Source organism: Schistocerca piceifrons, chromosome 6 (genome assembly GCF_021461385.2).
Source record: "Schistocerca piceifrons isolate TAMUIC-IGC-003096 chromosome 6, iqSchPice1.1, whole genome shotgun sequence".
NCBI classification, from domain to species: Eukaryota; Metazoa; Arthropoda; class Insecta; order Orthoptera; family Acrididae; genus Schistocerca; species Schistocerca piceifrons.
This window is the reverse complement of record NC_060143.1, coordinates 70,298,502-70,442,680: the sequence shown is the minus strand read 5'-3', so window position 1 is coordinate 70,442,680 and position 144,179 is coordinate 70,298,502. Positions and strand designations below refer to the sequence as shown.

The following is a 144,179-nucleotide window of genomic DNA, read 5'->3' as shown; positions in this document are numbered from 1 at the left end:
CCATTTCCTTTACGGAGAACACTGCGACTGGTTTTGTGTATTTGGATATGCTGCAGCAATGGCTTATGTCACAATTACAGCACAATTGCAACAAGACAGTGCTCCACTGCTCTTCCTTTCAGATGTTAGTGATTACCTCAATGCCAAACTGCCTCAATCTTGTGTTGTACATGCTTCCCATCATCACTCTCATCTTCTTCAGTGGTCTCCATGATAACCTAATTCCATGTGATTTCTTCTTATGGGGTTATGTCAAAGATTGTGTGTTCCTACTTCCACTATCATTTCATTTGGAACAGTTGTAAGGAAGGTTGATTAATACATCCGCCGTTGTCGACCATTACGTGTTGGAACTTGTATGGCAAGAGTTGTCTGTCATATTGCCACAAATGGTGCCGATTTTGAGGATCTCTCATGTGAGACAAAAACCTGGAGAGGTGCTCAGTTCACAATGCAATGCTGGACCAAAACATTATGATCACTGTCCACAGAGAGGCTGCATTGCGTCCTGGTGGTGTTGCGGGCGCGTGAAGCAATACGGAACAAACTGAAACAAAAGAGGGACTAATGGTCAGTAATTATAGCGAAGATACGGGCTACAAATGTAGACATCCACTGATAAAAGCGACTTTGATAAAGGTCACATAGTTGTGGTGCGGTGGCTGAAAACGAGAATCTCTGAAATGGCGAAGCTGGTCGCCTGTTGGCGTACTACTGTCGTGAACACCTATGGAAAGTGGTTGAAGGATGGTGAAACAACGAGTTGACCGTATGATACTGGAGGACGAAGTGTCATCACAAAACGTAGAGGTTGGAGGACCCCCACTGTGTAATCCAGGATAGGCAGCGAGCAGAGTACAATGCTGGTGCAGGCACAAGAGTTTCGGAGCACACCGTTCAAAGGCCATTGTTGTACATGGAGCTCTACATCACACAACCCCAATGTGTTCTCGTGTTGACCCTACGACATCGTCGGTTATGACTGCAGTGGGCACGATATCGCTGAGGTTTCACCGTAGATCAGTAGAAGCGCGTCGCCTGTCGGATAAATCGCACTTCTTGTGACACGCTGGGTCCTTACACGCCGTTATCGAGGCGAATGGCTGCACGAAACATGCAATGCGCAACAGATACAGGTCGGTGAGGACTGAATTATGCTATGGAGTTCAAATGGTTCAAATGGCTCTGACAAGGGAACCTCCCCATCGCACCCCCCTCAGATTTAATTATAAGTTGGCACAGTGGATAGCCCTTGAAATCTGGACACAGATCAATCGAGAAAACAGGAAGAAGTTGTGTGGAAGTGTGAAAAAATAAGCAAAATATACAAACTGAGTAGTCCATGTGCAACATATATAGCATCAAGGAGGAGCTCCGCTCAGGGGAGCCGTGGTTCCGTGGTTTGCGTGAGCAGATGCGAAACGAGAGGTCATTGGTTCAAGTCTTCCCTCGGTTGAAAATTTTAATTTTTTATTTACAGTTTATGTCACAAACTCTTATGTTTTCATCACTTTTTTTGGGGGGTGATTATCACATCCACAAGAAAACCTAAATCGGGCAAGGTAGAAGAATCTTATAACCCATTGGCCAAGTGTACAAGTTAGGTGGGTCGACAACATATTCCTGTCATGTGACGCATATGCCGTCACCTGTGTCGTATAGAATATATTTGACGTGTTTTCCTGTGGAGGAATCGGTTGACCTATGACCTTGCGATCAAATGTTTTCGGTTCCCATTGAAGAGGCACGTCCTTTCGTCTACTAATCGCACGGTTTTGCGGTGCGGTCGCAAAACACAGACACTAAACTTATTACAGTGAACAGAGACGTCAATGAACGAACGGACAGATCATAACTTTGCGAAAATAAATAAAGTAAACTTTTCACTCCACAGAAGACTTGAACCAAGGACCTCTCGTTCCACAGCTGCTCACGCTAACCACGGGAACACGGCGCTCTTGAGCTCTCAGTATCCTGGATGTTGCTTATCTTGCGCATGGACTACTCAGTTTGTATATTTTGCTTATTTCTTCGTAGTTCCACACAACTTCTTCCTGTTTTCTCGATTCATCTGTGTTCAGTTTTTCAAGGCCTATCCACTGTGCCAACTTATAACTAAATCTGAGGGGGAAGCCATGGGGAGGTTCCCTTGTGAGCACTATGGGACTTAACATCTATGGTCATCAGTCCCCTAGAACTTAGAACTACTTAAACCTAACTAACCTAAGGACACCACACAACACCCAGCCATCACGAGGCAGAGAAAATCCCCGACCCCGCCGGGAATCGAACCCGGGAACCCGGGCGAGGGAAGCGAGAACGCTACCGCACGACCACGAGATGCGGGCTGCTATGGAGTACACTGAGCTGGGTTCCGTGGTGGTAATCAAAAACAGCATGACAGCAGTGAACTACACTCATGCTCATAAATTAAGGATAATGGTGATACATGTTGAAACAACGCTCTGGTGGGCGGTTTGAGGGTTTGAAACACCTCGGGATATGACCACGCGGTGCATTTGACCTGCGGTCGTCGCACGGTGGCGCTGGCAACAGTCCACATACGCAGAAGTGTGTTGGTGCATGTCGGAGTACAGTGCAACGAGTAAGTGTGCAGACATTTTCAGACGTGCTAATTGTGACTTTGTGTTGAAAATGACTCAAAGAACACATATTGATGACGTTATGAGGGGTAGAATATTAGGGCGACTGGAGGCTAGTCAAACACAGCAGGTCGTAGCACAGGCCCTGCCTGTACCACAAAGTGTGATCTCATGATTATGGCAACGATTCCAGCAGACAGGAAACGTGTCCAGGCGCTACAGTACCGGACGTCCACAGTGTACAACACCACAAGAAGACCGATATCTGACCATCAGTGCCCGCAGACGACCATGGAGTACTGCAGGTAGCCTTGCTCAGGACCTTACTGCAGCCACTGGAACAGTTGTCTCCAGACACACAGTCTACACACGACTGAACAGAGATGGTTTATTCGCCTGGAGACCTGCAAGGTGCATTCCACTGACCCCTGGTCACAGGGGAGCCTGTAAAGCCTGGTGCCAAGAACACAGTACATGGTCATTGGAACAGTGGTCCCAGGTTATGTTCACAGACGAGTCTAGGTATAGTCTGAACAGTGATTCTCACCGGGTTTTCATCTGGCGTGAATCAAGATCCACATACCAACCCCTTAGTGTCCTTGAAAGGGACCTGTATGGAGGTCGTGGTTTTATGGTGTGGGGTGGGATCATGATTGTGGTGCACGTACACCCCTGCTTGTCTCTGACAGAGGAACTGTAACAGGTCAGGTGTAACGGGACATGATTTTGCACTAGTATGTCCGCCTTTTCAGAGGTGCAGTGGGTCCCACCTTCCTCCTGGTGGATGATAACGCACGGCCCCACCGAGCTGCCATCGTGTAGGAGAACCTTGAGACACAGAAGGTATCAGGCGAATGGAGAGACCTGCCTGTTCTCCAGACCTAAGCCCCATCGAGCATGTCTGAGACGCTATCGGTCGACGTATTGCTGCAAGTCTTCAAAGAAACCCTAGGACACTTCAGGAGCTCCGACAGACACTGGTGCAAGAATGGGAGGCTGGCTATACGCCAGCAGCTGCTCGACCATTTGATCCAGAGTATGCCAACCGGTTGTGCGGTCTGTGTACGTGTGCATGGTTATCATATCCCATATTGATGTCGGGGTACATGCGCAGGAAACAGTGGCGTTTTGTAGCACATGTGGTTCGGGACGGTTTTCTCAACTTATCACCAATTCCATGGGCTTAAAGATCTGTGTCGTGTGTGTTCCCTATGTGCTTATGCCATTAGCACCAGTTTTGTGTAGTGCCACGTTGTGTGGCACCACATTCTGCAATTATCCTTCATTTATGAGCATGGTGTACATGAACATTGTTGCAAACCACCTCCATCATTTCGTGTTTGAAGTCTCCCCCTGCTGATGACATCTTGTAGCAGGATATTTGTCAGTGTTGCAAAGTCATAATCGTGCTAATGTGGTTTGATGGGCATTATAGTGAACTCACGTTGTTGTCTTGGCCAGCAAATGTGCCTGGTCTTTACCCATTGGAACACATATCAGGGCAGCAGATTCGTGCCCGTAAGCCGCCATCCCATAATTTGCGGGAATTGCTTGACCTGTGCATAGGCATTTGATGCCACAGACTCCTGGAATCCTGTCAAGGATTTGTAGAATCCATGCGCAGCAGAATCTCTGATGTGTTGTGTGTGAAAAGTGGAACAACACGCTATTAAATATATGGTCATAATGTTTTGGCTCATCAGTGAATCTTGCTATTATCTGTATGTGTTCTAGTTCTCATATAGTCACCTTCTAAAGTCGCAGAGGTGCAAGGGAACTTCAAAAAGTAAATTTCACATGTCGTCCCACACTAAAGGGTTAGGTTAGGTTGTTTGAGGAAGGAGACCAGACAGTGAGGTCATCGGTCTCATCGGATTAGGGAAGGACGTGGAAGGAAGTCGGCCCTGCCGTTTCAAAAGAACCATCCCAGCATTTGTCTGGAACGATGTAAGGCAATCACGGAAAACCTAAATGAGGATGGCCTGGCGCATGATTGAACCGTCGTCCTCCCAAATGCGAATCCATTGTGCTAGCCACTGCGCCACCTCGCTCGGTTTCCACACTAACACCATTGCGCAACAAGAGTGGCACGTTGTCAGGAAACAGTACATGTTCTGTGCTTCGTAGAAAAGTTCTGCTGTGGTACGAATAACAGGTGCATCACAGTGTCAGAGTGAAATGGTGCAGCAATTGGAAATGTTCTGCAAAGTTGAAGTACGCAGGGCATTTCGCTTCTTGTGGGCTAAACGTCTAAACTGCGCACAAATTCACCGTGAAATTTCGGCTGCATATGGACCAAATGTAGTGTCACGTCTAGCCGTAGTGAAATGGTGTCAATGTTTTGATCATTGGCTGTTGCTGATCGGGAAGGTCGGCCATCGATATCAACTACATAAAAAGTTCTCGGTTTACTTGCCGCGTCAAATTTGGATAAAATCCCAAGCTTTCGATGACTACCTCCGTCATCTTCGTCACGGGTAAAACTGACTGTCGTGGACCGGTGAGGCTTCCGCTTTTATAAGCAGTGGACGGCTTCTCATTTCAGAACCATAATGTACAGCACACTCTACAATACACTCTGACAGCATTTCCCTCAAATCTTTGTCCATATTTTGACAGAAAAACTCTCCTCTCCTTTTTGAGTGCCTCTTTCTACGCTGCTATACTTTATTGCAGCCCATTTCTGTTTAAAACTCACTGTACACGTATTTCAAAAATAAATGGATATGGTCATTTTGAGTTAGTCGATTTTGGAAATCAGTGTGGTTGGACACGTGTCCCCCTGAAACTTATTAGATCTAGGTTTCCATTAGAATCTAGAGCTTTTAAAGTTAAATTTATGTTTGTAGAAGGTCTTTGTCAGAACGTTAAATATGGAAAAAGTATAACAGATTTGCAATACAAATTACGCAAATTTCACCGTATACACACACGTCACTTTTTCATTGTTTTTGCAATTACTGTTTTTCCCAGTAACTAAAGTGAGAGAGAAAGTTTGGAGTATGAGAATTCCACATATGTACGTGTCGAAACAGTAAACCGTAGAGGCTGACATTGGCGTATTATGTATTTTGCATGATCCTGAACAATTATCGGCTTTATCGTGATATGAGCTCCCAATATAGCGACAGTGTCGCTGTTCTGATTTTTACCCGCACAGATAACGCGTCAGCGATAATATATTAATGAGAGTCGCTCATGTTGTCCTAGCAACACGACGAGGAAGGTCACGCGCCAAAACGACGCTAGTTGCAGGGATCAGCTACAGGTGGCGCGCGTGTCGCCCCATGACCTAGCTAACCAACCCGGCATTGCGTGCTGACCCTCTGTTTACACACGGCCAGTCACATCTGTCGCCTTCTCGTGCTGTTAGCTGTCAGACTGCTACCTTTCAACGCTCCACTCTTCATCCAAGAGGTCAAGCTTGGCCTGGAGCAGAGATTACAGCTACAGGCAAGTTACATACAGACGGATTACTCTAAAGTGACGTCAAAATTACGTGTTCAGAACCCCAAGCGTGCAGCCGACTTGGAAGACGCTATATTTAACTGGTCGTATTTTCTTATTTTTGTAGTATAACTTGCACATTATGGCAGTATGCCATTTCAGAACAGTGGTACATTGAAGATTTATTGTCATAAACACATTATGACTGCTTGTAACATAATGTTACTTAATGATGCATCAGCAGTGAAAGCCTACAGGAGATTCCAAGATAAGTGATAAAAACATTGAGGGCTGCATATGTTGATCATGGTCTTGTTGTTAGGAATGCCAAGTTGTAGGTACACATCCTCCTGCATGCTTCTATTTTTTCTTTTTTTTATCTTCGTATTTGTAAGACAGTCTGGGAGCAGAAATAACAGTTGTATTCCTTGTTGTCACAAGTATATGGTCTTTTTCCGCGGTTTTTTAATGAGTTCTGAGGATGCGCTAAGGCAGGATCCTAAGAGAACAACTTAAATTGCTGCCGAGCGGTTCTAGGCGCTTCAGTCTGGAACAGCGCGACCGCTACGGTCGCAGGTTCGAATCCTGCCTCGGGCATGGATGTGTGTGATGTCGTTAGGTTGGTTAGGTTTAGGTAGTTCTAAGTTCTAGGGGACTGATGACCTCAGATGTTAAGTCCCATAGTGCTCTGAGCCTTTTTTTTTTTTTTGTTTCAGTGATTTCCGAGGGTCCACTGACACAATGGACAAGCTGGTGTTAGTGACATGCTCAGCTTATTCAAAATGTGTGGAATCCATTTGTAACTGATTTGGCTTAATGGGCTGCATGCACAGCTTGCTCATACACAGCATCTTGACCTCACCTCCAACTGAGCTGTGAGTGTATGTAAGGCGTCTCTCACAGCTGCATCCTACCCTTCGTTAAAGCATAGTTTCCACCTCTGAATTACACTGGCGCCAACTTATCACCACCACCTTACATTTACATCTACAATTACCACAGACTGCGGTCGAAATTCCAGTCATGGAATTTCAATGTTGCATGAAATGAAACTCTTTTTCCGACATCCTGATAGTTTTCTTATTGGGTTTGTATCCAGGAGAATGATGAGGCAAACTGTTTTTGTTTTATATTGGGCTCCGTGGTCTCATTGTGAATAAACATCAAATTAGACGTCAGTGAAACAGGATGAAACACTTGGTGATGTCACTGCCAAATATTGTTGTGTTCACAGTAATGGAAGGTCACTTTACTTAGCCCAGTACTGACAACAGAAAGTGAGGTTATGAGACACAATCTACAATGAAAAAACTCGGAATGTAGTATCCGAATTAACGAACAATTTAGTTCATTAATGACCAAAGCAAAATTCGTAATGTATGTTCTTGGAAAAGTTTCTATGATAAACTGCCATTCTCTTAATGGAAGATGGGCACTGGGGGTCAGCTTTTTTACATAATGTAAGTGATACTTCTGTTGTTTAGCCTGAAAGAATAGAGAATTTAAACAGTATTTTACAATTTTTGACTACAGTCCATCAAAATATTCATTTCGCTGTGGAGGTGTGTGTATGTCACGAGGAAGATTGATGTATGTTGGGATATACTGTTTACAGGAAGCCAACCTACACTTTTTGTATATTAAGGCAGATATTTGTCACTATCTCGCTCAGCGAAAATGGGTGCCCTGTACCTTGGTTTATAGGACCCAGATCATCTCAAATCCTGACAGTTTGTTAAGTGAGCAGATCCACCTTAGAGTGACTTTCGTCTAGTGTCGTAGTGAAAGACAGATCAGACACACGTTGTGTAATCAACCAAACACGAATAGAGTGGAGAACGAAAATATCAAGGTGACACACATGTTTGGCCTTTTTGCCGTACTAGGTAGTGTCTCCAACAGGACAGGTCGCATTCTGTGGTAGCACGGTGTGAAGTGTGTCTTCCACCCGCCACATAAGATTAAACCCGTTTTGTAGTTTGTAATCGATGATCTTGTTTTGCTTTAGGGAGGTGACTACTGTATCCCTTTTGGTTGTGACATTTCGAACATTGGTCATGCCATCAGGACTGTGGAGGACCGTCGCACAGAGGATAAGCGCCACACACGCTTACAGCAGCTAAAGGAATCTGCTATCGCAGAATCTTCCCTCGGCACCAGTCATCCAATGGAATACAACAATACGGAGATTCTGGCGAGCGCTTACAGCTGTTGGAATGGTTTTGATGTTAAGAAGAATACCGCTGACAGCTGTAAAATTATTGTTTTATTGATACACACCTGGTGTTTCGGGCTAAAGCCGTATCATCACATGCAACGTACATGGTAAAGAATAATATACTGTGTCTCAACTTTGTGGATTATTAAAGTTAATAAAGGTAATATCTAAAATATAATGAAAGTGTTCAATCCTCAAAGATGTATCCATCCATTGCTCTTAGTCAACGCCAGCCGCTGTGGCCGAGTGGTTCTAGGCGCTTCAGTCCAGGTACCACGCGTCTGCTACCGTCGCAGGTTCGAATCCTGCCTCGGGCATGGATGTGTGTGATGTCCTTAGATCAGTTAGCTTTAAGTAGTTCTAAGTCTAGGGGACTGATGACCTCAGATGTTAAGTCCCATAGTGCTCAGAGCCACTTGAACCATCTTGGTCAACATATACACTCCTGGAAATTGAAATAAGAACACCGTGAATTCATTGTCCCAGGAAGGGGAAACTTTATTGACACATTCCTGGGGTCAGATACATCACATGATCACACTGACAGAACCACAGGCACATAGACACAGGCAACAGAGCATGCACAATGTCGGCACTAGTACAGTGTATATCCACCTTTCGCAGCAATGCAGGCTGCTATTCTCCCATGGAGACGATCGTAGAGATGCTGGATGTAGTCCTGTGGAATGGCTTGCCATGCCATTTCCACCTGGCGCCTCAGTTGGACCAGCGTTCGTGCTGGACGTGCAGACCGCGTGAGACGACGCTTCATCCAGTCCCAAACATGCTCAATGGGGGACAGATCCGGAGATCTTGCTGGCCAGGGTAGTTGACTTACACCTTCTAGAGCACGTTGGGTGGCACGGGATACATGCGGACGTGCATTGTCCTGTTGGAACAGCAAGTTCCCTTGCCGGTCTAGGAATGGTAGAACGATGGGTTCGATGACGGTTTAGATGTACCGTGCACTATTCAGTGTCCCCTCGACGATCACCAGTGGTGTACGGCCAGTGTAGGAGATCACTCCCCACACCATGATGCCGGGTGTTGGCCCTGTGTGCCTCGGTCGTATGCAGTCCTGATTGTGGCGCTCACCTGCACGGCGCCAAACACGCATACGACCATCATTGGCACCAAGGCAGAAGCGACTCTCATCGCTGAAGACGACACGTCTCCATTCGTCCCTCCATTCACGCCTGTCGCGACACCAGTGGAGGCGGGTTGCACGATGTTGGGGCGTGAGCGGAAGACGGCCTAACGGTGTGCGGGACCGTAGCCCAGCTTCATGGAGACGGTTGCGAATGGTCCTCGCCGATACCCCAGGAGCAACAGTGTCCCTAATTTGCTGGGAAGTGGCGGTGCGGTCCCCTACGGCACTGCGTAGGATCCTACGGTCTTGGCGTGCATCCGTGCGTCGCTGCGGTCCGGTTCCAGGTCGACGGGCACGTGCACCTTCCGCCGACCACTGGCGACAACATCGATGTACTGTGGAGACCTCACGCCCCACGTGTTGAGCAATTCGGCGGTACGTCCACCCGGCCTCCCGCATGCCCACTATACGCCCTCGCTCAAAGTCCGTCAACTGCACATACGGTTCACGTCCACGCTGTCGCGGCATGCTACCAGTGTTAAAAACTGCGATGGAGCTCCGTATGCCACGGCAAACTGGCTGACACTGACGGCGGCGGTGCACAAATGCTGCGCAGCTAGCGCCATTCGACGGCCAACACCGCGGTTCCTGGTGTGTCCGCTGTGCCGTGCGTGTGATCATTGCTTGTACAGCCCTCTCGCAGTGTCCGGAGCAAGTATGGTGGGTCTGACACACCGGTGTCAATGTGTTCTTTTTTCCATTTCCAGGAGTGTATTATTCGGCGAATATTATCTAGATTATGCTGGTGAACAAAGGGTGACAAAGGCATGATCCACTAGTTTTGTTAAAGCTGCTGGTGGGTGGTTCATGTAGTTATAGACTCTTGTTTAAGGATTTGCCTGCATCTAAAAGAAGAAAAAATATTTAATACTGATATTATTCCAAAGAAATCTTTTTAGGAAGAAAATGCTAAGTTCACATTGAACAACCAATTACAATTAAAGCACCATTCTAGCTAATTTTGATTGTTTGTATGAGTATATAGTAAAATTCAATATTAAACTGGCTTGTATGGTGATGGCATTCTAGCTAATTTTGATTGTTTATACAATTAAGTATGTCTCGCATTCGGGAGGACGACGGTTCAATCCCGCGTCCGGCCATCCTGATTTAGGTTTTCCGTGATTTCCCTAAATCACTCAAGGCAAATGCCGGGATGGTTCCTCTGAAAGGGCACAGCCGATTTCCTTCCCCATCCTTCCCTAATCCGATGAGACCGATGACCTCGCTGTCTGGTCTCCTTCCCGAAACAACCCAACCCAACCCTACAATTAACTATCAGTACATAATAAAATTCAGTATTAATCTGGCGACCCTGCACTCCTAGTCTTGAGTGCATGTCACCACACCGTCCTCAAGCGAGGCCCATGAGAAAGAGAGGCTGTGGTGCATACGTCACAGCACTTGACATTACAGGTGTTACCGAGAGCCAGCGGGGAGCGAGTAACTATTTCAGGTGTGGTTATTAATTCTTAACTGCTAGACCAAATACATGCAAGCACTCGATAGCACACGACAAAGTCAAGGCTTCTAGGGAGTACCTACACCTACACCTGCATGGTTACTCTTCAATTCACACTTAACTGCCTGGCAGAGGGATCATCGAACCATTTTCATACTACAGCTCTACCATTCCATTCTTGAATGGCGCGTGGGAAAAAGGACCACCTAAATCTTTCTGTTCGAGCTCTGATTTCTCTTATTTTGTTATGATGATCATTGCTCCCTACGTAGGTGGGTGTCAACAAAGTATTTTTGCACTCGAAAGAGAAAGTTGGTGATTGAAATTTTGTAAATAGATCTCGCCGCAAAGAAAACCGCCTTTGTTTCAGCGACTGCCACCCCAGTTCGCGTATCATATCAGTGACACTCTCACGCCTTTTGCGCGTTAACACGAAACGAGCTGCCCTTCTTTGCACTTTTTCGATGTCCTCCGTCAATCCTACTTGGTAAGGATCCCACACCGAGCAGCAATATTCCAGCAGAGGACAAATAAGTGTAATGTAGGGTGTATCTTTTGTGGGTTTGTCGTATCTTCTAAGTGTTCTGCCAACAAAGAGTAGTCTTTGTTTCGCCTTCCTCACAATATTATCTATGTGGTCTTTCCAATTTAAGTTGCTCGTAATTGTAATTCCTAGGTATTTAGTCAAATTGACAGCCCTCCGATTTATGCTATTTATCGTATAGCCAAAATTTATCGGATTTCTTTTAGTACCCATGTGGATGACCTCGCACTTTTCTTTGTTTACTGCCAGTTGCCACTTTTCTCACCATACAGAAATTTCTCTCTACGTCATTTTGTAATTGGAATTGATCATCTGATGATTTTACTAGACTGTAAATTACAGCGTCATCTGAAAATGATGTAAGGCGGCTATGTAAATCAGGAACAGCAGAGGGCCTATGACACTACCTTGCAGAACGCCAGATATCACTTCTGTTCTACTCGATGATTTACCGTCTATCACTACGAACTGTGACCTCTCTGATAGGAAATCACGAATTCAATCACACAACTGAGACGATACTCCATATGCGTGCAATTTGGTTAATAGTCGCTTTTGAGGAAGGCTATCAAAAGCCTTCGGGAAATCTAGGAATGTGGAATTGATCTGAGATCCCTTGTCGACAGCACTCATTACTTCATGGGAATAAAGAGCTAGCTGTGTTGCACAGAACGATATTTTCTGAATCTGTGTTGGTTATGTATCAATAAGTCATTTTCTTCAAGGTCATTCATAACGTTCGAGTACAGTATATGCTCCAAAATCCTACTGCAAATTGAGGTCAGTGATATGGGTCTGTAATTCAATGGGTTACTCCTATTTCCTTTCTTGAATATTGGTGTGATTTGTACTACTTTCCAGTCTTTAGGAACAGACCTTTCGTCAAGTGAGCGGTTGTATATGATTGCTAAGAAAGGCGCTATTGTGTCTGCATAATCTGAAAGGAACCTGATTGGTATACCATCTGGACCGGAAGACTTGCCTTTCTAAAGTGATTTGAGTTGTTTCGCAACACCTAAGATATCTACTTTTATGTCACTCATGCTAACAGCTGTTCTGGTTTCAAATCCTGGAATATTTACTTCGTCTTCTTTCGTGAAAAAATTGCGGAAAACTGTATTTAGTAACTCCGCTTTAGTGGCACATCATCGGTAACATTTCCATCGCTATCGCGCAGTGACGGTATTAACTGTTTTTTTGCCACTGGTGTACTTTACATACGACCAGAATCTCTTTGGGTTTTCTACCATATTTCGAGACAGTGTTTCATTGTGGAAACTGTTAAAAGCATCTCGCATTGACGTCCGCACAAAATTTTGAGCTTCCGTGAAACTTAGTCAGTCTTGGCGATTTTGCGTTCTTCTGAATCTGGCATGCTTTTTTCGTTGCTTCTGCAACAGTGTTCTGACGTGTTTTGTGTACGATGGTGGATCAGTCCCGCTGATTTCATATGGGCCCTGCATGAAACACAGCGTTCGCGAAGTTTGGCGGGCTAACCGACTAGTGTGATGTCACAAGTTAGTTGCGAGGACCTTATTTCTCGTGGACTCCGATCCACAAGATAGTCCCCGATCCGCCATCCTGTTAGTCCGTCTTAGTCACTTGTACAGGGCTCTTCTGCTCTTTCCAACATAGAATTGCCCTGCCGTCACACATGTAAGAAAGTGCCACCTTGTACCTTCCCACACAGTAATTTGCTTTGTGCCGCTACTAATCACGTTACTGGTGACTATTTTACAGCCAAATCGGTTTAAAAAAATTGTTTGGTATCCTCTCAATATAAAATATTTTTTCTTCCTTTAGATGGAGGCAAATCTTAAAAACAAGGGTCTGTAATTACATGATGCATTCACCAGTAATTTTAGCGAAATTCACCCGTCGTTCGCCATTGTAATGTAGATAATCTTCACTGAATAATATGTCTTGACTAGGAGCGACTGGTCCACCTACGACGTTTCCACACTGTGAGTATATTTTATATATTGTCTTTATTAATTTTACTTTGCATTGGATAGCTTTATTAAGGAAGCAGCATAGATTAAATTGCAAGTGTACTTATAAACAGAGACGAAGGTCTTTCCTCAAATTCTACTTCGAATCCTGCCCCCTTCATGATCAAACAACAGAGGGACAGAGTTAATGCTATTTGCTCACCTGTTGTTGATAATATTATCACTATCAATAACTGCTTATGTTTGTCATCTTTGGTTGCAAGATGGCTCTTTAAATTTCCTTGCACATCTCATTTGTGCCTTGAAAAAGACTGGTTGTTCACCCGTCAAAATAGCGACGGTTGTCAAAGACGTCAAACGGCTGCATTCTCATAAGTTGCTTGGACGTGGTCGTGTTCCGACCAAGCATGAGAACAAAATTATGACCGATTAGTTGTTTGAAATTAACCAACAGATTAGGACAATTATATCACAAAAGACACTCCCACAACGATTGATTAAAATTAGAGTCAAAATGGAAAATTTATGTTGCTGTCCCGTTAGAGGTTCTGTTGAAGCTATAAGTATTTGCCGTTGGTTCACTCCCATTTGCAATCATGTGTCAGATGTGGTTTCCGACATGTGAATGATAATAATAAGTGCCTGTACACTATACTGTTGTGGTTTTTTTTATGGATGCACATGGTATGAAAATAGGGGAGAGGGCGAAATCCATTCATTGCCTGTACATAAATTACTCCCCTTGGTACATAAACTACTTCCCTTGCATAGAACCAAAGGAGTCTCCAAGTTTAATGTACTATACTAATGGTCAGATCACCATCAACGGCCTGACATGCCCTCATTCCACAAGACATCTTACTCTCATCTGTTCCAGGAATGCCCCGGATTCTTAAACGTCCCTTCAGGTAATGATCTCTAATCTGTCTCTCATCAAGTTTGGGGCTATCCGCTGACCGTGGCCCCCATGTAAAACTAAGGAGGTAAGCCTGTCACTTCAGGGAAAAGAAAATGCCCTGACTACGTAAAATATACCATGACAACTGTCCGCCTGCTTATTTGAGTGGTAACATCCTTGCCTACCATGCAGCGGGACCGGATTCGATTCCTGGTCGGGTCGGAGATTTTCTTCGCTCGTGGACTGGGTATTGTGTTGGCCTCATAATCATTTCATCTTCATCACCGGCACGCAAATCGCCCAATGTGGCGTCCACTGAAATAAGATTTGCTCTCGGCGGCCGAACTTCCCTGGATGAGGCCTCTCTGCCAACAATGCCACGCGCTCATTTCATTTCATTTACCGTGACAACTTCCCAAATACAACTGATGTCGATGTCAACGAAAAGTCACGACCACCGATTTTAAATCAATATTTACATGACGATACAGTAGGAGCAGATAAATAAGGAAATTATTTATATTTTGGAAGGGGCTGTTAATACTGGAATAAATTTCTGTTAGAAAAAAAATAATATTGTGTAACTAGAAATGTGTTATAGACCACATGAGGTCGAATATAAGATATGTTATACTTGTCAGGTATAATTAGGTAATGTCTCATATTTGCAACGACAGGCATTTGAGAAACTGAACAGTTACAACACTTCATTTAGTAAAGGATTTTTAGTTCACATTTTGACTATACATTGATAGGATTTAGATGACGAAAACTGAAAAATAAGTGGCGGCATACAGTTTAAATAATTATGTATATTACAATACAGCATCAACCGTGAAATGCTCGGAAACAGTTAATTCTCTTGTTTAGACGCAGAGGAACGTTACACTTACCACACATGAATACTGTCTGTCTTCTATAATCTGATGTTTTATATCATTGCCTTGTATCTGTAACATCAGGCCAGAAAGCTACTGCATCAGCTCGAGTAGATTTATCTGGAACCGATTTTGCTCGATCCTGATGCTTCTAGCATAGTAGTTCTGCATCTACACTGGCTAAAGGCCTACCTCGCTTTTTATTTTTCAAGACTTTTCCTTGCTTACAGAGTACCTCTGCTATTATGGATCTGATTTCTATCAGATGATTTTGTTTATTCCGGGTAATTCCGAAACTGTCAGAGACCACGTCCACAGATGCTACAGGAGCTTTCAGGAAGCATAAAACCTTGGCGATCTGTTGCTAATAAAGTAGAAGCTTCGAAATATTAACAGTTCATTAGAATTTCCACATCGCAATGAAAGTGAAATGTAATCAGTCAAAACACTGGTCGGATGTTCAAATGAACTAATAGAAACTTGTAGTAAATTAAAGTATATTTACGTAAATAATGAGCAGAGTTAGTCACCGAAGTATTTGGGCGCTACACATCAACGGAAATATTTGCTTCCACTTCACTTGATTTCATCTTTTGCATGCAGACACAAAGGTACACAAACGCATAATTATAGGAATTTTACACAAACGGTATTTTCGAATTCAGTTGCACGTGCAACTAGTTTGTTATATCTCAATGAAGTTTACGCCATGCCGCAGATACTACACTACTGGCCATTAAAATTGCTACATCAAGAAGAAATGGAGATGATAAACGGGTATTCATTGGACAAATACATTATACTAGAACTGACATGTGATTACATTTTCACGCAATTTGGGTGCATAGATCCTGAGAAATCAGAACCCAGAACAACCACCTCTGGCCGTAATAACGGCCTTGATACGCTTGGGCATTGAGTCAAACAGAGCTTGGATGGCGTGTACAGGTACAGCTGCCCATGCAGCTTCAACACGATACCACAGTTCATCGAGAGTAGTGGCTGGCGTATTGTGAAGAGCCAGTTGCTCGGCCACCATTGACCAGACGTTTTCAACTGGTCAGAGATCTGGAGAATGTGCTGGCCAGGGCAGCAGTCGAACATTTTCTGTATCCAGAAAGGCCCGTACAGGACCTGCAACATGCGGTCGTGCATTATCCTCCTGAAATGTAGAGTTTCGCAGGGATCGAATGAAGGGTAGAGCCACGGGTCGTAACACATCTGAAATGTAACGTCCACTGTTCAAAGTGCCGTCAATGCGAACAAGAGGTGACCGAGACGTGTAACCAATGGCACCCCATACCATCACGCCGGGTGATACGCCAGTATGGCGATAACGAATGGACGCTTCCATTGTGCGTTCACCGCGATGTCGCCAAACACGGATGCGAACATCATGATGCTGTAAACAGAACCAGGATTCATCCGAAGAAACGACGTTTTGCCATTCGTGCACCAGGTTCGTCGTTGAGTACACCATCGCAGGCGTTCCTGTCTGTGATGCAGGAAAGGGTAACCGCAGCCATGCTCTCCGAGCTGATAGTCCATGCTGCTGCAAAGGTTGCCGAACTGTTCGTGCAGATGGTTGTTGTCTTGCAAACGTCCCCATCTGTTGACTCAGGGATCGAGACGTGGCTGCACGATCCGTTACATCCATGCGGATAAGATGCCTGTCATCTCGACTGCTAGTGATACGAGGCCGTTGGGATCCAGCACGGCGTTCCTAGCAATGTCGCGATACGATAAATCGCAGTCGCGATAGGCTACAATCCGACCTTTATCAAAGTCGGAAAAGTGATGGTACGCGTTTCTCCTCCTTACACGAAGCATCACAACAACGTTTCACCAGGCAATGCCGGTCAACTGCTGTTTGTGTATGAGAAATCGGTTGGAAACTTTCCTCATGTCAGCACGTTGTAGGTGTCGCCACCGTCGCCAACCTTGTGTGAATGCTCTGGAAAGCTAATCATTTGCATATCACAGCATCTTCTTCCTGTCGGTTAAATTTCGCGTCTGTAGCACGTCATCTTCGTGGTGTAGCAATTTTAATGGCCAGTAGTGTATATAACAAGCAAATAATTTTCAGTGTTGTACTTAACTCTTGTTTCTAGCTTCTCTTGTGTGTGTGTGTGTGTGTGTGTGTGTGTGTGTGTGTGTGTGTAGTTAAGAAAGGCCCGAAACGTAAATCGGCCTAGAAGTATCCTAAACACGCAGTACACGAAAGCGTATGTAAGAGGCATTTGTAGCTTCATGTAGAATCAGGACCTGTGGTCACTGGTGCTCAGAAACAGTTCACTACCGTCGCTTTGGTATGATGTATTCAGGGGTTATGAGCTATCGGTGTCTGAGAAAATGTACACACTTGTTGACGCAATGAAAGAAGTGACAAGGATAAACTAAATGATAAAACGGTCTGCCGTATGTGCGTGCCAGAGACCTAATCGCTAGGAAGCGGGAAGTGGCAGAACTGGTTCAGACAGACGCGTGAACATCTCGGGAAGGGGAAATGATAAACAGCGCTAATGTGATACGCTTCTAGATTAAACGATTCATTGCTTCTACAAGCGAGTCGCAACTGCGGATGTAACTCGAGAGTCTTTTTCAAACACGGTGGACACAGCGAATATACAGGGTGATTCAAAAAGAATACCACAACTTTAGGAATTTAAAACTCTGCAACGACAAAAGGCAGAGCTAAGCACTATCTGTCGGTGAATTAAGGGAGCTATAAAGTTTCATTTAGTTGTACATTTGTTCGCTTGAGGCGCTGTTGACCAGGCGTGAGCGTCAGTTGATGCTAAGATGGCGACCACTCAACAGAAAGCTTTTTGTGTTATTGAGCACGGCAGAAGTGAATCGACGACAGTTGTTCAGCGTGCATTTCGAACGAAGTATGGTGTTAAACCTCCTGATAGGTGGTGTATTAAACGTTGGTATAAACAGTTTACAGAGAATGGGTGTTTCTGCAAAGGGAAAAGTTCTGGACGCCCAAGAACGAGTGATGAAAATGTAGTACGCGTTAGCAAGCATTTGTTCGCAGCCCAGGAAAATCGACTCGCAGAGCTAGCAGAGAGCTGCAAATTCCACAATCAACTGTATGGAGAGTCCTACGAAAAAGGTTAGTTATGAAACCTGAACGTCAACTACCCGAGGCGATGGATCGGTCGCCAGGCAGCCCGTGACAGAGCACTTCATCACTGGCCTCCAAGAAGCCCTGATCTTACCCCCTGCGATTTTTTCTTATGGGGGTATGTTAAGGATATGGTGTTTCGGCCACCTCTCCCAGCCACCATTGATGATTTGAAACGAGAAATAACAGCAGCTATCCAAACTGTTACGCCTGATATGCTACAGAGAGTGTGGAATGAGTTGGAGTATCGGGTTGATATTGCTCGAGTGTCTGGAGGAGGCCATATTGAACGTCTCTAAACTTGTTTTTGAGGGAAAAAAAACCTTTTTAAATACTCTTTGTAATGATGTATAACAGAAGGTTATATTATGTTTCTTTCATTAAATACACATTTTTAAAGTTGTGGTATTCTTTTTGAATCAGCCTGTATTGTGGGAATACACTTACGTCATCTACATCTTCACAGGTACTCTGCAAACCACCACGAAGAGTGTGGTAGAGTGTAATTAGCATGGTACCAAATGTCAGAGTTACTTCCCATTCCAATCGCGTATGGAGCAGAAAAGGAATGATTGCATAAACGCCTCTATGCACGCTGAAATTAGTCTAATTTTGTCTTCACGGTCCATACGGGAGAGGTATGTATGAGGTGGAATCCAAAATTTTCGGGAATGGTGCTGCCATCTGGAAAATAGGAGTAGTAGATCTTTGCACCGCTAGGTGGTGAGAGCTGCATATCTGATGAGTCAGTGTGCGGAGTGGCATTCAGCTGGGAAGACGTGTTACGTGTCCACAGTGATTTCTGTAATACTCTGTGTTAGGTGTGTGGCGATTTTACGATGGATCCGCGAACAGAACAGCGCGTGTGTATCAAATTCTGTGCGAATCTCGGGAAAAGTGCTACGGAGACCCTTGTAATGATTCAACAAGTGTTTGGGGGACAGAGCGTGAGCCGTACGCGTGTGTTTGAGTGGAAGAGACCGGGTTCTTCAAGACGCAAAGAAGCGAGACAGGTGAAGCGCAAAGTGAAGAGCGTGATCATCGTTTTCTTTGATACCAAGGGAATTGTGCACAAAGAATTCGTCCCACCCAACCAAACAGTGAATTCCGCGTACTACTGTGGTGTTTTGCGACGGCTCCGAGAAAACGTGTGGCGACGACGGCCCGAACTCTGTCGTCAAGGGAACTGGCTGCTGCACCACGACAACGCGCCCAGTCACACGTCCTTGCCCACCAAGACCTTTTTGTTAAAAAACAATATGGCGGTTGTACTCCACCCACCGTACTCGCCACATCTGGAACCTTGAGACTTCGCGCTATTCCCAAAATGAAACTCAAGTTGAAAGGCCGTCGGTTCGACACTCTAGAGAGGATTCAAGAATTATCGCTGGCGGTGATAAACACCCTCAACAGGACTTCCAGAAAACGTTTGACCAGTGGCAGAAGCGCTGGGACCGGTGTGTACATGCAGATGGCAACTATTTCGAGGGTGATGGTGACCATCAGTCCAAAGGTCAGGTTTTCAACAGATGGCAGCACCAATCCCAAAAATTTTGGATACCACCTCGTAGGAACTGAGGACTCTCTCTAGATTCTCCACATAATACTCGTTCTTGGAATTTTGTAAACAGGCTTTTGGAGGGTAATTTGCTTCCATTTTCAAGAGTCTGTCAATTCAGATTTTTCAACATTTCAGTGACGCTCTCTCGCGAGTCAAACAAAATCTGCTCTTCTCTGTACGTTCAGTGTCACCTGTCAGTCCTATCTGGTTTAGGTCCCACACACTTGAGCAGTATTCTAACATGGAACGCACTAGTTATTTGTAGACTGACTGCATTTTCCCAGTATACTACCAGTGAAACGAAGTCTGCCACCTACCTTATGTAGGACTGAGCCTGTGTGATCATTCCAGGTCACATCTCTACAGATTGTTACACACAGCTATTTGTATGAGTTGCCTGTTCTAAATGTGGATAACAACAGGTATTGGCGTCGTAAGATATTACGTTTTCTTCATTTTGTAAAATATGATATACACTTTTACATTTCTGTACATATAATGAAAGTTTCCAGGTTTTACATCATTTTGAAATCTTATCAAGATCTGATTAAACATTTTTACAACTTTTTTTAGACAGCCCTTCATTACAAATAAATGCGTCATCTGCAAAAAGTTTGAGATTGCTATTACATGGTCCAGTTACATTAACGTGGCCACCTGTGTTTGATGTCAACGTGCAATAATCACTCACAGATGACAGGGGACAGGACTAGCACGGAATATAAAGCGTGTCAGGGGGACGCAGAAAGCACCCTCATCATCATAGTTACTTTCATGTATTAATAACATCACATAATGGCATCTCTCACATTTGTCATTGACAATATACAGAATGCGTTCCATAAGTAATGCGACCAATTTTTTTCTGACGCAACGGTACACCACAGCGTGTTGTAACCAGCTGGGCTAAGCGGAGGGGAGTGTTAGCTTCAAAACGCTCTTTTTCTCATTCAGCTGCGAGCTGCCGGAGAGTCAGAACGTGCGTTTCCACCAACCCCGTTTTGAGTTTATGTAACACGGCACAGCGGATCATTCTGTAGAGCAATGGTACGCTATCAAATTTTGCGTTAAACATGGGAAGTCCGCCATCGGAATGTTTCCATTACTTCAGCATGCCTTTGGGACTGATTGCTTGTCCAAATCACAAGTTTTCCGATGGCAGAAGTTGTTCACGGAGGGCCGAGAGGAGATCACCGACGAACCTGGCAGTAGACGGCCATCAACCGCACGAGTCGACGAAAATGTGACGCGCGTGCGCGATTCTTTGAACTCTGACAGACGGCTGAGCCTTCAATTGATAGCACAAACTCTAAACATGTCAAAAACAACCGTTTTCCGCATTGTGATCGAAGATTTGAACACGAGAAAGGTGTGTGCCAAACTCGTCCCAAAAGTGTTGAACGACGAACACAAGCACATCCGAGTGCTTCGGTGCCGAGAAATGTTGGAAATGTGTGAAAATGATCATCATTTTTTAAACTCAGTTATCACTGGTGATGAGTCGTCGATTTTTGAGTACGACCCTGAGACAAAAAGGCAGAGTTCAGAGTGGCACACCCCATCGTCGCCCTGCCCCAAGAAGGCACGCATGAGCAAGTCCAGGATCAAAACCGTGCTCATTGTCTTCCTTGACGTCAGAGGCATTGTCCATCATGAATTCGTACCTACCAGGACTACAGTGAACTCAGGTTTCTCCTTGGAATTGCTCAAAAGACTGAGAAGGAGGGTTTGCACTACCGAAGCGACATGAAGGACATGTGGAAAGTTCACCACGACAACGCGCCGAGTCACAGCGCCTTCATTGTCAACAACTTCGTGGCCAGGAACAAGACTCCATTGGTTCCCCAGCCTCCCTACAGTCCTGACCTGGTTCCTGCTGACTTTTTTTTGTTTCCTCAGGTAAAAGGAGTCATGAAAAGAAAACATTGGGACACGATTGCCTTCCAGGCATGGAAACACCGCCTCCAAAAGTGTATAGATGCGTATATCCCAGAACCTCTCTGTGACACTTTCCCACAGATTAAACAAACCTATGACCATTCGTGCTGCTCTTCCCTGTTCAATATCCCCTGATAGTCCTATTTGATACGGGTCCCACACACTTGAGCTATATTCTAGGAGTGGTCGAATGACTGATTTGTAAGCAATCTCTTTTGTAGACTGATTGGACTTCCCCAGTATCCTAACAATAAACTGAAGTCTACCACCTGCTCTGCCCACGACTGGACCTATGTGACCATTCCATTTCATATCCCTACAAAGTGTTGCACCCAGGTATTTGTATAAATTGGCTGATTCCAACAGTGACTCATTGATGTTATAGTCATAGGATACGACGTTTTTTCGTTTTGTGAAGTGCACGATTTTACATATCTGAACATTTAGAGCAAGTTGTCAATCTCTGCACCATGTTGAAATCTTATCAAAATTTGACTGAATATTTATATAGCTTCTCTCAAATAGTATTTCATTGTAGATAACTGCATCATTTGCAGAAGTCTTATTTTATTATTAATATTGTCTACAAAGTCATTAATACACAACATGAACAGCAAAGGTACCAACACACTTCCCTAGGGTACACCAAAAGTTACTTCTACATCTGACCAAGATTCTCCATCCCAGATACAATGCTGTGTCCTCCCTGCAAAAAGGTCCTCAATCCAGTCACAAATTTCACTTGATATGCCATATAATTGTACTTTTGACGATAAGCGTAGGTGCGGTACTGAGCCAAATGCTTTTCGGAAATCAAGAAATACTGCATCTACCTGACTGCCTTGATCCAAAGATTCCATATGCCATGTGAGAAAAGTGCCAACAGCTACGACAACACAAATTTCAGTTGGAAGTAACACGGAATCGGTACATATTTGTAGCTAGTTATATGAAACTAAATTAAGGCTTTTGTAATACAAAGCAACGAGTAGAATAACAAAAGCATTCAAAACATTCGGTAAATATTTGTGATTGTGTTACATGTCGATAGAGCATTTAAATATAGGCACAATAACTGTTATTAATCAATTAATCATCTGTTAATACAACACAGCAACACTCCATTAGGCAATTGCAGTGTCACAGTTTTGGGACCCTGAAGGTGGGAGCAATCTGAAGCAGAGAAAAGTCGACACAGACTCTTCTGAATGGTACCGACTTTTAACAATCAGGACTTGGGAGGTCGGTAGCCTACTTATCGCGCCATTACTGTAGCTAGTCTATTGGGAGCTCTCAACGTATTAATTTATGTAAGTCACCAATCAATTAGCAATAAGATCGGCACTTACGCAGCCCGATATGTCACCCCAGAATGTCAGTTTTGGCTCTTGAACGAAAAGGTATGACAACCACTGCAATAGAGATAACGTCAACTACAGGTTACTTTGTCTTCGCAGATCCAATGAAAATATGACAGCCACGGTGTGTGGAATGCTGCAACAGTAGCTTCATTCACCACTGGTATTTCCACTGATTGTGGCAAAAAATTGAAAATGCATTATTAAGCAGTGGGCAATTATAATTTTACTTTAATGAAAAAACTGAGCTACTACAGAGGCACTTCTTAAAGTATAGTTAGTAACACAAGGCAGAACCTAGAGGAACTCGTTACTGACAGATGAATTTTTGGAGGTTAATTCCTAGCGAATCATTCCGCTCTGTCATAAAGCTAACGATCTTCGCCTTAATCATAGACTTTTGGGATGTGGGAAGCTGGTTAACATCTCCACCTGATTCTCACTTGAACGCTAGATTGAGCTGGTCGTTCAGGTCTCATCTCCCTGTGCTGATGGTCTGCGTCTCTCTCACAAGTGTCAGTGAAATCTACACCTGTTAATCAATTGGTGATTCACAAACTAGTAGTAGATCCTCTACTTTCGTCAGTCATTGTGAGTAGTGGCGTTCGCTCACTTCACCGCACTAATTCGCAGTTACTGCAACAGCATTCCCAGACAAAGTCGTCGACTTTGTGTGACCATCTGTCTCAACTGTTCGGTGTTGACTACAATGTGAAGCCAAATTCCACCGACCACATTTTTGAACTTATATAGGGATGTTTTCTGAGTATCGTGGTATAAGGGACCTTTGGACTGCGAAGGCAATTGCCGTTCGTTATATTTCTTGCTCTTCGTTTACCTCTGTATGGGTAGTGCAATGAAAATATTCTCACAATAAGAACAGAAAGGATCGAATCGCGGTCGGAGCAGTGCTATTCTCAGTGCGCCTTTAACGTCGGCTGCACCTGTCAACGATGTGAAGATTCGCCAGGAAGGATATGTGGTTCGGATTCCACGTTAAGCTGTAAGTCCCGTTTCCTAGGTAGAATTACTGGGGTAGGTTAGGGACACGCAAATCGTCGATATGGTCTCCAGTTGAAAGGCTTTCACCAGGATATTGAGCGATACGAAATTACACTCTAAGACAAAACAATGTACAGACAAGCAGATGACTACAATTTAAGAAAAACTGGATGATCTATTCTAGACAAAGAGCTTCAAACATTGGGCGTTGGTCCATTTCTGACTCTTAAGCAACCAGTTATTCGGCTTGACATTCATTTACAGAGCTTTTGGATGCCCTCCTGAGGGATATCGAGTCAAGTTCGTCCAATTGTCTCGTTAGATCGTCAAAATCCCGAGGTAGTTGGAGGGCGGTGCCCATAATGCTTCAGGCGTTCTCGATTGGGTAGAGGTATGGTGACCCTGCTGGCCAAGGTAAGGTTTGAAAAACACAAAAAGAAGCAGTAGGAACTCTCGCCCTATGCTGGCGGTCATTAGCTTGCTGAAATGTAAACCCAGGATGGCTTGCCATGAAAGGCAACAAAATGGGGCGTAGAAAATCGTCGGCGTACCTCTGTACTGTAAGAGTGCCACGAATGATAACCGAAGTGGTCCTCCTATGAAAAGAAATGGTACGCCAGACCATCACTCTAGGTTTTCGGCCCGTATGGCGGGGGACCATCTGGTTGGTACACTACTGCTGTCCAGGGCGTCTCCAGACACGTCTTCAGCATAGACTCTCATTCACTGGAATAGAGCAGTCTTCAGTGATGAGTACCACTTCGAACTGAGCCCCGATGGCCAGTGAAGATGTGTCCGGGGACGCCCCAGACGGTGGTGGGTTACCAACCAGACTGCCACCCAGCATACAGCCCAAAAAGAAGGAGTGATGGTATGGCGTGTCATTTCTTTCCATAGCAGGACCTATTAGGTTGTCATCCACGATACCTGAACAGCACAGCGGTACCTCGAAGTTATTCTACGCCCCGTTTGTTACCCTCCATGGCGAGCCATCTTGGGATTACATTTGAGCAAGATAATGACCGCCCGCACACGGCGAGAGATTCTACCGCTTGTGTTCGTGTTTGGCAAACCTTACCTTGGGCAGCAAGGTCGCCGGATCTCTCCCCAGTGTAGAAGTTTGGAGGATTATAGGCTGCCCTTCCAACCAGCTCGGGATTTGGACGATCTAACGCGTCAAATGGACGGAATTTGACACGATTTCCCTTAGGAGGACATCCAACTACTCTACCAATCAATTCGAAGCTGAATAACTTCTTTCATAAAGACCAGAAGTGGCCCACAGGTTACATACTTGCTCAATGCGTGAAGCTCTTTCTGTTGAATAAATCGTCCAATTTCTCTGAAATTTTAGTCATTTCTTTGTCTGTTCATGTACAGTCGTGCTCAAAAGTATCCGAACGACCTGAATTGCATTTCGCCTAATTCGAATGCAACCCACATAGCGCAGCTGTCTAGCAGGTCCTCTAATCGCCCCTCGGTACAGTCGCTTGACTATTGAAAATGGTTCCAACAAGTCACCACTAGAAAACACTGATCTGTATCGCAGTAACTCAAGATGTAAAGTAATACCAAGGTACTACAAATATCAGAGAACATCTTATCACAGATAGGACGGTTCTTAAGGCTTGTAAGCTCACATTTATTACAAAAAAAGACATACATGAAATGTTACCACTCTCATTATTACGTCAGATGAGTAATTCACGTAGTAAGTTCGTCGTATTCATGATTTCCTCTTCAAAATAACATACCGTACTTATTATTAAACACAAAATGACATTAAAAATTTAAGTTACTCACGAGCAGATAGTTGAGAATATGTATGAACTTCAAATGACACGACGAACCATCTCCTTCTGCATATGAATTCAAACCCAGGTCATGCAGACTAAGCAAAGACTTCGTGACTGACGGAAACTAACAGTCATTCCTGACTAGGCATACAGAGAGTGATATACCTCGATTTTAGGCAGTATCAGTTATCAAATATCAACTTTAAATTACATAACGTAAACATTTTTAACGGACGCGAATTTCTACCCAGCATCTATTGTCCTTGTTAACGAACTACGAGAGATGTTAAATATTGCTTCTTCACAAGCAATTTACTTGAAATGCCCTGAGGTAAAGCTTTGTGTTGGACAGGGATTCGAACCCAGAACCTAGCTGGATTGTCATCGAAGGACAATCAACTGTGACATGTCGGATTTTCTCGGCAGTAGTTAGATGTTTTAATTGAAATGACGAGACGAAACATTAATTTTTGCTTTCCCAGGACTCCAACCTGGCACCTATCGTTGTTATATTCTAGGGAAAAGGAACGTCAAAAATGGGTTTGTTACACCAGCAGCGACACGTGAGCATGTTTGAACTAGTAATAATATGACGAAGATTTCAGAGCTGAATGGGAATCGAACCCCACACATATCGTTGTTGACTGCACACAAAGAGACGTCAGCTACCGGAATAACATCCTTTAATTTACAATGATTTCGCAAACAGTTCTGTGTCTCACTGGGACTCAAAAACGTAAGACGTCGTTAGTGTTGACAACGAATGAAAACACATTAAAAATCAAAATTAGTATCCACCAGCAGATAGGTGTTCTCATGCTAGAGCTTGATAATACATAATGAAAGCTTTAGTGTCGGGCCAGGATTTGAACCCTTTCATGCGCAGTATGTGGAGATGTTGAGGAGTCTGCAGTTTTGAACAAACAACAAATTGCAGTCGAACTGTATTGTCACGAAGGAATCAAATTCCGCGTTAAGGGCGGTCTGAGTTGCATTCCCAGTTCAGAACCAATTTTAGCGACGTACAGAAGCTCAAATAAAAGATGGAATAAGTGTCCTGTGACCCTACATAGCGTTTGTTTCGTCACTAGAAATAAATAACTAGTATAAGAAAGGTTACTGTTGATGAGTTTCTACGTGTCACGACTCCTGATTTATTGTGGTTCAACCTAACATCTACTTTGTAGAGAAGGAATATCATGTTTAACATGAATGTCCGACCACAATGCCATTATACCTTCTTCACTTGGCGTAGCGAGAAGAGAACAGAATCTGTCTCTCCTTATCAAAAATCATCAGCAGAAGTTGGAATCGAACCCAGACCGTAAGTATATGAACCTAGCATCAATCCAAGAGACCACCAAATTCTCTATCACTCATTTTTCTATCATAACAATGTTGCGCCACACTGGATGAGAATTCTGACGCAGAGGCTCCCTGTAGTGGTTTGCAGCATGTTCAGTACATTCATTTACTTGGTTGACCGAATCGCCGTGGACTATCTGCCTCGGCTACCCAGTGCATACATTCGACTCTATTTTGTAATCACCGAAATAAAATCATGTAACTGACACCTAGACAGAACTGCCAACAGTGCAGGATGCAGAAATTTAAATAGGAAGTGTTTCTTTCGACTTGAGCTACTCTATTGCGCTATCTCTTTGGTAAAAACGTCGTGCAGTGCAAAAGAAAAGCTGTAACTGTCTGTCTCTCAGAAGTCTAGATACGGCCATATGCATTATCTCATATTACTGTGCAATGCGGAAGTTCTGGAGGAATTGTTACTGAGTTCTGGAGGTGTTGTAGCTATGTGTCAGCTACTAGCGTAACGGTAAGTGTCACGCACTGTTGATAAAACGTTGCGAGTTTGGGTACATTCACTGCTACATTTTTTAAAACGCCATACTGCTGTCTGCTGAAGTTATCGATCTAATGGATCTTTGAACATAATTCCCTTCACTTCTCAACCCAAAATAGTCGCATGTTGAAAAAGGGCTAACTTCTGCGACATTGTGTTCTTTTCATGTTTAATAGATGGCCAGGCTGCAGATGCATCTCGAAACTTTTGTATTATGTACGGGGAGAGCGCATCGTGCCAAAATACGTCAGAAAAGTATTTTCTACATTAGCTGTCGTGTGGCAGTGGCATTTTATTCTTCATCAAATCTTGTTTGACAGCTTTAACTCAGAACAAGTTTTCTACATGCATGTAATCAATAAACTGCATGTGCATTGTCAGACTGTTATAGATAACATCAGAGAATTCGCATATATCGTTGATGATTAATTTCTCTCTCATGTTAACTAATGTTTTAACAACACTAAAAGAAACCGTACGAAAATTGTGCACTGTATTATAAGAAATGAAATAAAACTACCCACGATAACCTTACGACGAAAGTCTGTTTCAATAAAACTGAGTATCTGTACACAAGCGTGCCTCTATCGGTACGAATTAGTAAAATACTAATGACTTAGATTTCGATTGGGTCTGTGTTTGATTCGTATGCTGTGTCATACTCAAGTGGCATGCAAGTGTGGCATTTCATAAATTAACTTATGTATTCCTAGAAACCCAAAATTTGATTGTCAGCAGTGGAAAGAGGCGTTACCTGTTGTGCAGCATTGTAAGTTTTTCACCATTGCACTATGAGCCGAAAACATTTTCTTGGGATTTCCTTATTGATGTGTGATCTGACTGCTTGTAGCTCTTTCACACAAGAGCTGTTTCTAAAATTTTATGTGCATTTCTCCAGGAGGGGATCTGCGTGGGGTCACGTATGGACAGTAGCATAGAAGGAGAATAGTTGAATTCGATTGATTGGGAGACTTTTGAGTAAGTGTGTTTCATCTGCAAAGGTAACTGCTTATAGGACACTAGTGAGACCCATTTTTGAGTACTGCTCGAGTATTTGGGATTCCCACCAGGTCGTATTAAAGGTAGACATCGAAGCAGTTCAGAGGCGGTTGCTTGGTTTGTTACTGGTAGTTTCGATCAATATGCGAATATTACGGAGATGCTACGAGAACTCAAACGGGAATTACTGGAGGAAGGACGACGTTCTTTTCGTGGAACACTTTTCAGAAAATTTAGAGAACTGAAGCTGACTGCAGAACGATTTTACTGCCGCCGACGTACATTTCGTATAACAATCACGAAGACAAGATAAAACAAATTATGGCTCATACGGACGAAAGCCGTTTTTTCTTCTCTCTGTGTGCGTCTAGCAATGGTACAGGGTACCCTCCGCCACGCACCACACGGAGTATGTATGTAGATGTAGATAAGCACAGGTCCATATCAGATGCCACTGATTATAGACTGTATACCCTTATACCGATCTGGCATTTATTTTTAAATGCATCTCCTGCTGTAAAGCGAGATCTCTTGTGAGGCGTACGGCGTTTTCTTCAAGCGGCTACCAGTTAAGATTTTTCGGTATTTCTGTTAGCCTATCTCTTCACTCAAACAAAGCGCCGTCCACGCACATCACTGTGCCTAGAATAAGCACACTGTTTCTCCCTGCTGGGTCGTACTAGCGCCATCCAGACGGACACTTCTGAGCCACTGACTACGAAAACAGTTGTCTGCTGACGCAATGGCTTGGGCTGACCCGGTTTGAATGAGCCTACTTTTCCAAGCTATTAGCAAACTTCATGATACAGGAACACAGAGAGGGAAGCTCGTGAATGTATATCACCTGGTTCTTGGATCACAGATTTATTTCAAATGCCGTACACCTTTAATAGGCCAATAAAACAACAGAATGTACAATTAACTAGGTGCACTACTCTGGCAATTCCGAGAAAATCGCAAGAGAAGTTGTACGTATCTTCACGTAACTGATGCATCTGTGTGAAGGAATATACCGTTAGAAACGGTTGTGGTCAAGCGGTGAGCGTTGGCGCTTTGCAGGAAGTTCGTGGACGGGGCGACCGTGCAATTCCGTTTATACTTGTTGTTTTATCTCTATTTATTTCATCACTGGTCACATTATTTACTTTATATGACATTTGAAAGGTGATATACCGAAAAAAGCAATGTGTATTTGAATGAAGTATTTGCATGAAGTTTCAATTTATGTTTTCCATGTCTGTATGACAAATACCATTCTGCAACGTGTGATGTCGAGAGCACATCTGACGAGTAAATTGTACATTACTCTTGTGGTCTGGCACATTGTTACTTACTGATTGTGAATAACGTCATTCCAATCACTATTGAGGTTTGGCTTGGAGTTTTCAATCCGGTCCCTCGTCCAGTAAGTAGTCAAATAACGTACGAAATTCGCTACAATTTCGTGAAAATGCACGTGGTTTTTTCATTATATTATCTCTCAAATGTCATGTAAATTACATAATGTGACCAGTGATAAAAAAATATAGATTAAAACATTAAGTGTCAGAGGGACCCGAACCGTCGCCCCGTCCACGATTTTCTTGCAACGCACGAACGCTAACCGTTTGATCACAAAAACTTCATCCAGCTGGCCCCTTCGAGACGCGTAAAACTTCTCTTGCGATGCTCTTGGAAGTGCCAGAGTGGTGCGCCTTACCGCTTGCACATTCTGTTGTTTTAATGGCCTACTAAAGCTGTACAAAGTTTGAAGTAAATCCTTGTCTCAGCGTCATGGCCTCCCCTTGTTACCGAGCATAGACATTACAGTATGAAGAATAGCTCACTAAATTTGTAGGTGATTTGGCGGTATACAGGTTGCGAGATAAGTAGACAGAGATGCCACGTCTGGCAGCATCAGTTGGAGATGGGGATTCGAGAGGAGAGAGTGGGGGGGAGGGGGGGGGGGGGAGGGGAATCGAGTATGACTGAGCTTGGATTAGAGATACGGAAACGAAATTCTGTACTTCTGCAGCTCTACACCAGAGTTGATCGGTCCTAGTGGCTGGACAGGGCGTGGCGTGGCAGTCTATCGCCAGTGAGAGTCATAGATGTGCTGATCAGACTGACAACCTCTGTATCAAGGTGACTCAGGACAGCATAGGCTAAATGTGGTCCTGCACTATCTTGTTGGAAGATAAGTTACAGAGGCATGGAAGATAGGCGACAGTCTCATTGTATTAACACCTCAAGACTGTACCGGTTATGCGAATCAAGGGTGACTGTGTTGTGTTCCCAGTGGCACTTCATCCATCAAGCAAGATGCTGCTCCCTTATAACGATGCCAAATGTAATGTGGCAAGGTTTGTTCCTCTCAGCACTTCTTCGCACAGATATTCCCACTGTGACGCTTTACTCAGAACCGAGACTCAAGACGACGTGGTGTTAATTCTGTGTACAGTGTTGTTGTCGTTCTTGTTGTTCCTGTTGGGTGTGCTAGTGCTTGACCACTCAACTCTGCTGCCACTTCAAGGGAAGTCACAACCGTGGTAGCCATGTTGAGAGTCAGTGGTACTCCAGGCGTTATCATGTTGTCTGTCTCATGACTGACTGCTTGCTCCAATCGTAGGGTATCATTCTAGTCTATGGGCTCACAGATTGGCTCACGTGAGCCCTACTAGGGTAGTGAGGAGGGTACAACGTAACATCCTAATAAGAAGTATTGGTGCTTTTGGAACATCATCCACTGATGCTCTCTTGGTAACCATGGGACTTTGTCCTCAAGATTTAATAATCCGACAAAATGAGCTCTATACTTTCACAAATAAACAAGAAGTAAGTAAAGCCGAAGAGATCTGCAGTTTACCTCCTGCAACAGTTAAACAAACAAGAGATTGGGTAACAGATATGTGGCGAGATGAATGGTATGGGTCTGAAACATGGAGGAGTGTACATGCCCTTCTCCCAAATATACTAGCAATTAAATTCTTTATTCCATCACAAGGCATGACTCTCTTCCTCACATGACATGGGTCTTATCCAGTTCTCCTCCACCAGACAGTAAAAGATACGAAGGAATTACAGACATTGACTACGAGTGGGCATTTATTTATATCAATGGGGAAAGTTGAAAATTTGTGCCAGAGTGAAATTCGAACCCGAGTCTTCTGCTTACTAGGCAGATGCACTGACTACAACCTGGAGAGAGTGGTCATCACAACTGCATGGACTACCCTGGCACGCCTCTTGTCAGACCTAAATTCTCAACTTATCCACACACTACTAACATAGTGCCCCCTGACCATTGTCCTCATTACTCGTAACATTTCAAGTATTCCCATAAGAGTTCGAGCGTGGGATGCATCGGCACTGAAGAGATCATTGCCCATCCTTACCTGAATTATATATATGTGGTGTCTGTTCTATCAGACATGTGCCCAGTTGGCGCAGAGGTCAGCGTCTCTGCTTAGTAAACAGAAGACCAGGCTCGAAACATGATCTGGCACTAATTTTCAACTTTCACCAGTGGTTTAAATCGATACCCACTCGAAACCAATGTCTGTAATTCCTTTGTGTCTTAATTCATAGCGACTGCTGGATCAAAAACGTCTCTTCTTTCGGATATGTCCAAAAGAACAGTCACCACATATATAAGATAGGTGAAAGGCCATCGGGAAAATGTGGCTGTGATTAGACACACAAACATGTCATGTCTGAATTCCCAACATTTGCACGCATTATATCTGGTGAGAGACAAGCATTAGCGACAAATCATAACAGACAGATACTGAAAACGAGCAACAGTTTCAAATATTTTTCAAGATAGTCAGTAAAGCATTGAAGCACGCTCAGCTGGATTACCTCCAGCTGATGCAACCCAGGCAGAACACAGGACATTAATAAGGGGCCATCGACTCAGAACCTGAACCAGCATCGGGCGAGCTGAGTAACAGTTACAGACTGTGGTGGGAGGTGAGTCCATCTCCACGGCTTGAGAGACTTATGGTCTGGTCTGCTGTGGGGAACTGGTTGCCTCCGTTTCAGAACAGTGAATGAGGCATGAAGAAGACCTGGGCTGCCTCCCCTGTCTAGATTAGCTAAGGGGAAGTCAGGTTCCATAGCCACTGATGTTTACCTCCCACCCTTCCACCCACCGGCTTATGACAAAAGTAAACACTAACACAGTAGCACTATTTAAAAACACTAATGTGGTAAATAACCCAATTCAGACAAACACTGTATGGGGTGGTGGGAGTTAGAAGTAGCTGGCAACGGTAACTGGTAGTAGCGATCCCCTTCCTCTTGACAGGGGCAATCAGCTCTCTGGGATTAGCCCTGAGAGGCTAAGTGGAAAAACAGGAACCAACAATTGTATCTTAATTAACTTTGTAATAATATGTACACCAGTTGTGTAGAGGTGGATGTAGAAAAGTAGTATTGTCTAGTCAGTATAGAGCTCACTCGTAATAGTCAGGCAGTGAGCTATCATTGATACACGAAAAAGGTCCCATGTAGATACTTGTCTTACTGTAAACAACCCATTTCCAGACTAGAGGTATGTGATGAGTAAGTATGATCCTGCAAGGCCAAGCAAACAACAAGCGTGTCCCTCAGGGGCTAGTTATGTGGGGCCGCTGGAATCCTGCGTGGTGTTGGATACTGGCTTCCTAAACTCTTCAGCTCCACGGTCACGTGACAGTTGCGGAATCCCGACCAGTACAAGCAGCAGTTATCATGGAATGACAAATCACAGTCTCAATACGCCTTGATTCTGCCATTGTCCAAGTCTGACATTCGGTGGTAGATGTATCTCTTTCCTATCCGAGGTGTAGCCATATCTCGTCAGAAACAAACAATATTCAAATGCAATTTCTAAATGAGAAACACGCTGTGTAATCTTCCCTTATACACAAATATGTAGGCACTATTGCTCCTACCTGCTTTTATATTTCGTGCCAATTTGACATTTTTATTGCATCCCGTTTCAAAAATGGTTCAAATGGCTCTGAGTACTATGGGAGTTAACATCTGAGGTCATCAGTCCCCTAGAACTTAGAACTACTTAAACCTAACTAACCTAAGGATATCACACACATCCATGCCCGAGGCAGGATTCGAACCTGCGACCTTAGCGGTCAAGCGGTTCCAGATTGTAGCGCCTAGAACCGCTCGGCCACCTCGGCCGGCCATCCCGTTTCCACGATTATGCAGTTTTAATGGCGAGCAGTGTATTTCGCCGAATTTTGTTACACCGTACACCTTCAACAGAAGCCTGAAAGGAATTATATGACCCCCAATATCACAAGCACAGTGAAAAACAAACAAAACAAAAAGAATACCGGCCGGCCGGAGTGGCCGAGCGGTTCTAGGCGCTACAGTTTGGAACCGCGATCGCTACGGTCGCAGGTTCGAATCCTGCCTCGGGCATGGGTGTGTGCGATGTCCTTGGGTTAGTTAGGTTTAAGTAGTTCTAGGTTCTAGGGGACTGATGACATCAGAAGTTAAGTCCCATAGTGCTCAGAGCCATTTGAACCAACCAAAAAGAATACCGCTGCAAGGAAAATCGTTTATACGCTGATATCTTCAGCAGCTGACTGCCTGCGTTGTACTCCTTATCCATAATGGAGCATACTAAACCCGGCCGTCTTCAGAATTTTTTCCAGTGGGGGGCAAGATTCGAGACTTACCAGATTATGTATAACGAAGTTCACAAAATATATTCTTTATCAACAGTCTGAACATTATCTACCGAATATTTTTAAAGTACATTACTTTCCTACCTACGTATTTCAATAGTACATGCAGAATCCATCTTTTTGTCGTTGGTAGGTCCTATGAATATGGACTCTACCTGTTCTGTTCAACGCTCTGAAATTACAGCCTCATATGATCATATCCAGAATTTCAAACCTAGAGAATACTCAGAAAATAACTTTTTCATACTCCCATAATGTTAGGTTGAAAATTAAAAAACTGAACAAGGAATAAAATGACAATGATTGAGAAAATCGTGCTCGATATCAACAAAAATGTTACTTAATACTCCTCGACGTGGAGAAAACAGGAAAAACTATAAAAAAAGGCTTATTCAACTCTGACACTATCTACAACATACAACACTTCACCTCTGTTCATGGAAAAGGATTTTTCGCATTAGTTTCATGATTTTTATTTTTGGTATCGACAGAAAAATGGCTCTGAGCACTATGGGAGTTAACATCTGAGGTCATCAGTCCCCTAGAACTTAGAACTACTTAAACCTGACTAACCTAAGGACGTCACACACCTCCATGCCCGAAGCAGGATTCGAATCTGCGACCGTAGCGGTCGCGCGGTTCCAGACTGAAGCGCCTAGAACCACTCGGCCACACTGGCCGGCAGGTATCGACAGAGGCAACTAAAGTTGAACAAAAGTGTTTTGAAAGCTCTCTTTTTTTAGGTTGGTTGGGTAAAATGAAGCCCAATGCCAGTATATAACTAAATGAACGTGGAAAATCTTCCAAAGCATTCTCAAATTGGCTCCTAGAATCAACTTTAGCAACCTAGGAATTCACCAAGGCAAACCTCGCTACTCCACTTTGCCACATTATTGTTAAGCACGCCAACTGGAATGCGGAATTCGTAGCTTTGTGAATGTATCTGGTGCTGTGTTGCATCCGCAGACTTTGAAAAGGTCCCAATACTGAAGGGCTCATTTTTACGCGCTCTAAATTCAACAGTTTTCTCTCTCTTCTAGCGCAGAAAATAGTATTTTGTTTTTTCGATTGATGTGTTTTGTGTTAATTATAGATCTACACACCCACTATACAGTATGTTTGTGTTCTTCCGAGTGTACTACAACAGCTCTGTCCTGTACAGCTGAATGCAGAATTAGTGACCCAATATGGATTTTCTTTTTCCACGGATATACAGTAAATTATTGTTGTGATTCTGTTGTGCACCAAGGGGAAGGGGATCCCTTAAGGGGGGGTAGGGCGTCAAAAGGGCCGACTTGGAGCAGGAGAGGCATCACAGGACATTTTAATTTACACTGTCTGTACTTTTACAAATAAATTCATAAAACTCTGTCAGCATCACCAGGAAGGGTTCAGGATTCACACTCATTGCAGTGGAAGTTCGAAAACATAACAAAATAATTTTTTTACGTGTGAAATTTCATCTTTTTTTCACTTACTAATGGCTGCATTTGTTGCTATAGGTACACTTTTCTTCATAAGTTACAGAGATTCTTTGATGAATTTTGCAAAGTATACATACCATACTTACAGGTGTATGAAACTGTAGAATTTATTTAATTTATGAAAAAACGAATGATCTGTTGTATTTTAAACTTCATGTTTAGAAAAAACACAAATTTTGTAGTTAATTACCTCAATTTTTACCACAGTTTTTAATAGATTTGGAAAATTCTAGAGTTTTATACACCTTTAAGTATGGTTTGTATGCTGTGCAAAATTCATCGAACCATCTCTCTTACTTATGAAGAAATGCTGCCATCAGTAAGTGAAAAAAATGATGAAATTTTACATGTAAAAAAAATTACTTCTCTTTGTTTTCGAACTTCCACTGCTATGAGTGTGAATTCTGAATCCTTCCTGGTCATGCTGACAAAGTTTTATGAATTTATTCGTAAAAGTATAGACAGTGGAAATTAAAATGTCCTGTGGTGCCTCTCCTGCTCCAAGTCGGCCCGTTTGACGTCCTACTCCCCTTAAGAGGCTCTGGTGACTGGAGCGAATACAGCTGCAATATTTATTGTGCTGAAAATCGACGACGGAATCCGTGCCGCAGGGTGTTAGACGGGCTCCTTTCTGTACAGAGAGCTGAATGAGGAAGCGACAGATCTGTCCCATCGGATTAGGGATGGATGGGGAAGGAAGCTGGCCGTGGCCTTTGAAAGGAAAAACCTAAATCGGGATGGTCGGCGCGAATTTCATCCGTCATCCTCCCGAATGCGAGTCGAGGGTGCTAACCACTGCGTCACCTCGCTCGGTACAGAGTAAAGATTGAACACATTATTTCGGCACAGTGCTGCGGATAAGCGCCGAAATCGCAGCCCCGCCGAAGAATCGACGTAATTTCCTTGAACAGAGTGACAACTAAGAAAATGCACATACTGATTGCTAAAATTCCAGCATCTCTCGCCATTCTCAGTAGTTCAGTGGAGCCGCAGAAAATGATTGCTAATTCTGTAATGAGTAAAGAGGCTGTACCCAGATACCAGGAGGGGGAAATTGCCCCCTCCCCTTCCCCTTTAGGAGGCTTATGGCACTAAGTTAAATAAACCGACAAAACAAAACTATCTATAAAAGTATTTTCAAAGTTTTGTAACAACATAATGGAAAGAGCAAAGAGGTCGTTTCGAAAACTATCCAAAACGACGACAAACATCAGAGAAGAATTTTCGAGTGGGAGATAACCTGTAGTTAGACTAAAACGCGACACTGGCTAGGGGTGCAAGTCAGAATTAAACGCTCGTTATGTCAGAACACGGTCAAATAGGACCTGCATATTTATTCTTGCAGTTTTCTGTTTCGCATGAGTTAAGGCTCATGGGCCAGCCTGCACATGCTCGTGGACCAGCCTGCACATGTTGAGTTGTATCAGTAGCTTATAAATGAAATGTTATACTGTAGCTCATTTTTCATCCTCAGTTTTTCATTTCTTCAGATGAGATCTCGGTCAGTCTCTCTAGATATGTAGACTCACAGAACAAGCACCATAATGCATCAGAAAAATGTCATCAATATGCTGAAAAGCTGAAGCAAAATATTAAGTTTGGTATTTGGTGTGCAATATTTGTTCGAGCTTTATTTTGGCCACATTGAATAAGACAAAATCAATGGCGATGAAATTCCTGACCTGATGTTGACGACACACATTTCTATGACCTCTGGGTATGATGTTGGGGAAGGCCCCTGGTAACACTAGGCTAGAAGTAGGATTGCGGTAGGACTGAACATGTTACATGAAATGGAGTGTGCGATATACAGGGTGGTCCATTGATAGTGACCGGGCCAAATATCTCACGAAATTAGCATCAAACGAAAAAACTAAAAAGAACAAAACTCGTCTAGCTTGAAGGGGGAAACCAGATGGTGCTATGGTTGGCCCGCTAGATGGCGCTGCCATAGGTCAAACGGATATCAACTGCGTTTTTTTTAAATAGGAACCCCCTTTTTTTATTACATATTCGTGTAGTACGTAAAGAAATATGAATGTTTTAGTTGGATCACTTTTTTCGTTTTGTGAAAGAAGGCGCTGTAATAGTCACAAACGCATAAGTACGTGGTATCACGTAACATTCCGCCACTGCGGACCGTATTTGTTTCGTGATACATTACGCGTGTTAAAATGGACCGTTTACCATTTGCGGAAAGGGTCGATATCGTGTTCATGTATGGCTATTGTGGTGTCACCGCCAGACACCACACTTGTTAGGTGGTAGCCTTTTAAATCGGCCGCGGTCCGCTAATATACGACGGACCCGCGTGTCGCCACTGTCAGTAACTGCAGACCGAGCACGGCACATGGCAGATCTAGAGAGACTTACTAGCACTCGCCCCAGTTGTACGGACGACTTGATAGCGACTACACTGACGAAGCCTTTCTCATTTAAGAGAATATAGTTAGAATAGCCTTCAGCTAAGTCAATGGCTACGACCTAGCAAGGCGCCATTAACAGTTTATAGTCTTGTACGTACCGTCCAGAGCGATGTATTCAAATGATGGATCAAAGTTAAGTATTCCAGCAGCTACGTACTTTTCTTTATAGCATTCATTACGTATCCTGTTTCAGACCTCACGCCAGCCTGCTTGAGTTTATAGCGTGCATTTCGGCTTCCTCAAACAAAACGGTGTTGGCACTTCTGCCGACACTTCAGCTATTGTGATCAAAATGCCCAACGGGCGTGTGCTATGTGCGCTGCTCGGTATCCTGGACGACAACATCCAAGTGTCTGGACCGTTATTTAAGGAAACAGGAAGTGTTCAGCCACATGTGAAACGTCCACCACGACCTGCAACAAATGATGACGCCCAAGTAAGTGTTTTAGCTGCTGTCGTGGCTAATCCGCACATCACTATCAGACAAATTGCGCGAGAATCGTCAATCTCAAAAACGTCGGTGTTGAGAATGCTACATCAACATCGATTGCACCCGTACCATATTTCTATGCACCAGGAATTGCATGGCGACGACTTCCAACGTCGTGTACAGTTCTGCCACTGGGCACAACAGAAATTACAGGACGATGACAGATTTTTTGCACGCGTTCTATTTAGCGACGAAGCGTCATTCAGCAACAGCGGTAACGTAAACCGGCATAATATGCACTACTGGGCAACGGAAAAGCCACGATGGCTGCGACAAGTGGAACTACAGCGACCTTTGCGGGTTAATGTATGGTGCGGCATTATGGGAGGAAGGATAATTGCCCCCCATTTTATCGATGGCAATCTAAATGGTGCAATGTATGCTGATTTTCTACCTAATGTTCTACCGATGTTACTACAAGATGTTTCACTGCATGACAGAATGGCGATGTACTTCCAACATGATGGATCTCCGGCACATAGCTCACGTGCGGTTGAAGCGGTATTGAATAGCATATTTCATGACAGGTAGATTGGTCGTTGAACCACCGTACCATGGCCCGCATGAGATAAGGATATGGTAGCTCAGACATAGGTGAACGAAACTGGGAGTCTGCATTTGGGATGAGGCATGAACTATAGGTTACATTTGATGAGTTGAGTAAATGCCAGGAGATCACTCACAGCATGAAAAATAAATGTGATTAAAATTACCATGGGAAAGATTTTGACGAGATGGAAGGCAGAGTGCGGTGATATATGTCCAGCAGCTGGTTACAGTGCCCTACGACTGAGGGATTAAAATTTTGAGTTACGTGGGGCGTAGCACTAGGATAAGTGTACTAGGTGTTTTGGATGCTGGATATAGAGTCAAGTGGTATGTTTGTGGCTAAGGGATTTGGGAGCAAGGAAAAACATTGAGATTAGGAGAGTTGTATGCCACATTTGCTGAAATGAGGATAGGGCAGACGTAGGTCTTGTATAATATTCGTGTCCCGAGTATCACATGCGGTGTAGCCCTCCACCAATGTTCAGATTCTTCCTAATCACGTATTAGGGACGTTCTACATTAATCTCGAAATAGCTTTCTTTTAGCCTACCTTACACAATCAGGTTCCTTGTAAAGATGCTCTGTGTCCATTCCGTGAGGAACTCTCCATTTCCATGAGTAAGGAATCATCTCACTTCCTATGGAGTGTGCCTGAATTCTGGTACTAATATTGTTTCGCTTGATGTTACTCATGTTAGAATAGCTTCCATATTCTTGAATCTCTGATCCGTTTATGCTTTTACTCATCCAGTTCTAGATATAGTACACTCTGTTATTAACTATTACCTATCAATCTCTTTCTCAAGTGCTCAAAATTATGCTGAAGAAGGCTAAACTTATAAGCCGTTATTTTATGAATAAAAATAAATTTAATAAATAAAATATGCATCTGTTAACTCCAGCACATGGGACACAAAAAAGGTGGATTTAGCTTGAATACAGGAGCTGAACAAGTTATAGATTTTCTGAGAGTGCTTGTTCACAGTTTTCTTGTATGTGACGGCACTGACCTCTGTTTCATCTTATCAAAAGTAAAAATAGTTCTTTTAATCTAATTTGGTAATTTCCTTACTCACACACTCGTTGGCCACTCTTTGTTCTGGCCACGAACTATGGTAATTTTCCGAGAGATAGTCCGGTAGCGTTATATCATTGTAACATGCACCAGCGCAGGCGGTCGATCGATATTTCAGCAGACGAGAAGGTCTGTTTGGCTGCGTTGTTATACATAATTCCAGCGGACTCGTTCTTCTATCAGATGTCGCGCCGTGCCGCGTTGGAACGGATGTCATGACAGTGGGAGGCGGAAAGTAGACAACACCGGTAGTATTCTGGCCGTAAACAAAAAACAAACGCAGTCCTTAATGCACTTGAGTTTCGATCTGTCAACAGCGGGTCTTTCGAGCGCTCGTTAGAACGCGGTGAGGTTTGTTGACAACCAAGTGAAAAAAAATCAGCAATCTGTGCATCTGTACGTGCGCTTTGCTGCTCGCGTCATGCCCAGGAAAGAAGGTATGTAGCTGCTTCGCTTATGAATGCTCTAACTTTGCGGCTGTCTACTATCATTAATCATAACATTTTGCATTTGAGTGTGTTAACGCACGATAATCTATCAATGCCGAAATGCGCCTCGGGCGTGAAAGCAACTCAAGAGAGTAAATCGTTGTGTAACCTACCATGCCCAGGGTGAAATGCAAATATGGAGAACAAAATACGTGTTGTATGAGGTCGGAAACAAAGAAAGTCTCTTTAAATCAGAAAATTCATGTATGTTTGAATTAGTACTAGCGAAAAATGTATCGCTTGGCGGATAACAAAGTCTGGCACTAGATTCTGTAACAATGTTGAAATTAAATCTGTTGTTGGTGCGATTAATCTGCTTCAGGTTCCAGAAACACGGCAAAAAGTTGTTTTTATTTATGTTAATATTATTCCTACACTATGCAACAGACCCAGAAACGTATCCCCCACTAAGAGCTTTATTAATTGGAGAGTGCGGACGTCTTAGATATTCCCGGGCAAGAATTCCGTTAAAGAACCAAAGATTAATTCATCTCGAACGTGGCTTAAGAATAATTTAAGACTGGTGTTTCTGAGATCAGAAGTTAAAAAGAAATTCGTGAAACTGTCTCCAAATGAGAAAATTGGCACAATTGGATGAGAATGGCATCTAATTTCGAATTTAGGCTATCAAAATGTCTATCACTTGGCAGATAACCATGTCAGGTACTAGACTGCGTAACACCGTTGAAATTAAATCTGCTGTTGGAGTAGACAATGCGTTTTAAAGTTTCCTCAATTTAATATTTCGTATTCCAGATATATGACAAAAAAGTAGTTCTCAATTGAATTGATGTGTAAAGATTGATCCATCTCGAACAGAGATCATAAATAAATGGAAACCAGTGACCTATGAGATCACAGATTAAAACGCATTTCATGAAACGAAAGAAGAGTTTGTAAACCATATGAAGAAAAGACTTCGCAGCTGTGTATGAATTGTATCTAGTTTGTAATTGTGAAGAGATATCTGAAAATGAGAGTAATAGATTTAGAAAACTTAATTCAAAGCGTTAAGAACGTGTTTGAGAATTTAAGTTTAACACTTTATCAATCTAAGTACTAAAACTGAAGTTACTCTGTTTTTGTCTTAAAATTCTCCGTAGAAATGGCAAATATAGCGACATGGATGAAGCTATACATAAGGTGAATTCAAACAACTGCGTATCATTTATGTAGGTCCTATAAGTATGCTAAACTTAAAAGCTCTATAGGCATATTTTCTGTTGTCGCTGTGGCTGTTATTCAGATTCATCACTTTGTGTTTCATACTTAAGAAATAAATGAAATTATGTCTATCAGACCAGATTATCTGGGAATCAGTGAGATTTTTACGAAGCGGAACATACAGAAAAAACTAACGAAAACGATCAATTTTTTCATCAATATTGATAAGACTGTAGCTACTAATCACAAAGATGTATCCTGTGGTACAAGTGCATAGTTGTACAAAAGGTAATTTCCGGAGTCAACAAAAATCACAATCAATCACTAGAGCAAACGACTCAGTAGTTTGCAATAAGGCGGTGTTTAATCACACGAAATTTTCGGTCTTTCGTCGTACAAAACTGATTCGTATTCAGGGCCAATGTATGAACAGAACGAAAACGGGTTCATAATGCAGTAAGATAAAAAGAACGTGACGTTATGTACTGTGAAATAAGGTCGGATCGAACTGCATTGCGTATAAGAAGAAAACAAAGTAAAAAACAAATCCAGCCCATGCTGTCAGTACAAAATGTACCTACTTTTTACGGAAATCTTTGTGTATACGAGACCGTTCATTCAACCTTCTTGATATTACATTCTACTTTCCGCGAGGACAATAGAAAATATGCACATTCATATACATCCGTAATGCGCTGTTTCCTGTCGCCAGTTATCGATTACAGTGTCTTTGGTGCGTGGTGGGGGTAGTGTCTCGTTGCTTTAGTTGTTCAAGGCCTGTAGAGATAACGAACCAGCTGAGAGTTGACATTTGTTTGTTTATCAGTGCTGAAGTGTCAGTTTACCCGTAAACATGGTGCGTCCGGGAACGTATTCACCGCTGAAAGATAAAAATAACATTGCTCTCACGAAGAAAATGAAGGTAAGCGCAGTGTAGAACCGCGATTCTTTTGATTTTGTTGCATTTGCATGTTAACGTAAATCAGAAAATTATTTTCACAGATGTATCTTTATGTACTAAGTTAGCATCATATTTGTGTGTGAATTCTACCTGAAATAGTTACCTAACAGTACAGGTTTTGACTGTGTGCTTTTCGTTGCTAATTGAAAATGTTAAATTGTTTCGTATTTAAATAAAACTTGATTCACGCTGTATGGTCGTGTGGTTTTCAGTTTTTACATTTCTTGGCACCTATTGAATATGTTCAGATTTCATGTTGGAACCACAAATAAATCCTTTATTGTGTAAGAACAAGTGTGCATCTGATTTATGAACTTTCGCAGAGGAAGTAACTTATGGCTAATTATTGCAGTGCAATGCATTAGAGGAACGGTGGCGTTTGGTGTTTGTGCGACAAATGCACAAGTTTTTCATTTATAACAAAACGTATTGGACTAGGAAAATGCTGGCGAACATGACAATTTCAGTTCCTCTCTTAATGTTTTATCTGTTTTCTCCTGAATTTTGCATCGTAGCCCACACCAGTGTGTACAAACAGTTTTTAGCTATTTTGCCTATAAAGATATGATGGTGAACACACATACGTCTTAGTCCCACAGCCAATAATTTTAAGAACTGTGTGCCGGTTTCCAACTCTTTCTTGATTACGAAGAATGAAGAGAAATGTAGAAAAAATTAGATCTCAACAAATTTTCAACATTTAAATGTTATAAACAATGTGCAAGCCATGTACTCCACTTCCTTAGAAGGAAAACATGAAGAAAAGGAAAACTGCAACAAGAAAGAGTGGGATCTTGGCTAGTTGGTGAGATTACTGTGAAAATCTTAACAGATTAAGTTAACCTTCATGCCTGGAGGGATTCACACTCTTTAGATGGTGTTTTTCCCTCCAGGTAAAGTTTCCCACTTTCATGTTGAGAATAGGATGAATGTCATTAATATTACTTGCAAAATACAGTTAAAGGTAAGTAAGGGTTTCTATGAGTTAACTATATGAAACAAAAATTGGAAGTTCCATTGTGAAAATTGTAACCATGAAAATGTTAAAAATATTGGGAAAGATGCCAGACCCCTACCTGTGTTATGGGGTTGCAGGCTATATATTAAGAGATTGTCACGGTGATGAGAGATGTACGTTGAGGGTGGGATTTTTTTCTAGTCTGTGACACCTACTACTCCCTACTCATTCCACTTGCCACACTTCTTCAGTTGACTGATTTGCAATTGAAATCAGTGTATTCATATACACTATATCTATAACTTCTTGTGTGCTGCTGAGGCCTACTAAATATTCTCCTTGGGCAATTGATGCATGTCACATCTCTCTTAAAATTTTTCTACGTGTAATATACTGCTACTAGCCCCAAGAATGGAGCTAAATAACTCATTATTCTAGCACATAACTTGGTTCATGATCAGAGGAACAATGGCAGACTGCAGCTCAGTGAAGTGTGCACATTTGATTATTTGTCATTTGTTGTTCAACTAGTGTCCAGTGCAAATTTAGCAGTCTTCTACTCCAGTCATTCATTTAGATTCCTTTACCAGATAGAGAAACTCCCAAAATGCATTGTTGAAGTGCAATCTATCCGTGGTTGACTGGCTGTGATACATCTGATCAGTGATGAACAAATAGATGTACGTAACAAAAAATACAAGGGTTGTGTAATCAACAGGACTCAGCTAACTGCAGACATTTATTTCAAAGTCCTAAGATCAGTGAAGGGGATTGGGTGTTTCTTTGTGAAACAGAATTCTGCCCCACAACTAGAGGCAGTTCAGGAGCAGGACTTTCTTGTAGTGATGTGGCCGCAAATGTAAATGTATGAAGGAATATGTGATCTCTGAGGTTGTGATGGTGAAACGTGTAGGTAGTATCAGTGACACCAAATGAAATTCCTAGTGGTGTATCTGAACTTTATACATGGAATTACCAATGTCTTTTCAGCTAGAAAATTTTGCTGAACTCTTTTAAATTATAATTTCTTTATTAAAGCTGTTCATTAGTGTGCTACATTCTTCTGATTCCCATGGTAAGTTTTTGTCTGATGATAACATTGTTGGGAAGAAAAGTGTTTAGTAAGCCACCTTAGATAATAAATTGCTATGGAACATTACCTTTTGCATTTTCATTTATACTATAGGCATAATCTGTATCACTTCAGGCAGGGGGGTTACCTTCATAGTCTTGGATGTTATTGAATTTAGCATATGTTAAAATTCAGGAGTAAGTAAGAAACATGCCTTTTTTTTTGTTTTCTCCAAAAACAATTCCTGTCCCCGAGATACAGGACTCCAAAGATGACACTGCGAACACCATTTTGAAGATGTGAATTTCGGAAAACTTTTAAAACTATAACAGTTCTAGATATTTTGTTAGAGGTTTTTATTTTATTTGAAAGATAATTGCTTTATGATTGCAATGTTATCCTTCATTTGGACATATCTGTCAGTTTTTTTACTGTCACATTTTGAATTTTTTTATAATTTGCAGAAAATTTTTATTTCAAAAATGCCAATCCAGAAAAGTTAGATTTCTTTTCTTGTTGATTAGTACAATGTAGTACTGCATTCTCTGTAGAGGAGTGCTTCCATTTTTAAGTTTGATAGGTTATATTTTAAAAAATGTTTTTTTAACTTTCAAGGCTAATGTACATCTTCGCTGAAGTTGTTTCTTGCTAATTTCTTTATTACAATACTTATTGTCTTTGTTGCAGTTATTTCTTGTCACTTTCTTTTTTGCAGTTATTTCTTGTCACTTTCCTCGTTGCAGATAATTCTTACTTTGTTGTTGTTTCTTTGTCATGATTGTTCATTGCAGGTTTCTATATTGTAGTTGTTCAGTGCTAATTTGTTTACTGAAGAGGCTTCTAAGAAACCTAAGACCATCTGGTGAGTTCTGTATTTTCGTGAGGAACTTGCCAGTTGACACGTTCACCATGTGTTTTGTGAAAAGGACTGTTTGAAATGTCTTCTGACTGGGGCCACATGAGAGTGAAGTGTGCTGACTATTTGCATGTCCATAAAAGTGTGATATATAAGACAAACAAAAAGAAAACAGACTTTGTTCAGGTTGGGAATAAGTGTTCTCATTTAAAGACTCTGTTTCAAAGTGAAGATGTTTCGAGTGACAACTTTTTGTGTTCTAAATGTTTTGACAGAATAACAACAATGATAATATGTAGACAAGGTGAGCCTCCCATGGTGCAGATGATGCAGATTTTGCTTCAATAGAGGAAGAATTACCTTGAATCAGTCAACTACAGAGGTAGGTGTTAGCCCTGTTATGAAACCATAGTCAGTGAAGTCGAGTCATAAACTCTACGCATCAAGAAAGCCCAGAGAAATTACTAAAGCTATGGATGAATACGCTACAGCAAAACTAACCACACTGTTCAAAGTAGAAATTCTCTCTTCAGAAGAAAATGAACTAAAGCACTCCTGCACCTGTTGCCAGGATTTTTTCACAAATATCAATTCAGCTGTTGATTATTGTGCAGCCTATAGTGAAAAGGTGCAAGTTTCAACAGTTGTTGCAGAGACATTTTCAAAGAATACAATTTTGAACCACATTCCATCAGTATCAAAGTACATGGTAGACAAATCAAGAAATGTGAGGTCTGTAAAAGGAGACCAGATCCCTATTATGGTCGTCTTGTAGAAGCAGCTCAAGTTCAAATAGTGCAGTCATTTTATGTGGAAGATAAATGGGGCTGTTCTCGCCAGAGTGCCAAACAGTTAAAGGTAAAAAAGTTGTGAAAGTGAAGACGTGCGTGACTCGCAGTATTAAAGCAGCTTTCTCAATTTATGAGAGCAACTATACAACTCCACATATTGGAAGATCAAAATTTTATACACCCACCTAGAGATGTCTGTTTGTGTGTAGTGCGCGAATTGTGAACTTTGAGTGGTAACTTTGAAGAAATTACTGGAGCATGTGACATATGACACCTTGGTAGGGCATGTGAAGTCATTAGTAGTCTGTGACGTAAGGCGAGACACTTGTTTGTTTCAAGAATGTGGTGACTACCCTGGAAAGGGAATACTGTCTTTACAGACACTTGGCCTGGAAGATGTAGCAGATAACTCTGCAGAAATTACATGTGACCTTGGAGGAAGTTAAACTAATTAAGAAAACTATTGCCTTTGACAGTTTCTTTGATGAATGTGGTAAATGGTCAGTAAAAGCAGTATAACACACAAGCCTCTGAAGAAATTGCAACAACATGTTGTAGAACTGAAAGGGTGTGTACAAGCTGAAGAACTATGTTTAGTGCTTCACTGTGATTTTGCTGAGAACTGTTCTGGAATTCACCTACAAGAAGTACAAGGGTATCATTGGAGTAATGACCAGGTTTCAAATTTTACAGGAGTGACATATTTTCAAAACAAGACCACTAGTGTTGCAGTTAAAAATTGATGACACAGGACATGATTCAGCACATGCTTTGCTAGTAGTGCGCAAAATTCTTCAACTGCAGACAGGGGCAGAGAAGATCATCATTACTTCTGATGGTGCGCCTAGTCATTTTAAAAATCTGACTGGGTATACAGTGCTACTGGTCATGGAAAGGGGCCTTGTGAAGGTGTAGGAGGCCTGCTGGAGCACTATGCTACAAAACATAATCTTTCCAGCCCAAATACAGCTAAGATTCAGAATGCTGAGGATTTCAAGAGTGTCATGAAATCTTACACATCCACAGCCCTCATTCTTTTGTCCAAAGAGGAACTCTAAGAATTCGATGAGCAGAAAAAAGAATGGTCCAAACAAACTGCTCCTGTCAAAGGAATTCAGAAGACACATTTTTGGACTCAAAGTGAAGGGCAAACTCGTATTGCATGTGTTCTAAAGAGCAAGAAAGAAGAAATTTTGTTTGTTTGGCCAACACCTCAGAAACAGGAGGATAATATTCAGATTCACAACCTGAGAAGGGGGATGTATGTGGCGTGTGTGTATGACTGTGACTGGTGTATTGCAGAGATTATGTGTGTCAGTTATGAGTTAAACAAAATTGTAGTGAACTTTATGCTACCACGTGGACCAGCCGCTGGATATAGGTTTTCAGCTGAAGGACAGCAACAATGCCATCAGTGCTCACTTCCTGTTCACAATGTTTTGAAGATTGTAAGTGCTCCAGTTCCTCCAGGTTCAACAGGAAGGCACCACTCTATATCAAAGCAAGATACTGAAGCAGTGGAAAACATTTTTAGTTCATTGACTGGCTAATTTCAGTACAAAACAGAGTGGTCAGAAGCTGTATAAATTGAAACCTTTAAGTCTTTGGACCTTTCACATACATTTTGCAACTATTTAAAATGCTTGAAAAATGAGTCTCTTACTCATATTTCAAAATTAAAGTTATGTTGAATAAGGCTAGGTTTTGATTTTTTTTGAGCCTGTTATGTGATAATGTGGTAATAAAACAGGTTTTATGTATGGCAAAAATTTCAGTTGTTTATAAAACCTGTTCAACTTAAAAGTGAAAGCTCTCCTTTCCATGGAATGTAGAACTATATGGTACTAATCAACAGAAAAATATCAAAATTTTATGGATTGACATTTTTGAAAGAAAATTTTTTCCCATAAATTATGAAAATGTTCAGAATGCTATAGTAAAAGGACTTTGACAGATAAGTCCAAATTGAAGATTTCTTTCTAAGCATAAAGCAATTATATTTCAAATAAAAAAACCAACAAAATAATTAGAACTGTTCCAAAGACACAGCATTTTAAAATCTTCAAAATGGTATGCACAGTGTCATCTTTGAAGGACTGTATCTCGGAACAGAAATTCTTTTGAAAGAAACAAAAAAATGTGTTCCTTACTTAGTTCTTCATTTTAACACACGCTAAATTCAATAACAGTCAAGACTATGAAGGTAAGATTTTTCCTAGCTGTCTGAATTGATACGGACTGCACCTATATGCAACTGTTCTACCACGGAACTACAGGAGAATAAATTAATTTGTAGGCCCTATGTCATGATGGTAATGGTAAGGGGATGGGCAGGGGAGGTTTTGTGAGGTGCTGGATGCAGTAAACAGCAATGGAGACGTTAAGTCAATAGCAGGCTGGTTAGAAACATACACAAGTCACAGAATTTTTTTTTTGTGTGTGTGTGTGAACTAGAGAGAAGCGGAATCTGCAAATTTCCCTATTAGGCGAAACTTCCTGGCAGATTAAAACTATGTGCCAGGCCAGGACTTGAACTTGGGACCTTTGCACAGGCAAGTGCTCTACCTACAGAACTACCCAAGCACAACACATGGACCATCCTCACGGCTTTACTTCTGCCAGTACCTCAGGTCTTAGTGTTTTTCCCTGTGGTGTGAGAGCTAAATTATTATTCATTAACATTTATGTGTTGTATTATTGTCATCTTCTCAGAAGTGTTGTATTAGGAATATAAACTCAGGCCCTTTACATGCGCATTTGAACTTATGATGGAGTCCCACTAATTGTGCGTATGCAGTTCATTTCATACACATTTGATTTATTAATGAAAAATATTTACAGAGAATAGGATCATGAATAATAAGTTTAATAATGACTATCCCTCTGTCACCCCCCCCCTCCCCCCCCCCCCCCCAAGGAATATTTACTTAATGGAACAACAATAAATTGAATTTATTTTATCACTGTTTGATGTTACACATTAGTTATGGAGGAAAAGGAAAGGAGACATAATAAAGTAGTGGTCTAGGGGTAGTGTCTTTGATTCATAATCAAAACGTCTTCGGTCCCGGGTTCGATCCCCGCCACTGCCTAAATTTTGATAAATAATCAGCATTGGCGGCCGAAGACTTCCGGCATAAGAAGTCAGCCTCATTCTGCCAACGGGCTTGTCAAAGAGGGCGGAGGAGCGGATAGAGGTTCAGGGCACTCTCTTGTCCTAGGGGTGGGAAATTGCCCCTAAAGGCGGAAGAATCAGCAATGATCAACGACATGAGGATGCAGAAGGCAATGGAAACCACTGCATTAAAGACACATAACGTGTATCCACAGGACATGTGGCCTGTAATTGAAGAAGTGTCATGTTGATCTCTCCATTGGGAAAAGATTCCGGAATAGTCCCCTATTCGGATCTCCGAGAGGGGACTGCCAAGGGGGAGGTTACCATGAGATAAAGATTGAATAATCTACGAAAGGATAACGTTCTACGAGTCGGGGCGTGGAATGTCAGAAGCTTGAACGTGGTAGGGAAACTAGAAAATCTGAAAAGGGAAATGCAAAGGCTCAATCTAGATATAGTAGGGGTCAGTGAAGTGAAGTGGAAGGAAGACAAGGATTTCTGGTCAGATGAGTATCGGGTAATATCAACAGCAGCAGAAAATGGTATAACAGGTGTAGGATTCGTTATGTATAGGAAGGTAGGGCAGAGGGTGTGTTACTATGAACAGTTCAGTGACCGGGTTGTTCTAATTAGAATCGACAGCAGACCAACACCGACAACGATAGTTCAGGTATACATGCCGACGTCGCAAGCTGAAGATGAATAGATAGAGAAAGTGTATGAGTATATTGAAAGGGTAATGCAGTATGTAAAGGGGGACGAAAATCTAATAGTCATGGGCGACTGGAATGCAGTTGTAGGGGAAGGAGTAGAAGAAAAGGTTACAGGAGAATATGGGCTTGGGACAAGGAATGAAAGAGGAGAAAGACTAATTGAGTTCTGTAACAAGTTTCAGCTAGTAATAGCGAATACCCTGTTCAAGAATCACAAGAGGAGGAGGTATACTTGGAAAAGGCCGGGAGATACGGGAAGATTTCAATTAGATTACATCATGATCAGACAGAGATTCCGAAATCAGATACTGGATTGTAAGGCATACCCAGGAGCAGATATAGACTCAGATCACAATATAGTAGTGATGAAGAGTAGGCTGAAGTTAAAGACATTAGTCAGGAAGAATCAATATGCAAAGAAGTGGGATACGGAAGTACTAAGGAATGACGAGATACGTTTGAAGTTCTCTAACGCTATAGATACAGCAATAAGGAATAGCGCAGTAGGCAGTACAGTTGAAGAGGAATGGACATCTCTAAAAAGGGCCATCACAGAAGTTGGGAAGGAAAACATAGGTACAAAGAAGGTAGCTGCGAAGAAACCATGGTTAACAGAAGAAATACTTCAGTTGATTGATGAAAGGAGGAAGTGCAAACATGTTCCGGAAAAATTAGGAATACAGAAATACAAGTCACTGAGTAATGAAATAAATAGGAAGTGCAGGGAAGCTAAGACGAAATGGCTGCAGGAAAAATGTGAAGACATCGAAAAAGATATGATTGTCGGAAGGACAGACTCAGCATACAGGAAAGTCAAAACAACCTTTGGTGACATTAAAAGCAACGGTGGTAACATTAAGAGTGCAACGGGAATTCCACTGTTAAATGCAGAGGAGAGAGCAGATAGGTGGAAAGAATACATTGAAAGCCTCTATGAGGGTGAAGATTTGTCTGATGTGATAGAAGAAGAAACGGGAGTCGATTTAGAAGAGATAGGGGACCCAGTATTAGAATCGGAATTTAAAAGAGCTTTGGAGGCAGAATGGATAGATAACATTCCATCAGAATTCCTATAATCATTGGGGGAAGTGGCAACAAAACGACTATTCACGTTGGTGTGTAGAATATGAGTCTGGCGATATACCATCTGACTTTCGGAAAAGCATCATCCACACAATTCCGAAGACGGCAAGAGCTGACAAGTGCGAGAACTATCGCACAATCAGCATAACAGCTCATGCATCGAAGCTGCTTACAAGTATAATATACAGAAGAAAATTGAGAATGCGCTAGGTGACGATCAGTTTGGCTTTAGGAAAAGTAAAGGGACGAGAGAGGCAATTCTGACATTACGGCTAATAATGGAAGCAAGGCTAAAGAAAAATTTTGATCTTCCACTCTTATTATTCCCTCTTGGTTGTTGTACATATTGTATATGACCCGTCTCTCCCTATCGCTTACCCCTACCTTTTTCAGAATCTCGAACAGCTTGCACCATTTTATATTGTCGAACGCTTTTTCCAGGTCAACAAATCCTATGAAAGTGTCTTGATTTTTCGCCCCTACTCTTCAATCTGTACATCGAGGAAGCAATGATGGAAATAAAAGAAAGGTTCAGGAGTGGAATTAAAATACAAGGTGAAAGGATATCAATGATACGATTTGCTGATGACATTGCTATCATGAGTGAAGGTGAAGAAGAATTAAATGATCTGCTAAACATTTAAGCTTTTGGATTAAAAAAATCCTTCAGAAATAGAAAACTACACACATGCACGCAAGAGCAACTCACACACACGGGTCTCCTGTCTCCAGGTGCTGGTGTCCGACTGTGTTCATGTGGGTGCGCGAGCAAGCATGTTCACAAGCCTTTTATTTATTCTTAAACTCATTGATTGTTAGTCCCATGCGCTAAGCAATCTATTCTGTGGTGTAATCTAACATTCGCACCAACTTGAGGAAGATTGTACCGCTCACTAACAGGTTGCATCTCTTCACACATGTTTCAGTGCTACATTAAAAAGAAGACATGCCAGTGTGTGTCTATGGTGTACACCTTTGTGAATATCTGGTAGCTCCAAACAGTACTTTTCAAACCATGACTACTTGTCACATACCTCTTTATCATCCCAACCAGTCTATCCATCTTCCCAGGCATTCCCATTTCTCTTAGGGCAGTATATAATTTCTCCCTATTCTCTCATTCAAATGTAACTTTAAAGGCAACAAATTGGGGGTTCATGCCGATTCCAAATTCAATAATTATTTTTTCTCATTGTGGAAGTTGGATCTGCTGTTGCTTCCTGGGGGTTTGTGTGTGTGTGTGTGTGTGTGTGTGTGTGTGTGTGTGTGTGTGTGTGTGTGTGTGTGTGTGATGGTACTCGCACCAATGTCAGTACTGCTCATGGCACCTTTTCAGCTGGGCTTCATGATGATCTTCATGACAATGACCATTTTCCAGTGATTGTGTCACCTACTTGTCACTCCCTGATGGACTACCATGCTGGGTTCTTTGAAGAACCACTGACAGTTGTATGTATCTGCTGTCACCTTCACCCCTTCTGTCAGACTGCATCAACAAGGCTGTGGAAGATATCTCCAATGTTATCATACACGTTTTTGAAACTGCTATTCCCATTTTTAAGGGCCCCCTGTGTCAACTGCCGAGGAGACCAAAGACCTCCCAACAGGTATTCAGGATTGCTGAAGAGCTCTTCAACATCATAAGCAACAGCCTTCACAGACCACCCTCTTCACATTTAAGGGACTTCACATGAAGGGTCACAATCTAATTAAACACAGTAAAAAGGAATGGTCAGAGCACTGATTTCCGCCCTCTGGACCACCAAAGATAAACAACTGGCCCGAGTTTCTTCTTTCAATGTGATCTTTGTACCGATGCGTCGGTTCTTGAAGAAGACCCATTTTACCACAGCGTCAACATCATCATCATCGTACCACGCTACCTTTCAAGTGCATAATTGACAGATTGAAGACCTTTTCATACTATTCACCCTTCACCACGAGCGTCAACATCATCATCATCGTACCACGCTACCTTTCAAGTGCATAATTGACAGATTGAAGACCTCTTCTTACTATTCACCCTTCACCACGACAAATTATATAACGAACCTTTCACTGACTGAGAATTGCTTCAGACTCGTGCCTCATTGCACGATAATGTCCCATACTTCAATTAGATTCATAATTGCTTGACCCAGCATCTCCTCAGGTTTTTCAAAGTCTTTGGTCTACCCTTCACAATGATGAGGGAGTATTGTCATTGCAGTCCTTAAGCCATGCAAACACCCACCATTCATCAATAGTGGTTGAACAGTTGCTACACCAATATGCTCTGCAAACTGCTTGAAAGGATGGACACCTGCCAATTACAGTATGTTGGGTTCTTGAATCTTGGGGTCTTTTGTTCTATTATCAGTGTTGTTACTGGAAGGGACAATCCATGACCGACCATCTGCTTAGGCTGAAAAAAGCAGTTGATCATCTTTTTCGACCTACATAAGGCATACGACACTGCTAGGCACCATCAAATTTTACTGACCCTCCATGGCAGGAGCTTCTGAGACACTTTACTATTTTTTTGTGAATTTTTGTAAGATTAGGTTAGACCCAAAAAATGAGATTCTCATGGGTGTGGAACATGTCAGAAAGTATAATATAAAAACATAAAACATATGAATATAATACTTACTACCCTGATCATTTGTCAGTAGATTGTCAGAATAGGTGATTACAATGCGGTAAACTGGAACAGCTAATATTTACAGAATTAACTTGCTGTCAGAATGAAACATCGTTATGCACTATTAATAAATTTGTCATACAGAAAACACCTAATCTTGACTTTTGTGACCAAGTGCTGTCAAATCTGAAATCTAACAGAAATTTTTACTTAAGCTGGTTTAACAGTCTATGTTAAGGTACTCATCTATAGAGTAGAAAGAGTCACCTGTCAAAAAGCCTTTCAAACTTTGTTTAAACCATGCTTTATCTGAAACCAAGTTTTTAATGGTTGCTGACAATTTATTAAAAATGTGTGTTCCTGAATATTGGACCCCTTTTTGGATCAAGGTAAATGATTTTAGGTCTTTATGTAGATTGTTCTTATTCCCAGTATTGATGCTATGTATTGAGCTGTTGATTGTAAATAGAGATACATTACTTGCAACAAATTTCATTAACGAATAAATATACTGAGAAGCAGTGGTTAGAATACAAAGTTCCTTGAACAGATTTCTACATGATCGTGAATTTACATCACAAATGATTCTTATCACATGCTTTCGCACCCTAAAAACTTTTGCTCAGTTTGATGAGTTACCACAGAATATGATCCTGTGTGACATAATAGAATGAAAGATAACAAAGTATGCAAGTTTTTTATATCTATATCTCCTACTTCTGACACCATTCTCATTGCAAATACAGACTTGTTAGGCACTTAAGCAATTCTGTGGTATGCCTTTCCCAACTGAATATATTATCGAGTTGTAATCCCAGAATTCTGACACTGTCAACCTCTTTAATATGCATGTCTTCGTATGTTATACATATGCTGGAAATAAATTTCTTACACATTGTGAACTGCATATAGTGGGTCTTTTCAAAGTTTAATGACAGTGAATTAGCTTTAAACCTTTTATTAATGTCAGTGAAAATTTGTTTAGCAACCATTTCTACATCTGTACAAGTTTGGTATTCATTGCAATGTTTTTATCATCTGCAAACAAAACAAACTTAACATTGGCACTATAATAGACAAGAGGTTATTAATGTACACAAGAAAAAGGAACAGACCCAGAATGGAACCTAGAGGAACACCACATCTAATTATTTCCCAATCAGATGAAGACTGATTGCTTACTATACAGGTATTTTGCAGTGACACCCTTTGTTTCCTGTTAATTAGGTAAGATGCAAACCATTTTGGAGCACTGCTGGCAAAACCATAATATTATAATTTACTTAAGATAACGTTGTGATTAATGCAGTCAAAGGCTTTTGATAGGTCACAGAAAGTGCTGGTAGCCTCTAATTTGCTATCGGATGAATTAAATACATTCTCACTGTACTTGTAAATAGCTTTCTCTATATTAGAACCCTTAAGGAAACCAAACTGTGACTTGGACTATATATTATTTGCAGTCAGATGCTTAAGAAGATGCTTGAACATAACCTTTCAAATATTCTTGAAAAAGCCATCAAAAGTGAAATTGGTTGACAGGTTGATGATATCTCTTTATCCCCTTCTTGTAAACAGGTTTAACTTCAGTATATTTTAACCAGTCCGGAAATGTTCCACTGATAAGAGATTATTACATGAATAACACTCAGTCGCATGAGCTCTCTTTGATTAACTTTGTTGATAAGTTATCATAACCACTAGAGTACCTTGATTTTTATGGATTTTATGAAGGATGCTACTGCTAAGGAAGACCTGAGTGTCATTTCCATTTTACTGAAGTTATTTTTGTGAAGACTGTCCTCTGATATTATGTTACACTGTTTACTGAACCTGATAACCCCAAGATGCCAGTTACTAAAAACAAAGAACTTGTTTAAGGGGTTTGCAACATTGCATGTACTAGTTGTCAATTCCTCACTTATTTTTAGAACTATCTGTTCCTCTTCCTTTTGGGCCCACCTGTGTCTGTCATCACTATATCCCATATAGTTGTTATTTTGTTGCCTAATGTAATTATCTTTTTCTCATAATAAAGCTGCTTAGATTTCTGGATTACTTGCTCCAATATTTTGCATTCTTCTTTGTAAGGTATTACAATGCTAACATCAGACTTGTTCCTAGATAGCAGATACAGTCTCTTTTTTGCCCCACGCGATATCTTTATTCCTTGTGTAATCCATGGTTTATTTTTATGCAGCTGTTTGATTTGAGTTACCTTTACAGAAAACAATTTTCAAAAAGCTTCGTATTTTTCATTTGAATCAGAAGTATTGTAAACATCTAACCAATTCATGTCTTTAATCAGTCTCCTAAGAGTCTCAATTTTTGACTGATTTATTACCCTCCTGTGCTTAGACTTGATAGATTTTTTTATCCTGACAAGTTTCAACATTTAACACAAAAAGCTGCATGTCCTGATCAGATAGCCCATTTACTATTAGTTTTGTGATGTGACTTTTCCCTAGATTTCTCTGCAAAGAAATAATCAATAGCAGTCTCGGAGCATTTACATGCCCTAGTTACAAATTTCACTGTAGGAATTAAATTGAATGACTGTTGCTGATTGCAATAATTGTTCACTGACAGATCTTTTCAATTAATCACCAGCAACCAGCATTCCTGTGTGTGTGTGTGTGTGTGTGTGTGTGTGTGTGTGTGTGTGTGTGTGTGTGTGTCCATGAAATCAGACAACAGTGCTCCCAGATTTTTATGAAGATGTAACAGTTTCCTGAAGGTGCTCTGTATATGCTTACTACTATAAAGGACTTATTATGAAATACTACTTCCGTAGCACAAGCTTCTAAGTGCTACTCTGAGCAAAATTCGTTAATATCAATATTCTTGAAATTAAAACAGTTTCTGAGAATTGTAACAATTCCTCCTTTCTCCAAATTTTCTCTACAGAAGAACGAAACTAACCTGAATCCTGTAACATTTAACATATGTATACCAGTGATCACATGATGTTCAGAAGGGAGATTATATCAACTGGTTTGCTCAAATATAATGATTCAGTACAAATAAGCAACTCGTTAAGCTTACCCCTTAGTCCATATTCTGATGCACTAGGGATAACTGATTTTTTGCACTGTCTGAATTACAATTAGATGAATCTAATTTTTCTCTCATTTTTTGTTTTGTTTTGAATATCTTCAGTTTCAATCAACAGTTGTTTGCATGAATTGAATGTATTGTAATTTGCTTTCTGGCTGGCTGTTTTATCAGTGTGAATGTCATATGCGAATTTAGCCTTTCTCAGCGAATCTCGATGGTAGTTTTCTCAGGTTATCAGCTGAGTTAAGATGTCTTTCTGTGGCAACATTTCTAGAAGTTTCCTACTTGGCATCTTCAGGCGAAGTATTGGCTTCATGTCCTGTCTGGTTTTTTATAGCCATTCGACTGCAGGCTCTTCTGTCTCATCTGCATTGCCAGCGCCAGTCATCCCCCTCCGGAAGGGCTGTCGCGGCCGGTGGTCGTGTGAGCTCCCAACGTGCTGACGGGTACAGGTGTCCCGTCTTGCTGCGGTCTGTCCACTCCATCAGCTGCCTTCACTGGTTTCACATCAGAGCATTCTTGTCGTATTTTTGTTATCACTGCATCTTTTATGATGCCAAGCTGGAAACCACTATCTTGGTTGTCAAGGTTATCATGGACTAGTATCGTCACTGATTGAATCCCAGAACCCATTTGCCCTGCACAGTAGCTTTGTTTGTTCGAAATCAAACATATGATTTTCCTTGCATTTCAGAATAACCAATCTCATAAAAGGTTTTTCTCAAGTGTTGCAGTTTGGCAGGTAGACTCTCCTTAGTGCATGTATCTCATGCTCTGCTCACCAAGATGGTGAGCACGAATTTGCGTTGACCAAATGTGCCATCAGTCTCCTTCTTTATTATGATGTCAAGGAAAGGCAGACATCTGCTTTCTTGCACCTCCATGATGAATTTAATATTGTCATGTATGCCATTGAGGTGGTTAAGAAATTCTTGTAGATTTTCTTCACCATGTGGCCAAATCATGAATGTCATCCACGTAGCAGCAGAACATCTTTGGTTTCAGGCGTGTCATTTCAAGAGCCGTTTCTTTGGAGTGTTCCATGTATAGGTTTGTGATACATGGTGCAAGGGGGGAAGCCCATGGCCACTCCATCTATCTGTAGGTAGAATTTACCGCCACATTGGAAGTATATGGTAGTGAATGTGTGTGTGTGTGTGTGTGTGTGTGTGTGTGTGTGGCAGAACAATTCCATTGTGTTTTTGTTGAAGTGGCCCCTTAGTAATGTCACAGTCCTCGAGAGGTATCTGTATGAAGAGGGACGTGACATCCAAGCAAACTACAATGTCGCCTTTGTCCATGTGTGTTCTTTGAAGTACCTTCACAAACTCTGTCAGGTTTTTGACATGGTGAGGATAATGACCCATGAGAGGCACCAATAGCTGCACCGAGTGTTTGGCTATTGCATAAGTTGGTGAATTTATTGTGTCCAATATTGGATGTAGTGGAACTACCTTCTTGTGTATCTTTGGAAGTACGTGCAGTTGTGGTGGTATTGGTGCTCCGGGGTACAGCCTTGTAACCATATACTTATCCATTTCTGAGTCTTCCTAGTCACTGCGGAGATAGGATCCTTGTTCACTTGTTTGTAAGCAAGATCTTTTAAAGGGATCTCAGTCTTATGCCAGTAGTTAACTAATCGTTGCTGTACCATTGCACTGCCTTTGTCTGCTGCTAGGATGATAGTATCTTAGTCATCTTGTAGGTCGCATACCTCTCTGTGTTCAGCCGTGGAGATTTTGGTTTTTGGGTCTTTGCTTTTCCCAAGACCCTGCAAGTCTCGTTTATGACATTTTCGGCTGTGTCAAAGGAAAGCGCTCTGATGCTTGCTCGACACTGCTGGTGATCTGAAGTCCAAATTTGCATATATAACACCTCTGTAGGGAGCAGATACAGAAAAGCTTCAAGGTGCTGCAGAAACTTCGTAACAAGAAGGCAAACCTGCTCAGCAGACTAACTTTCCTGCAATGATGTTGGGACAAGGAAGTATTGCTGCATTTCGCTCACCTGTGACATCCATCAACATGACAAGTAGAAAAGACATTTTACAACATGCTAGCTCAGTCTTGGTGTGTGAGCACATACACATCGCAAGGGTCAAACTTGACAAAACTGGTCACACTCTACTTACATGTCACATGGAACTGGCATCCAAACTCTCACCTTTCTTGTGAGAGTGGTTTGACAGTAACACATTCGCCCCCTGTGGGTCCGGGGGTTAGAATAGGCCCGAGGTATTCCTGCCTGTCGTAAGAGGCAACTAAAAGGAGTCCCTCCCCCTCAAGGGGGTAGTTAGCGCCTGCGTCCGGAGACGGACGGTTCCACGACCTATATTTGTGGTCATTTTGGTTTTTCACTTCTTCTCTTTTCTTCCTTCCTTTGGTTGGCTCCTTTCTTTGTTCTTCTCCATCTCACTGTCTTCCTTACTCTTCTCCTTGCCTTGTTCTCCTTGCCCTGTTCTCCTTGCCCTGTTCTCCTTGCCCTGTTCTCCTTGCCCTGTTCTCCTTGCCCTGTTCTCCTTGCCCTGTTCTCCTTGCCCTGTTCTCCTTGCCTTCTCTGGTCTCCGCCTCGGCATTTGAGACAGTCTGTCCTCTCTCTCTTCTTTTTCCTCCTCTTCCTTCCTCCCTGTGCGCGCCTGAAGGCCGACCCTCGCATTCGCACGCATAGCCGGTGACGGGGTAACGCGTAATTCCCCGCCCTGGGTAGACAAGTAAGGCACGCACGTACCCCCTGGTAAAGGCCAGGCCCAGGGAGGGGTGATTGCCTGAGCTGATACCTTCTGACCATGCCGATTGGTCCCTCCGTCTGTTTTTCGGGAGGTGTCGGCATTCACCTAAGGCGGGAGTGCCCTCTGAGAGGGTCCCCACAAGGAAGGAGCGTGCCATCGGAGACGCTGGCAATCATGGGGGATTCCTCCGCAATGGATTTCTCTTCTTCTTCTCTCTCGACTTCTGCCCACAAACGGAAACTTGACCAGCCACCAGCCACCAGTGACAAAAGTACTACCGCCTGCCCCACAGTTCCTCATCGTTTCTCGATCTGAGGACGGAAAGGATTTTTCCTCTGTCAACCCTTTCGTTATCCAGAAGGGCGTAGATGCCATAGCGGAACTGTTAAGTCTTGTACCAGGTTGCGTAATGGTACCTTGTTACTAGAAACTGAGAGTGCCTTTCAGGCACAAAAACTGCTTCGAGCCACACTCCTGTACACGTTCCCTGTCCGGGTGGAGGCTCACCGAACTTTGAATTTGTCTCGTGGTGTGGTTTATACCAGATCACTCGACGGATTGACTGACGAGGAGATTCAGTCTTTCCTCACTGAGCAGGGCGTGACGGCTGTCCATAGCATCATGAGAAAGGTCAACGATGACCTTGTACCGACCCAGACACTTTATTTGACCTTTGATAGTGTTCAGCTGCCATCGCGCATCAAAGCGGGCTACGAGGTTATTTCTGTTCGCCCGTATGTCTCGACACCTACGCGCTGCTACCAGTGTCAGCGTTTTAATCACACTCGCCAGTCTTGTTCCAATGCAGCTAAATGTGTCGCTTGTGGATGGGATGCCCATGAGGGTGACTGTCCACCTCCGTCTCCTCGTTGTGTGAACTGTCAGGGTGACCATGCAGCGTCCTCCCGCGACTGTCCCATCTATAAGGAAGAACACTGCATCCAAGAAATTCGGGTCAAAGAGAAAGTGTCCACCTCGGCTGCTTGCAAGCTATTTGCTAGTAGGAAACCCACGCTGCTCCCAGCGGGGAAATACAGTACTGTCCTCGCCTCTCCTCGGACTACCAGGGAGGTGGCAACCCAGACATGCAATCTGACCTTCAGCACCACGGTCGTCCGTTCGGCCAGTGCTAAGATCACGCGGTCGACGTCTCCTCTTCCTCCCGTCACCCCACAGACACGAGCCCCTTCATCAGCTTCTGCCAAGACAAAGACCCAGAAGTCAGATGCCCGGGCCTTCAAGAAGGAACCGTCCCGTGCAGACTTCCTACGTACCTCGAACTCCCAGCCATCGACCAGTACTTCCACAAAACGACCTTCCAAGAAGGCTCATAGGAAGCACAGTTCTCCTTCTCCGCCACGGCGCATTTCTTCTCCTGCGCCACCCAGCGGTTGCCGCCCCAGGCCGTCATCAGTTTCGCCTGGCCGCACCGCTGGTAGCCGACCATCTGGCCATTCACCGGCGGAGGAAGCTCCCCCTCCCGGCCATCTTACCAAGATGACCGATGAACCTATAGAACCAATGGAAGATGACTGTCCACCTACTGATAGCGGCGGCAGTGCTCGGTCGAAGTCGGGCCCTCAGCGGCCTTCGAGGTGACCCCTTCTTTCATCTTCTTTTTCTTCTTACGGTGGCACTTATTCACTGGAATATTCGCAGCATTCGCTCCAACCGAGAGGACTTGAAGTTGCTGCTCCGCTTGCACCGTCCGCTCGTCGTAGCCCTCCAGGAAACGAAGCTACGCCCATGCGATTAAATTGCCTTGGCACACTACACCTCTGTGCGTTTTGACCTACCCCCTGTGGTAGGTATTCCAGCTCATGGAGGGGTTATGTTGCTGGTCTGGGATGATATTTACTACGATCCCATCACATTGCACACCAGCCTGCAGGCAGTTGCCATCCGAATTACTCTCCCCACTTTTACATTTTCCATTTGTACCGTTTATGCTCCATCGTCATCTGCCGTTACCAGGGCAGACATGATACAAATTATTGCTCAGCTCCCTGCACCATTTTTGTTAACTGGAGACTTCAATGCCCACCATCCCCTTTGGGGCTCTCCAGCATCCTGCCCGAGGGGCTCCCTGTTAGCAGACCTTTTCAACCAGCTCAATCTTGTCTGCCTCAATACTGGCGCCTCTACTTTTCTTTCAGACACATCTCACACCTATTCCCATTTAGATCTCTCTATATGTACTACCCAACTTGCACGTCGGTTTGAGTAGTATGCACTTTCTGATACATATTCGAGCGACCACTTCCCGTGTGTTATCCATCTCCTGCAGCATACCCCCTCTCCGTGCTCATCTAGTTGGAACATCTCCAAAGCAGACTGGGGGCTCTTCTCTTCCAGGGAGGCCTTTCAGGATCAAACCTTCACAAGCTGCGATAGTCAGGTCGCACACCTCACAGAAGTCATTCTCACTGCTGCTGAATATTCCATCCCTCACCCTACTTCTTCTCCACGTCGCGTACCGGTCCCCTGGTGGACCGCGGCGTGTAGAGACGCTTTACGTGCTCGTCGACGTGCTTTACGCACCTTTAAACGCCACCCTACAGTGGCGAATTGTATCAATTATAAATGATTACGTGCACAGTGTCATCGTATTATTAAAGAGAGCAAGAAAGCCAGCTGGGCTGCTTTCACAAGCACCTTCAACAGTTTTACTCCTTCTTCTGTTGTCTGGGGTAGCCTGCGCCGGCTATCTGGCACTAAGGTCCACTCACCAGTTTCTGGCTTGACGGTCGCGAATGACGTCCTTGTGGTCCCTGAGGATGTCTCCAATGCCTTCGGCTGCTTTTTCGCAGAGGTTTCGAGCTCCACTCATTGCCACCCTGCCTTCCTCCCCCGAAAACAGGCAGAGGAGGCTAGGCCACCTAACTTCGGCTCCTCGAATCGTGAAAGTATAATGCCCCATTCACCATGCGGGAACTCGAAAACACACTTGCCCGGTCACGGTCCTCCGCTCCAGGGCCTGATTCTATTCATATTCAGATGCTGAAGAACCTTTCTCCTGCGGGTAAAGGTTTCCTTCTTCGTACTTATAATCGCATCTGGATTGAGGGACATGTTCCCGCATGCTGGCGCGAGTCTATTGTTGTACTGATTCCTAAGCCGGTGAAGGACAAGCACTTGCCTTCCAGTTATCGACCCATCTCGCTTACCAGCTGTGTCTGTAAGGTGATGGAGCGAATGGTTAACTTTCGTTTGGTTTGGCTGCTCGAATCTCGACGCCTACTTACCAATGTACAATGTGGATTTCGTAGGCGCCGCTCTGCTGTTGACCATCTGGTTACCTTGTCGACCTTCATTATGAATAACTTCTTGTGGAAGCGCCCGACCGCGGCTGTGTTCTTTGATTTGGAGAAGGCTTACGACACCTGTTGGAGGGCGGGCATTCTCCGCACCATGCATACATGGGGCCTTCGCGGTCGCCTCCCTCTTTTTATTCGTTCCTTTTTAATGGATCGACAGTTCAGGGTACGTGTGGGTTCTGTCCTGTTAGACACCTTTCACCAGGAGAATGGGGTGCCACAGGGCTCAGTTTTGAGCGTCGCTCTCTTCGCCATAGCAATCAATCCAATAATGGATTGCCTCCTAGCTGATGTATCAGGCTCCCTTTTTGTGGACGATTTTACCATCTATTGCAGCGCGCAGCGTACATGTTTCCTGGAGCGCTGTCTTCAGCGTTCTCTTAACCGTCTTTACTCCTGGAGTGTCGCCAATGGCTTCCGTTTTTCTGCCGAGAAGACGGTCTGTATTAACTTCTGGCGCTACAAAGAGTTTCTCCCACCATCCTTACGACTCGGTCCCGTTGCTCTCCCATTGGTGGAGACAACAAAATTTTTAGGTCTTACATTTGACAGGAAACTTAGCTGGTCTCCACATGTGTCATATTTGGCTGCCCGTTGTACCCGTTCTCTAAATGTCCTCCGTGTTCTCAGTGGTATGTCGTGAGGAGCAGATCGAACCGTCCTACTTCGCCTATATCGGTCGATCGACCGCTCCAAGCTGGATTATGGGAGCTTCGTATACTCCTCTGCACGGCCATCAATCTTACGCCGCCTCAACTCCATACAACATCGGGGTTTACGTCTTGCGATCGGAGCGTTTTATACTAGTCCTGTCGGGAGTCTTCATGCTGAAGCTGGTGAATTGCCACTCACCTACCGGCGCGATATACTGCTTTGTCGGTATGCCTGTCGGCTACTGTCAATGCCCGACCACCCGTCTTATCGTTCCTTTTTTGACGACTCTCTCGACCATCAACACGGGTTGTATGTCTCTGCCCTGCTACCCCCTGGAGTTCGTTTTCGTCGCCTCCTTCAACACCTTGATTTTTCACTCCCTGCAACCTTTCGAGTGGGCGAGAGCCACACGCCACCTTGGCTCCAGGCTCAGGTTCGCGTTCACCTTGACCTCAGCTCGCTCCCAAAGGAGGTTACCCCCTGTTCGGTATACCACTCCCGTTTTGTCGAACTTCGTTCAAAGTTCATTAATATGACCTTCATTTATACAGATGGCTCTAAGACCAATGACGGGGTCGGGGCACAAAGTTTCAAATACCGGCTCCATGGCCATTGTTCGGTCTTCACAGCTGAGCTCTTTGCCCTCTACCAGGCTGTTCTTTACATCTGCCGCCACCGACATTCTGCTTATGTCATCTGCTCCAATTCCCTGAGCGCACTCCAGAGCCTCAGTGATCCGTATCCGGTTCACCCTTTCGTGCACCGGATCCAATGCTCTCTTCAGCAGCTGGTGGACGACGGTTCTCCGGTTAGCTTTATGTGGGTTCCTGGCCATGTCGGTATCCCTGGGAACGAAGCTGCAGATGCCGCGGCCAAGGCTGCGGTCGTCCAGCCTCGGACAGCTTCTTGTTGTGTCCCTTCATCAGATTGTAGCAGGGTCATTTGTCGGCGCATTTTATCGCTGTGGCATGCCGATTGGGCTGCACTTACGGACAACAAGCTTCGGGCCTTGAAACCTCTTCCCGCGGCTTGGCCGTCGTCCTCACGCCCTTCTCGGCGGGAGGAGGTTGTTTTGGCCCGGTTACGAATTGGACACTGCTGGTTCAGGCATCACCATCTGCTGACGGCTGCGCCGGCGCCGTTCTGCCCATGTGGGTAATTGCTGACGGTCCGCCACATTTTAATGTCCTGTCCGGATTTTAACACACTGCGTCTTGATCTTGGCCTGTCATGTACTCTAGATGCCATTTTAGCGGATGGCCCACGAGCAGCTGCTCGCGTTCTTCGTTTTATCAACTTGACAAACCTCTCTAAGGACATTTGATTATGCTGTTTTTTTAATCCTATGCCTGTCAGTCTGTCTTTTATTGTGTTTTCCCTTTTAGTTGCTGTTTTAAACTTGTGCCTCGCAGTGCATTCCTAACGTAGTCTGGGCGCTAATGACCATTGAAGTTGTGCGCCCTAAACCACAAAAAAAAAGGTAACACATTCACAACCAGTGAACTTTGCAATCGCAAAACCACTGTGAAACAACAAGAAAAGTTCCATTGACCGCTGGGAGCTCAAGTGCAGAACATTGATACAATTTTTTTGAGGACCATTATCAGTGTAACTGGAAAAGAACTGGGCATGGCAACATCATCTGTGCTGTCGAGAGGATTAAATTTTGCACTGGTTCCAGTCACAGTACCTGAAAGTGAGATCATCAGTAGACAGACAGGGCTTCCCTCTGGTACAATGTATCCCAAACCTATACATGGAACACTTTGAAGACATGGGTCTCAAAATGACATGCCTGAAACTGAAGGTGTTGTACCACTACATGGACGACATGTTCTTGATTTGGTTGCATGGCAAAGAAAATAAACAAGAATTTCTTAACCACCTCAACAGCCTACATGATAATATTAAATTCACCATAGAGGTGGAAGAAAACGGATGTCTGCCTTTCCTCGACATCCTGATAAAGAAAAAGACTGACAGCATGTTAGGTTATTCTGTTTACAGGTAGAAAACATATACTGACCTGTACCTTAATGTCAGTACCTACCACCATCCAGCACAATGCAAATCTGTGCACAGAGTGTGAGACATGTGTGACAAGGAGAGTGTACCTGCTGAACTGCAACACTTGAAAAAAACCTTTCATGAGAATGGCTATCCTGAGGTGCAGGTGAGACATGCTTTCCTATTGAACAAGAAGAAGAGAGAAGTCTTAGGTGAAGAAGACACTATGTGCTTGGCATTCTTTCCGTGTACTGGACTGTCAATGGCAAAGATTGTAGGATAATAGAAGTGAGCAACTCTAAAACCAACTTTCACTCATTGCCTAAAATCAAAAATATTCTGAGCCCAGTGAAGGGTAAACTAGAAATATAGAAACCTGGAGTCTAAAGCATCAGCTGCGAGTATGGCAAACAGAACATTGGCCATATGCAACAATAGCTACTGTGCTGGTGGAACAGGTTCTGGGATTCAGTCTTTAAAGAAACTGTGGAGACGTGAGTCCATGACTACCTTGTCATCTGAGATAGCATTTTCCACCTTAACACAGTATGGAACGCAACGATAACAAGAACACGACAGGGATGCTCCAATGCAAAACCAGTGAAGGCAGCAGATGGAATGGTCTGGTCCCATAAGGACGCGATTGCCTCACCCGCCAGCACACAAGGTGGCACCTACCCGACCCCCAGCTGCAACTACCTCCCACCACCACCACCACCACCACCACCACAGACTACAACACCCCTTCCAGAGGCAGATGATTGATGCTGCTGATGCAGACGAGGCAGAGGAGCCTGCGGTCCAGTGGCTATAAAGAACCAGACAGGACACGAAACCAAAACTTTGTTTGAAGATGACAAGTAGGAAACTTGTTGAAACATTGCTGCAGAATGATGCTTTGACTCTACTGGTAACTGAGAAGACTTCATCATCAATGTGAATGTCATTTTCAGTCTGCTCTCTCTACCTTAAAAAAGCTGCTGTTCTGTCACTTGTAGCCACCAGTAATTTCTTTTTCTTCTTCTTCTCAACTTTTCTTGACTACTAACTTCTCAAACACTTTTTGAAAGTTTGTTGTGTCCTGTCTACTCCTGCATCTGCTTGTGGCTCATCAGTTTCCAACGGTGACACCAGATCAAACCTGTATCTACATTGACAAAGAAAATGTCTGAGAAAGTGCTATTCCTATATTTTTTTTTTTTTTTTTTTTTTTTTTTTTAAACTTGTTGTCGCCTCCTGCCTCTCATTTCTCTTCTCCTCCTTAATCTTTGCAGATCTCGTTTTGCCCGATCTAGTTCCACCTGAAGGGCAACCAATCTTCTCTTCCTGTTCCACTATCGTCTTACCTGGACTGTGGTTGCCAGGTTAGTGGCTTGGTGGAACCTTCAGCTTTGAAATTGTTGGAGCCAGTCCATCATTGTGGAGTAAGGCTGGTGACTGGTTGCTTTGAATTAATGCCTTAGTCTTCTTTCTAAGTGGGCATCTTAACTCTTCAGTTCCAATGATACCAACTCTTGCTCACTTATCCAATCATCATGTGATAGTTTTTTAATCATCCCATTTATCACATTCTTTTTACATAAAAGGGTATCGACCTGCAGACACCCATCCTTGGGTGTGATTACCAGTTGGATTGTGGCACAAGGCCTTCTGCTGGGACCTTCGGCTAATGTCCTTAGAATATGCTCCCTGCGCTTCCCCACACATTCACCCCTTTTTTGTAGCTTCACCATAAATTGAGATTGGTCTGTCTGTAGGTGCCGAATTGTCTCTCCCCATGGCCTTTCAGCATCTGTTTCTATTAGTTCTTCAGGAGTATCAGGATGCTACCTTTGTTTACACTGACAGTTCTAAAACCTTGAATAGGAGGGGATATGCTTTTACTTCTCCTGCTCGTCAGAAACATTTGTTCTCAGGAATGTTTAGTGTCATTATGGGGAGTTGATAGCCAGTAACAAAATCATACTTTTTATTAAATTGACCTCCCTCGACAGTGTTTTAATTTGTAGTGACTCATTGAGCAGTCTCCAGGCTGTTGATCAATGTTACTCTTGTTACCTTGTGGTATCCATGACCTCACTGTCCTTAGTCATACTGCCTCCTCAATTGTCTTTTTGTGGGTCCAAGTCACTCGAGTATCCCAGGGAATGAACTGGCTGACTGTTTGGCTAAAGAAGCAATTACTCACCAACTATTCACTTCAACAATCCCAGGTGTGGATTTTCGGGTGGTAATGACATCTCCTCACTCAGAGATGAAATGACATATGATGGGTTACTGCTCCCCCTAATAAACTCTGCACTATATAGGAGACAACTGCTGCATGTCACTCCTCCTCCTGTTCCTCCTAGAAGGAATTCACCCTCTTATGTTGACTCCACATTAGTCATTCCTAACTAATCCATAGTTTTATTTTATGTAACAAGCCATCTTCACATTGTGGCTGTGGAGCCTTACAGACAGTAGCTCAGATGCTGGTGGAATGCCTCCTTCCAGTTCTCTGTGCTAAATATTGGCAGTTGAACTGGTTCTCCATTTTCTCTGTGAAAGTGCCTTTTATTCCTAAATGTAACATTTGAAACTGCCTTCGGGATGAGGGAAGCTGGCTGGGGTTGCAGTGCCTTTTGCTGGACCTTGGGGTTCCTTGACACAACGTCCTTCTTTTACACATTTAAATTGCATTTATTTTAGATGTGGTTTGCTCATTTTTCTGCCTCATCATATTTCCCATTTTAGGAATAGCACTCAGTTGAAGAGTAGGTGCTGTTCCCCTCTTTCAACTTTGTCTAGAATGGAATGGGGAGGGAAAGGCAATGGGAGGGATGGCTCCTGTTGCATGCAGAGCCATAGGCGTCACCCAACTCCTACCTTGATTATTTCTCTCACTTTCTTTCATTATTGATGAGCCAACTGATGTCCATTACATTCTTATTCGTGTCACTTTTACTATTATGAATCTCCCAGCTAGAAAGCATCCTTTGCCGTGTAACTGTCTCCGCCCTTAATTGGGTTGACAAGGGAATGGAAGAGTGTGACAATTCTCTTATCGTAGATGAGCCCTAGGAGACCACTGGTCTGTTCTGACCTACGTACCTGTATGAACCATGTGGTTTTACCTCTCCATAAATTATTTCTCAGCTCTGGCATCGTTATTGCCTTCAGTGCCTCAGTTTTATCATGGCTATGTACTTTCTTCAGATTACATTTCTGGATGATGTCACGAACTGCTGATAAACTACTTGTTGGCTGAGGGTCTGATGGCCTTGCTTTTTAGTTCTTTAAGCCCAAACCAGCCAACCAAAATTGTTGTGCTGGTATGCAACACAGTTACCAAATTATAATAGAAAAGGTTCAGGAATCTTGCCCGATCACCAAAATTAAGCAACATTGTGTCCAGTTAGTACTTGGATGGGTGACCATTTGGGAAAAACTGGCTGCTGTTGGTTTTAAGGACATGCAAATTGCTGGGGTTGCATTCCATTGAAAGACTTAACTTAGGTCATGGTCCCACACAACATTTTTACAGGAAGGCTATTGTGCACAATCTGTGCAAGCACCTTATATTGATGACTAATGGGTTGTGTAAGTAATCATGTTACCAAACACATCATGAAGAAACTTTGACACTACCATTAGTGAGCTTGAGCTTCATTGTCACATGGGGCCAAAATTATGAAATTGCAGACACTAGCTCTTATTCTGGATCAGAAGTTATGATGAACACTGTGAAATGCTTTACTCCCCCCTTCTCCCTCCCCCTTCTCCCTCCCCCCCCTTCTCCCCGCCCCTTCTCCCTCCCTCCCCCCTTCTCCCTCCCTCCCCCCTTCTCCCTCCCTCCCCCCTTCTCCCTCCCTCCCCCCTTCTCCCTCCCTCCCCCCTTCTCCCTCCCTCCCCCCTTCTCCCTCCCTCCCCCCTCTCCCTCCCCCTCTCCCTCCCCCCTCTCCCTCCCTCCCTCCTGGTTTCACTCTTGTTTACAGGATTTACATTTGTGAAGCAAAGAAGACAGAAGCATAAAAACACATGAATTGTTCTGTAGGCTGCTACCTGTGTGGACAATGCACAACGTAATTTATTGGTTTGACTCATTCTTTTCAGAGAGGTCGGTCGTGCACCATTGCTTTAAAGCCTATACATTTAATACAAAATTATAATAAATAGACAAGTGAGCAAAAAATATTTATAAGCAAATTAGCTGGGTAAATCCCGTAGGATTAATGAGCTTGACAAAACCAGACAGTTATATTTTAAACCAAATAAATATTTGTTGAATAAAGGTCATGAATTTGTGAATAGTGGCCTCAAATCAGTTGCGGATTTCAAGGAAAAAATAGTTACAGTAATTAATGTATGTCGGTAGTGTGTGCAGGACATCAAATAAAGAAATGCATGCTATCAAATTTTATGCAACTGCACAGTAATTCATGAAAATGAATGGCAAACATTCAAAGTCTGAAAGTGCAGTTGGCCACTGTCAGTCAAAACATAGAATAAAGTTTATTATCCTAAATAACCATTGCAAAAAACATGCAACAAGTTTCACACTGAAATTTAGTAATCAAATGTAGCAAATAAATAGTTCACAGCTGCCTCAAATTTTGTAAACAGATTTAATGTTTGTATAGTAGCAGAAATTCAGTCATCAGAAACACAAATAACATAAGTGAAAAGTTAACCTGTAAATTGTACTCAAAAAATTATTCAAAGTCCAGTGAATGGTTAGAGTATGTAACTCGTGCAGCTGCTTGGCTGCACAGTCACATGACAGACTTAAAAGTAACAAACAAAGACAAAAGACACCATGAAGGCAGGTGTCCTTGCATGCCCTATAACTTGGCCTTCAATATTTTTCATGGTGTCACTCACTACGGAAGCCAAGTTGGACACTTAATTACCTCATTAAAATTTAAAGCTGATAGCACATACATATAAGATATTGGAAAACAGAAAATTAGAGGATCATTTTGCCACCTGTTATTAAAAAGCAATGCAGCATTGAACAAATTATGAACAAAGTTCTGAAAGCATGCCTATGTTAAATTTTGCAGTGTAACAAAAATTACATAAAATTAAAAATTTAGATACATATTGAATGGTACCCATATTTGGAGTATTTCTCAAAGTATGATGATTAGGTAAAGATCTAGGCAATTAATGTTGCTTCGTATTATGTGTAATAATGGGGGAGTTGTAGTACTGATGCACATGCATATAATTTTTTTTTAAATCAACTCCTTTTGTAATTCCTTATACATCTGCAAGATCTGAATTTGTTGCGGTGTTCACTGACACAATCTGCTTTCATTTTATGCTTCACGTGATTAGCTTGCTGTGGTGGTTCAGTTGTTGTTAGTTTTATAATCTATCATAAGTAAAACAACAGCAATTTCCATATTATTTATCCCACAATTATGTGGGAAATCACAATTGGCTCATCTTATCACGATGACTTTTCTGGTGTACTTAATATTTCTGTATCATGTTTGTTGTGTCTATAATGCTGTTCCATTGAAAATGTAGTATTCATGTCTGCTCCACTTTCAGTGATAAACTATGCGTTTGGCACACAGTCAACACCATTCCTCACATACCTTGCTTGGGCAGCTAGCTGCTGCAAGCTGTTGAAACACTCACTGCTGCCTGTCACCCCATAAGTAAACCTCTTGTCATTTCACAAGCAAAATACACTTTCTTTTTTTCTTTCTCTTATCAGCCAGTGATAGAAGATGCTTCGAGTGTGGATGCCAATGGCCTGGATGGAGGCTGCGACGATGCTGTCGCAGAGGAGGGGGACCTTGAGCTGTGGGACTCCCGGTACATGCTCCGCGGGGACCAGCACAGTGCGGACGGAGCCTTTGGTAACTCCAGGTAATGCAATTGGGACTGACAGTGCTGCATTGGGAATGGAACTGCAAAGAGTAGCTCACTTGACACAAGCAAAGCTTTCAGTAACAAAGTCAATTTTCAACTGTTTTCCATCTGGTAAAGGCACATGGTGTTAATCAATGAGACAATAGAAATGTTAAGTAAATATTCTCAAGGTAAGCAACAGGTATCTTCAGAAATGGACAAAAATGTGGAAACACTGTGAGAAATGCGTGCTTGGTCATAACTGCAGATGGTAGCCAAGCCTGCTGACTGCAATGTTCTGTTTGACCACAAATGACTCTTGTGCAATGTCCATAATACATTCATTGTGTCTGTCATTGTCAGAACAGTGTGCTGTGCAGTTGAGTGCATTATGTTGGACCTAAGTTAAGTCAAACACAGGCAAATGTTGGTGCTCATATGGTAGATGCCTCCGTAACCAAGGTAGCCAAAGTGTTTTGTGTTCCAAGAGGCATGGTATCGAAGATATATACCACTTGTAAGGAAAGCAGGTAGATATATGCACTTAGCCAAAATGTAGATAAAAATGTTTTTTGCATGATTGTGACAGTCATCATACATGGTTTTGATAGAACAATGTCATACTTGCAAACCCTGTTGGCACCAAAACAATGTGAAGGGAGCTCATAAAAGCAGGAAACTGCAGGGCGCGCTGGGATTCCAAAACCACTCAGCAGTGATGCCAATGCCTGTAGTGCAAGAACATGGTGCCAAATCCACAAAACCTGGAGCAATGGAAGAATTTCATTTTCCCCCAGTGGCTCACATCTCTTTTAGAAGTATGTGCTTGGCCACCATGGGGCCCCAGCCCTTGCAGCAATACTTTCCTTGACATGCTGCAAGTTGCTCCATCTACTATTCTTTTTCCTCTCTGGCTTTTCATTGGATGGACTTCTTAGTGCTGATTGTGCATGGTTCTGGTTTGTGATTTGGACACTTATTTTCTTCCCTTCTACAGGAAAATAATAAGACTTTTCATTCTTAACTATGTGGTCCCCTTGTTGGATTTGACTTGTTACTCCTTTTCCAAGTTGTCCAATGTGGCGCACATTCCACCTTTTGTACCTTTCTCTCTTTTTCACCCTTCCTTCCCTTTTTATTTCCCTTTCTGTTGCTTTCATTGCTCTTCAGGAAAAGTCCTTCAGTGATGGGCATTCCCAACACCCCATGGTCATCATACATTCTGTCAAAACCATGCTGGTACTGAGAGGGCATCTGGAGGGGTCTGTACTTTGGTTCATAGGGATGTCATCAGTGAATGAATGGATCTGTTCGTTCCTCACTGGAGGCGATAGTGGTGCAGGTGCAAATGACATCAGTATTTACCATTTCCAACTGTAAGAATGCAATCTTGCAGCATATGACAGGACATCTTCCTCTAACATTACTTTTCCTCAAGAGTAGTTGTTGATATCAGTATTTTTTAAATTCTGGACAGGTCAGTATTATCTCAGTTGCTTTTCTGAAAACTTTGATATAATTTAATACACAGTATGTTATCTTTCAGGCTAAAATTTATGAAAAGGAATTACTGTATAAAATATTTTAGTTTCAATGCTATAATCGAAAAGTACTAGTTCTGAATATAGAGTTAAAATTTTTATTATTATTATTATTATTTTATTTCACTTTTTTTTTTTTTTTGAAATCACGAATTATTTGCACATTTCAAATTTCTATTATTAATTGGACAATCTTGTTCTGTTTACTATGTTTATTTCTGGATTCATTTACAAAATAATAATCAAAATTAATAATGTAACAAAAACCAGTAGGAATTCATTTGTTAAGAAAAATTGTAAACCCTTTGGAATATTGTTATTTCCACAGAGTTTGTATGTCATAAGCTTGCCTCTGATGTGATCAGACATATTTTCGTGTAATAAGTGCGAACAATGTAATTTAGGCTTCGTTATTGAGAAAAATCAAAATACTGTATGATAGACTAAAATGTGAGAAAATCAGTGGAAAATATATTTATCTCAGTCTTCCAATTCGTTTAGTTCAAACTAAACATGAGGACCTAATATTAAATTTTCAGCTTCAAAAATCACACCCATAGATAAGAAGAACTGTAGCCATGTCAACTTGACAGGCTGAGTAAACTTGAAAGTTTAATGTAATCTTCGCTCCTGTCAAATCTTCATAACACATTGTCTATTAATTACTAGAACTGGGCATTGTTTAATATGAGCAGTAGATGGAAGAAGGAAGGAGGGGGAAGATTATAAGTTGTGACATTGAATAAAAAGTTATCAGGTTTCCAGCCACGTCAAGCAATAAGTTACACAATCTTTTGGCCAAGCATTCCGTGGCCATTGACAAGTGGTATGATCACCAGTGGGCTGCTGGTACACCCTTATATACACCAGCTGCCGGCTGTATGTCGCTGGTGCTCATGGCATCGCCATATGTGGGCATACATTGACTCGGTATTTGATATGCCTGCTTCATCTGCGCCATCACTGGATCCCACGCTATGCTGAGCTCAGGCCACCTATTCTGTTTAGGGTGTTAGTGGTAATTTTCATTTCAAAGGGTTCTTTAATTACACAATCCCAGAAACCACTAGTGCAAGCCATGACATTTCAAAGGGTTCTTTAATTACACAATCCCAGAAACCACTAGTGCAAGCCATGACAAAATTTCCTCAAATTGTATCTGATGGCCATTTTCAAGAGCATTTTCAGCTAAAGCTGATTTCTCTGGGTAGGGTAGACAAAAAAAGTATCTCGTGCTTCTTCCTGCATTGTTCCATAGTGTGAACAGTTTGTCCGGTGTAAAACTTGCCACACGTGCAAGGTATCTTGTTGACCCCAGTTGTTCTGAGATATGCTGTGTCTGTAGCTGGTCTCAGCAGTTGGGGGATTTATGTCAGATGCCTGAAGATTGATTTGATCTTGTGTCTTTTTCAGCAGCCGGCTTATCTTGCCCGACACAGAGTCACAGAAAGGCCAAAAAGCAAGTTTCTTTCCCTGCTCATTGTCAGTGGTCTTATTGTATTTCTTGCTTAAAATCATTTCATTTATTTGCTGAATATTGTAGCAGTTGTTCCTGAAGACCTTGCATATGAGGCTTAGCTTGTGGGACAGATTATCAGTGTCTGATATCATTCTTGAACAATGCATCAATGTTTGTAACACAGCGCACTTCTGTGCTCAGAGATGGTGGCTGTAATCATATAAGTACGGATTGATGTGGTAAGGTTTTCTATAGATGTTATGGCCAAGGCATCAGTGTCATTTGCGATGGGAAAGACACAAGATCAAATTGATCTTCGAGCCTCCGACAAAAGTCCTTCAATTGCTTAGACCAGTTAAACGTGCAGCAAGTCTCAGAATACCTAGGGTGTACAAGGTACTTTGAGAGTTTGGCCAGTCTTACATTAGACAAACTATACAGGAAGGAGCATGAGAGATTTCATTGCCCATGCTACGTCGAGAAATAGACTTCAGCTGAGCGTGCTTCAGAAAATGGCCAATGGGTGCAGTTTGAGAAAACTTCTGTCATGGCTTGCCCTAATGGTGTCCAGGAATGTGTAATTAAAGAAGCCTTTGAACTAAAAATCACCAATCCCCTAAATAGAGACAGTGGCCTGCAGCTTAGCATGGCAGGGATCCAGTGATTGTATAGTTGAAGTGGGCATGTCAAATGCCAAGTCAACATATGCTCCCACATGGCCGGTGCAGTTGTTAGACCGATTGCTGCTGCTACAATGGCAGCCTATTAAGATCTAAGGGAGTTTGAACATGGTGTTATTGTCGGTGCATGAGCAATGGGACACAGCATCTCAGAGATAGCGATGAAGTGGGGATTTTCTCGTACGACCATTTCACTAGTGTATTGTGAATATTAGTAATCTGGTAAAATATCAAATCACCAACATCGCTGTGGCCGGAAACAGATCTGCAAGAATGGGACCAACAGTGACTGAAGAGAATTGTTCAGTGTGGCAGAAGTGCAACCCTTCTGCAAATTGCTGCAGATTTCAATGCTAGGCCCTTAACAAATGTCAGTGTGCGAATCATTCAATGAAACATCATCAATATGGGCTTTGGGAGCCGATGAGCCACTCATGTACCCTTGATGAATGCATGACACAAAGCCTTATGCCTTGCCTGGGCCTGTCAACACTGATATTGGAATGTTGATGACTGGAAACATGTTGCTGGTCGGACGAGTTTTGTTTCAAATTGTATCAAGTGGATGGATGTGGAAGAGTATGGAAACAACCTCATGAATCCATGGAACCTGCATGTCAGCAGGGGACTGTTCAAGCTGGTGGAGGCTCTGTAATGGTGAGGGGCATTCACAATTGGAGTGATATGGGTCCCTTGATACATTAGATATGACTTGGGTGACAGGTGACACGTATGTAAGCATCCTGTCTGATCACCTGCATCCATTCATGTCCTTTGTGTATCCGACGGACTTGGGCTATTCCAACTGGACAATATGACATCCCACACACCCAGAAATGCTACAGAGTGGCGCCAGGAATACTCTTCTGAGTTTGAACACTTCCGCTGACCACCAAACTCCCCAGACATGAACATTATTGAACAAATCTGGGATGCCTTGCAACATGTTGTTCAGAAGGGATCTCCATCCCCCCATACTCTAATGAATTTTAGGCAGCCCTGCAGGATTCATGGTGTCAGTTCTCTCCAGCACTACTTCAGACATTAGTTGAGTCCATGTGTGCTTGTGGGGGCCTACACGATATTGGGCAAGTGTTCCAGTTTCTTTGGCTCTTCAGTGTATAATAGTGTACCAGCAGCTTTATGACTGTTATACCACTTGACAATGGCCAGAGTGTGCTTGGTCAAAAGGACATGTAATTTTAATAACTTGATGCAGTTGGAAACCCAAGAACGTTTTATTCGCTATTTACAGTGTTTACTTATCTCCATCCAGGCCACTTACAGAAGTTGAACTGACTGCATTAATCTAGCAGATCCCCTTCCTCCCCCCTTTTTTTCTCCTGCTTGGCGACTTTAGTACACACCACCCTCTGTAAGGGAGTATCACTTCATCTGGTAAGGCCCTTCTGATTGACCAGCTTCTCGGACCATGACCTATGCCTCCTCAGTGGTTCTCCTACACGTGTCAGTGCCGCCCATGGCAACTATTCAGCTGTCAATCTAATATAATCTCTTCCCCTGATCTTGTGGCTTTACTACATTGGTCACTACTCGAGGACTTGTGTTACAGTGACCACTTTCCTGTGATGCTGTCAGTTCCTTGCCATCGCCAGACATAACTACTACCACATTGAGCACTTCAGAGCCACCTTGCCTTCATATGCCTCTCTGTCAGATTGTATTGATGAGTTTATGCAAGATGTCCAACATAAGCATTCACATCGCTGGAACTGGTATTTCCCATTCTATAGGTCGCCCCCCCCCCCCCCCCCCTCAGTATTAGCTAGTGCCCTGGTTGACCAAAGACATTGCAATACCCATTCAGGATCATCGATTAGCCCTGCAATGATTCAAATGACATGCTACACAGATCAGCATTATCACTTTTAAGTGACTTCATGCTAAGACTCACTATCTAATCAAACACAGTAAGAACCTCCCAGTGGGTCCACAACTCTTTTGTGGATATGTGCGTGGCGAACACAGGACCCTGAGTTAATGCCGCTCTCTTTCCTTTCCGCACTGCATACCTTCCTTTTCCACATCCCTCCCCGCCCCCCATCCTTCCTCGCTCCCTCCCCCCACCTCTTCCCTTCCCCTTCTCCCTCTCTTTGGGAGTATGTTTTGTTCCTACATCCGGAGATGGACGCTTGTAACTTTAATACATAGTTCGTCATCTTTGCTCTCTCTGCTGGAAAGTCTGTGTCGTCTTTTTGTTCTATTTTCCTTGCTTCTTCTCTTTACCCTCTTCTTCTCCGCTGCGGTGTTTGAGACCTCTCTTCTTTCCTTTTCTTTGTTCTTCCTTTTCTCTTTCTTTCCTTCCTGTGCGCGTCTGAAGGCCGACCCATGCATTCCCTCATGTAGCTGGTGATGGGGTAATGCGTATTTCCCCACCCCAGGTAGACAAGTACGATATGTACGTATCCCGTGGTAAAGCCCAGGCCCAGGGAAGGGTGATTACTCGAGTTGATACCTTCCAAATGTGTCGATTGGTTCCTCCGTCCATTTCTCGGGAGGTGTGACGTAAGGTGTGGACCACCACCTAATGTGGGAGGAAGGAGCATGCCATTGGAGATGGCGGTAATCATGGGGGGGGGGGGGGGGGGGTACTTTCGCAATGGTTTCCTCTACGTCTACAACTTCTGCCCAAAAGAGAAAGCTAGATGAGTCTCAGCCATGGACAATTCTTCCATCAATGCCAAAGTTGCGAATTGTTTCTCAGTCTGATGAAGGTCAAGTCTTCTCCACAATCATCCCTTTCATTATTCAGAATGGCATCAATGCAATTGCAGGTCCTGTAAAGTCTTGGTCCCGATTACGAAATGGCACCTTGTTGTTAGAAACAGTCAGTGACCTCCAGGCACAAAAACTGCTGCACACTACACTGCTACACACCTTCCCTGTCCGGGTGGAAGCACACCGTACATGAAATTCAACATGCGGGGTGGTTTATACATGCTCACTCGACAGATTATCCAATGAGGACATTCAACATTACCTGTCTGACCAGGGCATAATGGCCATACATCGAGTCATGAAAAGGGTTGACAAGGACTTGGTACCGACCTGTACTCTCTTCTTGACATTTGGCAGAGTTCATCTTCCATTGAACATTAAAGCGGGATATGAGATCATTTCAGTTCACCCTTACATTCCCAATCCTACGTGTTACTATAAGTGGCAGCGGTTTAATCATACCAGCCAGTTGTGTTCCAGTCTGGCCTTTACATGTGGCAGGGATACCCATGAGGCTGACCGTCCCCCACCATCCCCTCATTGCATCAACTGTATGGCCGACCACGCTGCTTCTTCTAGAGATTGCCTTGTTTTCAAAGATCAATGAATTATTCAGGAAATCTGAGTGTAGGAGAAGGTGTCCACATATGCTGCTTGTAAGTTATTCACCAGTAGAAAGCCCACTGTGCTCCCAGCAGGTAAGTATAGCACTGTCCTTGCATCTCCTCGGCCTACTAAGGAGGTAGCCACACATACTTGTGATCTCACCTTTAGTGCTACAGTCGTCAGATTGGCCAGCCCAAAGATCGCCCGTTCATCCTCGCCATTATTGCCTGCTCACTCTCATGCTCACCCTTCATTGGCTCTTGCTAAATCACGGTCCCCAATATCGGTCACCCAGACTTCCAAAAAAGAGCCTACTCATGAAGATTTTTTACGTACCCTGACCTCCCAACTGTCATTTCCTCCCTCCTCTCACCCCCCTGCTTCCAAGAAGGCTCAAAAGAAACAAAGTTCCTCTCCTTCTCCGCCACAGTGTGTCTCCTGTCCAGCACCACCCAGTGGTAGCTGCCCTCGGCCGTCTTCCGTGTCACTGAGACGCACCGCTGGTGACCGATCCACCAGCCGGTCACTGGCGGCAGGAGCTGCCCCTGAGCAACATATGGATCATGATCTTCCGCCTTTGGCTGAATGCCGTTCCACACCATCGGCTGCCGGCTCTCAGCGGTCATTGAGTTAATGACAACTGTGGTGAGATTTTTCCCTTTTCTGTTCGCCCTGTAGTTTGGAGTTGAATTCGACGGTTATCTTGCATGTCTAGTTTCTCTCCGATCTCTGAGCTCACTGTCGTGCATGATACCTTCTTAGTGCACCCAGTCGCAATTTCTAACTAATTGTGTCAACACTTTGCTGAGATTTCAAGCTCTTCAAATTACCCGCCCAATGAAACGAGCAGTGGAAGTGCGAACTCTTGCTTTCTCCTCTCAAAATCGTGAAAGCTATAATACTGTTTTCTCTATGCGGGAACTCAAACTTGCACTCTCTTTCTCTTGCTCTTCCACCTCGGGACTAGATGGCATCCACATCTAAATGTCTGTGTTATCTCCTTCACTTTTATAATTGAATTTGGACCAACAGTACCTTTCGCAGAAGATGGCAGGAAGCTGTCGTCATTCCTATTCTGAAACCTGGAAGGGACAAACATCTCCCCTCTAGCTATCGCCCCATGTAGTGTATGTAAGGTTTTGGAGTGTACAGTGTACTGCCGTTTAGGCTGGTGGCTGGAGTCCTGAAACCTGCCCAAAGTGGTTTCCAAAAGCATCATTCTGCAGTTGACCATCTTGTTCCTCTCTCCACTTACATCATGAACGATTTTCTCAGGAACAGCAAATGGTAGCAATATATTTTGATCTGGAGAGAGCATATGATACCTGTTGGGGGACAGGCATCCACCACACACTGTTCTCTTGGGGCTTTTGAGGTCGGCTACCCCTTTTTATTCGTGAATTTATGACAGAGCGCACCTTTCAGGTGCGGGTGCACACCACACTCTTCCCATACTTTCACCCAAGAAAATTGGGTGCCCCAGGGCTCCGTGCTGAGTGTTGTACTGTTTGCCATCGCCATAAATCCAGTTATGGATTATCTTCTTCTTGATGTCTCGGGCTCCCTCTTTGTCGACGATTTTCTAATCTACTACAGCTCTCAATGGACCAGCCGTCTTGAATGAGGTCTTCAAGGATGTCTCGATCGTCTCCACTCATGGAGCATCGAAGCCAGCTTCCGCTTTTCTCCCAGTAAGACCATCTGTGTAAATTTTTGACATCATGCAAGTTTCCTCCTCCTTCCCTACACCTAGGCCCTGTCGACCTTCCATTCGCCGATGTCACCAAATTCTTGGGACTTATGTTTGATAGAAAACTGTGCTGTTCTTCCCACGTTTCATATCTCTCAGCTCGCTGTATGCAATCCCTCAACAACCTCTGTGTTCTGAGTGGTGCCTCCTGGGGAGCGGACCGAGTGGGCCTCCTTCACCTATATCTTGTCTTAGTGCACTCGAAATAGGACTATGGAAGCCCACTTTATACTCCTCTGCACAGCCATCTATTCTCTGTCATCCACCACCGTGGATTGCGCTTAGCATCTGGAGCTTTTTATACCAGCTCTGTGGAGAGCCTTTACGCTGAGACTACTGAACCTCTGCTGTCCAATCGGCGAGCTGTCCTACTGAGTCGGTATGCTTGTCATCTGTCTTCCATGCCCACCCGTCCGACATATGTCCTTTTTTTGATGCCTCCATGGATTTAGGGTATGCAGGCCACCCCTCCTCCCTACTACCACCGGGAGTCAACTTCCGTCAACTATTGCATTCCCTTTCCTTTCACTTTCCTAAAACTTTTTTTTGACAAATTGGAGTACAGCGCCACCTTAACTACGTCCCCAGACCTGCCTTCTCCATGCCCTTTGTCAGCTTCCCAAGGATGATATCCCCCCTATAGTTTATCGTCGGCCATTTGGTACTTTATGCGCACAAATGGAGGATGCCACATTTATTTACACTGGTGGCTCAAACACCACATTTGGTGTTTGGAGTGCCTATATTGTTGGCAACACCACTAATAGATTTCGGCTTCCTGAACAGTATTCGGTTTTTACTGCAGAGCTTTATGCTGTTCTCCAGGCTGTCCAATACGTCTGTCATCACAAGCAGCTGCAGTATATTATATGCCCAGATCCGCTCAGCTCTCTTCTCAACCTCCAAGCTCTTTATGCTGTCCACCCTGTGGTCCATCAGATTCAGGACAGCCTTCTCTTGGGGGAGTCTCTGTGGTATTCCTCTGGATCCCAGGGCACGTTGATATCTGCAGAAACGAGGCAGCTGATAAAGCAGCCAAGGCTGCAGTCTCTCTTCCTCAGCCCACTGTTCACATTGTTCCCTTTGCAGATCTTCAGAGCATTTTTTGTCATTGTGTTACTCTTTTATGGCACACACATTGGTCTACACTTCCCAATAATAAGTTACGGGATGTAAAACATCTTCCCTGTGCTTGGACCTCTTCCTCCGAGCCTGTTCGTCGAGAGGGGGTAACTTTAACTAGACTCCAGATAGGGTATTGTCTTTTTAGCCATTGACATCTTTTAAGTGGTGATTCTCCCCCGCTTTCTTCTCACTGCTCTCAACCGTGGACAGTGAGACACCTTTTACTTCAGTGCCCCTATTTTAATCCACTACACACCCATTTACAGTTGTTGCCTGATACATCTTCCCTTTTAGCAGATGACATGCATTCAGCCGATCGCGTCCTTGAGGTTATCAGTGTCAATGACATGACATCGGTCGTTTGAAGCTCCTTTTTGGGGAATACAACAACCCCCCCCCCCCCCCCCCACTCGTTCAGTAGTAGTTTTCTAAGATTTCCTTCCGTTTTTAGTTTTCCTCCTCCTTGAGTTTTGCTCCCATTGCTGCTGATCTCGCATTTGGTTTTTTACCCTTCCCTAAGCCACAGAATAGGCACTTATGACCAAAGCAGTTTTGTGCCCTAAAACCATTAAAAAAACACAGTAAGAAGAATTGTTGGGAGTGCTATGTCTCCTCCCTGGTGACTTACGCATTGTTCTTGGGTGTGGGCCAAGGTTCGTGGTCTTGTAGGTCACCTCCCCACCCCAGTCCTTAAGCCAGGCAAGAACCCAGTGTATCTTGACAGTTACTGGCCAATTAGCCTGACCAACATATTCTATAAGCTACTTGAAAGTGTTATTGCCCACAGATTGTACTTGCTGGGTTCATGAATATTGGGACCTTCGCCCCCCTGCCCCCCCCCCCCCCCCTGACTCCCCAATCACCCAATCAGTGTTGTTTCATTTCTGGGAGTTCGATCCCAAACTGATCATCCCCTTAGGTTGGAAATGGCAATCTGACAGGCTGTTTCTAAACGGCTGCACCTTGTGGCATACAACACCACTTGGTGTCATCAAATTTTATTCATCCTCCACGACTGGGTGTTACAAACCCCACCCTACTGATTATTATTAGTCAGTTTTTATCCCAACTGTTGTTGGCATTTCTGTCAGTACTTTTTCAGCTTGTTATGGCTCCAAGAGAACAGTGGTGCACAGAACTCCGTATTGAGTGTAACTCTTCATCACCATCAAGGGTTAGTGACCCTGTTGGACTGCTGGTCACTACTGCATTGTACGACAATGGTTTTTGCATTTGGTACGACTTTCACTTGGTAGTCTCTGCTGAAGACTGGCTACTAGGTGCCATCCAGTGGGCCTTTGCATTTTCTTTTTACCATGGTTTCCAGTTCTCTTCTACGACGACATGAGTCACGTATTTCTACAGCCGTACCATCGTCCATCCTGACCTGGGACTCTACTTAGGTACCCAGAACTTGTACATTGTAGCAGAGTCCCATTTCTTGTGCCTCATGTTTGATCAAAAGCTGATTTGGTTTCCCGATATTCGTCTCCTAAAGACTGGCTGCATTCAGAAGCTTAATGCTATCTGCTTCCTTCCCAGCACATCCTGGGGTGTGGATCATACTACTCTTATTTGTATTTACAGGACACTGGTTTCATCCTGATTCAACTATGGTTGCCAGTTTTATGGCTTGACAGCTCCTTCAGCTCTGAAACTGTTATACCAAGTCCACCATCATGGGGTCTCTCCGGCCACTGGTGCCTATCTGACTTGTCCTTTAGGCAATGTCCTTGCTGAATCATCTGTCTTCCCTCTTGAGATTCAATGGTATCAGTTCTTGGTCTTCCATCCAATCACCAATTGACAATTCCCTGATCATCCCATGTAACCCATTCTCTTTAGATACAAGGCATGTCATCATCCTGATTCCCGCCCTTGAGTAAGATTTAAAGTTGGAATGCGCCTTGTTTCCCTCTGCCGAGATCTCCATCTCCTCTTCCTGGACTGTGCTTGCCATTTTCCCACTCACTCCCCCTTGGATGGTGCTCGTGCCATGGGTTAGAACCAGTTCTTATAAGGTTGTAAGGCCTCGGCCGCTTACATGACCTTTCATCATCTGTATGTCCTGTTCTTCAAGAGTTCCAAGGTGCTAGTATCTTCCATGCCAACAGCTAAAAAACTGTGGGTCTGATGGAATATGCTTTTACATCTCCTGTCGGTATGGAACACCATTTCGTGCTGGGAACATCTAGTGTATTTATGGCAGAGCTGAAAGGCGTTAGTAGAGATCTCCATTTTATTAAATGGGCCTCCCTTGACCATGTTTTAATATGTACTGAGTTGATGAGCAGTCACCAGGCTATTGACAGGTACTATTCTTGCCAACCTGTGGTCTTCGCTATTGATTACCTTCTCACTGACCTTCGTTGTGCTGCCTGTTCAGTTGTCTTTCATGGGGTGCCAAGTCATGTGGGTATCCCAGGGAATAAACTGGCTGACAATTTAGTTAGGGGAGCACTTAATCACTCCACATTCACTTGGCTGACTCCAGCTGCAGATTTGTGGGTGCACATAAGATATCTGCTTGCTAGGAAATAGAGCAATATCTCCTCGGGTACTACCTCATCTAATAAACTCCTTCCCCACAAACAACCGAGACAATATTGCAGTATATCCCCTATCTTGGTAAATTTATACATGGAATTGGCTCCCTGAAGACCAAAGATCAGCTGCAGGGAATGATGATGTATGGTTGTTTTCATTAAGTTTTGCAGATGATTATGTTGTAGCACAAAATGAAGATGACATGGAGTTTGATACAACATTTATATCAGGAACTTAAAAAATGGGGACTACAAATAAGTCTAGCAAAAAAATCGTATCTGGTAAAGAATAGTGACACTCAACTAGAAATACACGTCAGTGATTAGGCACTTATGAAACAAGTAGCAAAAGTTTAATACTTAGTGGCATATATATGTAAAAAAAATTGGCTGGGAAGTACAGTAATAAAATGGAGAACACAATGAAGGGGAAGAAAAATTGGCCATCTGAATTCCTTTTCGAGGAATAACCATCATCATAAATACCACCACTACCACCTCCACTACTTTGCACAGTATGCCACCATTGGCAGAGTCTGTTTGGAACACATGCCTCTTTGTCTTCTCCAGTCTTTGAATCACCTCACACTCGCTACCCAGATCCAGCCCTGTCCTGTCTTCCAGATGCTTTTTTCCTACCCTACTAGCCACATCCACACCACCATTTGGTTGGGTACAGATCAACATGGCATCAGCTTGTGCAAGTGCCAATGATATGACCAGAATTTTAATTATGTCGATGTAAATATATCTCAACATACATTGTTTCCATTATTATATTATGTGATAATACAGCCAACAATTCAAAATTTCTACTGTCCGTGATAATTGCAGGTATACAATGCTACTCTCTCACTGTAGAATTATCATTACAGATCAAGTGGAATTTCTGTTTTCATTTCCCACTCTCTCAAATTGTTTTCCCAAGGGATTCTTATACAGTCATTTCAAGTTTTTATTCATCTTGTACAGAAGTGAAATATGGACTCTAAAAAGCTAGGACATGTATTTTCTGCCTATTCCAAAACATCCTTCTTACAGGCTACCACACTGCTTTGCATTACTGTTACAGCTCTTGATCACTGTTTGCAGTCTGCCAAGTAATTTCCTTACTGTCCTGTGTTACTCATTGCCAAGGGAATACTACCTTCAAGTTTGTGTGTTTTATGATGATTCACAGATGTATTACTCTGCAGTTTGAGTCTAGTTTTCTTTACACTTTTGCTAGTGAGTGGTGGTGTAGTGTACAAAAAAGGGACAGCTGTTCAGTTGGAGTGGTGTGGGATGATGCCCATGAAAGGTGTAAAACATTAGGTGAAAACCTTTACTCTCTTGCCATTCAAAGAAGTATCACATCACATGTTAGAAGGATCCTGAATTAACACGCACTGTAATAACACAAGCTTCAAACTACTTGAAGTGCAGCTGGGAAACTTGATTACAGAATCTTGAATTTGGAGACAAGACTTGTGACATGCAAATGAAGTTTTCATAATGCATTCAAGGATCCATTCAAGAGAGTTGAGGACATAAGTTTTGAAAATTATGAATACAAGAACTTCTTGCAGCATTTCATTTTCTAAAGTATTTTATTGTAGAGAGAGATTTCTCAGATGCAAGTGGCTAGAAAGACAAGACATAAATAGTCTGTCATATCTGAAGTAATGTGTAATAAATTTTTTTCAAAGGGATTGTTTTTAAGAACCCAACGAATGGTCATTAGGTCTACACTAGTGTTTAGTAAGAAGTAAAGTAATTTTAATTTTGTTTTCCATGTTGCTCCTTTCGCTATATGATTGAACTCTTTCTTTCGTCTTCAAAATTGAAAGTAATAGCGTGATGTGTGTGTGTTCCAGGTGGGGTCCCCGCGGTTGGTGCAGACCTTCCTGCATTCCTATCACCATCATCCTTATCCTCATAGTACTGGTTGTGCTGCTGCCTCTTCTAGACCACCAGAATAGTCACCACGGAAAAGGTGGCAGCTCATCTAACTCGTCTGTCTGTGAAGACTCCTGTAGGTAAGCAAAGTAGTTATTTATGTGGTTAAGTGATGCAAATGGTGAAAGTTTACTCCTTGTATAGTACCATCCAAATGGATGAAAGTTGTAGTAGTTATTTGAAGCTGAAGCAGCGTGCACAGGTTGGAGTAACATGGAGAGCTGCATCAAACTAGTCTGTGGACAGAAGAAGAAGAAGAAGAAGAAGGCAATTTTTTTTAAGCCATATATTGCAACTGTGTTTCTGTGACTCATTGCATTGAATGAAAGAGGGGGGGGGGGGTCCTTGGTTATGTTTCTTGGAAATTTCTTGTCATTCAGTTGGATTTGATTAAATCTGTTACAAACTCTTTGTGCATATTGAGGAGTCAGTTGCTCATAGTCCCAATGTGATACATGTTTTAAGTACCATTCTCTGATGGTTGGGCTTCAGCACCAGTTAATGTACACTGTCATATCAAAAGTATCGGGACACCCCCTTAGAGCTATCCAATCATGACTCACAACCCACTCTTGCAGCTGTACTTCTACCAGTATCTCTCTCTGACATTCTAAAATTGTGTTCAGGTGAAGGGGTTGCAGACTCAGTTCTTCAGGTGATGTGAGTGGAGAACATGAAGAAAACAAGCATCAGTCATAGTTGAATCTTTATGGGCTGAAGTCAGCTTTCCAAATGGACTGAAATTAGTGCGTGGGATGTGCAGTACATTAATTGATATTGCGCAATAGAGGCCAATTGAATGAAATTTTTAAGAAACCGACCTCATGTTCGCGAAGATGGAGTTTGCCCTGTCCAGCTATCCTGATTTAGGTTTGCCATGGTTTTCCTAAATCATTTCAGCCATATGGCGGGATGCTTCCTTAAAGGCCACAACCACTCAACTGTGCAATCCTCATAAAAGCACAGTTGTCTATTGTGTGCATGTCTACATTTTTGGGTTATTTTTCAGTGTATTCTGATGACAAGTCCTATATCATTGTAGTATGATCCCTGCATTAATAAATAAATAAATAAAGAAGCAGTGATTATTGCTGTACACCATTTTATTGTCCTGTACTATGTGGTGATATGCTGATTACTTATGTAGCTGTAGATTCACACTTCCAGAATTGGTTGGTTCCCAGATTTGCATATTTCATTTACTTTTAATTTTGGTTTAATTGACATACCATTTATAGTGGATATGATAAATGGAAAATGGAACTAATGAACCAGTGAACTTTATTTTGTCCATAATAGATTGCATTGTGATGGCAGTGACTAAATATTAAGCCTTAAATGAAAGTATTTTCTGTTTAGTTACTTTCATGTTCCATGGATCATTTTGCACGATAAATCGACATAATGTGTAACAAGTCATTTTACACTCGTATTGCAAATTAACCTGTACATCTATTTGCACTCTAAATATCACCATATAATTATAATTCCCCCCACCCCCCAAATGAAAACAAGATATACAGATTGAGTTAGCAATTTTTGTGTTTGACACACCATCATAATCAGGCAGAGAGTTATGTAAATAATATTTTAGACTTGTCAGAACCAATAGAAAGTATGTAATTTTTTATAATTGAAATACAGTATTTAGCAGAGTAACTAGTGCAGAAAGCTGTTTCATTTATAGTTTATCATTGTAGTTTGTTGAAGTGTAATTGACACAAATAAAATACAACTGATCTATCACATATATCATTTATTTCAGATAGACAGACTTTATTTGTTTTTCTTGTGTAATTTGGTTTATCTCCTTTTTGAATCGTATTGCAGCTGATCTGATTATTACATTTTGTATCACCTTAGGTTCACTCTAGTGGAAAGTATACCAGAAGGACTAACTTACCCTCCTGGTTCAACACCTCACCCTTCTACGTATCAGACTTGGATGACAATGATAGAGAATGCTGAAAATTCAATAGAAATTGCTTCTTTTTACTGGACGTTACGAGGATCGGACATCTATAAACACCCTTCGGCATGGCAGGTAAAGTAATAGCTATGCTATGTGATCTGATGGATACATGGTAGCATATAGTTGCTCCTCACAGCATCCTGTTGCTGCAGTTAGTTGTCTGCTGTACAGTAACATGTTCTTAATGTTACGCTGTTTATTGCATAAAAAGAAGAGGAAAAACTGTTAAAACAATGGGCAGAGAAATTGGTACTTGCTTTTCCTCAGAAGGTGATTGGAACATTGGTCAAATGTCACATCTGGTGCATGCATAGGGAACAGTAAGAGTGCAGCATTGACATGAATTTGATAGACATTGTTATATGAAGTGCTGCATGACAAGTTTTCCTGTTCATTGTGCATATGAGATGGAAACATGTAAAGGATGATTTCCTATTAAGGAGAACTGGATATGCATTGACATATTTCACATTGAGTAGTTTGTTGAAAACAGCACAATATCTGAAACTGCAATTGTAAATAAATAAATACATTTAATACCTATCCAATTTTAATTACCTGGGATCTAGCTTGGTGGTGGAATGTGTTAGAAGAGATAGTCCTAGAATGGGAAAAGGAAGTAGCCACAGAAAGATTACTGTACAGAATTTGCATCAGAGGTTCAAAGAGTGATGTCAGTCAGCTGCCTTGCATTCACCCAAGCCTTGGCAATCTTGCCAAGAAACATGGGGATAGCTGTGAAACAGGTAAATACACTGACAGAACAAGCAGAAAAATGTGGCCTCCAAATTTCTTTTGAGAAAGCAAAGTACTTAATGAATGTCTGAATAGTACTTTATCAGCTAATAACTGACTACATTAAAACAGAAAAATTATATGTAAGTAATGAATGTGGTTTCTGTGATTTCAGGGAGAAGATGTGTTCAAAGCTCTAATGGAAGCAGGTGCTAATAGAAGCATTACTCTGAGGATTGCACAAAATTTTCCAAATCCAAAACAGCCAAACTTGGACACTGAAGATCTCATAAGGCATGGAGCTGCTGAGGTATTTCCATAATTTCTGCTTAGTGTGAAACTAAATTGTATGGGGAAAATTGCCATTACAATGGTAGAATGTTTGGTTCCATCAGAGAAAATACTGTAACATTTTACAGTGTGTCAGAAGATACCACATCTGTCATCATTTGTGATGGTATCATTTATTTTAAGAACTTGTTTTGTGCTAAATTGACAGGCTCCACTGGATTACGCCTTTTTCCACCCCTCTTGCCACTGCCCCCCCCCCCCCCCCACACACACCTACCTACATACATTTGACTTTCATCTTCCTAACACCATAGTAGTAGCATCAGCAGCGGTAGTAGTAATAGTTTTATTCATCGGTGGATCACTTATTCAGGGTACTGGGTGTGTCCTGCTGTTGTAGTTTAATGCATATATACACAGGCATCTACCCAGTTACAGGTCTAGTTGGACAGGTAAGAGACAGGAAATTGACTGATACCTAACAGTTCAAGCCATCCTGGCATTTGCCTCAGGTAATTTAGGGAAACATGCTAGAGTTCAATGGCTGCATCATGACCTGGGCCATCTGGATCCTTGCTCCCATAACCCTCCTAGTCTTAATGTCCACTAAACCCATTGCCCCTTCCCGCTCGAACTAACAGTTCCCCATTCTTTTGTCCTGTCACCCCTATTCCTCTGTCTTGTCACTCCTTCCCAGTCCACATCACCTCCTTCAGGCACCACTGACTCACACTGACATATCACATCCCTATCCCATGCGTCTGCTACCCCTCCCTCCCGTTGTGGCTGTTGTGCCTGCTTTTATCTTTGTTGATCCTTGTTTGGACTGTCCTCGGTGTCCTCGTACTGTGTTGCTGCACTGGCTGAAAAATCGGCTGCGGATTCAGACACTGACTAAATGATGTAGACGATAGATGCACAGTTATGTTTTACAGTACTTAAATTTTCACTTTGCGCAACCCCCTAATAATACACAGTTATATGTGTATGGCCAGTGCACTATTGTTTAAACTTTCCGTAAGCCTCATTAATAGTTCGCAGGTAAAACTCCACATACTACTGCAATAATTTCTTGTTGAACGTCTACAAACAGTAAAACCTAACCACATAGTTCACAGTTCTTGAAGAATGATCATCTATGTATGGAGCAGACACTGTCACTGTTTTTACACATGGCCTAATTGTATAACACTTATTCCACAGTTAATTTGAAGCATTGTTGTTGTTATAACCAGCACAGGTTACTTGTCTGAAAGTCGGCCATGGACTGACTGTCTCGTGACCAAAAGTCGGGCCCTTTTATATCATCTCTATAATAGGTGCTGAAACTACACATTGCTTAAAGTTAAATTTAGAGAAATTACAATTAAAACTTAAATAACTCAATTAGCTGAATACATTGAAAAATTGCGTCTTTTTAACAGTTTCTCCTACTACAAGGTTTAAGCCAAATTATTTGTTTAAATCATGAAATTACCAAATATAGTTACACAAATAGTACTTTTTGACAAAACTGTTAATTACTTTGGAATTAATGAAGGGCTGGTTTTGCTAACATGTTTTTGAATAGAGCTAAATAGATACTTTAATATTACTAGCATTTCATCTTCTAAACATTTATAATTAGTGCAGAATTTATATTTGTTTATATGTCAACAATAGAATATAAGATCCAGAACAATCACTGATTTCATCCTATAACAAGATACTAACTAGGCATAGTCAAAATAAATTAGAAAATCAATTACATATGCAAAACTAAGCACAAAACTAGATCCGGGGTTATATTCTTTAAAACAGGCCAATCTTTCTCTCATATGAAAATTCAGATTATATTCACATATGTTAATGATGATTAGTTAAAAGTAACAAAACAAATTTAAGGAGGCAGATGGTAAAAACAAGAGGGGAATTAAAATCATCCTAGCTTGCATCGTCACATACTCTCTAATTGGCTTGAGCAGATAGGTATTGCAAATAGCTAACTGGACAATTCAGTGACCACACATGACCCCAGAAATTGGGTTTAAACACACAAAAAATATTACATAAGAAATCCTATCAAGACTACAGTACATATGTTTTTCAAATTTATACTTAAATGCACTGGCCACACGAAAATCCCCATACAAAATACACTCCTGGAAATTGAAATAAGAACACCGTGAATTCATTGTCCCAGGAAGGGGAAACTTTATTGACACATTCCTGGGGTCAGATACATCACATGATCACACTGACAGAACCACAGGCACATAGACACAGGCAACAAAGCATGCACAATGTCGGCACTAGTACAGTGTATATCCACCTTTCGCGGCAATGCAGGCTGCTATTCTCTCATGGAGACGATCGTAGAGATGCTGGATGTAGTCCTGTGGAATGGCTTGCCATGCCATTTCCACCTGGCGCCTCAGTTGGACCAGCGTTCGTGCTGGACGTGCAGACCGCGTGAGACGACGCTTCAACCAGTCCCAAACATGCTCAATGGGGGACAGATCCGGAGATCTTGCTGGCCAGGGTAGTTGACTTACACCTTCTAGAGCACGTTGGGTGGCACGGGATACATGCGGACGTGCATTGTCCTGTTGGAACAGCAAGTTCCCTTGCCGGTCTAGGAATGGTAGAACGATGGGTTCGATGACGGTTTGGATGTACCGTGGACTATTCAGTGTCCCCTCGACGATCACCAGTGGTGTACGGCCAGTGTAGGAGATCGCTCCCCACACCATGATGCCGGGTGTTGGCCCTGTGTGCCTCGGTCGTATGCAGTCCTGATTGTGGCGCTCACCTGCACGGCGCCAAACACGCATACGACCATCATTGGCACCAAGGCAGAAGCGACTCTCATCGCTGAAGACGACACGTCTCCATTCGTCCCTCCATTCACGCCTGTCGCGACACCACTGGAGGCGGGCTGCACGATGTTGGGGCGTGAGCGGAAGACGGCCTAACGGTGTGCGGGACCGTAGCCCAGCTTCATGGAGACGGTTGCGAATGGTCCTCGCCGATACCTCAGGAGCAACAGTGTCCCTAATTTGCTGAGAAGTGGCGGTGCGGTCCCCTACGGCACTGCGTAGGATCCTACGGTCTTGGCGTGCATCCGTGCGTCGCTGCGGTCCGGTCCCAGGTCGACGGGTACGTGGACCTTCCGCCGACCACTGGCGACAACATCGATGTACTGTGGAGACCTCACGCCCCACGTGTTGAGCAATTCGGCGGTACGTCCACCCGGCCTCCCGCATGCCCACTATACGCCCTCGCTCAAAGTCCGTCAACTGCACATACGGTTCACGTCCACGCTGTCGCGGCATGCTACCAGTGTTAAAGACTGCGATGGAGCTCCGTATGCCACGGCAAACTGGCTGACACTGACGGCGGCGGTGCACAAATGCTGCGCAGCTAGCGCCATTCGATGGCCAACACCGCGGTTCCCGGTGTGTCCACTGTGCCGTGCGTGTGATCATTGCTTGTACAGCCCTCTCGCAGTGTCCGGAGCAAGTATGGTGGGTCTGACACACCGGTGTCAATGTGTTCTTTTTTCCATTTCCAGGAGTGTATTTACATACAGATCACAAAGTATCTACAAGTTATACTTTCAACAAAATTTAAGCATATTAATCACCAGTTATGTCCTTTTTGGGTTAAACAAGGATTACATTTTAAAACACATACCACTTTGTACAAGCCCTGTCTTGCTTAACAAAATAAATCCTCATGGTTGAACAAAAAAAAGTTTAAATTACACTGCGCATTGCAGTTCATGTTCAGGCAAAAATTTCACTTGCTCAGTGTTTAGTATGTTTTGCAATCACTTTCACTTTTTCAATGAGCTTTAACACACTTTCTCACCAAGCTGCCCATGCCTTCACCAGGTCCAAGTGGCAGTTAGCAAGGAAATGCACCACAATTAGTTCCCTTGGAGGTGGTTCTCCTGCGCCACAGCACATGAAAAAATCAGACAACATGCCAGTAAACTTGTACTTCTAATTTAAGTCTAAGAATAAATATTTTTAACACTAATGACAAATGATATTCATTACATGATAAATAAATACATGGTATGCATAACATTACAATAATTAGCACTAAATTTGGCTGTAGTATGAAAGGTGTGGACTAAAAAAAATTTTAAAATTAATTGCACATTACACTACAAAATACCGGGTGATCAAAAAGTCAGTATAAATTTGAAAACTGAATAAATCACAGAATAATGTAGACAGAGAGGTACAAATTGACACACATGCTTGGAATGACATGGGGTTTTATTAGAACCAAAAAAATACAAACCTTCAAAAATGTCCGACAGATGGCGCTTCATCTGATCAGAATAGCAATAATTAGCATAACAAAGTAAGACAAAGCAAAGATGATGTTCTTTACGGGAAATGCTCAATATGTCCACCATCATTCCTCAACAATAGCTGTACTCGAGGAATAATGTTGTGAACAGCACTGTAAAGCATGTCCAGAGCTATGGTGAGGCATTGGCGTCGGATGTTGTCTTTCAACATCCCTAGAGATGTTGGTCGATCACGATACACTTGCGACTTCAGGTAACCCCAAAGCCAATAATCGCATGGACTGAGGTCTGGGGACCTGGGAGGCCAAGCATGACGAAATTGACGGCTAAGCACACAATCATCACGAAATGACGCGCGCAAGAGATCTTTCATGCGTCTAGCAATACTTCGTATTTTTTTAATTTTTATTTTTTTTATTTTTTATTGATTTTTTAATAGAACCCCATGTCATTCCAAGCATGTGTGTCAATTTTTACCTCTCTATCTACATTATTCCGTGGTTTATTAAGTTTTAAAATTTATACTGACTTTTTGATCACCCGGTTTTACTCCTAAGTCATAACTGTCTGAAACTGGTTAAACTTGAAATTTTTTTGTTTCTTTTCCATTTGCAAAACAGCAAAAACTTAAGATGTGCATTACCTCTAGTAAATACTCAAGATGTGCAGTAGCATAGATTTACTAATCATTATGTTATGAAAAAGGAATAGTCTCCATCACATAGCTTAATTACTATTCAAATCAAAATTAAGGGGATGGAAGTTGTACCAAATCATTCCTCTACTTCTCCACTCAACTCTGAGCACTACTCTTATTCAACTAGAAAATGAAATCCTCACAAAATGTTACTAAATAGTTTACCTGTCAGAATATCCACATCAGGCTAGCACCACAGTTATCAGTGAATCAGCAAAATTATTGATTGCTCTTTGTTCCAGTATTATGACTTTAAGCTCATAATAGAAGTTTTCAGATAACATGTACGTCCAATAATGCAGCATTATGTAACTTTTACCTCACTAAAATATTTCTCTTTCTGTTAAGCTCTCATTCCCAGCTGCAGTGTCATGAATTGCACAATATACACAGTACCCAATGTTGCCTGGTTCAAAATTAGATCATCAATGCAGTTACAACACATATGTTTGTAGACAGTTATCTTTTGCATTAATCATGTTTTTCAGCACCATTATTTCACTTACATTTCTTCTCTTGTTAACTAGTGGAGCACATTCTCAAAAACTGTCCCTACTGTAGAGACAGGCTCCCTAACCATTAAGACCCTAACATTATTCATTATTTTCATATTTCATTATTGTTTCATTAGCTAATAAATAATGACCTGCTCTACTTAACTAATGCAAAATTGACTCTACTGAAAAACACTCCACTGTAACAGATCCTTATGTTAAGGCTAAGTTAACTCTCATTGCTGATCAGACAAAATTGTCACTTAGACAAACGATTATTTCACTGTGTTCTAGCCTGAAGGGCAATATACATACAAGTCTTGCTAGTACATTCTACACACGTTACTCCAGGCAACTATGTTTAACGTTGGAATTCCTTAATGTTAGAAAAGGCTGTATCATGACACAGATATTGATGGATAGTTATCTCCACTGATGGCATTGAACATAAACGCTTCTATTATACCACAGTTAATATTAAGATCTAGTATTCAAGATGGTTTATACTGCACATTGTCTCTGCTGTTACGCCAAATTACCTAATTTCAGACATGAGCTGATTACTTCAAATGTTAATTATCGTTGACATTTACTGACACCTTTCATCTTCAGTTTACCTTACCTCTTTGAGTTACAGAAATTCCTTAACCATGGTACCACTTTACTTCCTTACATCCTCTTATGATTCTATTACTTAAAACTGACACAACATAATCTGTATACACACACAGATAACCCTACAGCAACCTTTTCTACAATATTTCTATACTAAAGCATGCTACTGTACAAAGTTACATGAAATTTGAAGCATTCTTCTGATTCACTTATAAACTACAGATAGGATAGGAGAAGAGTTCGACTGCCTAATTAAACATAAAAAAGAGACAAACAGCTGGGGTAAGCATTATCACCACATAATGAATTCAACACACATCGTTGAAGCCCCCTACTTGCTGCTAGGTCTTACTTCTGGTTCGATGCACACTCCATTCTCCACTTCATCAGTAACCTGCTCAGTGGTTAAAACTCTTAATGGCAAATGTAATTCATCTAGCACACACTTGTCCATACCTTCCAGAAATGATACTTCGTACCTACTTCCATTGTACTTAAAAATAAATTTACCACTAGCAAAATCAATATTTACACACCATTTGCACAAGAAATTAGTCCCAAATATAACATCAATGCTAAGATTGTGAATTACCAAGAATTTGCACTCCCAACAGCTGTCCTGCTAATTCCACAGTTAATTGTACCTCTTGTTTCACACTTTTTGAGAGCTTACCAGTAGCACCAATAATTTTTATTCCAGAAACAGACATTACTACTGTACCCTCTGTGTTCTTACTAGATTCAAAAAAATGCCTGTGAATTACCATTCCAATCACTACCACTGTCAAGTAAACACGTAACATGTATACCTTGTACACTTGCTGTTATTAAGGGGTGCCACACTTCCTTTTTACTTACAGTGTGATCTTCTTCGTACAACAAATCCTCATTAATCCTTTCCCTGGAAAAATTATCATGCTCCTTACCAAATTGATTAGCAGACAGAGTCAAATGACAGATAGCATGGTTCTCTTCCTCATTACCCCTCTCAAACTCTAACTCTTCAATAGGACTAATATTATCCTCCTTTATTCACTCTTTACTTACCTCCTGGCCATCATTATCAATTATAAATTCAAATACCTCATCCTCATCACTACTGGATCTGTCACTGCTATCATCATTACAACTCCTGTCAGAATCAGACCCACTGTCACTTTCACTATCCTCAAATATTTGGCTAATTAGTTGATAAGATGCACATTGGACTGCCAACTGCCAAAATCACAAGAATATTAAAGCAGCACGAAATAACTACTATCTTTTGCACACCACAAAAAGTTAAAGATATACTTGGCTCAACCAAAGACCAGCTGGGGTTGCAGACACCGGGCGTTTACAGTATTGAGTGCGAATGTGAGATGGAATATATCAGGCAGACACTATGATGTATCTCCCAGCACTGTACTGAACATATCAGGAACATACGACTAGGACAGACAAGCAAGTCCGTGGTAGCAGAACATAGCTTTATCGAGGGACACACTTTCGAAATCGAAAAAACAAAGAAGCTGTGCAGTGCCAATGGTTTCTGAGACTGGAGCTTCAAAGAGACAGTGAAGATACGTCTGCACAACAATTTAGTTAACAGGGATAGCAATTTTCAGTTCAGTGCAGTATGGAATCCTGCAATTGACAAAATATGTCAGGAACTCTCCGATCTGAAGTTTGTGACGTCAGCAGACACGTTGGATAGCCACTGGATCTCAATGCCAGGTTGTGCGGCGGCCTCCCACCATCACTGACACGGTACCCCCTTCTGGAGGAACGTGATTGGCTGGCCTACAGAAGCAGATGACGGCCAAGCAGTTATATAGATATGCAGAACACAGCATCCTGACACTTAGCCAGAAGATGATGGGTATGAAACTCATCGAAACGTTGCGACAAGACAACGCCACCACTCGTCTGATAACCCAAGAAGAATTCGTCAGTGGAATATGCCGAGAAAGACTGCAGTCACATATAGTTAGTTCTTGTTTCCAGTATCAGACCACAAAGCAAACCACCTGACTTCATTATGTTCTCTTAAAAATTTAACATCCATTTCGACACTTTGGACATTCTTAGCAACATCAACACTCTGTTTCATCACTTAATTTTATTTTAATAAGTTCCTCCTCACCTTTTATGGGATAAACATTGCTACCCAAACCATCATTCAACATCTCACTAGAATTAGAAATTAGATTCGTCTTACCACTATCAATTTCTTTACCCTTACCTGTGATTACAGCACATTTATATACAAGTGGCTCTTCTTCACTACCTGTGCTAGTGTGAGCCAAAACTGACCGTTATCCAGTTTAAATGGTTTGATCCAGAATTAAAAATCATCTCCTCCATTTATTTTACTTGAATTTCTCCTATCATTTCCATGCCCATTCTGGTTATCCTCCACCCAACAATTCCTTGAATTTCTACTATAATTAGTCCTGTTCATCCTATTTACCTGAAATTCTCTCCCTGATTGATTATTATCATCAAAATCCCTCCTACAATCTTCCACTGAGGGCTTCACCCTCTCCGCTTTATCAACATTATTTAAGAAATATTGTCCAAATATCTCAGTTTGTTTATCCAAAGATGACAGAAACCTTTCACCATACCCTTCATAGAGTCAAATCTCTCTCCACCCAAAAATTCACTCAAAATTCTCTGCTGCTTCTCTTTGGACCAATATTCATCCAAAAGTAATTTCTCAAAGCTTTGCCATGATGTACAACCATCAGCTACTTGAGCTGCCCATCCATAAGCATCCCTCTTCAAAAAACTTCTCACAAATGACATTTTCTCTTTGTCATTCGATGTTTCAGGCAAATCATTAGATTCCCTAATGAAATCCAGTGGATGCACTTCCCCATATGGTTCAAAATTATTAAATTTCTTACAACTGACAAATGAGGGACTGTTTTGTACTTCTTCCATCTTTTTCTCTATTTCAGCCCTTTTAAATCAACAGTTTTATTTACTTTTACCAGTTTTTCTTCTATCACTACTGCACACTTGGTTTCTACCTGTATTTCAAAATAATTTTGATCTGATCTATTTGGTTCTCAAGTTTAACCGTGTTTTCAGCACAAAATTTCCTGGCAGCCTTGGCTTCCTCCTTACACTGTTTTTCAGAAGCCTCCACCTTCCTTCTATAGTCATGACAAAGCTTTTTTCTCTCTTCTACACATATACTACTCACCAATGTTAATTTCTCATTAGTGTTATGAACTACTGTCTTTACCTTTTCATCACAATCTTTAGCTACTCCCTCAACCTTCTTATTTAATTCTGAAAGGCTAAAGCTAACTACCTTAATTTCCTTTTTAATTTCTTTCTTCAGTTCATCTTTTAAGTTAATCATGTCAGTTTTAATACTACTAATGTCTTCTTTCATACACACATCACTCAGAATACTCATAATTTGCATTAACATTGCACATCACAATAATAGGTGCTGAAACTACACATTGTTTAAAGTTGAATTTACAGAAATTACAATTAAAACTTGACTCCCTCAATTAACTGAATACATTGAAAAATTGTGTCTTTTTAACAGTTTCTTCTACTGCGAGGTGTAGGCCAAATTATTTGTTTAAATCATGAAATTAACAAATATAGTTATGCAAACAATACTTTTGTCAAAACTGTTAATTACTTTGGAATTAATGAAGGGCTGGTTTTGCTAACATGTTTTTGAATAGAGCTAGATAGATACTTTAATATTACTAGCATTTCATCTTCCAAACGTTTATAATTAGTGCAGAATTTATATTTGTTTATATGTCAACAATAGGATATTAAGATATGGAACAATCAGTGATTTCACTCTATAGCAAAAGATACTAACTAGGCATAGTCAAAATAAATTTTAAAAATCAATTACGTACATAAAACTAAGCACCAAATTAGATATGGTGTTATATTCTTTAAAATTGAGGGCAATCTATCTCTTTTATGAAAGTGCAGATTATATTCACAAATGTTAATGATTAGTTAAAAGCAACAACACGAATTTAAGGAGGCAGATGGCAAAAACAAGAGGGGAATTAAAATTATACCAGCTTGCTTTGTCACACTGTATTCCTACAACAGCAGACTGGCTGCCTCCATCCTAGCCACTAGCTACCCACTCGCAACCCTTTGTGCAGAATCCTGCCTCTACCTAGCAGCATGTGATCTAGCTCATCAAAGGATTTATTCCGAGAGCTTGCAAGTTTCCTCTGTCTTTTGTATGTGGCTGTAACTAACTACGTGCTTCTGTTTTTCGGTGAATGGTCTCCTTTACTCCTGAAATATTTATGTTATGCTAGAACCTTTTTTACTGTTAAAGAGTTAGTAATTCTCCCCTACACTAATTTGTGAAGTTGAGAGGATTACTGTATTTGTAAATGACGTAATTCTGTTGGATTCTCTCTTTTTTACAGTTCTGATGTTAAAAGTCAAGAGTTATGGCATGTTCTTTTTTGTTTAGTGTTTAACAATTCTTCTAAAATATCTTAAAATATTCATCATAAAATAAATTTGTTGATAAGTTGCATTTCTTTCAGTCAAGTTATTACATATTTCTCATTCAGGTGCGAAGTGTTAACTTCCCTCGTCTTGTGGGCGGTGGTGTGCTGCACACTAAACTTTGGATTGTGGACCGGAAACATGTGTACATAGGTAGTGCAAACATGGACTGGAGATCACTTACACAGGTATGTTATTGTAATTTTATTTTTTGACAAAATCTATTCACTATTAAACAGCACTATTAAAGACAGGAAATTCATTTATTTGCAGTAACCATCAGCAGACATTGGTAAGTCCAAAGAGTTAATAATGGAAAAACTGCATTTTATTTTTGATCCATGTCATTTGTTGTTATTTCATTTGTCAATCAATCAAACTGTGTTGTTGGTCTCTCCATAGACAAACTATTCACATGCCTCACATTTACCTGTGGCAGATTAACACAGAAAAGATTTTAACAGTGAACTTTGCAATGTTGAGAAACTAGTTGTTAGCTGATATGACTAACCAAACTTAACCCAGTGTGCACCTGATAACATTCTTGACAGGTCTGCAACGAGATCGTGCAATCACCTTTGCATGATATTTCATTAGTCAATTTAGGCACCATCTTCAGGTGAGGACACTGTTTGCTAAAACTCTCTGGAAATGATTAATGATTCCTACCATATGTTGTTAGCCTATCTTGCAAGACAGGAAGAATTATAAAAAGATATAGTATAAAAAGTGTTGTAACAGACAAAATAACACTCGTCGGTACCATGGAGGGGTCTTAGCTTTCTTTACTCCTGGAGAGGGCCGATAGGTTACAGCAACACACAAAATATCAGATCACTTTGTTACAACTAAAACAAGATGAAATATTTAACTCTGTCACTCAACATGTATCACTTTATTCAGGAATAGATACTAGTCTCTTCTCACAGAGTACAGTTGATGATAAACATTTATTAATAGTTTTGTCTAATACAGTTGTCAGACTGCTGGCTTGGTAGGGAGGCAATGCTGTCATCTTTGTTGATAATTGCTGAGTGGACTGAGGAGCACTGCACTCAGGTGTAAGTAAATGAGCTGATGCGGTGGCATATGGAATCTCTTCTTGGCATGTCTATGCCACCATCTCTCATCTGTCGTTGCTTCTGGCAGTGGCTATATTTACATGTGGTTCTGTCATGAGGTACCAACCTCGCGTTGGGACCTCGCTCTTTGGATAACACCACAAGAAATGTGTTTTAGCCACCAGGCAAGATAAAAGCTTTCTTTAGCTTTATTGAAGATGATATAACCCTGAGAAAATCCAATGATTACAGAAAACCTTGGCCTTGTGGAAAAACATATATTCACCAGATGATTTGCACCATCCATTATGCGTGTGCTGAGCACCATCCTCACGCACGATTACCATTACCTGAAAAATCTACAGTGGTGGAGCACTGTTAAAGTGAGGGACACAGAATGGTGATGTATGATGATAGGTACTGGAAAAATTTGTGTTTTGCAATAAATGCAAAATAGATGTGAATTCTACTTCAAAATATGAAAACTCTAAATTATTTAATAGACACTATTTCATAGCATATTGTATCCAGATGAATTATTTTATCAGAGATAGTTTGAAATAGCTTTATTTTCTGCAAATAAAAAAAGAAAATGTAGCAAATTTTCACTTATTGCTACTGTACATCATCAGGCAGAACATAAGTAAAGATAATGTGCCTAAAAACTTGTTTGCAAAATAAAAAGCTTACAAACTCAGTGATTTATCAATGCGCTCAATGATCTGGTGCCGTGCCAGTTTTGGGCGATTGAATGGTCTGTTTAAGATACATGTTGCATAATGCAGCATAGTACTCGGCTGTGGGATGTAGCATTTTATAGTGAAGAAGCGTGTATGTCAGTTTGTTAGGTAAAGTTCAAAATATGGTGTAATGCAACACTTTCAACCCTTTGCCTTACAATTTAAGTTCTATTAGTGTGAGCCATAAGTGGCTAAAAGGTACGGATGCGCCTTAAGATTCCCTGTGCCTACACACACTAAGGCTGCGGTGCACTACGCCTGGGCGTCCAAAGTCGTGCAGACGCCCTCAGGATTTGTAAGTACGTGTGAGAGATACCAGTAATGTGACATTTCTACAGGTATCATAAATAATGACGATTAGTTGCCCATTGGAAACGAAACATTCATTGTCTCAAAAGCAATGATATATTCACAAACGTTTTATTTCCCTTTATAAGCAAACATACATTGATGAAATACATCTTAATAATAATATTCACAACAATGCAATGATCTAAGACTGTATAATATTTTGTTCAAAACATTCTGGGACCTGTTACATTAGTACGTTGGCAAACATATTTTCAAATGCAATGTCTTCACAATGACAGGTACATAAATTTAATAGTCTTCGATTTTATGATATCATTCAAAACAATCTGGCACATGTAATGCAACGTTGCACTTTTTGCAGTCTCATGTTGTTTCATTGTGTCGTTTATGCTTTCTGCACATGACACAAGCTCTTGCAGGATTTACTTTTGATGGTGTTGGATCAATATGTTTGGGAAAATGTGCCCAATGTTGTGCGTGCAGTTGTTGTGGTATATTGCCGGATGCTAATCGTCCCTTTCGATCATATTCCGGTAAAGGTGTAGTAGTCAACAATGATTCTGCAATGTGAATCCTATATTCTGCGTACTATGTCGTTTGCCGCAGTGTATTTTGTAATACAAAATGTACACGTTAAATAAAGCAACATCAAATAGGTAAAAGAATATCTTGCGGTATCCTTTCATGCATTTTATTACCACAGGGAAGCATGCGAGCATCTGATCTTGGCAATCAATTCCAATCATGCCTCTGTTGTATTCGACAACACATTTTGGTTTCCACGACGCATTGTGGAGAGGTGTGTCTGTGGCAATCATTTCTGCTGTTGATTGTTTTGTGGAAAGCATGCAAACGTCTCGTTTATCTTTCCATTTTAGTGCTAATATTCCATTACAACTCCTCACTGTATATTCTTCCATCTTTAATTTTGCCTTCAGAAAGTCTGTGGGCATATTTTTTCTGTTTGAGCGTATTGTTCCAATCACATTAGTTTTATTGGTGAGGAGAGTTTTGGTGAAGAAAACCAGTTATCTAAGTATAGAGTATGCCCTTTGTGTAATACTTACTGTGATAGTTCTAGAACTACACTTTCAGAGGCACTACCACTAGCATCACATTTGTCACTACCCGTGTATATCCTAAATTCATAGCAGTATCCTGAACTTGGACTCACACAATTTATAAATTTTAATACCCCACTCTTTTGATGGGTTAAATTGTTTGTAGGATAAGTGCCCCTTAAATTTCATTAATGATTCATCAGTGGCAATATTCTCTTGCATAGTGTACACTTCCTTAAATATTGATTGAACATATCAATGTACAGCTTATCTGTGTTGTTGACTAAGCTGTTATTCGCTAGATGCAGAAATCTGCTTATGTGCAGAAATTTCCTGAATTGCATCGTCTTCCTCAATATTGGCATTTCTATAATGGCCCTCCTAGACCAATACATCTGAATCGACAGTTTCCTTTCTTCAGCCATAATTATACATAGTCCAATGTATATTTTTATTTCAGTACAGCCGATAGGAGACGACTTTTGGTCTATTTTTCATCTCTTCTGTTCATTGTTGAGTATGTCTTGTTCATATCTATTCATCTCAGTTACAATGTTTTCCCAAAATGTACTGTTAAATATTACATAGAAAATGTCTAATTCTCTTATGCTTGTAGTCACGTGCTGTAAAGCTGCTTCCTTTATTCCAGGAATTTCCATATACGTCCAGATTGTTGGCTCATTGTCTTGCTTTTGCCACATCCATGACTCTGATTGTTGGTGGTAGGTTTGCTCTTCTTCGCCAGTATCATCTTCAATCATCAGCCGCTTACACTGTTTTCGTACACGAGGTAAAACACTGCTACCACTTTCACTGCTGCTGTCAAAATATCCTGCAAAATCATTGTTGGCTTTGCCATATTTTTGTAATGTCAGCAGATCCAAATGTGGCAAAAAACACGTTGTGTATGCTGCGTGTACTTGATCAGCTCCACAATGTGTCAAAGACTTTCTGTTTACGTTTGGTGTGGCTGACCGATGACGTCTCTCTCATGACATGTGCTTGTTCGGCGCGGTAAAGTACCACGTCTCTGATACGTCTAGTTGATGTTTGGATAGGTTGGCACGCTACGTGTCTCACACGACTTGCGCTCGTTAGCGCGGTAAACATACCACATCTCTGATATGTCTAGGTGATGTTTGGCCAGGCTGGCATGCTTTGTGTCTCACACGACATTGTAAGCTAAGGGGTTAATATGACAGATTTGGGTGGTGGATGTTTTGAACTTTACTTGCCTGTTATACCACTAGAGGTGGGGCCTGAACTACATCACTAACAATAGTCTGGTAACCTCAACAAGCAATTACATTGTAGCCATTCCCAAATGGTTTGTGTTGTGAATTTCTCACTGTTTTCTTTTCTTATTTTGAAATAAGTGAAACGACTAATCCTGGTTCATCACAAATTTTGATTACAATTGTTACAACACCAGAAGATATCAGCAATCCCTGTGACAATGTATAAGTTCTGCTGTACGCTGCTGCCCTGCGAAAGGGAGGTGACGCTTGGTTCCCAGCACTGTTTCTCTCCCCTTTGGCTGCCAAAATTCTAGTTTCTTTACACTTGCAGCCATCTGTAACTGTATCCTATAGTGTCCACACTCTGGACTATAGTGAGTGGGAAACAAAACCTGTAATATTTTTTGACAGCACCAAAATTATTTTGTGTAACGTTAAAACAGAGTTAAAATTACATTCAGTTCTATTTCTACACGAAGTGCCCTGTGAGTTCTATCTGTAGTGTCAAGTGTGGGCCACATGCCTATGAATGCTCATGAAAGGTCAAAATTAATAGTCTGCAGATTTTATAATTGTCGAATTGGGCGATAAAAGCCAAATAATGCCCAGAAACACCTTAACCCAGAATCACATTGGGCTCACTGGCAGGAAAATGCTGCTGCTTTTCAAGAGAACAAACATTTTTGAAAGCTTGAATACAGCCAAATGACGAAAACAAAGCTCATTTTGGAAGAAACTGATTTTGAAATTTTTGCAAAAGCAAACGTCCCTTTCAAATAGTTCCCCATCAGCACTTCTTTCTTTAATGGCCATTTTCAAAAAACTAAGGTTTAATTGTCTTCCCTCACGTAACCTTACCACCTTTCAAATTTGTACATCTAATTATTTACAAATAAAAAAGAATTGAATTTTGACAGAAATAAACAAATCGAACAGTGAAAATCCAGGATGAAATGTAACAATAGTATGAAAAGGAAAGTTGTACTCACTGAAGCCACACTTCGAGCAGCAGCACAAGTGCATGATGAGATTGGTGACTGGGTGGAGGTAAACAGGAAGCTGGGGCAGAGGGGGGAAGGGATAGTAGGGGAGGAGGTGGAGGGCAGTGAAGTGCTGCTGGGGGGCATGCAGGGACGAAGTGGAGAGAGGGTGGGGAGCTATGTGCAGGTGGGAGGTTAGACAGAGGGCAGGGGAGAGGTGCAGAGGGGTGAGAGTAGTGGAAAAGGAGAAAAGTAAAATGGTTGGGTGTGATGGTGGAATGAGGGCTGTGTAGAGTTGGAATGGGGACAGGGAAGGGGCTGGGTGGGTGAGGACAATGATTAACGAAGGTTGAGGCCAGGAGGGTTATGGGAATGTAGGATGTATTGCAGGGAATGTTCCCACTTGTACAATTCAGAAAAGCTGGTTTTGATGGGACGGATCCATGTGGCACAGGCCATGAAGCAGTCATTGAAATGAAGGATGCGTTTGGCAGAGTGCTCAGCAACAGGCTGGTCTACTTGTTTCTTGGCCACAGTTTGTCGGTGGCCATTCATGTGGACAGACAACTTGTTGGTTGTCATGCCCACACTGAAAGAAGCACAGCAGTTGCAGCTTAGCATGTAGATATCACGTGACTGGTTTCACAGGTAGCCCTGCCTTTGATAGGATGGGTGACGGGACTGCAGTAGGATTCTTCTAGATGGCGCATGAATAGGTTGATATAGGATGGTGCCATGTGGGTGCCGATAGCCATACCCCGGATTTGTTTGTTGGTAATGCCCCTACCACTCCCCGCTCTCCTATCTTCTACATACTTCCTAAAGTCCATAGACCCAGGACGCCCAGTTGTGGTGGGTTACTGTTCCCCCAAATAGAGATTCTTGGCTCTTGTAGACCAACGCCTACAACCTATTACTCAGAATCTACGCTCCTGTATAAAAGATACCAACCATTTCCTCCACCGACTCTCCACAGTTCCTGTCCTGTTTACCATACCGTGCCCTGCTCGTCACTATTGATGCCACCTCCCTTCACACAAACATCTCTAATACCCATGGCCTTACCTCTATTGAACACTATTTTTCCCAATGCCCAACGAATTCCAGATCGACAACCTCTTTCCTAGTCACCATGACCAACTAAATCCTCACCCACAATTACTTCTCCTTTGAAGGCACTACCTACAAACAGACCCAGGGCACAGCTGTGGGCATCCGCATGGCACCATCCTATGCCAACCTATTCATGTGTCATCTAGAGGAATCCTTCCTAAACACCCAGAATCCTAAACCCGCCTCAACTGGTTCAGGTTCATCGATGACATCTATGCGATCTGGATTGCGGGTGAGGACACATTCTCCCAGAATCTCAAAAACTTCTCCCCATTTGATTTACCTGGTCCTATTCAACCTAACAAGTCACCTTTCTAGATGTTGACCTCCACCTCAAAGATGGCTGCATCAGTACATCCATCCCTATCAAACCTACACAGCACAGCTGCCACCCATTCCGTGCCAAGAAGTTCCTTTCATACAGCCTAGCCACCCATGGTCGATGCATCTGCAATGATGAGCTGTCACCCTCAAAATATACCGAGGGTTTCACTGCAGGCTTCACAGACCATAATTATCCCCCAACCTAGTACAAAAACTAATTTCCCGTGCCTTATCTTTCCAGTCTCCCATCAGCTTCCAAAGTCCCACCATCTGCCCACAGAGAAGCATTCCTCTCATAACTCGGTACCACCCAGGACTGGAGCAACTGAATCACATTATCTGCCAGGGTTTTGACTACATCTGGTTGTGCCCTGAAATGAGAAATGTCCTACCCAGTATCCTTCCCACCCCTCCCACAGTGGTATTCTGTTGTCCACCAAACGTACAGAATATACTCGTCCATCCATTCACAACCCCTGCTCCCAACCCTTTTACCTCATGACTCATACCCCTGTAATAAACCTAGATGCAAGACTTGTCCCATACATCCTTCCACCACCACCTACTCCAGTCTGGTCACAAACATCACCTATCCCATCAAAGGCAGGGCTCCCTGTGAAACCATTAAAGTGATCTACAAGCTAAGCTGCAACTGCTGTGCTACATTCTATGTGGGCATGACAACCAACAAGCTGTTTGTCTGCATGAATGGCCAGTGACAAAGTGTGGCCAAGAAACAAGTGGACCATCCTGTTGCTGAGCAAGCTGCCAAACATGACATCTTTCATTTCAATGAGTGCTTCACAGCCTGTGCCATATGGATCTGTCCCACCACCACCAGCCTTTCTGAATTGCACAGGTGGGAACTTCCCCTGCAATATATCCTACATTCCCATAACTCTCCTGGCCTAAATCTTCATCAGTCATTGTCCTCACCAATCCAGAACCTTCCCTGTTCCCATTCCAGCACTACACAGCCCTCATTCCACCATCACGCCCAATCTTTTTACTTCTCTCCTTTTCCACTATCTCCACCTCTCCCCTGCCCTCCATCTAACCTCCCGACTGCACATTGCTCCCCACCTTCTCTCCACCTCATCCCTGTGCGCTCCCCTTTGCACTTCGTTGTCTGCCACACCTACCCTACTATTCCTCCCCCTCTCTGTCCTAGCCTCCTCCTTACCACAATGCAGTCACCACTCCCATTATGCACTGGTGCTGCTGATCACAGTGTGGCTTCAGTTACCTGAGAGTTTGTGTGTGTGTGTGTGTGTGTGTGTGTGTGTGTGTGTGTGTGTGTGTGTGTGTATTTTTTTGATGAAGGCCTTACTGGTCAAAAGCTTTATTTGTGACAGCATTTTTGTTGTGCCTATCTGCGACTCAGCATCTCCGCTGTATGGTGGATAGAAATAAATGGAAATTTTGTAAAAAAAAAAAAGTGAATTTTGTCGAAAAGAGATGCTAAGATTTCTGCTCCCTAATGAAAACACACAGATAGTTGGTCCTACATGTTTCTATTGATAGATAAGTACTATTCTGTAAGAAAAATGCAGAATTTTAAAAAGCAGTGCTCTTTGACTCTGCTGGCTGTAGACCCTGTAGCAGTTTGTGTCTACTGGCTTTCACCACTGGGGTGCTGTACCTTCACTTCGTGATAGGGCCAACAGTAACGATTTCATGCACAGGTGCTGTTGGTTCTCCATGCTTTATAAAAGAGCCTCCGTTCACAATAGCAATCAGTGCCAGCAAGAGTTAGCAAACAGTGTTCTCTTCTGAAGATGGCAGCTAAATGTATTGCTGAAATATTGTCAAGAAGGTTGTATGATCCTGCTGCAGACCTGACAAAATATTATCATTACTGTTGTTAATTTTGGTAATTTGAATACGGCTTGGCTGCAACTATGGTCACTTTTGAGGAGACTGTGAATGAATTTCAAATTAAATGACTGTTTTGGTAGGTAGGAACCTGAACAATCCCATTTCATTCAGAGTGAACCTGTTCTGTCTAGTGGTGTAAAGTGCTTGTGTATTTATGAATTTGGCAAATGGCCAGGATAAATGCCTGGGGAAATGCCCAAAATGCGTAAAAGCCTGGGCATGTATGCATTTTAAATATTAATTGGTAAGCAGCACTTATGTAAAAAGAATTAAGCTGATATTTTGTATGGGAAAAGGTGCTTTGCAACACTGCTTCCTTTGTGGTTGGATAACCAAGGTGAAAAAGCTGCATGATATTTACAGTAGAGCTATTAGAGGAACTTAATTGGACTGTAAATACAACTTTTTACATCTTTAATAAGGTCAGTTCTTCGTGTAGTACATAATGAAAAAAACATTACTCAAGTTTAAAAGTATTTTTTTTTTAAATAAAGTATAGATTATAGTAAGTAGCAAGCATGTGTAGTATTTTTACTTACACTTTACTACTGCAAAAAAAAATTTCCTCAATCAGTTTCTTGAGCTTCATAAGTTGATGAGGAACCATTAAGTTCTGGCTCTGCCTCAGATTCTCCTGAATCTGACTACTCATTGGCTACTGGGTTCTTTTCTATTTTGTCTTTGCTTGGACTGTTGAGTGTGGGTTTTTCATTGGGATCAAGAGGCATATTGTAGTGTTCCTGCTCCAGCTCTCTCTGATGCAAGCCTATCCTTTTATTTATTTTTTTTGCCTCCCCCCCCCCCCCCCCCCCCCAAAAAAAAAAACTACTGAAGGAACACACTGTAGCAGCAGATACAGTTGGTTCGCCCAGAATTTTTATGATAGCTTCTCTGCCAAATGACAAGTTCCTCTTAAACCATGCCATCACAGTAAAGGATTTACGTGATGATTTTTGTGAGAGTGAGGATGTACTTCTTCCCACATAAATGGTCTGGACCAGATTCCTTGTTTGTCTCTCTAATCAGCGAAGTTCTCTTTAACTTGAATAACATTTAGTTCAATGTTCTTTGTGAGCCACAAACCAATCTTATTGCATCAAGTGTCTCAGTAGGCTTTAGATTACTATCTTGTACTGCTGGAACAAGATGATTAGCTGTAAGTTGTATAGAAGACACACCAAATTCCTTCCTAGCTTGGAATTTAGATGCAACTGACTTTCCTTCTGCAGATTACAGTGGAGAGGGTGGTAGTTTCTTGATAACTTTTTTTCAACTTACCGAACTTTGTGGCTATTTTGTGACCTTTAGGCTCACTTAACTCCAAAGCTGTAATCAAATGAATGATTGGGTTCATGAGCTACATCATTTTCTCAGCCTTCACGAAGAAAATGTCACCATCCAGAACTGTCTTCTTTATTTCAGGCTGCAAATGTGACTGCACCTTCTCATTTACAACTGAGGTTTGTAAGAAAACATTGTTTGACTGCAAATTTTAAAGACAAAAAAAGATGGCTTCCCATATTTTGCCTCTCCTGCAAACTTCAGTGAAACCCCATTCTTTGAATATTTTTCAGCTGATATTTCATGGGGCTTTTCCTCTGAACAGGTTTATCAATCACTGTACCTAACTGATGCACTTTTTTCAAAGCACTTGAAACACTTTTTGATATGCTTTTCCATTTTATTGAAATGTGACTGTTTGTATTCTTCAAAACAATGTTTACAGGATATTCCTTTCCCTTTTAAATTTAAAAAGTTCCAAAAAGATTTTTTTCTTAACCATTTTGGAGTTACTCAATAGTGTATTGTCTATAACAATTTGTGTTATTTAAAGATGAGGTTATGTTACCACTCACTCAACCACATATACTTAATGGCTGTCAGATGGACAGGCCAGTGTTGCCAGTTCCAATTAAATAAATAACTCATAGAATTGCATGAATTACATGTCATTACCAACCACCCACTCCAAATTTATCTACTATTTGCAATAACAGCAATAGCTCTAATATTTACTTAGAATAACTGGAATTAGAGTAAAAAATCTATCAATATTGATTTTAACTAGGGATGTGTCATGTGCCGATTCTGATTTCATGATTCCAGGAATTACCGATTCTCCGGGAATCGATTAGTATTGGAATCGAAGGATTCCAGCATCTTGGGTAGCGATTCTTTGTCATTTTATATTTGCAGCAGTGTAGCTATATGAAAGTACATAAGGAAAGTAGCAGAATAAAAAACTGTAGTCTGTCTCAAATGATTTTACCTCTGACAAACCCCCCCCCCCCATCAACTCACTCCTTCCCCTCCCCCCCCCCCCCCCCCCCACTGAAAAAACTGTAACATTCAAGAATTTAAGGATACATTTAGCATCAAGAAACACATGCCAGCTGTTTAATAACTTCAGTAATAATTTTCTTATCAGTAATCATCCTTCAATAATATTCAGAGATTTGATACGAATCATAAATTGTTACATCGCAGTGGCTTAAGGACAGTGTTTTTTTATACCTGCTTATCACTACACAGTTGAACGCGTGTGTGTGAGCTGTCGTCAGCAATATGCATCTTTCCATGGTGCAGCAAGTTGGAATGCTAATTAAAAAAAAAATCTTTTCATTCTTAGTAATAAAGACATGAATGATATGCACAGGCTTAAGTGTAAACATGTACTAACTTTTAATATTTGGGGTTTCGTCTCATCCCTTATTTTAATTGTTAAATTATACATTCTAATAGTAGAACCTTTAAAAAGTATTGTTCAAAGATGATGTAACTTACCAAAAAAAATGCTGGCATGTTGATAGATGCACAAACAAACACAAACATACACACAAAATTCAAGCTTTCACAACCAACGGTTGCTTCATCAGGGAAGAGGGAAGGAGAGGGAAAGATAAAAGGATGTGGGTTTTAAGGGAAAGGGTAAGGAGTCATTCCAATCCCGGGAGCAGAAAACTTACCTTAGGGGGGGAAAAAAGGACAGGTATACACTCGTGCGCGCGCGCGCCACACACACACACACACACACACACACACACACACACACACACACACACACACACACATATCCATCCGCACGTACACAGACACAAGCAGACATTTGTAAAGGCAGAATATCTAAACATAGAAGCTCTTATGTTTAAACTATGAAATGGCTCTTTTGAATTTCATTGTTCATCTGGAAATGATTATTGAATATTTTGACAGGGTTAGCTGTTAAACAATTTTTTTATTCCATTCATTTCTTTGTCAGTATTATGAGTGTAGAGTGCTCAAACACTGAGTTGTGACTTGATAGATAATGAGAGTCCATTAAAAATGGACATTCAGAGATAGTTTATAACTGTTATGCATGTTTTAATTATTTTCCCCCAGGTGAAAGAGCTTGGTGCAGCAATCTACAACTGCAGTTGCTTAGCTGCCGACTTTGGGAAGATCTTTGATGTAAGTGTTCTCTTTAAACAATAGTCCTTATGTGGCAAAAGGAGAAGTACATAGTGCCAAATGCAGGTGCATCAGTAAAAAGACGTCTTTCATAATTTTAAAAAATTCATGAGGGTTGCCCAGAAGGTAATTCACCACATTTTTTTCTTGACCAATTCTTTATTGAACATAATGAGAATTACACACACAAAAGAATGGTGTTTTATCTACACACCCTATTTTTCCACATAATCCCCATCCCATCCCATTCTATGGCCTTCCTCCAGTGTGAAACATGGGCGTGTATGTCCTGTTGGTACCAATACTTGTCACAGTGACGAAGCCAGCACTTCACTGTGTGAACTTCCTTTGCTGCTTGACAGATGCAGTGCCAATTGCCGATTCGTAATGTGTGTGTGTCCTCACGAATGACATCATCAGCTCGCTGCAACATGTCAGGTGTGACAGCCGTAGATGGTCTCGCTGATGGCTGTAAATCATGCAGTTCCACCAAACCACCTTCTGATGACCTCATCCTCCGTGCCCAGCACCTAACTATACTTCTGTTGACAGCAGATGCTCCATAGACTTTCCACACACATTTGTGAATATTCCCAACAGTTTCTTTTTCTGCATTGAGAAATTCAATGACTGCACATTGCTTGTAATGTACATCACCTACAGACGTCATTTTGAAACTGTCCTGCAGACACAGTAGCTGTCAGAAGTGACAGAAACTTGGCACACTCACTCAGGAGACTTCAAATAATGCATGCATAACGTTTCACGTTTGTAGCATTGTTTTTGGCTGAGAAAAAAAATCTGGTGCATTACTTTCTGGGCAACCATTGTAACTTATTTTATTGAATATATCTCTTGACTTCTAAACTATGTATGGAGGCATTAGTTTAAAATTATGTTCTGACTTATGTATTTAAAATATGAAAGTCCATAGTATAACGTAACTGGAGGGATAAAAAAAATCTGCTCACCAGGCGGCAGCAGACCACACACACACACACACACACACACACACACACACACACACACACACACACACACGAATAAATATTAAGGAAATTTGCAAGCTTTTGTAGCCAGTAGCTTTGAAGAAATAGTAAATGGAACTCAGCATATCATTCTCAATGGAGAGAAGTCTTCTGATGTTAAAATAACTTCAAGCATGCCCCATGAAAGTGCTATGGGACAATTAAGTTGAACATTACATGTAAATATCCTAGTAGATAACTTCAGAAGTTCCATTACATTTTTTGCAAATGATGATGTATACAGAGAAGTCACAATGCTAGAAAATTGTAGCAAAATGCAGGGAGTCCTGTAGAGAAACAACACTTTGTGTATAGAGTGGTAACTGACCCACAACATAAACAAATTTACCACATTGCGAATGTATAAACAGAGAGACTATTCTATTGGTAGATGATTGCAGAACAATCACTGGAAGTGGTTTCTTCTATAAAATATCTCTGTGTGTGTACATTGTGATCTGAAGTGGAACAACTACATTAAATTAATCCTGAGTGAGGCAGTTGCCAGGCAGACTCATTGCAAGAATCCTCAGGAAACTTAGTCCATCAACAAAAGTAGCAGCTTAAAAAACACTCATATGAGCAGTACTAAGTATTATTTGTCTACGATCCATACCACATAGGACTGATAGGGGAAAAAGAGAAGATCCAAAGAAGAGCAGCACATTTTGTTACAGGTTCATTTACTAAGCATGGTAGCATCATGTATGTGCTTAATTAACTCCAGTGGCAGATGCTGCTAGGGAGGCTTTCTACATCCCGATGTTATCTGCTGTTCAAGTTTATAGAGTGTACATTTCTATTGCTTCCTTCTGAGTATATCGCATGAAAAGAGCAAGAAGATACAATTAGAGAGATCTGAGCCTACACAGAGGCTTACAGGAAACTGTTCTTCCTCCGAACTATGCGTGACTGGAACGGGACAAGGGGGGAAGTGATAGTGGTATACAGAGTACCCTTTGCCACGCACTGTAAGGTGGCTTTCAAAGTATAGATACAGATATAGATGCATATGATGATTGTGTTTAAGAGATTTAACAAAGGGGTCATCAGTCCCTTCGGAGCATGAGAGAAACATGTCATAAGGTAAAAAGCAAAAGCAATGGGGACTAGGCTGGTCAAACTACATAAGCAAGTCGGAGAGTTTAAAAGGGCACGACAAGAGTTGTACCATAGTAGGTAAAAGAAAACAGAGAAACTAGGCAGCATCAGGAGCATCATCCTGACTGAGAAGGAACTCATAGGAGAATCTCGTGTGGCTATTGCATAGTTGGCACCACACAATGGCATCTTTCCGAGAGGCCTGGAAAGATGTATGCCATACCTTAGTGGACCATTTAATTGCTCTCAACTGCCACTCTAGTTTCCAGAACATCAAAATATTGTGTCAGTGTTGTAATCTTTAGTCGGGGCCCAGTATCCTAAAGTCAAGTTGATCTTCTGTAGTTGCATCTTTAGGCAGATAGTCGGCAAGTTCATTTCCTGGAATGCCTATGTGACTCGGTATCCAGATGAAGCTCACCATCTTTCCAGAGCTGTAGAGGTCAGCCAGTAGATCCTGGATGTTTGCAACCAAAAGATTTTTGGGGTAGCACAGGGTTATGGCTTTTGAGCAACTCATGGGATCAGTACAGAACAGAAAGTTCGTCGTGACCTGAGATTTGACATACCACAAAGCCTGAGAGAAGGCAATCAATTGTGCAGTGTATGGGAGATGGCAACCAACTCTGCAGTGGGCAGGCACTCGGCAGAGATTGCTTCTCGTGTCCCTTTGCACCTGCAAAAGTATTACCAACCCTGTCGTTGACTTTTGATCCATCTATGTAGATGCATACCAAATTAGAATAATCGTGGAGGATTGAAAGAAACAGGAATAGGGGAAGGGTAGGATCAGCTACCTTCTTGGGGTCATAAAGGAGAACCATCCGTATAACAGGACGTGGTACTGCCCACAGGCGATGTCGAAAGGGAACTCTTAGGAACACAGATTAACAGAGGCTGTTGGAGGTCCTTCAGTAGATAGAGTCGGATCCCAGCTAATCTTCCCAGTTTTGGGTGATGCGCAAACAGTCTGAACTGCTGGTTGTGGAACAGCGTTGAGTGACATTGGTGGGTAGGTAGCTGACAGATTATAACTGCCTACCTTGCCAGAAGCTGCTGTCATCTAACCCACAGTGGTGGGACCCTGGCTTCTGTGAGAAGGCTCTCAACAGGGCTCTTATGGAAGGACCCTGTTGCTAACAGCACAACAGTGTGGCGAATAGGGTCCAGCAGGCTCAGTATGGATGGTGCTGTCCTCCAGCTTCTAGGCACCAATGAAGATGGTGCTTAACCATTCGTTCAAATAGCTTATACAGCCCATCCGTCAGAGAGACTGGCCAGTAATTAATTAAAATACAAGGGTCTTTCTTGGTTTCAGGACAGGATTAATGATATCTTCCCACCATAAAGAGGGAAATACTCCCTGCCGCCAAATGTGATTAAAAAGCCAGAAGATATGTTTCATGCTGTCAGCATGAAGGTGTTTGAGCATTTGGTTGTGGATTTTGTCGGGTCCAGGGGCTGTATTGTGACACACTGCCAAAGCGATGTGAAGCTCCCATTCACTAAAAGGGACACTGTAAGATAGTGAGCTGTCTGAATGGAAAGGTAGCAGGTGGCGCTCAACAAGATGTTTCTGGGCCAGGAAATTAGGATAGCAATTACTGCAAGCGGACACTTCAGAGAAGTGTGCCGCAAAACATACGCCAAGTACCATGGGATCAGTGCAGATGTTACTACTGACAAGGATACCAGGAACTGCCATGGGTGGTGGATGGCTGCAAATGTGGCAGAGTTTAGTCCATATTTGGGACAATGGGGTGTGGAATCACATGGCTGAGATATATTGCTCCCAACACTCCTGCTTCCTTTTGTTTATTAAAAACTGCACTTTTGCCTGTAGTCTCTTCTATGCTCATAAATTATCCAGAGAGGAATGGCTCTTGTGCCTTTGAAGTGCCCTGCAGCATTCCCTGATAGCTGTGGCTATATCTTCAGACCACTGTGGCACTGGCAGTTACTTTGTCATTTGTGCAATACTTTTTGAGAACTGCAAAGTGATCTTCCTCTGGGAAGCAAGTTTCGGAAAAGTGTGTGTGTGTGTGTGTGTGTGTGTGTGTGTGTGTGTGTGTATTTTTACCTTTACTGTATCATCCTCTGTTTCAATGCCATTATGGTCAAAGAGCGTCTGGATAGATGGCTTCAATCCATTTACCGATTTGACATACCACCAGAACTTCTCAGGGTTTTCTGTCAAGTTAGTAGGTAGAATTTTACTTTCAGAATAATTCAGTGCTCCACACATAGATCTCCTTATGCTGATTTTGGCTTGATTTTTGATCATGTGTGAGCCTTTGACTACATTTATGCCTTCAATGAAGCTGTCTTTGCTTTCGTAGCAGCTTTCTAACTTGGTGGCTCTTTTCTATCCTTCACAACTTAGCTCACCACATAACTATCTAAAGCCTATTGTATGATGTTCTTTAAATTTTTTGATTGATGCTTAGTGCTGGAGATGAAATTTTTGTGTTGACCTGCTAGGTAATCAAAAATCTCTCTTTTTGTTTCTTTCTTGCTAAACAGAGATGTCTTCCTACCTCTCTTTGTATTCTTATTGATAGCCATATTCAATGATGCTGTAGCAGCCTTAGGATCTCTGATTCCCTGTTCTATGCTAACTGATTTGTAAAGTATGGGTCCATTTGTCATCAGCAGATCTAAGATGATGTCTTTGTGAGTCAGTTCAAGGTAATTTTGGTTTCACTCAGTTCTCTCCTACTACCCATCCTAGACACTTGGGCTCTGTATGTAGCTTGTATGATCCACCTACAGTTTTAATATGACCAGGAAATTCATTCTAAATATTTTCTAAGTTTCTCCTCATATGTTCCACCACTACTGCTGCCGAGGCACAGGGTCTATATAAAAACATGGCAGTGACCGTGTTCATCCATCTTTAACACTTATCTTCACCCAAATTATTTTGTATTCTGCATTTTTAGTAATCTCATTTTTCAATAAACATGCCTCCACCATGAGTGTTCAACCTATCTTTGTGATATACATTCCAGTGGGGGTTTAGAATTACATTGCTATTGACATTTGGTTTCAGCTAGCTTTCTGTCCCTAGTACTGTGTGAGCATTGTTGCCATTTACAAGCAAGACTAGTTTTGGGATTTTTTCATCGCTAACTAATACTGTTTTAACATTTTCTTTCTCTGATCTGCTTTGATGAATACTACACTGTCTGGATTCAGAACACACCTTTTCAGGCCTATGAAGGGATTTCTCTATCCTAAAAACTCACAAATAAAATGACTGACAGACATGGGTGATATGTTCAAATGCAGGTTAAAGTTGTAGCTCCTTGTCAGTTTCTTCCACACACAGAGGAATTTTTGAGTAAAAATAAGTAGTCAATTATAAACTGTAGTAAGTTAGCATAATTAGATTCTTGACAACTAAAAGCGCTGTTACGAGCTTTCAACTGTGAAGCACGAATGGCTGCAGGTGGAAACAGTAGACTCCTATAGAGCTGTGACAACACTGAGGTGTTGCCACAGAGACCTTTACAAAATCACGTTACGTGATCAGTTGGGGCAGGTGCAGGAAGCTGCCCCATCTAGCTTACTGCAGCTGTCAGGGAGCTTCTTACACTTTCTCAACTACAGTAAATGCCTACCTTGTAGGCACATAAATGTATTTAAGGAATATGCACAGCAATACAGTAAAAAGACAGATGCTACTCGCCATATAGATGACACACTGACCTGCAGACAGGTACAATGAAAAGACAATTGCACATTAGCTATTGCCAAAGCCTTCTCCAGAAAAGGACACACACACACACACACACACACACACACACACACACACACACACACATTCACACAAGCAAGCACATATCATGTGCACACAACTGCCATCTCCGGCAGCTTGGACCGGAATGCGACTGTCACATAGAACAGAAGCAGCAATATGGAGGGGGCGGGGAATGGGGAAATTTAGCAAGATACTGCTGGTGGAAGAGAAAAGCGCTCTCTGGCAGAGCATGTGGGGGCTAGACTGCCAACAGGCACAGCTTATGAGGCTAGGGGATGAGTGGGGAGTGAAAAAGGAGCAGGGAAGGGGAAAGATGGGTGGCTGCCTTGGCAGAGGGTGGCACACGGAGAGTGAGCAGACAAGAGAAGGAAGGAAATGATAAAACAAAGTGGTGGAAATTGTTGAGTGGAATGTGTGAAACAGTAGGTTGACGAAGATGGAGGCAGGGATAATTTCTGGAGTAGAGAATGTATTGGAAGGATAACACCCATCTTCACAGTTCAGAAAAGCTGGTGGCAGACGTGTGGATCCAGATAGCAGAGGTAGTGAAGCAACCATTGAAATCGATCATGTTATGTTCAGTTGCATGTTGTGACACATGGTGGTCTACTTTGCTGTTGGCCACTGACTATGGTTGTTCATCCTGGTGAACAGCTGGTTGGTAGTCATACTAATATAAAAAGCTATGATTGCAGTAGACCTGGTATACGACATGACTGCTTTCACAGGTGGCCTGGCCTCTGATGGGATAAGACAAGCCTCTGACAGAACTGGAATAGGAAGTGCTGGCCGGGACGGTTGGGTAGGTCTTGCACTTCTTTTGTGATCCTGTGGCAAGGGGTTGGGATTGGGAGTGGCATTGGGATGGACTAGGATGCTGTGGAGGTTGGGTGGGTGATGAAACACCACTTTAGGAGGGGTGGAAAGGATCTTGGTTAAGATGTCCTTCATTTCAGCGCATGATGACAGGTAATCAGAGCCCTGGCGAAGAATGTGGTTCAGTTGTTCAAGTTCAGGTTGGTACTGGGTGACAAAGGGGGCACTCCTTTGTAGCTGGTTTTTGGGGTTGGTAGGACGATTGGGGTTGTGTGGAAATATAGCATAGGAAATCTGTTTGCAGACTACATCTGGGGGATAGTGCCTGTCTGTGAAAGCCTTTGTGAGATGTTCAGCATACTGGGCGAGTGAGTTCTTGTCATAGAGATACTCCATCCCCAGGTGGCTAGACGCTGTGGGAGAGATTTTTTGGTGTGGAAGGGGTGACATCTGTCAAAATGCAGGTATGGTTGTTGTGTTTAATGACAGAGGTGTGGATGGAACCATCAGAAAGGAGTTGGTAAATGTCCATGAAGATGGCACACTGGGTTGAGGAGGAACAGGTGAAGCAGATGGGAGAGCAGGAGTTGAGGTTGTGAAGGAATGAAGATAGGGGTGTCTTGGCCTTGAGTCCAGATCATAAAGATATCATCAATGAATCTGAATGAGACTAAGGTTTGGTGTTTTTGAAGGCTAAGAAGGTCTCCTCTAGACCTTAGACTGTAAACAGGTTGGCATAGGAGGGTGCCACAAGGGCACCCACAGCTGTGCTGCAATTGTTTGAGTAATGAGGTAGTGAGTTCGGAGTCTGAAGGATGTTTGGAGAGTTAGTGTTTAGTAGTGCCAAGACCATGGGCATAAGAGAGGTTGGTGTATAGGCAAGTGGTGTGAACATTGATGAATAGGGCTCCAGAGGGAGAGTCAGTGACGGAAGTGGTTCGTGTCTTTGGTGTGGGAGGCTACATATGGGAAGATGGGTTAATAAGGGCTGAAATTCTTTCAGTGGAGGCACAATAACCAGCTAAAATGGGATGTCCAGGTTTGTTGGATTTGTGAATTTGGGGAGTGTAGAAGGGGTGAAGAGGCTAATGGAGTGGATTCAGGAGAGAGGTTCTGAGAAGGGCCTAATACATTAAGCAGCAATTGGATCTCCACTCTTCTCCTTTACCGTTCCCTGTCTCCCCCCCCCCCCTCCCCCCCCCAAATCCCCTCCTCACTCCCCCTCACCTCCTTGCCCTACAATCCCCCCAAACACTGCACCTGTGGCACTTTAGTCTCTGCACACTCCGCCAGACACCGCTCGTCTGCCCCCCCCCCCCCCCCTCACACACACACACACACACACACACACACACACACACACACACACACACTCATACCCTGCTATCCCTTCCCCTTCCTCTTCCTCTTTCCCCTCCAGATTGCTGTTTCCATTCTACACGACAGTTGCATTCTGGTCTGAGCTGCTGGAAGTGGGGCGGACATGTGTGCATGAGGCGTGCGTGCTTGTGTGTGTGTGTGTGTGTGTGTGTGTGTGTGTGTGTGTGTGTGGTGTTGTGTTGTGTTTTTTTTTTTTTTTTCCTTTTTCTGAAGAAGGCTTTGGCCAAAAGTTAATGTGTAACTATCTTTTTGTTGTGCCAGTCTGCAACTCAACTTGTCATCTTTGCAGTGTGTATCAATCTTATCTTTCCCTATTTTCTTAATATTTGAACCTGAAGTTTCACTGTTTGCTTTAAGGAATATGTGCAACATTTTTTCAGATGCTGCGTCCTGCATCATAATATTTATATGGGAGCTCAGAAAACATGTAATGGACTAAGTAAGATAACTGTGCACACAGTATTTGTTGTCCTATAGTTTGAAGGCCTCCCAAGTGTCTCTTTGTTTGCATTTATATAATCAAATAATCTCCCTGTTGATAAGCTTATGGAGAAAAGTAGATGAAATACAAACTTTGAAATGAGAAGAGATGGGGAAAATTCCAATGGAGCTCTCTAGGAAGTAACAATTGGGTATTACATTAATTTTCCCTGTTAGCGTTGTGAAAACTTTCCTCCACAGATACATCTAAACTTCGATTATACACTTTCCCCCTGTGCTCTCTCATGTATTCTCTTTACACACATAATGAACAACATCAAAATAAACAAATGGGCAGAAGATACTAGGAAATTGCTTTGTGCCCTCCTCCCTCCTCAAACCCTGCACTCCCTCATACACAAATCTTTCTGCACATTGATTCATATGTGATCCACACTTCTGTTAATAGCTCAATATAAATGGAAGTCATTTTATAGCTTGGACTTTTGTTAAGAAGTTCCAGTTGGAACAAAGGTGCAACCTGAAATGGCTAACACTATTAACACTTGGAATTAGTATAACTGCAAAGGATCAGTAAGATGGTAGGACTTGCAATCACTGGGCACAGCAGTGATACTTCTGGTAGCTACTGGGCTGACCTAACAGCAGGTAGAGACATGTAAGACTTTATTGAAAACACAGAAATTTTTTTCACAAAAGAAAATTTCAGAGTAAATTTAAGAAGAACAAACATCCTTTACTTAAAGCAGTTGCTCCATATAACTAACAGTTACCAATCAGTGTATTCTTATAACAAGGAGACAGACTGATACTTCAGTACTTACATTCAGCAGATGAAACATCTATGCTGCTGACAAAACACTTGAAAGTTCATTCATTCTTAGGAGTGGATACCTTCCAACTTCCTTGACCAATCCCTCTTTTCTCCATGATGAAGAAACATAAAAGTTCTGGGAACTTGTAAAGTTTTATGAAAATTTGTGATTTTACTGCCAGTACCTGAAATTTTGTTTCTTGAAAGTGCTAGCAAACCATTCAGCCTCCTTACTTTTTAAAAGCTTCATTTTATCTCGAGTGAATTCTCCCATTATGAATTCATTGTCTTTTTGCCAACTGCAGATGAGATATTTACAGTATAAGCAGAAGATTAGCACTGACAGAGACTTTGACCTAAGGATTATTTGGCAAGTTGAATAATACGCTGTTGAATGCTCTAACAACATTGATTGCAGAAGCTTTTAAGAAGGACTTTAATCAGTGTCTTACCATGTAATGACTATACCTTGGAATTGAGAAGAATAGACAATACAGGCAAAAAGTTCTGCTAACCATTAATAAGTGTATGTTACCTTTTATACTGCAGTTTGACAGTATTATCGACTGAAATGTTATCTTTCCCTAATTTTACACAAAGTATATATAATTTAATATTGCCCAGGCATGTCAAATTACATGTTGCAATCAGTCCCTACATATCGCTCCCACAGGGAATATGAGAGTAAGATCAGACTAATTATAGAGTAAGAGGTGTAAGCAAAAAGTAATGGGAATTTTTTTAATATAACAGGCTTAATACAGAGTGTCCCACATAAAACCAGTATGCTGCATGCCCGAGATCATGTAAAAATGAACTAACCAAAAAATGTGGCCACAGACATTTCAAGACTGCTGTGTTGCCATTTCATGAGCATTTTGACTAGAGATGATTAACTGGTGGGTGAGGCATATCAGCTTTATTTGGGACAATCCTGTGCATCTAATTTTCAAAAATTATCTTTATGATACACATGTCTCTGATGTATGATTGCATTTTCAGCTGTTTTGAATATACAGTTTATTGTTGACAGTTGAAAAGGTTATACATGTTTTAGAGTGCTCGGTGAACTTTTACTTTCAAAAAAGATGTATCAAAGAATTTACATTCAATTTTGCCCGAAGAATGGAATAGTGGAGTGCCAAATTCAAAATGTTGACTGTGGCGTTTGGTGAATATGAGTAACACAAGAGGTTACAAGTGGTATAAATGTTTCAAAGAGAGTCGAAAAGAAATTGAAGATGATGACTGCCCTGGATACCCTAGCATATCAGTTGCTGACAATGTGGAAGAAGTAAAGATAATGGTTCTGGAAAATTGCTGAATCACCATCAGAGAGGGTGCTAATGATGTCAGCATATCCTTTGGTTTATGCCAAGAAATTTTTTCTGATGATGTGGGCGTGAAATGTGTACCAGCAAAGTTTATTCTGAAATTATTGAATTCTGACCAAAAGTGACATCACGTAGACATGCTCAGGAATTCCTAAATGAAATCCACAATGATCCAGAACTTATTTAGAAGGTACAACAGGCAACAAAACATGGGTATACAGGTTTGATGTCGAAACAAAGACACAGTAGTTCCAAGGGAAACTACCTGAACAGCCAAGACCGAAAAAAGTTCGACAAGTCCGTTCACATGTTACAATAAGGTACTGCATCATAAGTTCTTGCTTTGAGGTTGTACAGTCAATAAAAAATACTTTGTACAAGTTAGGCTTTGTTTCTGTGTGAAGCAATCCAAAGACCACAAATGTGGCAAAATCACTCATGGAAATTGCATCATGATAATGGTCCTGCTCACCCCTCGGTGCATGTATTTTATTTTTTGGCAAAAATACAAAATTATTATGTTGTCAGCCACTGTATTTACCGGACATGACCCACAGTGACTTTTCTCTGTTCCCGAGGCTGAAGAGGACCAGTTGTTGTTGTTTGGTTTGTGGGGCGCTCAACTGTGTGGTTGTCAGCACCCGTACAAATTCCCAACCTTTGCTCAGTCCAATCTCGCCACTTTCATGAATGATGATGAAATGATAAGGACAACACAAACACCCAGTCATCTCGAGGCAGGTGAAAATCCCTGACCCCGCCGGGAATCGAACCTGGGACTCCATGCTCAGGAAGCAAGAACACGACCGCGAGACCATGAGCTGCGGCAGGACCATGAAGAGACATCAGTTTTGCCACCATTGATGAGATAAAACAGAATTGTTGAAGTAGCTGTATGCCATAACGAAAATAGAGTTCCAGAAGAGTTTCCAAGATTGAAAAAAGCATTAGCACTAATGTATTATATCTGAGGGGAAGATTACTTCAAATAGGACAAAGTTGCTGTTGATGAATAAATAAAGATTTTTAAGAAAAGCAAAAGTTCCCATTACTTTTTGATCACACCACATGTGTATTTGGCTGTAGATGATTTTAGAAAAGAAAAAAAAAGAAGCTACATATTGGGAAGGCATGCCATGAAGGAGAAAGTTTGAAACGTATGGAAATAAGGTAGATATTAAAAATCTGTAAAATAAAAGTACTTTATTGCAGTAATATTTTAATAATGTTTTTGTTCCAGATATACTGGTTCCTGGGTTTACCAGAGTCTGAAATCCCTGGTGAATGGCCTGACATTTTTGACACTGCATACAATATCTTTCATCCAATGAGTGTCCCATTTAATGGCACAGAGGCACTCACTTATGTTGGAGTAAGTGCTTTGTTAGTGTTGCCATAGCTTGTTATATAACAGCAACTCCATGTCCAAGAAGGTGGTTGCTTACATTTGGAGAAATTAATTATTTGCATTTTTTGTAGTAGTCATTGTCCAAGTAGCATATACTTTATAGTGGTTCTTATTTTCTATATGTATTACGTAGTAAGCAAAATTAACAGAACCTGTTATATTTAATTTTTTATTTCCAAGTAGTAGTAATGAACATTTTTTTGCAGAGTTCACCACCCTCTTTCTGCCCAGATGGTCGTTCAACAGATTTGTTAACTATTCAGGAAGTCATCAGAACAGCTGAAAAATTTATTTATATTTCTGTTATGGATTATCTTCCACTCATCATCTATGAACCAAAAGTACAGTAAGTAATTAATAATGTTGTATGTGTATTAGATTACAACTATGCATGAAACATAGTCCTAATTATATTCAGGTTTGTAAAGTCACTTGGTGATGACTACCTTAATTCTATACTGATTGTGTCCATTCTCAGGTACAGATATTTGCAGGACTACAATTTACAGTGCTGTATTTTTTTCTTCTTCTTTTGTTACAGATCAATTAAGGACTCTGTTGAAACTGATGAGTTAGTATCATGTGTTCTCCATTATTCCTTCATCTTCTCACTTTCTTCTTTACTCTCTACTACAGTCCATTTTCATCTGTGCCTTCTTGGGACTGTTTGTCTTCAAAAGGTCTAACTTTTGTTTCTGTATTTTATTCAGTCTAAGATTTCTTATTTATTCATGCCAATTTCATCTAGATCTTCATGCACTCTCCTGAAACAGATTTGTTTGCCTTTCAATTTTTTTTTCCATTAAGTTTCAATCTTCGTATATGTTGACAAATCCCAGTCTCCTTTTGCTGATTATCTGTAATTTTTTGTGTGTGTTTGTATACTTCCATGTTACTTCCGATTTAGAAATTTCTACTCTTGTTCGATTTTCAAAATACCTACTACAGTCCCTCTTGTCATGTAAAATCTCATGTAATCTGAACAAGCTTGCAAAGATTTGGGCTGTGCATGGACAAAAGGTATAGTACTGTATTGTCATCCAAGCAGAGATTTTCTCCTCCATGGGTAAAATTTCTGGCTATCACTACTGATGTTTCAAATTTGTGTGTGGGGTTAGATGTGGGTCTCAGTCGGTTTCTGAGTACTGCATGCTGCGATAGTGACAAACTTTATTTAGAAAAAAAAAAATATTTCACTACAAGAGAAGGAAATTTGCTACTCACCATATAGCGGAGATGCTGAGCCGCGACAGGCACAATAAAAATTTTGCACTATCATAGCTTTCGGCCATTAAGGCCTTTGTCAGCAGTAGACACACATACACACGCACACAAACGTATGTGTGTCTACTGCTGACAAAGGCCTTAATGACTGAAAGCTACGATTGTGTGAACTTTTTATTGTGCCTATCGCGGCTCAGCATCTCCGCTATATGGTGAGTAGCAACTTTACTTTTCTTGTATTGTTACATTCCATCTTGGATTTTCCATTGTATGAAGAAAGGTATTTCAGATTGATTACTTGACTTTTTATGTTGGTTGTTGACATGTGTAAGATCTCTGCCAGTCACATGCATTTTAAGTGTGGCCTTGTACTAATAATGAATTGTGATGTTGGTGAGCTTGTACTCTGCTTTCTTTATTTTAGTGTTTGAGCATTAACATTGCTCCAGTACTGACTACAGTGTATGAATAAACTAACACAGGGATTTATGTCTTTACCACGTTCCTTGAATTCAGGCTGGGTCTTTATGATCTTCCAAACACACCATATGAATTCTATGGGCAACTCTTTTCTCATGTTAGTATGATCATTGTGTAATTTTGATGATAAGTGTAGGTTAATTGTATTGTGCAATGTACCAACTATGAACTGTAACTTTCAGTCTTAAGCACTTGTTAATGGAAACTGAAAGCATTTGGAGAAAATGAGTATATGAACCTGGCAAAATTAGTGCAGAGCCCATGGCATATTATAAAGATTTGTATAATACCTGATAATCATTCAGGCTCAAGAATCATACTTTGCACAGTACACAAAGGTCAAAAAGCTGTAGAGGTTAAACACAGCATATTCTGAGCAGATTCATGTGTTCATATGACATGTTAAATAGTTAATTGCGAATAATGGATAGGGAATGGAGGAAGCAGGTAGCATAATGTTGGGAATCATCCCAGGACTGCTCAAAATTATTTGGTAAAACACAAATTGGAATGGCTAGGCCAGGTAATGCTCTTAATTGTTAAAAAAAAAATTCTGTTTTCTATTTATTTAGTATTTTCAGTTACAACAGTCATAGTTCAGTATTCCCTTATGTAGGAGTGCTAGTGTACAAAGAAAACTTGTCTATGAACTGTTTGTCACTGAATACTTCATTTTTGGAGACACCGAAAACTAAGCGCAGATCCGATGCAGCGTATCACTCAGAATACGAATCGATTAATCAAGGCGTCTTCTCTGCCAGCGGACAAACAGAGAAACCTGCGCAACACAGAAGCCCTACCGCCTCGGCTGTATGGATTACCCGAGATCCATAAGAACAACGTTCCACTGAGACCGATCGTTAGCACTCCTGGCTCACCAACGTATAAACTGGCGAAACACTTGGCCTCTCTGCTCCAGCCACACGTGGGGAAGACCGACACATACATTAAGGACTCAGGACATTTCATTGAGAAGCTGAAGAAACTGAAACTTGCGCCAAACGACATCCTGGTCAGTTTTGATGTTGTTTCGTTATTTACGAAAGTGCCACTCAGTGATGCTCTGGACCACATAGGTTCCATGTTCCCGCAAGACATCAAAAAGCTCTTCCATGCATGTCTCACCACTAGCTGTTTCACGTGGAATGGCGATTTCTACGAACAGCTGGAAGGTGTCGCCATGGGTAGTCCTCTCAGTCCAGTGGTGGCCAACTTCTTCATGGAACAATTCGAAGCACAGGCACTGGACTCGGCGACTTGCAAACCTAAGGTGTGGTACAGGTACGTCGATGATACTTTCGTGGTGTGGAGCCATGGTGAAGAACAGCTCGGTGAATTCCTGAGACACTTGAACAGCCTCCATGCCAACATAACATTTACCATGGAAGGAGAAAAGGACAAGAAACTGCCATTTCTAGATGTGCTGGTCTCAAGGGACAGCGAAAACCTGGGACACGGCGTGTATCGGTAATCGACACACACAGACCGATACCTGCACAATCTGTCAAACCACCACCCGAGCCAGAAAAGAGGCATGATTAGTACGCTCGTAACGAGAGCAGGACAAATATGTGAGCCTCAACACCTCAAACGAGAAATGCAACACCTGGAAACTGTTCTGCGGAGCAATGGGTACTCCACAAAAAAATTACATTAGAAGTGTAACAGAGCCAAACACTCGACGAAGTAAGGAACCAGAAAAAGAAATGTCAGGTACGGCCTTTCTGCCATACATTCCCAGAGTTACGGACAGAATCGGCCGTATATTGCGCAAACACGGTGTAAAGACGATTTTCAAACCGACAAGGAAGATCAAAGAGTGTCTTAGATCGGTAAAGGAGAAAAGAGACCCACTTGCAATGTCGGGAATATACCGTATACCATGCACATGCGGAACAGTTTATGTCGGAATGACTGGACGATCAATTAACACCAGGATCAAAGAGCATAAGCGACATTGCAGGTTGGGGCAGGTGGAGAAATCGGCCGTGGCAGAGCACGCACTGAATGAGACCGACCACGTAATACAATTCGCCGACACGGAAATTCTGGCTGTAGAGAAGCACTATCACACGCGCTTGTTCAGAGGAGCTGTAGAAATCCAAAAACACGCGAACAGTTTCAACAAGAAAGAGGAAAGCCTTAATGTAAATGGACCCTGGCTGCCCGTACTGCAGCGAACGACCGTCGCAGGTAGCAAGAGGAGAACCACACCGGAAATGACCGCGGAGAAGCCCTCGGACGTTGGCGTGCCAGTTACATATAGTCTGCGGCCGCGAGCTCGCCACCAGTTCACCACCGGCAATGGAGGGTGAAGCTTTGACAATGCCAGCCACTCGTGCCGGCGAAACATCAGAAAAATCTTTAGATGAACGTCGGCCGAAGAACCCGAGACAGAAGCCAATAGACAGTTTGTCAAGTTCAAATTACATCAGTAGTGGGTCAGCTTGTGTCAGCACATCGACACTGTACTCAGACGGATTGGACTCTACTTTGTAATCACTGGAATAATATCACATACCCTCTCAGTCTATGAAGTTTAGTTTTTCTTTCCCATTCTGCGTGCTTGAATTTTTTGTCAGGCAGGGTACATCCAAAATTCTCTCTCCGCTCTCCCCCCTCTCCCCCCCCCCACACCCCCCCTCCCCCCCTCTCCCCCCCGCTCTCCCCCCCTCTCCCCCCCGCTCTCCCCCCCTCACCCCCTCTCCCTGACGCTCTCCCCCTCTCCACCCTTTCTCCCTCCTCACCCCCCCTTCCCCCCTCTCCACCATTCGCCCTCTCTCCCCGCTCTCCCCGCTCTCCCCCCTCTCCCCGCTCTCCCCCCTCTCCCCCCGCTCTCCCCCCTCTCCCCCCGCTCTCCCCCCTCTCCCCCCGCTCTCCCCCCTCTCCCCCCGCTCTCCCCCCTCTCCCCCCCTCTCCCCCCGCTCTCCCCCCGCTCTCCCCCCTCTCCCCCCGCTCTCCCCCCTCTCCCCCCGCTCTCCCCCCTCTCCCCCCGCTCTCCCCCCTCTCCCCCGCTCTCCACCCTCTCCCCCCGCTCTCCACCCTCTCCCCCCGCTCTCCCCCCTCTTCCCCCGCTCTCCCCCCTCTTCCCCCGCTCTCCCCCCTCTTCCCCCGCTCTCCCCCCTCTTCCCCCGCTCTCCCCACTCTTCCCCCGCTCTCCCCCCTCTTCCCCCGCTCTCCCCCCTCTTCCCCCGCTCTCCCCCCTCTTCCCCCGCTCTCCCCCCTCTTCCCCCGCTCTCCCCCCTCTTCCCCCGCTCTCCCCCCTCTTCCCCCGCTCTCCCCCCTCTTCCCCCGCTCTCCCCCCCTCTTCCCCCGCTCTCCCCCCCTCTTCCCCCGCTCTCCCCCCCCTCTTCCCCCGCTCTCCCCCCCCTCTTCCCCCGCTCTCCCCCCCTCTTCCCCCACTCCCCCACCCCCCTCTTCCCCCGCTTTCCCACCCCCCTCTTCCCCCGCTCTCCCACCCCCCTCTTCCCCCGCTCTCCCACCCCCCTCTTCCCCCGCTCTCCCACCCCCCTCTTCCCCCGCTCTCCCACCCCCCTCTTCCCCCGCTCTCCCACCCCCCTCTTCCCCCGCTCTCCCACCCCCCTCTTCCCCCGCTCTCCCACCCCCCTCTTCCCCCGCTCTCCCCCCACCCCTCTTCCCCCGCTCTCCCCCCACCCCTCTTCCCCCGCTCTCCCCCCCCCCCTCTTCCCCCGCTCTCCCCCCCTCTTCCCCCGCTCTCCCCCCCCTCTTCCCCGCTCTCCCCCCCTCTTCCCCCGCTCTCCCCCCCCCTCTTCCCCCGCTCTCCCCCCTCTTCCCCCGCTCTCCCCCCTCTTCCCCCGCTCTCCCCCCCTCTCCCCCCTGTCCGCCCCGCCCTGTCTGCCCCCCCCCCCTCTCTCTCTCTCTCTCTTTCTCTCTCTCTCTCTCTCTCTGTCTGTTTCACGTATGCTCTGTGGCACTGCATTTTAAGTTTTCAGCAATGTTCTTACTTCTGGCATTGCTATAGGTAACAGACTAATCCAATCACATCGGATGTAGTCACAGAGGAAGTAGTGGTAAAAGTCTGCGGCAGTGCAGATAATATGGTGTAGCCCTACTTTTAGAATACTATTTAGAGGTTGTATACCCCATAATGAATGTAGCTGATACATATTAAATTTGATTTCACAGCAACCAGTAAGGTATTTAAATACGGTTTCATTGAGATTATATGACTCAATCAGTATCAAATGCAAAATCTGTTACTCTTTCTGTGGTCACAGCAAAGGGTCCAGGAGTGATAATCGATGAAAATCTAAACTGAACTGAGTGTGTAACTGCAGTATGCAAGAAGGCATCAACATCTATCCATGCCCTACAAAAATATAAAACCTCTTCTTTTTTGACATGAAAAAGAAACTTGCGTAAACACTTACGCTACCAATTACTGGTTTATTGATTACAGTGATGATATCCTGCAAGATCTTTCTCAGGAAAGCTCACAGCACCTGGAACTGATTATGAATGCCTGTTTCGACATATGTGATGTTTGACTCTCACATTTCACAATCATATGCACAGTTCTTCTGGCTGCATGCAGACAAATGCAGAGATTTCCATACACTCTGCCTCCTCTACTGCCTTATCAATGAACATTGTCTCTCATATCTCTCCTCGATCTTAAGGCTCTTGTCTGAAAAACATAGCAGAAACACCCTGATTATATTCGAGGACTGAATAATGTCTCCAGTTTCAAAAGGCAGTTAATGATGTACCTACTGAAGCAACAGTAACAACAACCGTTGTCCCTGTACGCACTCGTTAGTCCTTTACATTCTTGTTTCCAACCAGATTTTCCTTATTTCCCAGTGTTCTTAGATAGTGCTATCTCTCTAAATTTTCTTTCACCAGAGCTTGCTCTATCAGAAGATACTATTTTGAACACCTACAATTTTTTTTATATGTGCCACTGTTGTTATTGTTGTTATCATCAACAACATCATCATCAATATTATTATTGTTAGTGGCAGGAGCAGCAGCAGCAGCAGCAGCAACAACAACAACAACAGAAGAAGTAGTACTGACAGTATTAACTTCTGTAGTTTTTAGTCAGTACTTGCTATTCATGTTCTCTATATGTACTGACTCTCAAATCATTTCATTACTATTTGTCATATTAAAATTATTGTTATTTTGTGGATGACTGTGATGTAAAAGAAATGCTACATGCATGAAACACTTGTCCCCTACGTGGTAAGCCCTAATGTTATCATCTTAAATAAATAAATGAAAGAGTAAGTAAAATAAATAAATTACGGATTTGCTGCTGTTTTGTGTTTTGTATCACAGATAAGTACAGTGGAGTACCTGTGTGTCTTACAGGCTGTGGCAAGTCATTGATGACGCTCTGAGAGAAGCTGCAGTCAACCGCCGTGTGGAGATAAGGTTGCTGATCAGTGAGTGGAACAGCACCAAGCCGTCAATGGATTACTTCCTACGATCTCTGGTTGCCATTAGCGGCTCTTACCGTGGTGTTACTGTTAGAGTGGTATGTAATTGTTTGTAATAGTTCAACAAAAGGCACAGGATAGTGATGGATACAGTTTCCTTTTCAGCATGTAAATATGAGGACTATTCAGAAACAAGGTTCTGTTTTCTTAATTAACGTATCAGTACATTAAAATGAATTTTATTATGTGTAACTTAAAGCTACAGATGTCAGCTATTTTTCTTTGTAACTCCCTCTCAATACTCTCATAGCATTCTAACACTTGTGAGCTAAGCTATGCTTGGAGATTTTCCTTTAACTTGTTGCTGTCGTCAAGCCCATCTTCAGAAACTAGTGAAAATCACTGACTGACTAGTCAAGGATGTGTGGGGGATGATCAAACAGTGTACAATTCAAACTGTTAAGCATCATGTGTGTTTGTGTAGCCTAATGTTGTTGTGCACAAAAATGATGCCAGCACTCAACATCATACATTTTTTGTTCTTAGTGGCTATCAAGGATTTGTTTAGGGTTTTGCAGTAAATTTGAGTTTTTTATTCTGCCCCTTTTCATAAAATTAACAACGTAACAATGAATACTCCCTTTCTGCCCTAAAACACAATTGTCAGTTTTTGTGAATAAAAACAAAAGTTTGGCAGCACTATAAAGGCTTAGGTGGCAAGCTGGTATAGCTCCAGTCCATTGATTTGTGTTTTGTTTCAACACTGATGAATGTAATACATGTTTAGTCTCCCATAATCCATGTTTAGTCTCCTGTCACAGCATGATTGAGGAACTGGTCTCCATCTGCACCATACTGCAGTAGAAACAGTAATGCAATTCCCAACTTTTTCATTTTGTGGACATCAGTCAGAAGCATTGGGACCCACTGTTGACAGACTTTGTAGTAACCAAGCTTATCAGTCACAAGTTCATACAATACTGCCCATGCTATCTGAGGGAGATGACTGACAATTCTGTAATTGTGACTCAACAATTTTTGTCAAATCTACCATTAACATTTGCAACAAGTTTATATGTCGCAACAAATGGTTGTCAACAAGTGGCACCATTTTCTTACAGCACTATCATATTTAATGTTCTGTCTGCACATTGCACAAAGTTCACTATGAGTGCCTATGGCTTTCATGTTTTTTGCATGTAAAAGATACATTGCAGCTTGTAATTAACAGGTGAAATTTTGATGACAGTGGCCAGTTTCATATACAGTTATCGCACAAACGGTAGTTCAGTAATGTCAGCAATTACTGAATTGAATTACACAGGGGTGCTGAACGCCCTCCACTATCCCCACACCACCAGCTAACAGACATCATTGTAATTTAGTATAAGAACAAATCTCATAAAATGGTTCTCTTAACAAAATATACTGAAATTGGGATAGGGAAGTGGCATATAATTTTCTATAAGTTAATTATGAAGGAAGGAAATTGAGAGAGAGTGGGACACTGTCATGTACGTGACAGAATTCAAAATGATGGACTCAGTTTTATGCTTTGGCATTTCATGAACTGTACATCATATGCGAGTGCTATAACTTATATTTGATCATAGGGACATGGAAGTTTATAAATGTTCAGTATGCTCACTTCTTGATGCACTGGTAACAGCCAGATTGTAGCTGGATTCATCCCACGTGCAGTGGCTAGTATATAATAGTACTGAGTTAGCAGCAACTTTTAAACAGATTATTAGGTTTTCCAATGTTGTTGCTAGACATGAAAAATAAATAGCTCTCACATGTTCATTGTGAGGTGTGATAGCAGAAGAGGTAGGTGACCAGGATGTAAGTTCTAAGTCTGCTTCCTGTACGCAAACTAATATATTCCATGTTGAGGTAGAAATTTGTTCAGAATTTAACAAACATTTTGCTGTCAATGGGGCAAAGCCTGCCTGTGTTTTAAACCAAAGTGCATTGAATCCATATTGACTTGAATATTAAGCCTGTTTTACAGCACTGTTAGGTATGTTATGCCAATAACTGTGTTTTTAATAAAAACAAGGGCCATAAACATTTGTTAGTGGCATGACTCAAAACTTGTTCACTTTAGGTAAATACTGTTCATGTTAAGGTGTTTCATGGTAATCTTGCTGTCCACAAATGTTGTGTAAATTGCATTTATTGACTTCAGTGGACTCTTACTTCATCATTAAAAATTACACGTGGCAAAGTATTATCTCCTTCCACATTTTCGTGTAGCTTCGCAAAATTCTACGTGTGATACATTGTCCTTGTCAAGAGCCTTTATGAGTTTTCATTATTACTTCAACAGTAAGTGGAATCACAATATTTGAGCTTTAACTTGCGCACATCACATTGATAGTATAAGAATTATGTTAAAAAATTCTTCCGATATAACAGGATTGAGAGAAAAATTTTCTCTTGTCTCTGCTGAATTTTGTACCTCATAGAGGTTTAGATAATTTATATACTTTTGTATGTTCGTAACAGCATAATTTATGTTCATCCAATATGTTTAAACTGTTCATTTTGGAAATTATGTTTGATCCATGACTGCACTGTTAGGGAAATTATGTTTGATCCATGACTGCACTATTAGTACTTGTGTACATCACATTCCATTTGTGTGACATCTGCTATAGCTTTTTGTCATATGTTGATGATACACTTGGAATCTTTAATTTTTTTCAGAAACACTTCAAAGTTTCGAGCACTGCTGAGCAAGCCAAAATACCATTTGCAAGAGTGAATCATAATAAGTATATGGTGACTGACAACACAGCCTATATTGGTAAGAGCCAACGGTTAGTTTTCTCCCTCTACCCAGCTCCCCACCATCACTCTACCTTGTCTCCCCCCTCCATCCCCCCACCTCTCTTGCTCTCCCCCTTCATCCCGAGTTGTCTTGCTTTCCCATCTCCCCCACTCCTGATAGTAATGCCAATCCCTTTGCACCTAAGTTCTTTTGCTTTCCCATTCTTCTTGTCTGAAAAGGTTATACTTAACACTGAGGTGACAAGTCATGGGATAGTGATATGCACATACACAGATGGTGGTAGTATTGCGTACACAAGTTATAAAAGAGCAGGGCATTGGTAGAGCTGTCATTTTTATTCAGGTGATTCATGTGCAAAGGGTTCACACGCTGTTATGGTTGCATGATGGTAATAACAGACTTTGAATGCGAAATGATAGTTGGAGCTGAAATCGCGGGACTTTAATTTCAGAAATCATTAGAGAATTAAATATCTGAGATCCATAGTGTCAAGAGTGTGCCGAGCATACCAAATTTCAGACATTACCCCTCACCGCAGTCAACAAAGTGGCCAACAGCCTTCACTTAACAACCAAGAGTAGCAGTGTTTGTGTAGAGTTATCATTACTAACAGACAAGCCAGCATGAAATTGTTGCAGCAATAAATGTCAGATATACAGCAGATGTATTCATTATGAGAGGACAGTGTGGTGAAATTTGGTCTTAATGGTTTATGGCAGCGGACGACTGATGCGAATGCCGTTGTTAACAGCACGACACCGCCTACAGTGCCTTTCCTGGGCTTGTGACCATATCAATTGGTCCCTGGACAACTGGGAAACTGTGGCCTGGTCAGATGAGTACCAGTTTCAGTTGGTGAGAGCTGATGGTAAAGGTTTGAGTGTGGTGCAGATCCCACAAAGCCATGAACCCAAATTGTTGCCAAGGCTCCATGCAAGCGGGTGGTGGCCCCAAAATGGTGTAGGCTGTGTTTACATGGAATGGAGTGGGTCCTCTGGTCTGAGTGAACTGATCATTGACTGGAAACAGTTATGTTTGGCTACTGAAACACCATTTGCAGCCAAACAACAGTGGAATTTGTACAAACGACAATGTGCCATGTCACTGGCCCACAATTGTTTGTGACTGGTTTGAAAAACGTTGTGGACAGTTTGAGCGAATGATTTGGCCACCTTGTCGCCCAGATGGCCAACTTGTCACTTTTGCGTGCATGTTAGCATGTCACTTCTGGGAACCTGGGACGTGCGTGCATGCGTGTTAGCATGACACTTCTGGTAACCTGGGACATGCCAGCCCCAGATTGCATCTGCATAGTGAATTGCCAATGTGGGCTGGTGTCCCAGCCAGCCTGGATGTGGTTTTTAACTGCTTTCGACACCTGCCTAGGTGAGTACTGGGCTGCTATCCACATCCTATCTCAGTTACCAGATTCAAAAATGTTCACACACTTTTTAATACTAATTAGCAGAGATCAATCTTTTACACAGGATTCTTGGTTCTTTTGTGGTCACTTGTTGACATGTTGCCTGTTGGTTTTTGTCTCGGGACCATCACAAATGTCTGCTGAAGGTCCCAAGACAAAAGCCAACAGGCTACTATATGAAATGATTTCTGTTTAAGGTTTGTTATTTGCCAATTCTAACAATATTAGTACTGTGACCACACTACTGAGCAACCTAAATAAAATGAGCAACAACATGTATATATTGTGGAGTATAAATATAAGTAATTTGTCAGTGTAAATAAAGGAAATGTAATAATGCTGATATTGTATAGTACTGCCTTTTTTTAATTTTGAAACTTTTTTATGCTTGCAGGTACATCAAACTGGTCTGGGGATTACTTCACAAAAACTGGTGGTGTCGGGCTTGTTGTGAGAGACAATGCCACAGAAGCCTCTTCACCTGAATCAAAGAGCAGCATCCGTGGGCAGCTCCAGGCAATATTTGAAAGAGACTGGAGTTCTCGTTATTCAACTCCAATTAATTTGTCTGATTAAAAGGCCTTTAATAAGGTCAAACTGATTCTTTCAGTAATGGAGAAAAATACGCTGCCAGCTTCCTTCCAGTGCTTCAGAATGTGATGAGAGCTGCATCTTGCATAAAAGCTTATTTATATTTATCATCAGTGTTGCCAGAGTGCAAATTTGGGTGATCGTCTTTCATTTTTACTGTAAACCAACAGACCTCAACAAATTATTACAGGCAAAAGTTCTTATTACTTCATACCACTTATTAGGATATCTGAACAATATAAGCATTCTAGTTGTTAGCAGTTTTGGCCATTTCATGTGGGTCACAGTACCTGCGTCTCAGTTGCAACGAAACCAAGATGCAAGCTATAAATGGCACTCCCCTTTGATTAATGTAGAAATGTTAAGTGTTAATTTGATAACAATGAAGCATTTGTGATATTTTAAGTGTTGATATATATATATATATATATATATATATATGATGTGACTTACCAAACGAAAGCGCTGGCAGGTTGATAGACACACAAACATACACACAAAATTCAAGCTTTCGCAACCAACGGTTGCTTCTTCAGGAAAGAAGGAAGGAGAGGGAAAGACGAAAGGATGTGGGTTTTAAGGGAGAGGGTAAGGAGTCATTCCAATCCCGGGAGCGGAAAGACTTACCTTAGGGGGAAAAAAGGACAGGTATACTCTCTCTCCCTCCCCCCCCCCCCCCCCCCCCCCCCCCCCCCCCCACACACACACACACACACACACACACACACACATTTGTAAAGGCAGTGTCAAGATTATGCCATTGCTAAACAACTTGAATTATCATATATAACCATTTTTCTTCCCTGGATTCTTTGGCGAATATTTAGTGTATGTGCGGATGGATATGTGTGTGTGTGCGAGAGTGTGTACCTGTCCTTTTTTTTTCCCCCCTAAGGTAAGTCTTTCTGCTCCCGTGATTGGAATGACTCCTTACCCTCTCCCTTAAAACCCACATCCTTTCGTCTTTCCCTCTCCTTCCCTCTCTCCTGATGAAGCAACCATTTGTTGCGAAAGCTTGAATTTTGTGTGTATGTTTTGTGTGTCTATCGACCTGCCAGCACTTTTGTTTGGGAAGTCTCATCGTCTTTGTTTTTAGATATACAGGTTAATCTTCCTGCTTTCCTCCAAAAATCGCCAGAGATCAATATGTGTGACTTTTGTTCGGTGGATGGGTGGGTGGGCGGAGGGGGTGGGGGGGGTGGAGTTGGAGTTGGACTTGGCTACCCTACCATTCTTGCCTCTCATTTTATGTGTTGTTGAGTAGTATTTTTTAATGCCAGCCATAGCTGTGATACCTTTACATTATAATATTTTGTATGTTGAGTGCCACTGTTTATTGCAGTGGTGGTAGTGTTCTTTTTATCAAACAGCTTACAATTAACTGGTTTATATTGTAAGTACTATGTTGTACAGTCATAGCGGGAATGATGTACATTACATGTGTTTATATTTGCAATTTTTGTTTAATTTTTTTTCACATTGTGTTGCTGCTGTGCAGCAATTCACTTTGCACTTGAGTCATAAGCATAGTTATAATTATTTCTGACTCTTTTACTATGACCAGAATTAGTAATTAATTATACTTACTTTTTATATTTTTAACACTATTTCATAAAATAAGAATATGTAGACAAAATTTTGTTTAAATTCGTAGATAATTTACATTGTGAAGGTAAATATACTGCCCACTCTGCTTGCTTATTATGAGCAACTTTTACAGCCTGATTCAAAATGGTGTTCAATAAATTATAGTGTGCTAATGTGTGATTAGTTGTCAATGTGATAAGTATGTGTCTGAAATTATGCTCCACAAACCACGATGAGCTTTTCTTTATTTTTATATTAACTTTATGGGTACTTTCTGGCAATATTGTGGGAAGTTCGTATCTGTTGACTAAATTTATGGTGTCATGGTGCTTCGTTGAAATCAATTTAAAGTCTTATGTTTTAAATATGAACTTTCCTCTAATTATTGCTATTTATTAAACTAGGACTAAAGTGTAATCCATATAATCCATACATGTGGTAACCTTCGTTAACACTTTAAACGACAGAATAGGTTTTTTTCACATAATGATGAAATACATAATTTCTGGGGGTAACAATGTATAACCCTTCTCAATTTATTATGTATTTTTAAATCTACCAATAGATATGGGTTCTAAATATTTGCCAAAGAATCCGGGGAAGAAGAATGGTTATACATGAAAATTCAAGGTGTTTAGCAATGGCATAAGTTTGACACTGAAAAATAAATTTTATTGCCTAGACTGTCTTAGCAGATTGAAAGCACCCTGTAAGTTCATTAGTGATTAAGAGGAATTGACTTGTCTTACAACCGTGTAGTAAATAATAAGGAGCAAAAGCATACTGTCAACTGAATGGAACTATGTAGGTGATTGTGTAAGGTTGTCACAAGAAAGGAACATTTGATTCATATGACAGAAGTTTTGAAAAGGTATTTGTGACAGCTCTCAAAATGGAGATCCTGTTTGTGATTGGTTGATTTAATGGGAATAGTCATGAACAAGATGGAGGTCAACATTCAGGAACTGAGGAAAACCCAGTAGAAGAAATGTAAGAGGTGACAGTGAGATTCTGAAGAAAAGGGTGTAAGGACCTTGCTTGCATTAAACAGTTTAGTAATAATGTACTTCATTGTTAATACAGTATGAACTACTGGTTCCAAATCCTAAATCAAGCAAGAGGGTGCAATGGTGAAGACACTGTCAGCATTTGGTAGCAACAAAAGTTTTCCATCTGTTTACTAAATCATTTGAGGTAAATGACAGATGGTTCCTTTGAAAAGAATGTGGCTGATTTCTTTCCCCATCCTTTTCCAGTGTGAGCTTGCACTCTGTCTTCGCTGAACTTTCATTGTTGAGATGTTACTTTAACCCACTTTTTGCCTTTTGTTTTTATTTATTTTTTTAATCAAGAGCTATCATTAGTGAATTTAGACGAAGTGCACTGTTCAGGATTATGAACCACTTTAGAAGACTCCTCTAGATCACCTGCAAACAGGTTGGCATAGAAGTCACATATGAGTGCTCCTGACAGCATCAAAATTTGTATGCAGTACTGTCGTGAAACCCAGATGTCATGGAAAAAGATATCCTCAGTTATTGTTATCAGAAAGGTGGTTGTGAATTGAGAGAACACCAATTGTGTATCACAGAAGGTTGGGCTTCAGTATTTTGGACAGCATGGGGATGGGTCTTGGGGTATGGGAAGACATCATAGTCAGTCACTTTCTCGGCTCAGTTCTCACACCAAATGCTCTGCTTCCCATGTCAATGCCAACTCTTCAGGACACCCAGATCCCCATTGTTAATGGTTGTTTTGTCATTGAATAGGGTTTCTGTTGATACCTAATTTGCTCCAAACTTCAATATCATCTAGGTGACAATGACTGAATGCACGCGCGCATGCCCACTACACACACACACACACACACACACACACACACACACACACACACACACACACAAAATTTATTTTCTTCTTCTTCTGTAACTTTGTGTGATTTTCCATCATGCTCAATGTCGGTACCTCTGTTTATTCAAAAGTCACTCCCAAATTGTGGCCAAGAAGAAAATTGACCACCCAGTGGCATAACAAGCTGCTGAGCACAACTTGCGGGAGTTCAGTGGCTGCTTCACAATCCCAGCATATGTGCAGGGGCATAGGTGTGTGCATGTGTCTTTAGATAGCTCTACACAACTGCTATTTTGTGCGTGGGGCTCCTTTACCTCTAAATTATTTCATTCTGCTAAAAATTTCCATATGCCTATCTCATCCTTCGGTTCCCATAACCCCCCTTGCACCTCTAACCCCCTGCTTCAGGGGTCACTAGTCCCTGTTTTGACCTTCCTATGCCTTTCCCTGCTCCCATTCCAGCACTACATATTTTTTCTGTCCCACCAACACAGTATTTGTCTTTTCACTTTTTGTACTTCTATCCTTTCCCCTCCCCCTCCCCCTTCCCCATAAGAGCCTCTTGACATTGCACTTAGCAGCCTTATCCTGTCCCTACCATGTCCCTGCATGTTCTCACAAACAGTGTAGCATCTCCCCTCACACCTGCCTCTTACTCTGCCATCTCTCCCCTTCCCCACCTCAGGCCTCCTCCATATCACCATCATCTTAAGTCTGACATAGTCACAATCAGACCCCAGTAGCCAGAGACAGTGGTCATGTCTGTATATATCTGTGTGTGTGTGTATGTGTGTGTGTGTGTGTGTGTGTGTGTCTATATATAAAAACAAAGATTCTGTAACTTACCAAACGAGAAAGCTTTGATATGTTGATAGACACAATAAAAAACACACAAACACACACATAAATTTCAAGCTTTTGCAACCCAAGGTTGCTTCATCAGGAAAGAGGGAAGAGAGGGAAAGACGAGAGGATGTGGGTTTTAAGGGAGAGGGTAAGGAGTCATTCCAATCCCAGGAGTGGAAATACACACACACACACACACACACACACACACACACACACACACACACACACACACACACACACACACACACACATCTCAGAACAACAACATTGTCTGAAAGCGCAAATATGCAGTATTTTTTGTTGTGCATTTTGGTGACCCAATGCCTTTTCTGTGTGGTGAGTAGCATTCCATCCCTTCAATAACCTTGTTATTCCATCTAGACTTTCTGCAGTTTTCATAATCAGTGTTAAGAACTGAATTGTACAGCATACTCTTTCTCCTACACCCAAGGCATTATCTGAACTGTTAGCATTCATTGTTAAGACTAGCGCATAGCCTATTATTTTTAAAAGTTATGCCTGTTCAAAGTTTACAGTTCAGATTTTCACTCCTTTCCAATGCCATCTGTAGCAAAACAAGGCACTGCTATGCTGGAATTCTGTGCACTTCTTCTGATTGCAATGAAGTCGAAGTCCAACACACATGTTGCCAATTGTAAGGCTTCTGCTTGCAATAACTTACTCCATTGATAGTTGCAGTACTTCTTGTTATGAAGAGTTGGGTGGAGTTCATTAAGCACGATGGATTGAGATACCCACTATTGATTTATTATGTTTTCTCGAAAGGTGTTACTGAATCGCAGTAGTAAAATTGTGCTGTGACATTCAAATGAAACTTCAGTCTTTGATGACAGTCCCTACACTTGAATTACTTTGCAGCTACACGTTATCATACAATCCAAGACATTACTTTTCTTTTTTGATTGGGAGTTGATGACCTACCACATATGAAGGCTTCACTATAATGGCTGACGTGTGATAAAAAAGAAGCAGCAGTAAAATTCATTATTGGGCCCTGAGATGCTTGATTGTGTGTTGTCGTGCCTCACAGACGTCGTGTTTGTTCTTGTATCGAACGAGATTGAGCAGTGGTGTCCTCATGGGTGCCAAGGTACCTTTGCTTCTTACTAGATCAAAGACAGAGATGGAGAAGTGGTCACCTTATACTATGTTACACTCATTCTTTAATGAGATTGTGATAGATTTTCTAAATTATTATGCAGTTTTTCTCCGGCAAGCTTAACTGCCTTGATCTCGGTTTGTTACTGATAGAAATTTCAGGGGCCAAAGATACTTTGTTCTTTAAATGTCATGTTAATGAATGAAATTCTGCATGATTAGACCATGTTCAAATTCACATTTTTCAGTATTTGCAGAATACATTAGACTACCAAGACATTTGACATTTTATTATGCTAGGTGATTGAAGACAACCACCATAGTTACTGCTTTTTAGCACTGTTCTCAAATACTCAGACAATGGAAACTCCATGTTGGAATGTCAACAATATAAGGAAAAGGATTAGATTGCCACTTGCTGTAAAGGTGATACCTTGAACTGTGGACAGGCACACCGAAAAGACTGTTACACTTTCAGATTTCGGCAAAAGCCTTCTTCACACATACATTCATTCACACAAACAATCACACCTCATGCACACGTGACTGCCAACTCTGGCAGCTCAGACTGGAATGTCCTCACATACTTCTTATATAATTCTGTTCTGCCTAACAATCAAACCAGAAAATTGCTTATAGGGCATCAATCAAGTCAAAACTACAGAACGTTTGATACACACTTAAGATTTTGTGAACATGGAATTAACCGCACATCCTCTATTACAGTGCTGTGATTTAGTGTTCTCACATTCACTTGACTTCTGCTGACTTCTATGACCCTTTTTTCTTCATTTTATTTATTTATTTATTTATTTTGTTTCCAAAACTATTTTCACACACTAAATAGTAGTTGTGTTAGGAAACTGTGGTGATTACATGGTTGGTGCAACCACTGGCAAAGCATTCTTGGTCCATCAGGGAAGTAAACTGATGTAGATTCATACAGATTTGACTACTGGGCTGCAAGCCAGTCAAAGCCAGTAGTCCGAGAATATTGTGTGTCTCCCACTACCTGAACATACTGTCAACAAGTAACTGTGTAGATTGCCACATACTATCTGTGGTGCTTGTTCTGTTTTGCAGGTACATACAAAGCCTTGTCAACCTTTAATCCTTCTATTATTTGTCAGATTTTATTAAGCCATGTAGGTGAAAAAAATCAGGTGCATTGATAAGGTAAGGAATGAGGTGGTTCCCCTCAGAAGGGACAGGATGATAGGACATGAGTTTAGACATCTGGTAGCTGTAGAGGGTAAAAGCAGTAAGAGAGAGACAGAGATTGGAATACGTACAACAAATAATTGAGGACATAGGTTGGGAGTGCTGCCCTGAGATGAAAAGGTCAGCACAGGAGAGGAATTCGTGGCGAGTCGCATCAAACCAGTCAGAAGACTGATGACTCAAAAAGGAAGTGAAACCTTATGCACGGTACTGTGAGGTGTGTTAACACCATTGCTCTGTTAGAAAAGGGCTATGAAATTGCTCATAAATCATTGTTAGAGATATCTCGTAACTGACACTACCTATAGCTCTTTAAGCTTAACTGGCAGTTTAGATTTCGTGTAAATTTCAAGTGATTCAGAAACTTTTCACACACCAATTACCTGAAACAAATAAGAAAGTTGCCATGTGTATATGAGATAACTGTGATATTATCTGTTGAAGTGATTCTTTTTAATGTGAGTGAAAAGAGAGATTTTTTGAGTGAATAAAAGTGTACTTTTTTCCTAATAAGTAGTAAAGTGATATACGGGTGTGAAGACTTTGTCTTTAAATTTTAAGCTCCCATTAATGTATGCTCCCATTAATGTATGCTAATTGTCTTTAATATAAGCAACTTTATTACCATTTAAATGCTTGATATTAGGTTAACTTTTAAAAAAAATTTTGAATGTGGTTTCGCAGTGATAACGAATTGTTCGTAAGAAGTCATTGTGTGCTTCTCTCTGTAAAATTTTTGTTGCAGTGTGCTACTGGTCAGAAGCAGACAGTGACTATTTTTATCTTTGATAATAAGAGTTTTCCTTTTTCAGTAATTTTTAACCATTGTCTGTGTGGTATCTTTATACTGGTATTTTAAAAACTGTATATTATGTGAGATGAGTAAAGTGTTTCATGTTTTGCAACTTGTAATATTGTCATTATATTTTTGTATCATGATTATCACATCTATGATAAAATTTCTCATGAAGAAGAAAAAGTGAATGTACAGTATGTGTGGAATGTAAGAAAAATAAATGTGTGAAAGTTATGCCTACTCAATTTGCGTTATTCCTGACATCCAGTGCTACTCAGTTTGTTCTTGAAGTCCAAATTACTGTACGTATAACCTGACAGTCTCTTCAGTGCAACAGAATCACATGATCATACAGAGGGGTTTCATTTTCCTGTGAAGCTGATAATATCCAAAATTACCTCATTAACTATTCTTACTTGACATTTCCTGCCACCCTTGGTATGCTTCAAATTTGTGGTTCAGTTGGATCTCCTATAATCATAGAACTGTTTCTCTGTTTTAGGCAGGTGGAATAGATCTCAGAACATTTTATTATTTACAAAATCTGTATCTGATTTCATTATCTGAAACCTTAGGTACTAGGAAATACTCAAAAAAGAAAATAGCAACTAAAAAAAAATGATGGTTGGTTAAAGGTCATCATGTTCTGTAACTGTCGTCGTGGGAA

At 42.0% G+C, this 144,179-nt stretch overlaps 1 protein-coding gene across 1 annotated transcript; it reads left to right on the top strand.

Moving 5' to 3' along the window:
- Nucleotides 1-42,936: 42,936 nt before the first annotated feature.
- LOC124802987 (5'-3' exonuclease PLD3-like) lies at nucleotides 42,937-136,494 on the top strand. Its single transcript, XM_047264087.1, has 12 exons — nucleotides 42,937-43,067; nucleotides 71,794-71,948; nucleotides 86,233-86,394; nucleotides 88,178-88,358; nucleotides 89,197-89,331; nucleotides 99,993-100,115; nucleotides 112,016-112,084; nucleotides 124,002-124,133; nucleotides 124,376-124,515; nucleotides 131,211-131,376; nucleotides 133,991-134,090; nucleotides 135,893-136,494. Exons 1-12 carry the CDS (start codon nucleotides 42,999-43,001, stop codon nucleotides 136,072-136,074), a joined length of 1,614 nt encoding a protein of 537 aa, XP_047120043.1. The 5' UTR covers nucleotides 42,937-42,998; the 3' UTR covers nucleotides 136,075-136,494.
- Nucleotides 136,495-144,179: the final 7,685 nt, after the last annotated feature.

Bases quoted from the DNA above. Each gene is read 5' to 3' on its own strand.
- LOC124802987 (XM_047264087.1), top strand. From the start codon at position 42,999: ATGGTGCGTCCGGGAACGTATTCACCGCTGAAAGATAAAAATAACATT. The intron at 112,085-124,001 runs GTAAGTGTTCTC...TTTTTGTTCCAG, and splicing joins ACTTTGGGAAGATCTTTGAT to ATATACTGGTTCCTGGGTTT. The intron at 134,091-135,892 runs GTAAGAGCCAAC...TTATGCTTGCAG, and splicing joins TGACAACACAGCCTATATTG to GTACATCAAACTGGTCTGGG.